Source organism: Thermobia domestica, chromosome 8 (assembly GCF_964235325.1).
Source record: "Thermobia domestica chromosome 8, izTheDome1.hap1.1, whole genome shotgun sequence".
Classification (NCBI taxonomy): domain Eukaryota; kingdom Metazoa; phylum Arthropoda; class Insecta; order Zygentoma; family Lepismatidae; genus Thermobia; species Thermobia domestica.
Window position 1 is genome coordinate 95,808,614 of NC_137461.1, and position 144,179 is coordinate 95,952,792.

Here is a 144,179-nt window from a genome sequence, read left to right on the forward strand (position 1 = left end):
AAATCATAATGACTACATATATTGTAATTGTTACTACTTCGTTACTTGGTTTTATTGCACAACTTCCAACATTAGTCCTTCAACAGTATGAACACTAGAAGATAAAATTTAGTGGGTGCACCTTGCGCCTTCCCACATAACCATCCACAGTGAGAAGCACTAATGTTCGGAGTTGATGCACTAGCACGTACTACCAAAGCACTAACGATTACACTAGAATTGATTGACCATTAGTGCTTTTAAACTTGGCGAGAATTTTACAAAATGAAAACTTCCCCAAGTATTTCTTATGAAAGTTTCGTGACATATAACTTGCTATATCTACACTAATAGAGAAGTACTATCGAAACTATTAGTGTTGTCTAACGATGTACTATCGATTGCACTAGGATTATCGTTGGTGTTTTCTGGGGAGGAGCTGACTTGAATTTAGACCGCAAAAGTTTTTTTCTTTTGATTGTAACAATCACTGCACGGAGCAATTATTATTCTCTATATATTTTTGAGACCATTGAAAACAATTTTTTTTTAAAAATAATAAATGTTATTTGGGAAAGCCAAAGTCTATTTCTTTTTACAAGTTAAACATCCCTTCTCTTAATCTCCGAGAACCGTTTGCCAGCGAGTTCCAGAAAATACGGTTGGTTGTATTCTGCTCCTCCTTGGTTGCACCGACCACCCACATCACTGAAAAAGGCCAGAAAAGTTCCTTCGCACTTTGGCCACGAAGAAAGCACACCGCCCCAGTTAAGAAAAAAGAAGAAAGAAGCAGAAAAGTGGACAGTGGTCTTCAGAACTAACTGTCATCTAGTTGAAACAACGCCACCCTTCCAACGGACTTTTTGGAAGGGAGACATAAGCCACCAATACAATGACGAGTTTGCACTTTTAAAATAAAAGAAGAAAATTGAAAAAGAAACACCCGGGAGAAGTCAGTCCGTTCGAACTCCGCGGCACTAGAGGACGCGTGATAAAAAAAACTACACACACATACACGCATTATTTTTTTTAATTGTAGTTAAGTGAAGTGCACACCCAACATGCATTGCTAAGCAACTCTAAAGTGGTATCTGCAAGAGATTCATTCGGGTGCCGACAGAATTCACACATATACAGACTCTACACCTATGTATATATATGTTTATTCTGCTAGCGATTTTTTTTTAATTTTTTGTAAATGAGGAAGGAAATTAACGTGGTAGTGGCTCGTCTTCTATTTTGTGTCCACATGTTTAATATAAGTGAAATCAACTGTATATCAACTCAACTCAATCAAACGAGGTTCTCAGTGATGTGGGTTGGAAATTTAAGAGGAACGAAATGCAACCAGATATTAATACCGGTAGAAGGCCAGAGACAATGAGGAGACCCCTGTTTCGGGATCCGAGATGTAATGGTGATGCCCAGTTTTCTAAGAAAGAAGTGGGACAACTAGAGGAAACAGCCCTCATCATATTCATGGAACATCAAAAGCATGTAAGATTTATGAAGATACTCGAGGTAAGACGTTTCCATTTCCTTGTATTGAAAAAACTATTAGACGTGCGATGGACATCACTGTGTCATTTGCCTATTGTTATTACCATTGATTCCACCACCTTTTTGCGGCAATTCCACACCAAATCATGTGTTGGCGGAATGACCGCCAAGGTAATTATTCTAGAAATCAATGAACATTAGCTCCCAGGACGTGAATTAAGTATTCAAAGTGCAAAAAACTATAAAGTTTCTTATATCAATCAGATTTTCAAAGACTGTGATTTTTTTTATCTAACTGATTTATTCTACAAATGGACATTAATTTCCACGGATCATGTAATTGTATTGTTTCATTATTATTTTTTTATATCAAATTAAAAACTATTATTTTCATCAGAGTTTTGAAGAGTATAATGTCTAATTCAGTCAATTTGTTACGAATATTCTTGTATTTTGTTATTAATTATTTTTTATTTGTATACTTTTGTCCAATATGTATATATTTATTTCCTGTGCGTATCGACAACATATTTAAGCAATTTGATATTCAGTGATGTTACTTAAATTATATGTATATGTGTTTATGCTTAACGAGACAGATTTCTATCGATTCAAACTTTAAATCTCTTCTTTCACATGACTAGTCATTACAAAATTAAACACCATTTTAATTTTTCCTACTATCCCTTAAAGTCTCTTCTCATAGATAGCCAAGGCCGAGGCAAAATAACTATTATTACTTATTCTAAAGAATCAACTGGTTGTTCAAATCATTTTTAAAATAATTTAGATAGATTTGACCACTTTGTATGCAAAAGAAATTTATATTTTTAGTTTTAACAAAAGAAATCGAGACCGAAAGCAATTCTAGACAAAAGCGTAAAAATGTGATATTTCAGTTTAAAAACAACAAGAGTATATTTTTAAAAAGTATCACTAAAATTATACACTTTGTGTATTTTCATTATTTATTTAAATGTTGTAAACTACTTGTGACTTATTAGAAAATCATTCTAAATAATTATTATTCGTGCACAGAAAGGAGGAAATGGGGCTTGAATCAGCTTTTAATATTTAACAAGATTAAATCCTTTCACGGTCATAATATTTTTTTTAAATCCAAAATTAATTATTACCAGATTCATATCTGTTGTAATACTAGAAGCGGTTCAGTATTCCTTTTCGTTCCTTTTTAGTGCTTTGTTGTTATAACTTCGATTTGGATTATTAAATTTAAAGTTTGTTAAATTTCAAATTCATATATATATAAGTGAGATTTGTTGAATTCGCTTTCAAAATTGCCTTTCTCTGAAATTAAATTTTAACATTCATTTATGTATGTCAATCTTTCACCCATTTCATTTCATAACTGGAAAGTAGAGAATATGATTTATATCTGCATTACAAGTGTGTAGTCAGAGTGATCTTCGGAAATTCAAAATTTTTTTCAGTACTTTTATTATTATTATTATTATTATTATTATTATTATTATTATTATTATTATTATTATTATTATTATTAGTGCGTATTCTTATCAGAGACGAGAGCGTTTAGCTGTACGCTCGTGATAAGGCATTTCCGAAACTCACTCTGATCACCGCCTTATTGATTGCATTTCAGCTATGCAGCATGTGTTGTATAAAAGAAGATTTGGAACAATCACTTTTGTATACTTTGGTCAATATTTAGAAAAGTGGCGATTCTGGCTTTACGTCAAGTGAATATCGCCACTTTAATTCGTTAATAACTTGACATGGATGAGAGTACTAACGTTTTGCTTGCAGTACTAACCAGTACTAACGTAGTACTAACGATTAGTATATTTTAAATTTCGTTATTAGTATGTGGCGATTTTGATGGATTTTTGTAGTATGGCAAGAGGTTCTTTATCCTATCCTATCCTAATGTTTATGACTGTATTGCGTTGTGATTTATGGTGAAAGCTGTTTCCATTAAGATAAAGGTCAGTGTTTGAAGGTTTTGTGTAAAAACTGTGGCCCAGACTTCCATCAGGTTTGCGACGAATGAGGATGTCTAGAAATGATATACCTTCTATTTCCATAGTAAACTTGATGTTGCTGTGTTAATTGTTAAGAAATTCGAATAACGATTGCAGTGCATTTCTCCCATGAGACCCAGATGACAAAGATCAACATATCTATAGAAACACGATGGCTTTGATGGTGCTGATTCTAGTGCTTGTTCTCGAATCTTTCCATGGAAAAGTTTGCCACAGCTGGTGAGGGAGGTGACCCCATGGTAACGTCGTCCGTTTGTTCATAGTACTATCCGTCGAAGAGGAAGTATGTAGAAGTTGATGTGATCTTGAATAAATCAACAATCTCCGGCGGGAAGTGCTCACTTAGTAAATGTTACGTGTCTTGTACTGGAACTCTGGTAAACAGAGAGACCACATCAAAAGTGACTAGGATGTCGTCTGGAGAAATGCGTATGGTCTTCATTTCCACAAATTCATATGAGTTCTTGACGTGGTGTTCACACTGTCCTACTAGCGGTTGAAAAAGAGAGATGGTAAAACTTAGATAGTAAGTTGGGCTTCCAATCGCACTGACAATGGGTCTCATTGGAATGTCATTCTTGTATACTTTCGGCAGTCCATACAGTCTCGGTGATTGGCAATTATGTGGCGTAATTTTCTTGCGTATTTCTTCTGGTATGTTCGTTTTCTTCAGAAGGGTATTAATTCTACGTTCAATACTGGAGGTGGGATCTTTCTTGAGTTGTCTATAGGCCGAGTCGTTGAGTAAATCCGACATCTTCTTGTAGACTTCAGTGGATATGAGTATGGTGGCATTGCCTTTGTTCGCTGGCAGTACCGTGGTGCTGGCGTCTTGACGAAGTTTCTTAAGTGCTGTTCTTTCTTCTTTTGTGATGTTTCTTTTCAATCTGGTCCTTTTAGGGCCAAACATACGTCCTGGCGCATTTCTTCTGCTTCTTCTGCTAGTAGCGGCTGTACTGCTTGTTCAATGCTGGAGATTATATCTGCTGCTGGTATGGTCCTGGCAACTGGAGCGAAGTTAAGCCCTTTCCTTAGTAACGAGGAAAGACTTGACAGTGAGATTGAAAATGACTTTAATTTGAGAATGGTCCGGTATTTCTGGTGCTGTTCTGTGTAGACGTGAAAACTTTCTGCTTTGCTTGTTTGTGGTCTTGCGGAGAAGTAATTCTGCTTGTGCTGCCGGCGGAGTTTGTGTCTACCCAGTCCCAATCAGGGGGAGATAACGGTGCAGTCGGAAAAAGGAGAAGCTGTCTTCTGTCCTGGTGTTTTAAGTTAATAATTTAATTACATTTATCAGAGTTCTGGAAGTGTTTAAATAGACAAAAATGTCCGACATTGTGCAAACAGTGCGGAAAATTTCGACTAATATGTGTGTGGGGAAGTAATACTGTATTTTCTTCACAAAAACAGGACAGATGAGCACGAGACGAGTCGAGTCGAGATTTAAGACTGTCTCGACTCGTCTCGAGAAAATGCTGTCTCAACTCGAAAATATATATCCCGGTTTCGACTCGTCTCGAAATTCGAGACAAGAATTCTCGAATTTTGAGTCGAGACAAAATATATAAGTTAAAACATATAATAAAAAAAATAAATGCATGAAATTTTCAACATTTTGATTAACTTGCAACAAATTTCACAATAACAGTTTAAGCTATTATTTATATATATTTTTAAAAGGTACTTATTATACTCTGGGTTCTGGCTGCTCGCCCTCTCCCCAATTTTTGTCTTCTAGGTCAGCGTTTCCCAACCTTTTCCAACTTGCGGCACACTACAGGTGTAACTTGAATTCTCGCGGCACACCCATATATATATATATATATATATATATATATATATATATATATATATAAATTACCGTGGTATTTTAATGTGATTACTAATTTCCTTCTTACAGAGAAGAAAGCTCGATCACTGATTTTACCCCGTGCTAAATCATTATACTTATTTTTCATTCTAATTTTAAAATAGAAAACAATAGCAATGAAATATAGGACTCGGGTTTTTAAAAATCCACTTTCTCTTTCGAAAACTGTATCTAACCTCTAACTAAACGGGAATATCACTAAATAACGAACAAATAAACAAATCTGCTATACTTTTAAAACACAAATGTAGGTAATTTGTATGCATGCTTGCTTTGTTGAATTTATTGAATGATATGTTAAAATTTCAAGTTACGAAATAGTCTGCAACAATAAAGAAGTAATAATGGTCATGACAATGATAAATACGTTTTTCAACATTAAAAATGTACAGAAAAGTAACACAGTATGAAATTTAAAATTGCAGATTTATAGTAGAGGTTCATAGTAATGTGAAATATAAATATACATTTTCCCCTGACTTGCAATTTGGTTCGTATAGAATTAATAATTTGTTTCGATTTTTTCGCGGCACACCAGCGGCCCATTCGCGGCACACCGGTTGGGAAACGCTGTTCTAGGTCCTCCCCTGGTTACAACAGATAAAATTTAATATTCGTTCTCGATCTACATTCTTTTGTGCAAGAATGAAGAGATATGTACCATACTAACCAGAGATAAATGTTTCAAAATTTAAAACTAGCGACTTCAAACTGAATTACGCAGAAGTTTTAAACCAGTTGTAGAAGGAAACTTATAATACAGTCATCATCATCATATGTATTCTGCCATTATTGGCAGGTCACTTGCCGAAACTGAGAAGCTTCCATGTTCCACGGTCTTCTGCTAACCTCTTTGTCTCCACATATGATTTTTCTGTTTTAATATCGCCTGTTAATTGTAGTCTCTTTTGCCCTCTTCCTCTCTTAAGTGCCACCATACCCTCATAATATATTTCCTTCTTAGCCAATATCCCATCCAATCTTTCTTCTTTTTCTTAATAATATCTAAAATCATTCTTTTTCCTCCTACAATTTTTAACACCCTCTCATTCGTTTTCCGCTTGATCCAGCCAATTCTTTCCATTTTTCTCAGCATCCACAGTTTGAAAGTTTCCAGTCATTTTTCATAATTTTTGCGTAATGTCCATGTTTCTGTTCCATATTATACAATACTCCCCAGAGACGAAGCATGTTATAAGTCTTTTCTTAACTCTCTATTCAAGGACCAACAAAATAGACTTTTTTTCCTCCTAAAGGCTTCTTTTCCGATTCTTGTGCTTTCTTTTATTTTACGGTCGCATTTCATATCATTACTAATAATATTACCCAGGTATCGAAAATTATTCACCTGTTCTATTTTCTTCTCTCTTATTTGTACGTATATTTGATACCTACCGCTTCGTTCAAATCACTATGGCTTTTGTCTTCCTAACATTTATTTTAATCTCATAGTCATCACAGCTCTACCTCACGTTTTCTACCATCTTATTGATTGTTTTTTGCAGATTCCGCAGGAAGCGCCATATCATCTGCAAACTGTATACATTTAATCATTCTACCTCCTACAGAAATACCGTCTTCATTTTAAAGGCTCTTCTTTACTATCTCTTCTTGATATATATTAAACAAGATTTGGCGAGAGACAGCATTCCTGTCGAACTCCTCTTCTAATTGCACTCTCTTCTGTCACTTGCTCTCCTATTCTAACATTTACTTGTTGCTTCATATATGAAGACCACAGGGGAAAAAGGAGGTAAGTCAAGGAATGGTCGAAAATGAGTTAGCAGCAGAATTATATAGTCTGAGAGGTGTAGTTTACATGGACTAAATCCCACAGTAAGAAAAAGGTTAGTCACTAACAAATTTAATGTTGAAGATTTCGCCTACAGGGGAAGAAGTAGGTAAGTCAGTGGAAAACACGGCAATTATGTAAAGTTATAACGACCCACAGTTCATATATTTATAACTACAAGACTACTGATTTTCATCAAAAACCATTTACACACGGCATCATGATATTAACTTTTATTGTAGTATGTGACACATTAAACTTTTTACACACCTTAAAAATTGTACATATAGTGTTCACGAGATGGATCGGCAATTATGCATTATTTATTTTGTGTTGCTATGACAACTAATTTCACATCGTCGAATTCGAATTATTATATTAACAAAATAACAACGTATAACAACTGAAAAAGAAATTACACCTATATTCTTTTTTCATATTCTTCTTCTTCCTTTCTTAAAAAGCTTGTGCATGATTTAAAAGTAAATTCTGCCCACAAATACAAGTAAGGATTGAAATACAAGTATCGTTGTGTATGACGCCTTGAACTATAGGACCTTTGTATTTTTATTTATTTATTTATTTTATATAATAATAAAAAGAGAAATCATGGGTCGTTAACTATTACATACTAAGTACTTGAGTTTCTGAATGACCCTCGTATATATAAAAATTACAATTCCCATAATCATATCTAATATTTTACTTCTATAACAACATTATTTTCATATTTTATCTCAACGTCTTAATTAATTTTATTTCAAATATGTATATACTTTAACGTCGATAATATAAGGGCACATTCAGTTTATGGCATAGATGTTATTTAATTTTAAGGTCCTTTTGTGGCCATTGATACGTAGTATAAGTTGAAGGTAGCGGGCAAAACTAATTATGACATTTATATAGTTGCTCTTTTACATAAGAAAGAATCAAATATATGATATAGTTAAACAAAATATAAATTAAAATTGAAATATCGACAATATCCAGAACAAAACACGATAATTAACATCATAACAAAAATTAACATAAATAAAGAGATTATCATAATAAGAATAAGTTCAAAGATTACGTGTTATCTATGTTAACTTTAGTGACAACCTCAGAAGGAACTAATGTTTTAACTAATTGCATCCATTTACTTTTAGTATACTTTGAAGGATGCAATAACTTAGGTTCATCAATATTGCGTAAACCCAAAAGTTTTCCAGTTTTCACGTCTATTAGTTCGAAAACTTTAGGATTAACTTGTCTTATACATAGATAGGGTCCCGCAAATAAATCACAAAATTTATAAATCCTTTTTAAGGATGCATCGCTTTGTGGGTGCAATTTTACAAAAACTAAATCGTTAGTTTGAATCTTAGTTCTTCCTAATTGTTGTTCTTCTATTTTCTGATTGCGTGATAAAAATTTCTGCGTCCTGCGAAAATGTACCATACTCACGAGATGTGAATAGTCCATTTCATCATTAAGTGTAATGCCGAAGTGTTGCTCAATCGGTCTTATGAAATCAGTCCCATTATGAATATTAGCTGGCGCTACACCTAATGTATCTGACACTGAATAGTTTGAAAAGTAAGTGATTTCAGCAACACATTTAATCCAGTCAGAATGCTTACCACGATAATAATGTCTAAATAACATACCAAGATTTCTATGTATGTTCTCCACAATAGAACTACTGGGATGGTAAGGAGTAACAAAATGCACTTTAATATTGGCATTATTCATTGCACGAATGAATAAATGGCTCCGAAATTGTCCACCATTGTCACAAAGTATGTGTTCTACAGGACTACAATGAGGTATATATACATTTAAAATTCGGTTAACAATTGCTGAGGAAGTCGCTTTACGCAAAGGATATGCTACTAAGTATCTAGTAAAAATGTCCATAACCGTGAAAAGGAAAGTTTCACCTGTGGCCGCTCTCGGAAGAGGTCCATACAAATCTACCGAAATAAAAGAATGAGGTCGTTCAGTCGTTATCGACATCATAGGTTTATATAGTGATTGATAATTGTTTGATTTTCATACATACTTCATAATCATTGATATAATTTTTGATTTGTGATCTAAGAGATTTCCAATAGAAAGATTTGCTAATCAAAGAATACACTTTCAAATATCCAAAATGTCCAAAATCATCATGATGTGCTTTTAATATACGAGATACCAATATCGGTGGAACACAAATTTTGTTCGTATGTTCATATTTAAAATCTTTGATTACTAATACACCATTGGACATTCGATATAAAGCATTCCAAGTGCGAGGAAAATTACTATTTCCAAAACAAGATGTTAAATGATGTATAATTTTTGCATATTCTTCATAATTTTTTTGATGTTCTTGAAACTCCTTCACAGAAACTTTGGATATTTCTTCTTGTAAGATTTTGAATATATTTATAGATAATAGCTGATGATTCTCATTTGGAAACAATCTAGATAATGTATCAACTGGAACATTATCAAGCCCTTTTATATGCTGAACGTCAAAATCAAAAGATTGAAGTTCTTGGGACCATCTTAATAAACGACTGTTATATCCTTGTACTTTATTAAGATGTCGTAAAGAATTATGATCAGTTATAACAGTAAAATGACATCCAGTAAGATATGGAGCGAATTTTCGCAATGAAAAGCGCACAGCAAGTAGTTCGATTTCTGTTGTGGTGTATCCCTTTTCGGCGTTCTTTAACGTTCGGCTAACGCAATTAATGACAACTGGTTCATTTGTTGTAGGGTTTGGTTGCCAGAATATGGCAGAAATTCCAGATAATGAACCATCACATTGCACGTAAAATTGACAATCATGCTTAGGATGGTTTAAGCGGATATTTTTCATAATGCATAACTTTAATTTGTAAAAACTCTGTTCTTGTGAGTTGCTCCATTGCTACGGTATTCCCTTCTTGGTTATTGAGAATAAGGTTCTGCAATTTCCGCAAATCGAGATATGGATCTTCTAAACAATTAAATAAACCAAGAACTTGTCGTGTTTCGTTTACATTGGTAGAAACGGGTAAATTTTTAATGGCTTGCAGTTTAGAATCACTATAATGCATTCCACTTACATCAATAGAGTAACGCAAAAATTCAATCGATTCTTTGAAAAATTTTGATTTTTCAATATTTATAGTCAAACCTGAATTTTCTAATCGTTCCAAAACGATATCCTAACTTTCCAAATAATCTTTGGGAGTTTTTCCCATAACCAAAATGTCATCAGCATAATACACAATATTAGTACGTAAATCTTGCCATATTACTTTCTTCAGACATGAGGCCAAAGCAGCACTACCGAAAACAACACGATTATATTCATACAATTGTCCCTCAATCGAAAAAGCAATAAATGGTTTCGAACTCGCTCCCAACAAGATTTGGTTGTACGCCATCACGAGATCCAGATTCCAAAATACCGTATTTCCTTGTAATGAGCTGAGAATTTCATTCACGGATGGATACCTCACTTGTTGCAATTTTATATGAGAATTCAATTTTCTTAAATCCAAAACTATTCTCAAATGTTTACCATCCTTTTTGGGTACAGCATGCAAAAGGTTAAAATGAATACTCTGGAAAGGTCGTATTATACCGTCTCTCAGCATTTCCGATATTTGTTTTCTCACATTTTCTCTAAATAGGTAAGGCACAATATAGGCCTTTGTTACTATGGGATCGTTGGTATCGACTTCAATATCATAAACAAAATCTTTGCAACATATCTAAGCGAAAATATCTTTTTGTTTATAAAGAATATCTCTAAATTGTAATATAAAATCCTTATCAGTAATATTTAGGTGATTTATAATGTTATCCACACATTTATGAAATGAATAATCATTATCTACCATCGTAAACTCTTCTTTTTCAATTTCCTTGACATTGTTTTTTTTCCTGATCATCTGATTTGATACTTAATACATTATTTATAAATGGCTGGCATTAACAAACAATGCTGTCACTAACAGGAATTAACTCTTGAATAATTTTGCCGTTTAGCGTACGAATTGAAAATCTTTTACTTTCAGTCTAAAATAACACGGGTTAAAAAATCTAGTCCTATTAATACATTTTCATTCAATTCGTTGATGACTAGGGTAGGAACCGTAATTTCATAATCTTGTATGGTAATTACTATTTGTGTTTTACCCATAACCCTTTTCTTATGTTTGCCTGTATAATCGATTAATATCAAATTATCTACCTTTTGCAATCTGGGATTAGAATAATCTTTTGTAAGCACACGCCAAAATGAATAAGACAGAAGTGATACTGTAGCTCTGGTATCAATTAGAGCTTGAAGAGCAATTCCATTAATTTTGACATGTACTTTAGCACTAAACTTTTTTAGTAAAACAAAATCATCTTCAGAGGAGCCTACATCTTCTATTTCATCATCAAACACCCAATGACAATTAGCATTGGGAATATATTGATAGTTGTCATTAGTATCTAAAATGTTGAGATTAATTTCACTTTCAGAAGAAGGTTCGGGCGCATCAGACGCTGACGTGGTTTTGACCCTGCCATTAAACTTTGTGAGAGATTTAACTTCACTAACACGAAAAAATTTACCCCTCTTTCTATCCTTCACCTGCCAGGAATTCACGGGATGATTTCTGCCCCTATGCAAGGAACGATTTATTTTTCGACGCTGGCCTACATTAACCTCATTATCACTACTTGTTGAAGATTCAGCGGAATCACATTCCTTTACGTTCCTCCAATGATGATGATGATATTGGGATGCCTGTCTAATATCAGTGAGAATTCCATCACCGTTTGTATGAGCATGAACAGGATTCTCATTAGCAACTATAAGATTTTCTTTGATAGAGTTCACCACTTCTTGCAATTCTCTAATCTGGTTATTGTGTTCATTTATTCGGGCGGAGTAATCATTAACTATAGTTTCTACTACTTCAATGGAATTTTGCATCTCAGTGAATCTACGTATAATTCGTTCAATTTTAAGGTCGCTTTGTTCAATTTGTAGATTCGTCTGGTTGATTTTATTATCGAGTCGTTTCATCTGTTCACCAAGATCTTGCTTTAATTGTCCCATCCGTTGATCGATTTTACTGTCGAGTTGTTTCATTTGTTCCGTTTGTTGATCCATTCGGTCACCAAAATCTTGCCTCAGTTGTCCAATCTGCTGATACATTCGTTCCATTTGCTGTTTAATTAGGTCAGCTAGGTCCATCTCTTTATTACCATTTGATTCAATTGCATTTCCAATATCACGAAGACTCATTTTGATATTTCTGAACATTTTCGTGGCACTCCTTAATAAGGTATACTCCGTTTTGATATATAGGGGGCCGCGGTGGCTCAGTGGTAGAGCGTTCACCTCTGGTGCTTGGAGTCCCGGGTTCGACCCCAGCCCCCGCCAAGTGAACTTTGTGGTGGACAACACTATGTGCGTGGGTTTTCTCGGGGTTCTCCCGTTTCCTCCCACTTTCTTCATTCCACCATTTCATTCATTACTCATCATCACCGTCTCCTTTAGCCTAACCGGCATAACCGTGGGACGTAAAACTCACAGATTTCATTTCATTTTCATTTACGTTTTGATATATTTTAAAACAAAATCACTAAGTAGCCTTAAAATCAATCTGCACTCCTGAAGTTTATTATCTAAGAGATTGTTTACTTAACTTCACGCAAATCTTCTAAAGTCCTGGCGGGAAACCACCAAATTATATAACGACCCACAGTTTATATATTTATAATTACAAGGCTACTGACTTTAATCAAAAACCATTTACACACGGCATCATGATATTAACTTTTATTGTAGGATGTGACACATTAAACTTTTTACACACCTTAAAAATTGTACATATAGTGTTCACAAGATGAATCGGCAATTATGCATTAATTTTGTGTTGCTATGACAACTAATTTCACGTCGTCGAATTCGAATTACTATATTAACAAAATAACAACGTATAACAACTGAAAAAGAAATTACATCTATATCTTTTCTTTCATATTCTTCTTCTTCCTTTCTTAAACAACTTGTGCATAATTTAAAAGTAAATTCTGCTCACAAATACAAGTAAGGATTGAAATACAAGTATAGTTGTAAAGTTATAAAAAAAAATGACTTACCACTTTTTTCCCTTTAGTCTTTATATAAGTTTCTAGTTTCTTCTGAGTCTTTCCATCCCAACTGAACCTTCTTTAAAACTTCCAACAACAATTCCCAATATCGCTGTCAAATGCTTTTTCTCGATTAATAAATACAACAAACACCTCTTTCCCTTTTTCTGTAAACCTTTTACCGATCGCCCTTAAAAATTCAATTGTATTTCTTGTTGTCTTACCTTTTCTGAAACGAACTGTTCCTCAATTTTTTCATTTGTTCTTCCATATAACCTTCTGTTCAGAACTCGAAGCAAATTTTTTGCTGCATGAGATATGAGACTAATTGTTCTATAATCCTCACATCTCTTTGGGTTCGATTTCTTAGCCATCGGTATCATGATCGTCTTCAAGAAGTCATTTGGCCATTCTCCTATTTCATATATTTCACTGCAGAGTCTGAACAACTCTTTTGTTTCCTTGTCTCCCATATTCTTAATGAATTCGATTGGTATATTATCTATCCCAGTTGCCTTTCCATTCCTAATCCTAGAAATAGCTTTTTCAAACTCATCGCGAAGAATGCAAAATCTTTCATCATTCTCGAGTACTTCATTTTCTACTTCAACATCTAGACCACACGGTCTATTTCTACTCTTATATCTATCTATCTATCTATCTATCTATCTATCTATCTATCTATCTATCTATCTATATATATATATATATATATATATATATATATATATATATATATATATATATATATATATATATATATAAGAGTAGAAATATATATATTATATTCTTTCGATCTTCCTAAGACTTCACTTCTCTCGCTGATTATCTTCCCATTCTTATTTTCTACTCTCCCTTGTTTCCTCCGAAGTTTCATAGATTTCAGCTCGTTATACATTTCCTCATACTTCCGAAATCTTTCTAATTCTTCAATGCTCTCGCATTATCTTTTGTAAAACTCTTCCCTTGCTCTGTCTGTTTCTCTTCATAATTCGTTGTTTAACTTTCCGTACATCTTTCTGCGCTCTTCTGTATCAACCTGTTTCCACAACTTCCTTTCCCTCATTTTCTTCAACATCTGTTCTATACCCATAGTTTCTTAGCTGTTTTATGTTCGCGGTAACATACTACTTCTTCTGCAGTCTGCTGTATGGAAATTTTAATATTCTCTCGTCGTCTGTTACTACTTGTATCTATCTTTTCTTCGATTGAGTATTTTTCTTCGAATTTTTCAACGAAAAGATTTCTTATTTCCTTGTTTTTCAACTTTTCAGTATTCAATATCTTAAAGCCTACTTTTCTTCTTTTCTTCAGTTTACCATCTGAGACCGCGGTGGCTCAGTGGTAGAACGTTGGTGCATGGGGTCCCTGGTTCGATTCCAGCTCCCGCCAAGTTAACTTTGTGGTGGACAAACACCGTGTGCGTGGGTTTCCTCGGGGTTCTCCCGTTTTCTCCCAATTTCTTCATTCCACTATTTCATTCATTTCACATCATCACCGTCTCCTTTAGCCTAACCGGCATATCCGTAGGACGTAAAACTCAAAGATTTCATTTCATTTCATTTCAGTTGACTATCCACTTCGGCCAGCACAAGGTTATGATCAGAGAAAATATCAGATTCTCGCGTTCTTCAAGCTATTCCGGTACCCGTCCTGAATCATTACATAGTCAATTTGATATCTTCGGCCATCTATTGAGGATTTCCATGTATATCTCCCCTTGTGCTGATTGAACCATGTGTTCCCAGCTACTAGTGAATTCTGTCTACAGAAATTGACCAGTTCCTCTCACATTTCGTTCCCAGTTCTCTTAACCTAACCTAAACCATGTTTACCTACGACATTACCTTCCGGTTTTCCTACCACAACTGCATTGAAATCTCTCATTACAGGTACGCATGCACCCCTCTTCTCCCTGTCTATAATTTCTTCTATTTTTTCATACATTTCCTCTACTTCTTCAGTTGTATGCGAAGTCGTAGGTGAATATGTTTGTATCCCCATTAGATCACTTAAAGCATCATAATCATGTCATCAACAAAATCTACTTTCAGTAACTTATCTTTTAAGCGCGTATCAGAATTATTCATACACCACTATGACCTCCCTTTTCAGTACCTGAATAAAATGTTCTATATCCTTCACTGTTCAACAGCCCGTTACCTCCTCATTTAACTTCACAAACTCCTACCAAATCTACATTATTTTGTTTAGTTTCCTTTTCTAATTTCCCTTCCTGTAACATAATACGTAGGTTCCATTTCCCTATCCTAAAACTTTTGCTTTGGCATGCCTGTTTTTCCCTATCTATCTTTCCACATTTTTATCTTCTCGCCCAATAGGCCTTCCTAAGCCATTCACGTCCTGGAGATCCGAATGAGGAAATATTTGGGTCTAGGACAAATCTGCCAATTACCAAATGCGCCAATCGTGAAAATGGACAAATCTGCCAATGGACAAATCCGCCAATGGACAAATCTGCCAATTGACAAATCTGCCAATTACCAAATGCGCCAAACGCGAAAATGACCAAATGCGCCAATTGTGAAAATGGACAAATCTGCCATTTACCAAATCTGCCAATTGCCAAATGCGCCAAACGCGAAAATGATCAAATGCGCCAATTGCGAAAATGGACAAATCAGCCAATTGACAAATTTTACCTCCGGAACTGTTTTTTAATCTTCGAAAGACTATTTTACATACGTTTTCTTTCTTCTGTCAGCAAACTAGGGGAAAAAGTGGTGATTTCTCGTTGCCATCCACCCCACAGTATCCCAGCCGTTAAAATCACTCTGACCACAAATTTGTGAAAAAACATGCAATTTTTCCAGTTACCTACTTTCAAAAGTTCAACAAATTATCCCCTGCTTAGAAGTTAACATGTTTCAGGAGTAGAAGCAAAATCAAAGTGTGAGGTGACTACACTAGAACACTAATTTCTAAAGGACGTACTCTGCATAATTTTAGTGCAACTTAGTTCCGGAGAGTATGGGGAGTTTGGTCAATTCTGGGGACCCCAAACTGTGTGTTTGAAAGAAACACTGTAATTTCATGTTTGTCTTGTTCTTTATATACCTAGGTATATATATATATATATATATATATATATATATATATATATATATATATATATATATATATATATATATATATATATATATCTTATATATAAAAGAGAACGTACAAATCCTTTGTTCCCTCATCACGCTAATACGGCTGAAGCAATTTCTTTCATTTTTGGGGGGTTATTAGGATTTGGACCCTAGATGGTTTTTATCATATCACTTTAATTTTTAATTACCAGTGTCTTGAGATAATTGACCATTCAAGTGTCCATAACGTACAAATCCTTTGTTAGTTCATCATAGGTAAAAATAAACGTATTTATATGCAACCCGCATGACCGTGTCACTCGGCGGGTTAACATAAATGACAGGCGATATAATGTTAACATTTACTGCAATCTACTATGGTTTTTATCATATCACTTGAAAGCGAAAAAGTAAAAATTATCTAAGTAACAACGTTTATTGCGTTCCGGGGTGACCGCAGCGAAGCGGGGCGGGTTAACATAAATGACAGGCGATATAATGTTAACATTTACTGCAATCTTCTATGGTTTTTATTATATCACTTGAAAGCGAAAAAGTAAAAATTATCTAAGTAACAAAGTTTATTGCGTTCCGGGGTGACCGCAGCGAAGCGGGGTGAACGCTGCTAGTATATATATATATATATGAAAATATTTTTATTCCCAGATCTGTGCCCCAGTTGAAGAAAGTACTGGATCCACCTCTGATCCTCAGACAATTGTCCTTCGTTTTTCTTAAATGTATTTAATTTTGTAAAAATCAAGTTTTAATTAAAAATGTAAAATTACAAATATCACATTTATACGTGTATAAGCTGCCGTGATCTGCTTTGTTTGTAATCGGCTTCCTAAACCGGAAACGGAAATGACATTTTCTGCATCAGCGCATTGGTGTTGCTATTATTTAATACATTTTTTTCTGTTGTGTTATTTCTTAGTGCAAGCAATCAATAATGTAAAATCAATTGTGGGACAGACTGTACCAGTCAACGCTTCCAGTGGTAGCAACAAAGTTCGCAATCAGTAGTACAGAATATACTGCAGTACTTCATAGAAAACTATAGTCTTTCACTAATACAATTTATATTATTATTAATTTTAAAACAATCAAGCAAATGTGTTGCGATGTTATAGATGTTCAGTAAAATGTGTTGTCAGTCAGAAAAGGTTGGAAACCACTATCTTAGTGGACATAGAATCTCACTTACCAAATAGTAGACAAATGCTATATAGGGCTATATTTGTTCCTCGACTATATGTATAGGCCTATACGTTGATTTATATTGTAGTGTGAAGCACTGGCGTCTCTGGCATGTAAAATTTAGAGGGGACATCAAAGAATGTGATTTAAATGGTAGTACCTAGTCCAACTTGTTTCTTATGTTCGATTCCATTTGTTACCTTTCTACTTAGCTTCATGAACCCCCTAAGGTATATCAAGAACTCTTTATAATCGTTTTACAGCCTGAATATTATATTCCAAATAAATATAATTATTATTATTTATATGTCATTCTGTCGTTAGTAAATAAAATAAATTAGAATAAACTATTTAATAGTTTGTACTTCAAAATATTGGGGGGAAGCGTCCCCCTCGTCCCCCAGCCCCGCCAGAGATGCCCATGGTGTGAAGGTTAGAAACTTTTTTTCCCAACACTTTCTGCTAGAATCGTTCAACTTGTTGGTTTACTAATAATCACATCTCTTTTCTTCCAAACCAATTTTTGTGTTAAAAAAAATAAAACGTAAATAATAATAATTGTAATATTGTGCGTCTTCGGACGTGCGGAAAAAACATTATGTGATGATGTCATTCATCTTCCTCTCTTCCCACTACACCTTACAGATTGTTTAACCAGATGATTGTTGGGATTTTTGGGTTTTGCAGTCGAAACAAAGAACCGGTTAGTTTGATCCCTCCTCCTTCATTTCAGTTCAGGGTGAGGATGACCTTGGACCACTGAATAGAGGTTGGCAACTATGCTGGGCACAGCAGTCCACGGATTGACTCAGGCAGGTCCTTGGCTGCGCTGGAGCGACCACGAAGATAGTAACGAACCTTATTTTTCCACTACATGCTCTTGCTTTGGTTACATTCTGCTTCGTTGACGACACAAGAGCAGTAGGATTATTTAGTATGTGCGCATGATATTAACACATTGTATATACTGTAGTTAGGCTTTTTCGCGTTAGTCCAAAAGGAAGAAAATCTACAAAAAAAACAGTAAGTAGTGCTTTCTTTTGAAATATTTCCTTTCATTACATATGTAAAACAAAATAATCATTTGCAAATTCAGATTTTATTTTATTTTTATCTCGTTTTCTTCTTTTTTTTTTTTTTTCGTTTCTCATTGGTTAATAGTTTGTGTCTTATATTTTGATACCAACATAACCTGTTACATTTAAAAGCGGGTTTTCTAATATACTTCGTGTTCGACTTAAAATTTTCTTTTTAGAAATATTCTTTAGCTTTTAGTAGCTGTCAATATGACAGAATTACCTCATACATACCATTCAAAAAGGCAAAGAAAATGAAATGAAATCTTTGTTTTACGTCCCATGGTTATGCCGGTTAGGCTAAAGGAGGCGGTGATGATGAGAGATAAGTGAAATGGTGGAATGAAGAAAGGCGGAGGAAACGGGAGAGCCCCGAGAAAACCCACGAGAACGGTGTTTGTCCACCACAAAGTCCACATGGCGCGAGCTGAGATCGAACAAGGGACCCCAAGCAACGGAGGTGAACGCTCTATCACTGAGCCACCGCGCCCCCCTCAAAAAGACAAAGAATTTAATGAATTTTTGCAGTGGTGGATCTAGAGCAGGGCCAAGGGGCCTAGACCCCCAGTTTTTTAGTGACAAAAATAATTGAAGGTATTATTTTTATATTTTTGAAAGCTTATAGTAAAGTCATAATATATCTATCATAGTCTGGGGTCTGACTGCCACGGTTTTTACCTTCCAAATCCTGAATTTTTGGTTAAATTTGTTATTATGAATAATAATGAAAAAATTTTCTAGGCTTCGCGTAGAATAATAGTTTTAACTACAGTTACACGCTGTTTTGTGTGAAGTTTAAAGCAATGAACATCTTCATTAAAACACGCGACAATGCATGCAGACACACTAGACTTTTGAAGTATGCCAAAAGGTGTCGTTGACCATATTTTTCATAGTGTATGTAATGCTAGAAATGCTTTATTTGATTTCATCCATGTTGTTTTAAATCAATATTTCAGGATTGAAACTTTTTTCGCATGTAATGTAAAAATTATATACAGATCATTGGTATGTAGAGAGGGGTCCGGGTTTAAATCTCTCCTTCAGCAACATAGGAAGAAAACATACATTTACTATGTCAATATAGGCCTATATTGCCGAAGCCTTATCTGTACACTAAAATAGGTTACAACAATAATAAGCAAATCGCGTTCATGTTTAGCATGATCACTATCCATTTTGAAATAATTAAATTGAAGCAACATAGTCTAAGTTGCAATTAGAAACTAGATTAATAGTTTTAACCGTGTAAATTGTCTGTACGATTGAGGTAGGGAACCAGCGCTGCTAGTAATACGTACTAACTTCATTGTATTATCAGAAATTAGCGTTATGCACAGACTAAGATGTTTTGGTATTATAAACAGAATATGTAGGTACACAAAAATCCTGCAAATGGAGCTTCAATCTCATTGATATAGATTTTTTTCTTTATTTTTTTAAACGCTTTAGCTTCATATTATACCTTTTCTCCTTTTTTTGCTGGCCAGTGAAAGAAAGATTAAGAAAATTCGTGGAACGAACAAAATAGAAAACGGAAATAGTAATTGCGATTAAATGGATTGCGAAAACGGAAATAGTAATTAATAAATGCGATTGAGTCTACATGGCCTGAGAGCGAACTACGGACTCACAGATCAGCGTAAGTCCAAATTAAACTACTCGCTGAGCAAAACAATACGTTTATTTTAAAAACTATTATCGTGTAACTTCCGTATCGTGTAACTATTATCGAGCTTCCACGTCGAAAATGGCCTGAAACAAGGAGATGCGTTGTCGCCATTATTATTTAACTTTGTGCTGGAATACGCCATAAGGAAAATCAAAGATAGCAACCAGGGTCTAGAGTTGAACGGCATTCACCAGGTTATGGCATATGCTGATGATGTAAATTTAATAGGGGATGATAGGAGAACAGTAGAAATAAATGCAGAGATCTTATTAAACGCTTGCAGGGACATGGGTTTAGAAGTAAATGCAGAGAAAACTAAATACATGGAAGTGCGTCGGGACCGTAATACGGCAAATTGTGGAGGCGTTAAAATATTAAATAATGCTTTTGATAAAGTAGATACTTTCAAATATTTAGGATCAATATTAACAGACGAAAATCATATTCACGAAGAAATTAAATGTCGACTAAAAGCAGGGAATTCGTGTTACTATTCGGTTCAAAATCTCTTGTCGTCGCGAATTCTGTCGAGGAATTTGAAGCTTAAAATATATAAAACGATAATCATGCCTGTTGTTCTGTATGGTTGTGAAACATGGTCGCTTACTCTGAGGGAAGAACATAGACTGAAAGTATTTGAGAACAGGATCCTGAGAAGAATATTCGGACCCAAGAGGAACGAGAATGGGGAATGGCGGAAGCTTCATAACGAGGAACTACATAGTTTATACGGTTTACCCAACATTGTTAGGGTCGTCAAGTCTAGGAGGCTTAGGTGGGCAGGTCATGTAGCTAGAATGGAAGAAAGTAGAAACGCTTTCAAAGTCTTGACTGGTAGACCCATAGGAAAACGACCATTAGGAAGACCTAGGCGCAGATGGGAGGACAATATTAAGATGGATCTCGCAGAGATAGGAATACAAAGTAGAAACTGGATGCAATTAGCTAAGGATAGAAGTCAGTGGAGAGCTTTTGTGAACGCGGCACTGAACCTCCGGGTTCCATAGGCCATAGAGTTAGTTAGTTAGTTAGTTATCGTGTAACAGTTTCGCCAAACGTTAACTGCATTATTCTGAATATTTAATGCATTAGGCCTATTCTTAATTCATTATTATTACAATAGTTAATGATATTTCACAGCTCTCGCCAAGTGAAATTTGTGGCGTGGATCTTCTCGGGGTTCTCCCGTTTCCTTCCACTTTAGCATTCCACCTTAAGTTCATTATTATTATTATTACTGTTTTTCTTAGCCTCAGCGTATAATCGTAGAACGTTAATAATAATAATAATAATAATAATAATAATAATAATAATAATAATAATAATAATAATAATAATAATAATAATAATAATAATAATAATAATATAAATTCCGGTACACAATAAAAAGGATCACGCACAAGAAAATTTAATTTCGTCCGGCAGATGTCAGCTGCTGGATGATGTTTGCTGCCATCTAGTGTCGAGGTGTGCTACTTTTACTATCTTTGCTTCAGTTGTAGATATTGGAGTATGGATAGCTACCGTTAAAGTCACCATTACTTCTGAAGATCTTAACCCTTTCCGGCCCAGTGGTTTCAGCGTGAAACCACATATTTAACTTTTTTCTCCGTGCAGCCTAGTGGATTTAGAAGGAAACCATGTTTTAGTATGAACTTTGCAAGCCATCTAAGGACAGGAGTTTAAATTATTTCCAGGATTTTCATTCGCGCTAAAACTGTATAGCCAATTGACGTTGAAAGTTTGTTGTTTTTTTCTCATTCATAAATTCATTCTTTGGAAACAAAAGCTTAACGGATACACTTCATTAATGACCTCGATTATAAAAATCGCTCTAGCTATCTATTAAAAAAAATACAATTTAAAAAAATCGCTCTCGTTCAAGAATACCGTGTGAAATAACGGACGAAGGAAAGTCACCATTACCTGTTTAGATATTAATGGATTGGCTCAATTAATGAACTCAACCGAGAAGACAATTGTTCTAGTCTATTGAAAAACAGAATTCAGAAATTCACTTTTGTTCAAGTTATCGTGTGGAGTGACGAAAACGGACGCAAGTGGCCTTTAACTATTAAAGATGCTAACAAATTGTCTCCATTAATGTACTCGTCCAAAATAATTACTCTAGATATCTGTTGCAAAAACCTGAGTTCAAAAATTCGCTTTCATTCAAGAGTTAACGTCTGGGCTAATGGACCGACGTAAATCGCCGTTACCCGTTAAGATGTTAACGGATTGACTCCATTAACGACTTTAGCTGAGATAATCGCACTTGCTCTCTGTTGCTGCAAAAGATGTAAAAGAATAGCTTCCGTTTCAAAGTTATTGTGACAAGTAACGGACATACTAACATAGTAATATAAATACCATTATTCTGATAATAATACATTATTCTGTTTAGCAGGGCCGTGCTTTGGGGGGGGGAGCGAGCGGGGCGACAGCCCCGGGCGCCGAAGTAAGGGACGAAAAATTCTAGAGATAAAAGGAAAAAAGATAGGAAAAATGCTTGGAATATATGTATTTCGGACGCCGTCATACACTCTCGCCCCGGGCGCTGATTTTTCACGGCACGGCCCTGCTGTTTAGTTATGGGAAGCGGCGCTTCCACAACTTGTATGGCCACTAAACTTTTCTATGAAAGCTTCTAAATTAAGCTATCAGTGGTGAAAAGCAAAGAATCGAAAGATGATAATGATTATACTCTTTAGCCTCTACAGTTCATACTCTTTAGCGTTTTGCTTTCTTAGCACCTCTGTCACTGATTGTAACTGTTGTGGTTGCTTAAAATAAAATAAAATAACCATCAGCGTCAAACGTATGCCACGTAAAGGAGTTTGGCTTCTATGGAGTGATATTTTCTGAAACAATGTTGAAAACCGGAAGTGGTAATAAATTTTTACCACTTCCGGTTTGAGTACAGATATAGAGTGAAGATGGAATATGTTCTTGGGACGTTTATTGCCGAAAATAGCTTCTCGCTACCTATTATTGTTTTTACTCTATAGCGGTCAAAATTAAAACCGGAAGTATTTGGTTTCCGACACTTTTGATTTGAATAAAAGGCTAAAAGAAAAGACGGTACCTATTCTTAGATCGCCAAATCTATTTTTTTTAAATGCTTCTCACTGTATCTTATCGTTTTTATTCTATTTAGATTAACATCGAAATCGGAAGTTATAGTGGATTTGACACTTCCGGTTTAAGGATGAAAATGGAATGTATTCCTGGAAAGCTTAATCGATTGCAGAAAACCGCTTCTCGCTATGTATTAGTTTTCCCCTTATAGTCATGAAAGTTAAAATCGGAAAATGTTTGATTTTTTTACAATTTCCGGTTTTGATCCATCAACTAACTCGATTTCTAGGTTTTCACCTTCTATATCCTGGCGGAAATTGATAGTGATCCGTGAAGTAGATCTTGAGATTTTTGTCTCCCGGAGAAACGGACAGACAAACATGCAAGATACTCTGCATAGCATGCAGTTCTTCATACGAAGAAGAAACGAAAATCTGTCGTGTAAAATAAAGTAATATGTATATAACATTCATCACCTTTGTGCTACTTTACGACCGTTGGAATGCCACATAGACACTTCCGCTGTTTTTAGTGCTGATTTATGTTGTCTTTTCGTTACACGTGTCAAGTTTACAGTCAGATTTCGAAGCTTTATTGTAACATCATATAAGTAAGTCTATGTAATTTTTATTATGAATATCTAAGTAAATTTTTACTTGAAATACAACTTTGTGGAACTTTCTTTAATAAACAACAGTAATTGAAACATTTTTTTAAATATTTTTTCAAAGGACCCTAATTATTAAGTAAGTCTGCGTTTTGTGTAGGCAGTACCGGGTTTAATTCCGGAAGAGCGACAAAGAATTTCCGAATATTAATCTAGCCATTGAGAAACTTTTCGAAATATACTTTTTTTTGTAGTGTTGCTCACGAAATGAGAAAATTATTATCTCGTCTCGTCTCGAATATGAAAAGGTACTTTTCGTCTCGTTTTCGAGACGAGACGAAAAATTTCTCTAGTGACGTGAGCAACACCAATTCGCCCAAGTTTTTGATCTCTAATTCTGCTTTAGTGGTTCATGGCTCATAATATAAAAAAAACTATAGTAGATAAAGTGATAGTGTCATTTAAATACGATGAAGAGCATTTAAAGTTATGCAAGTCACTGCACAATATACTTCAATAATAATAACAATGGTTTACATGAACCATGAACTATACCCGTCATGAACCTCTCGAGACGCATGAAGGATTATCACAGCTTCTCGATGGAATTAAGTACTAAATCAGGCCATACATTTTGTACATAGATTTATAAACGAGACGAGAATCCGGGAATCGAGAGGAGAAAGAAGTCTGCAAAAATCGAGACAAGACGAGATGAGAGTTCCACAAAATTTGTGTGAAAGAGACCAGAAAATTAATTTTTCTTCTCGTCTTGTCTCGTGGGGAACTCTACGCTTGAAACGAGTTATTTGTGATATATTGATATTTAAATACTTTTATATAGGCATAAGTCTAAACGAAGTTATTAAAACGGCCGCGTCTGCTCACATTTAGCCACCAGCAATATGGCAGGCGTACAGAACCAAATACACGGATTATGCAGGCAGACAATAAACAATAGCCTCAGCTCCTTGTAGCTCCAATAAAGTCGTTGTAAGTGAGCTCGTGGTGGCTCAGTGGTAGAGCTCTTATCTCTCACACGATGGATCTCTGGTTCAATCCCAGCTTTGCCAAGTGGGATTTCGTGGTCGACAAACACCGTGTACGTGTCTTTTCTCTGGTTATCTTGTTTCCTTCCACTTGCGTGATCGATCTCATAATCACCGTCTTCCTTAGCCTCGACACGTAACGTGGGACGTAAAATTTAAAATATCTCTCTTTTTTTTTTTTCGCTTGTCATAATAACATTTCAATGTTTTAAATATGCCGCCCTGGGCTTAGACTCCTGTGTCCTGTGTGTAAATTCGGACCTGATAACATGGGAAGGTAACCTAGAAATATCTGTAGCTTGAGGTTTCCAATGCTATATATCCATAGGTGTTACTGTGGAGGATAAGAATTATTGGATTACTTTAAATAAGCGTTACAAAGTATACCATGTAATTCGAATCAGCAGGCTTCAGTTTATGGGAACCGGATACCTTGATCCAGACTTTCACGCTACTTTTAATATCAAAATGTTTTTGTATTAGTATATACTACAGACTTTGCAATTCGTTTTAGTTTTCCTATTAGTATACAAAGCGTTTAACAATTTAATCTTTCTCAATTTCACCTACGTACGAACTTCTTCACATTCGTTCCTTTTGTAGCTACGCATCTAAACAATTAACATCTATCTGGACTATCACTTCCTGTTCTGAAAGCGTGTATTCCATTGTATAGTATGAAAGCAAGAGTGATTTTAGTCACACCTTCACTGGAAATGTCCTGTCAATGTTCCGTCTAACATTACGTATGTTATCTGTCTTCTTTAGTGTTCAAAAGGAACGCCTTCTGTTTCTTTTATTTCGTCATTTTTGTTCATACGCGTTCACCTAAAGAGAAACCATTTGCTTTTATTCTCAAAAGAAAAGAGGAAATACTTGTAGCATAGTGAGTGACACTTTTTATCTTTTGTTGTTGACATGTTTTTCTTTTTCTCCGTAAGTACCTCCAACTATTCAAACTCACGTTTATTTTGTTTTATGTTGTTGAATCTTGTATTCAGAGAGTCTACACGCAAAGGTGGATGTCCGAATCGAAATGTTTAACTTGGCAAAGCTACCTGTCCAGGTTCTCATTGCCATTTTGTATGCAACCAATCATTCAGTTCAGTAACAAGGAAGATCAACCATCACCATATTTAATACTTTTTTAAAATTCGTATCTAAAACATTGAATAGAATCAGAGCTCTTGGCTTTGTGGGGCAGCTTCCAAAGTAAGTGGGTGATTTTGTTATCAAACTTACTTGCAAGGCGTGGTCCCAGACTTGGTTTCTGGGAATTACTCGTTACATACCTATAGTGCTATTAAAAGATAAATAAAAAAAATATTATAAGTAGATATCTACTACTCTGGTGACATGAAATTGAATCTTTAAGGTGGATCACTAGATGTTCTCGGTGCTATTCTAAACGCTGCTTGAATAGTGTGGCATTGCCAGATAGTGTGGAGTGTTTACTAATGCCAGATAATAAAGGGAGTAATCATGGAATTCTTCTTAGATACTTACTGGAGAACTTAGTTTTCGACCCTTACCGCGATTCCCCTTCTCGAACTGCAACGCTAAAATCCAGGAATTTTCTTATTGTGACTACTACAGTAAACGTACAGTTTTCGATATCAGGGGACACATCGAAATGAATCAGTGTCTTGTGCTGTAGCTGAAACAATACTCTATCTTATAGTACAATACCGGTATTTATATGTAACGTTTCATTGCGTAGTAGTTAAGGGAATGAGCTAAAATATGTAGGCTACTGACTTCCGGGTAGTGATCCACTTAAAAAGTTCAAATGAAATGAAATCTTTGAGTTTCACGTCCCACATTTATGTCGGTGAGGCTAAGGGAAACGATGAAGATGAGAAATGAATGAAATGATGGAATGAAGAAAGTGGGAGGAAACGGGAGAACCCCGAGAAAACCCACGAGCGCGGTGTTTGTCCACCACAAAGTCCACACGGCGCGAGCTGGCATCGAACCAGGGACCCCAAACACCGGAGGTGAACGCTCTACCACTGAGCCACCGCAGTTTTATATTTTCGTACTTCATTTGATTTTTCCCTGAATTGAACGACTTCAACCGAATTCATCCGCTTAGACTCAAACTTGGCTTGGCGGTAAACTAGGGATGGTATCGAGACGAGACGAGACGAGACGAGACTTTGTACGGTCTCGGTCTCGTCTCGGTTGATAAGTAACGGTCTCGGTCTCGGTCTCGTCTCGAGTAAAAAATCACCGTCTCGGTCTCGGTCTCGTCTCGGTCAACAGATGCTTGTCTCGATCTCGGTCTCGGTCTCGAGTACTAAGTCTCGGTCTCGTCTCGAAAGTCTCGAAATAAATCGTGTGAAATTAAAATAGTGAAAGTATTATTCTCGTATAGTCTGTCGTTTCCGCTTATTTTTTCCTTTCATTTTGACTTAGAATTATGGTATGGTGTACCTCTTCATAGCTAATTTGCTAGTGCTAATGCTTTCCATGTGTGTATTCCAGATTCGATGATCAGTGGGTATATCACCCTAAAACCCTAATAGTAACCCATATTTCACTTTCAGCAATAGACTTTGTCTCATATAGCCTCAGGACTGCCTATACAATTAAACTCTATTAAATTAACCCCAGTACTATACAGTAGTTCATTTCCTTCCTTTGAATCAGAATTGTTCAATACCTTCTAATGGATAACGCAACACCATAGCAGCACTAATGTAGGTCTATTAAATCGTACCGAAATTTATATTTTACAATTTCTCATTTATTATTTAATACATTCTGCGTTGACTGTCATTTTAAAAACAGAATATAACGTTCATTATCTTAACAAATAGGGTAAATTATTACTACAATATCCGTATTCTGTTTCAAATTGATGAAATGCTTTATTACCGTTTCACATCTCCGTGTTTAATCGACACTTTATAACACGAACATCCTGAACCTTTTGGTGGGAGCTACTACACTCATCTTTGCTATGTGAGGTCTCGAGTTAGATCACAAAACAAGTTAGATTCAAAGTCCGATGTTTCGCATAGTTTGCGTCTCATTTTAAGTGCATTCTGTTTGTTATGCAAGTTCATAATGTCGTAAAGCATTACGTAAGCACATATCCAGTGCCGTAGCATAGATTAATCTTATTCCTGAGCTCTCAACGGTGCATGTAATCTTTATTCGAGAAAACTAATCGTGCGTTCATTACGTTGAAATTTTATATTGATTGAAAATTACTTGCGAAACTTGAACATACATATTATATAAGTATATAGGTAATTCGAGTTATCTGTATCTATTTTTTCTCACTCGCCAAAACAAGTGATTCTTAACTTTCTAGTTTTCTTCTGTATTATTATTATTATTATTATTTAGTTTTGCTGCATGAACTTTAGAGGTAGACTATGCTAAGTCACTTTTTGGTCGAAATTGAGTTAACAATACTTTTTTTTAATAGACTATGTTCTTTCTAGTGGTGTAATAATGTAGGTCTGAAAGCATCTTACTACTTTGTAACTACTTAGTAAGTTTCAAAAACAGCACTATAGGTCTTAGTTGAGAAACCCGCTTCTCTAAAATTACGAAATTATGACTTGGTTTAGTTTACCTCCGAGGTTCAGATATAATAAGATCATCACCATCATCATAATCAACCATTATCTATCCATTGCTGGATGAAGGTCTTTCCAAGTCTTCTCCAACAACTATTTAACTTGGGCAATTCTTTTCCAGGTTACTTCTCAGTGGTGCTTGATTTCGTCACACCTTCTTGTATGCGGAGGTTTCCTAGACTGTTTTTGTCTCGTGGTATCCAGTCTAGAATTGTTTTCGTCCGCCGATCATAATTTCCTCTTGCAATACGTGCAGCACATTTTACAGTTCATATTAAATTATTTCATTAGCACCATCAGTATTCATTTCTATATATTTGGGCTACAAATAGTTCGAATTCGCTACTTTCGGAGTACAGACACGCTACTTTTTAATCTTCGGATCTGGCAACACTGACTGGATGATTTAAATCAACACAATGTGAGGACCTCCATTTGGTCTAGCGGCTAGCACGCTTGATTTCGGTTCGCGTGATCCCGAGTTCGATTTCCGGTAGGGATAAAGTTGAACGACTGAAGTGGTTTGGATTCCACTATAAGCATTAGCTTCACGTCTCCTTTAGCCGCCCTAGCATAACTGTGGGACGTTAAACTAAAACAAAACAAAACAAGAATGAACAATGTGTATTACTAACTGTAAGTCCTTGAGTAATTGCATATAGCTATATGGTAAGGATCGAGTTTGAGGTGGTCGGTGGTCAAACTAAAACAAGTGAAATGTGATTAGGGTGTAATTAGAACTTTTAATTAAGCACGGTCTTAATATAAAGTGTACACCAGGCCTAAGGCTTAGGGGGAACAACTAGTGCAGAGGCGGATCCAGGGGGGCGATCGGAGCGATCACTCCCCCAGAAGAGGAAACTTTCTCATTTTATATTTATAAATAAAAACCATTCCAAAGTTTGGAGCCCTTAAAAGTAGCAGTATGACAACCAGCCGCCCCCCTGAAGTCGGTCCTGGATCCGCCCCTGAATTAGTGTTACTGAAAATGTATCAGTTACATTTAATTTCAGTTACAATTTGCATTTACATGTATTGCTGGAACGAAGACTTAAACATGAACATTATAAGTAGCCCAAAGACTATGAAAAACTTCGTCTCTTGAAAGCATTCTTGCACCATAAAACAAATTACGAGTAATTCTAAAATATTTTGCAGTTTATCTACGTTATTTGCACATATTTAGAATAATATTTAGCAATATATTTAAGTGGGCAACACTGCCTAAAGTAATGTAATTGCGACTTGTAATTAAAACCACCAAAAACTATTGTTGTAATGTTATAGAAGCAAAGGAAAGCAATAATCATTATGAAAATTAAATACAATTACATCATTTTAAGCAGTATGCAATCACTACCAATGTGTTTGGACCTCTGAAATGATTTGAAATAACAATTGTTGTAAATGGTGTTATAAACATTTAAGTCTTTTGGAAGCATCTACAGGATGAGACGTGATATGTCAGCGCGTCTAAAGTAAAGTCTTTAGAAACATTTAAATTTTTCGTTTCTTGTAACTTCGTTCCTTCATTCATTCGGAATATATTATTCCATGATCATAGTATTTGACGCTAAGATACAGTTGATGCGCATTGCACCGGCCATGCCATTTGAGTTATTAGAGATCTCCAAAATGTTGATGTTAGTGATACTGTGTTGTCCTTTGTTACACTAAATAATGTATGGGCTATTGTGGTTTCGTTAAATAACTAATTTAGAAATATGTAATACTTTACGTAGCGCAATTTGAGAAAATACAACTTTATTTTGCTTTAGCAACATTGCTTGTTTATCTAGTGGTATTGCAGAGCATTTAGAAGAATTACCCAACTTCGTACAAAATTTCAGCATTTTAATATATATATATATATATATATATATATATATATATATATATATATATATATATATATATATATATATATATATATATATACCTCACAGATCGTAGGGAAGGGCTATAGGGACTATAGCCCCCCTTAACGCTCAGGTATACACTGGATAAAATGGGCTTCAATCCTACTTTCTTTACACTGGATAAAGCGGCAAACCATGGTTTAGCCCCTCCCTTGATCATATACTGGGTCCGCGGCTATATATATATATATATATATATATATATATATATATATATATATATATATACAGGATAGCCCATTTTAATCTTTTCACTGAGATATCTCGAAAACGGTTGACCATAAATGAATCGAACAAAAACTCAAATAGGGAATGCCATGGGGCACACCGAATGGTGTTGTCGCGGCGCCTCTCGGGGCCGCCCCTCATAGGGTCCCAGGGCCAAACTACTAAATTTTAAATGGAAACATGGGGCGAGTGATACCTCGTTCCATAGATCTTTAAAAAGTAAAAAGCGTTGTGGCAAAAGATTTTTCATATCGGTCACCGTATTCAAGATGGCCGCCAAGACATGGTGCCTGTATCAGATAAAACGTCCAGTACCACTAGACCCCTAATATGAAAATAGTTGGAGGTAAATGAACAGAATAATACTCGTATAGGAAAGCACAGAGGGTATTTATCATTTCACGGCTGGAGTATAATGCAACGGAGAAAAATATTATTAAAGTGTAATTGACATGATGCAAGAGGAAATGATAGAAAATTATCTTTCCGATCTCTATCCGTAAGTAGGTGAAGAGGGAATGAATGGTAAAATCTCAAATGAGAATACTTTTATTTGCAATAGATATGGTTTGTCTGAAACACTTGTGTGTACTAATGACTGGTACTATAATGAATAAAAATAAAGTGAAATAAGATGAATAAAAATAAGGTGAAATTCAAGTTTAACAACATTTTGCCCGTCCCTGATAATTTAACGCAATGCGTGCAAGATTTTGGGGATATATCTGCATCAGTATGTATCGTTTCGTTACAAAGGATCACAACTGAAATTACCGTTGAAAGATATTCGGAATGTAACTGTGGACATCTCAGTGAAACTCATATTCTATCCCATGCAAGAAGACATAGAAGGAAAAGAAGCGAACCAATATCATGCAGACGACTGTTGAACAAAACCAACGTTTGTAAACATTGTTCTAAAATTGCATTGTTCGACAAATTTGTTTCGCATTTCAGTTGATTCATTTTTGCATCAAACCATTGCCTGCAATCAAAATGGAAGATACCATTTAACAAGAATTTTACATACTTTATCCCATTAACTAATTAACTCTATGGCCTATGGAACCCGGAGGTTCAATGCCGCATTCACAAAAGCTCTCCATTGACTTCTATTCTTAGCTCTTCATTGACTTTATCCCATTACAGAGACATTTATCCCTTATAAAAACACATTTCAAATAACTTTGTTTCGTAGATAAAATTTGCAAAAACTAAGGCTCTCATTTGCAATTTTACCGATCCTTCCCGCTTCACTCACTTACGAAGTGAGGTTAGGATAAATTTCTAGAAGTTAGATTTCTTCCTTTCCATTATGGCACTTTCACTCTAATCATCTTTTCGACTGTTGCAACATTTCCGAGTTATAGAATGATAAATACCCTCTGTGATTTCCTATTCGAATATTTGTTCTGGTGTTTTCATATTAGTGATACTGGACGTTTTATCTGATGCAGGTACCATGTCTTGGTGGTAATTTTGAAAACGGTGACCCATATGAACATTGAACAATCTTTCGCAACAGCACTCTTTAGTTTTTAAAGATATATCGAACGAGATATCACTCACCCCATGTTTCAATTTACAATTTTGAAATTGCGCCCTGGGCCCCCATGAAGGATGGCCCTGGAAGCCTCCGCGACAATATCAATCGATGTGCCACATGACATTTTCTGTTTGAGTTTTTGTTCAGTTCATTTATGTTCAACCCTTTTCATATTAGTGGTACTGCACGTTTTACTGTATCTGATAGAGGCAACATGTCTTGGCGGCCATTTTGAATACAGTGCCCGATTTGAAAGATCTTTTGCCCCAACGCTTTTTAGTTTTTAAAGATCTATCGAATGAGGTACCACTCACCCCTTGCTTCCATTTAAAATTAAAGTTGGGCCCCGGGAACGTATGTAGGGCGGCCCTGGGGGCCACCGCGACCTTATATATATATATATATATATATATATATATATATATATATATATATATATATATATATAGAGAGAGAGAGAGAGAGAGAGAGAGAGAGAGAATTCTATTTGCATGAGCAGTGGATTTTGTTTCGGGGGAGGCTTGAAGAACGAGTAAGAAACATTTGCGTTGTACGTACAATGCAAAAAATGATCATAAATTTATTTCGGGAGGGGTTTGAGCCCGATAACCACCCCCTAAATACGCCACTGTACATCAGTCAACCGTTCTCATATTATCTAACACAGCAACGAAAGAAATTTTGAGTGAAGGCAATTTTAGTATCTATTAATATTCGAGACGAGACCGAGACTTTCGAGACTGACCTAAGTCTCGTCTCGATTTATAGAGGTCTGTCTTGGTCTCGGTCTCGTCTCGGTATTTCAAAGTCCGTCTCGGTCTCGTCTCGGTATATAAAAGTCCGTCTCGGTCTCGGTACCATCCCTACGGTAAACCCTGACATCTTATATCAGCATGTGTGAAACATTATGCTTAAGGATTTCCTGTTCCCGAGATATAGACGGTCAAATTTAGAATTGGATTTTCAAAAAGCAAGAAACCATACACCGAGCTCATTCAATTGGGATGTTAGAGAGCACTGTGGCTCAGTGGTAGAGTGCTATTCTCTGGAGTGTGGGGTCTCTGGTTCGATTCCCGGCCAAGTAAGTTTGTGGTGGACAACATCGAGTTCGTGGGTTTTCTCAGTTCATTCTCATTTCCTCCCACTTTCTCATTCCACCAATCATTCCACCATCATTCAATTCTATTAATCATAATCTCCTTTAGCCTAAAAGGTATTATCGTAGGACGTTGAACTGAAAGATATCATTTCATTTTTCATTTGCGATTAGGACGTCTGACACAAAGCACACTTTTTATGAGCTGGAATCGAATAAGTGAAAGAAATGAAGAAACTGATGCAAACCACAACTTGGTTTATTCAGAAGATTTGTCGCTTTATATCCGACCATTTTTGACGGATACTCGCCTTCAGAGATACCGCGCCACCACCACCGATCATGTTCTATTGGACTTCCTGCATTGTGGACTATCACACGACATGGCAGTTTCTATTGCAAGAAGCTCCGTCGCAGAACAGACATGGGAATTTTGTCTCACTCCTCTCCACAAGCTTTCCAGAAACCATCTAGGGTGACACGAATTCCTAATTCCTCTGTCATTGGATAAAAACGTAGTATTCAGTCGACATTACTCCAAGCCTTGTCCTTGAGCATCATCACTTGGTTCGCATCCATTCCATACAAATGTGGGATGTCTCTCCGATAGATAGATGTCAGATTGGATTCTTGGAAGTATTTTGCACGTTTTTGTTCACCTTGCATATCATGAACTTATCCTCATATCTGAATCCCGTAATAATCATAAAGCCACGAAGGAAACTTTCCCTGTACTGATGAACAAAGTTACTGTGCTCCTTGCCGTCAATGTTACGGTATGTGATCACTCGAATGTGACCGCCAGCAGTGAGGTGGACATATGATTCATCTATTGGGACAACTTTCTTTCATTTGAAACCCGCCAGGTACTTCTCATACAGTTTCTTGCAATTCGTCTTTCGTTTGGCAATTGGACGCAGTAGCAGATGGTGTTCAGGACCTTCCGAACACACTTCAACCTGAGGCGCTTGCGAGTTGTTTCGTTCACAATTGACGATGCGAGGTGGTATTTGTGGCCTATACCACGTTGCGTCGGGGGATTTTCTTGGCGTGCCAGTCGACGGATCCTCCTTACCATTACGGGTGTCACTTTGCTTGCAACCCTTCTCCTGGTGGATTTCCTGGGTGAATGTTTCTCAAGGGGAGCCTATTCTGTGTAACGGGCCACAACAGCTTTCGCAGTAGTCACCCCGAGCGGACACTGTTTCACAATGCATACGTATGGAAACCTAGCATGAAAGAGGGACATTACGTAACCCTCCAAATACCAGTTGATTTTCGATCCCATTTGATAACACTCACTACCAACACTCACGCACCTACAAGATCAGACACAACACTGCTCCCATCAGCAAACCCATAATTCCAGCATGATACGCCAGATGGCAGCACCGAATCGAAAATGGTCGGATTAAAGGCGAACAACCTTCTGTATTGGGAGGAACAAAGCTACAAAATGACAACGCCAAGACAACCTTCGAATGGTTTCTCAGAACATATTGATAAAAATTTTGAGAGTGGAAACAAATTGAGATCAAAATAGATTGTTGGGAAAACTTCTTTGCCGATGAAATATCGTTTGTTATACGATTGTGATATCGATTGTGTTATGTGATATCGATTTGAGTTAAATCAAGATCTTCATTGGATTTATTTACACCACTAGACGCTGGAAACTTTGTGGGAGATTGTGTAGAAAAATTTAAGCAGATTATGAGCCTTTGGATTTTTAATTCTCATACGAAAGCAGACATGACGACCGAACGAAGCATAATGAAAAGCAAGCAATTGTTTTGCCCTAATGTAACGTATTGTGGCAGGCGGAATCGAGCGATAAATGAAAGTTCTGCATTACATATATTTTTTTAAATATGTAGTTACAGAAAATGAATCAAGGAGTTTTGTTCACTTACAAAACCATGTTATTCTTATTTCATAACATGCCTTAGTTTCTGAACAGAAATTTCAATTTTGAAGCGAAGAAGTGCTTAAGAAATGTTAAAGAAACAGAAATCTAATAAAAATTTATGTTGTCGACTAAGAATAATTTATGCATGTTTTAAAGCGGGATTTAGAAAGAAATTATTGGATAAAAGAGCAAAATATTTCCCAGTGAATCAGTTTGATACATTGAGACTCTTGTTGTCATGAAAAAAAAAAAAAAAAAAACCTTGCATTTCTCATTGATTTCACATTTTTTAATCTTATTTATTTTCTTCAAATGAGGAAAAGTCATAAAATATATTCATGCCCTACAAACTTTTAAAACAAGTTACTGGATTCATTGATAAAATATGAAAACGGCAAATAAAAATAATTATGTAAAAATGGTAAGAAAATGCAGTGTAAAAAATTTGATACATAGCGAGTAACAGAGGGTTAAGTAGTCACGTTACTTGCTATTATTATTATATTATTATTATTATGTTTTGAATAGAGGAAAGTACGTATAATTAAACATATAGACCAGTTTGGGACGCGGAAGACTCCACGCCTAAAGTATATTAAGACGTTTTCCTTGGAACTACTCACATACTTTGAAGATTTGGTGTTTTTATGTAATGTCTAAAAAAAAAAAAAAAAATAGAGAAAGTACTACTAATAGTGGCGACGCTAGAGGGGAGAAAGGGAAGTGAGCGCCCCCTGTGGCCACGCCTGCCCCCCCCAACCTCACGGCTCCCCTGATATGTTATATTGAAGTGCATTTCAAATATTATAAAACCATTATTTTCAGTAAATAGGTGAATCAAGGTGAATTACAAAATTTAAATATGACTAAAATAAAATGAGAAAACGCAAACAACGTTTGTTGCTTCTATTACAGTATCCTACTAAATTTATAGTATCCTAAAGTATGTCGCTGTTGTTACGGTGCATAAAGGGCTGATATGTGATCGCAGTCGTGCCGATAGCGTCCCCGCAGACTCTCGATATGAAGGACTTTAGGAACCTTCTCAAATTATAAAACTTCATCACTGTAGATCTAGAGCTTGTTCTTAGTTCCGGAAGGGGGGGGGGGGAGTGAAGGCTCAGAGTCGGTTTCGCCGTTACACGGAATATCGGTTTCCATTGTAGTAATTGTGGCTTGTAGTTTTGGTACATCTCACTTCAAGTGGCTTCCTCCCTTTCTTCATCCATGAGAACCAAATATTCAGTTGGACTTTCATTGAAACCAGTTATATTGACCACCTCTCTTCTTTGGCAGACTGCCTAATTTTGCAGGTCATTTGTGAAGCCATGCATTTATAACCATGTGCAACTATTACTTCTTAAGGTGTTTAGATGTACATGTTAAGTATTTTCTATGAATCATGGGTGCCTAGTTTAGATGTTTCGTAATAATTGTTTCCTTACTTATGTAATAGCATATAGAAATTGTGTTTTTCCTTCCAGTTCTTGTTTCTCTTTCTTTTTTGACTATGCCTCTCTTGTGTCTTCAGTACTGAGAATGTATAAGAACCTAAATATGGAATGCATTACGTAGGTTTTAAAATACATAGGCCTATATTATCACAGTGAACCGAAACATATACACACAGTGAACCACATATATTGTTAGACCTCCCAAACCAAAGGAGAACCATATATGAGCCTTTCCCTATGGAGGGCTACAATTTACTAAATTAAACAAAGGACCCGTAAAATCTTGGGAAGGGTTAACTTTGATGGCTCATAGCTCGAGAATCAACGCTCTGCAGACCATAATATTTAATATGCTTACTAAGCTTGTAACGATCTACCAACATGCGAAATTTCATCAACATCAAATGAGTTTTATCTGTCTCATACAATATAGTATATAATATATTTTCCTTATGATCTTTTTAAAGAGGCAAATAACCTGAAGAACGACAATGTCACAGTTTGTTTTTTAATGTACACATTACGCTTCATTTCAAGGTTTCAAATTATCATGGTTAGACATGGTAGTAGCAATTTCATTCCTTGATGGGTAGGATCAAAGTTTTCACATTTACTCTTCTGAGCTTTAACACAATACGAGTCGTGGATGTTCTGAAGCAATTCTGCGTACTTTTTTTAAAAAAAAAAATAATTATTCCACCTATTACTTAATTATAATTTACTTTAACTTATTTTCTTCTTTGTGGCATATTCGTGGAATATGTAAAATGTCTCGACGTATTAATTTTTGTACATTGATATAACTTATTTACTATAATACGAGGGGTATGCCGAAAGTTTTTAGGTATTCTTTCAAAAATCAATTTATTTACATAAAACCTTTTACAATTTCTCAAAATAGTCCCATAAGCCTCAACACACTTTTGCGTTCTTAAAATCTACGAATCAAGTGTTTATTTATTTTTAATATTAGAAATTTCATTATTATACGCTGCGATAGCCTTTTCACTTGTTTGAAAGCGGCGTTCTCGAAGTTTTTTTGTTGATTTCTTGGAAGAAGGAGAAGACACACAAGGCTGAATCTCAAGAATAAGCCGAGTGCGATAGAATACGGATTACACTTTACCGCAGAAAATCCGAAGTTTTCGCTGTTGTGTATTGTTGTGCATTGTCATGATGAAGAAAGTGAGACAGTAGAGACTTTAGGTGGGCAAATCTTTAAGATTCAGAGACACCCGGAAGGCAATAAGTAACGTATTACTGTGCTGTCTCTGAAAGTCGATCATCTAACTGTATAGTTGCTACATAGTCCGTCTTACAAAAAAAAAAAAAAAAAAAAAAAAAACTTTACAGAAACTCCATGCTCATTTAACTTACAAAGGTGGAGTTTTACTTTGCAAATGCCATACTGTCGACTACTGTTTTGTTTCATGGCCATAGTTGTAAATCCATGTTTAATCACCTGTGATGATATTATAAAAGTTTTTACTTTGCCTCGACGAAAATCTTTTAAGCATACTCGTATAATATTTTGTTATGGACTGGGCTCCAGTTGATCCAATGTTTAAGGTTGACTATTAAAAAAAAAAAAAAAAAAAAAAAAAAAAAAAAAAAAAAAAAAACTCGAAATACTCCTTCTACATACATGTAACAATGCAAAAAGCAACAACTGGGTCCATTTAAACTTCCATCACTGTTTGTATAAAATATTTCTAAAATAAAATAGTCACTGCATTGTATAATTTATTTTATATATAACTGAAATACGTAGCCTATATAATTATCCTTGAAATGAATTCTTTTGCAGATCTTCATAACTGTTTGGATTAGAAAATATTATTAGTATGTAAACAGTACCACACATAATTGTTATCTCTTTAGCATGTGGAAACACGTAACATAATATGACTTCATTAGATTACCTAGACACCTAGATTGCCTAGAGACCAGTTTTGTACGAAGATTTTACATCATTGTTGGGGTTATTAGAAGCCATTTTGACTATGTCTATTCGGTACTTATTTAACATTGGTAGGAACTTCGCTGCACCAATTTCTCTCCTGTGGTAATTATATTTAAAACAAACATATTTTATATGGTGTAAGAATGTTACTGGTTTATATGTCCTTGATAGTGTTTAAAAAAAAAAATCAGTAAAGGCAAGTGTACACCGACAGTAGAAGCCATGCTAATGGAATAAAGAAAAAATGAAATGAAATCTTTAAGTTTAACGTCTCACGGTATGCTGGTTAGGCTAAAGGAGACGGTGATAATGAGAAATGAGTGAAATGGTGGAATGAAGAAAGTGGGAGGGAACGGGAGAACCCCGAGAAAACCCACAAGCACGGTGTTTGTCCACCACAAAGTCCACACGGTGGAAGAAAGACGAACGATGTTCAGTAAGAAATAAGTAATAGGTTAATGGCCAAAAAAGTGATGTAAAAATTGTTTTGTTGTATCTAATAGCATATTTAATTTTGAGTTTTTGTGTGTTTTGTCCTTACGTAACATACAGAGGTTATGAAGGGTAACACTATTATTAGTGTGGGTTCTAAGCCCAGTGCAGTTGCCGATACACAAACTATCATAAAAGATAAATTCCTTCAGTGGACCGTTCCCCATCACATTATCTCGTCTCTAAGAGAGGTGGATCATGGAACCGGAAGAGTATTTCTTAAAAGAAAATATGCGTGAGAATAATATGTAAAACGAGATGCAAATCTTTGAATGGAGAAAGTTCTTCTTCTAGTTCACTTCAACCATAGGTTGGTGGACAATATGGAAATTTTAAAACTTTTCTCTCCCTTGGGAGAGCTGTTTTATACTTTGATAAGGTTTCTTCGTAACTGCATCTAGATATTCTATCCTTGGTCTTCCTCTTCCTGGTTTTCCTTCTACCTTTCCCTCTCTGCACGGTGATTCAATCGGAGTGCCGAATAAGATGGCTAAGCATGCTGTTTCTTCTTTTTCCTATGATCTTCATGATCTGTCGTCCTTCATTAGCTTCCTTTAGTATATCTTCATTCCTTTTCCTTTCGGTCCATGATACACGCAGCATTCTGCGCCAACACCACATTTCAAATGCTTACATAAGGAAAAATTCCAAGGAACTCACAGGACGAGAAATGCAATATAGTTAAAAGTTGGAAAAATTTTGGGTAGACCAATGAGAAAATGGAAGATACAAAAATGTAACGAACGTGCAGTAGTTTTGGCAATAATATATTTGGATTCGCACAAGGCGCGGCGATAAACCTTCGAACATCTTAAGCTATAAGGTATTAAATACTGTAGTGTTCAACTATTTTTTAAATCACCACCATCAGTTTGTCATGCATCTGATTGATCACTAGTAAATATATGTTTTCAAGCATATGTTTATTGCTATTGAAAGAGACGGAGAAAAGTAATGAGTCAACACATGCGTAATAGAATAATGGAACACTAGGAAAATTCTCAGTTGGAAAGTCCCACATCTTTCTTTACTTAAGTATTTGTTGTGTTGTACATTTTTACTCCTTCTGCTGTGTTAGTACTCATTAATCATTGCTTAAACAGATCACATTACTTCTTTTAACGCAGCTTCTTTTGACATAGTGTCGACTTTTCTCCACAGAGAGATAAGAGACTATTGAGTGTATGCTGCATATACGTACAATGCCGTAAATTCGTTCTTATAGATGAACTCTTAAGATTTATTGTCGTATGAAACATAGTCCAAATTACTTGACGCTTATTGTGTAACTTAAAAACAATGATTTTAGCATAGTAGGCTACAAGAACTGCCCTCTTGCTTCCCTGCAATTAAGCTTAATTATTACAATACACTTCTTAAATATCTTTTATTGTGAATTTATATTTTACACTTACTAGCAAATGCCGCCACTTGTTACATGTTAATAAAAATCTCGCACGAAATTCGTATAGCTTGTCTGCAATGATGGAATGGGTCACGAACTTCGTGGCCCATGACCCAAAAGACCCAAAGATAGTCAAACCCATGACCCAGCAGAACCCAGAGACGAAATGTCGTCATAGACATGGGAGTTTGAGTGAGAGTATTAATGCAATTATAACAAATATGAGCCTCTCCTCTGTCATTGCCTATACCCCAGATAATTATACAATTTTCTTTCTCGCTTGTTGTTTGCACTGAAAGATAACTACGAGATATGTCAGAGTACAAACGCGCCCGAATCAAAGAAAAATAAGCTATATGTTACTCTTATGAGGAGTTGTCAAAGTTTAATAGATTTACAAAACTTGTCGGTTATCATATAAAGGCTTCCACTGACCCCCAACAGTGTATCGTTTGTTAAATTGTTTTATAATGCTACGAGTATGTTCAAAAATCGCGTATGGGAAGACAAATAAACATGAACTTATATTTGAAATGGTTAAAGCTTGATACCTTGATTAAGAAATCTCACACCGTGAATCAAACAGATGAATGTTCGAGCTCAAGCAGTGAATATCATTAATCAACTATAAAATTCTGCTGAGATGACATTTTGGATGCTTCTGGAGAGAGGGGGGGGGGGAGGTCGTGGTATGAAATAGGTTGAGAAAGTCTGCAGTAGAGAGATAAGATGGAGATGGAATCCATAATTCGCTCTTGGAACGGTGAATTCATATACCTGCTCTCAGATGGGTGGACAGTATTGTTATACAAGAATTGTTTTATAAGAATGAGCAGAACCGTCTCATACTTATATGCATACCTTAATTTGGAATAATAATAATAATAATAATAATAATAATAATAATAATAATAATAATAATAATAATAATAATAATAATAATAATAATAATAAGTCTTTCAGTTTTACGTCCCAAGATTATACCCTTTAGGCTAAGGGAGATGGATAATTAAGACAAGTAAATGATGGAAAAATTGACAGAATGAGAATTTGGAAGGAAACTGGAGTTCTTCGAGAAAATCCACGTACCACATGTTGTTCACCACAAACTAACTTGCCCGGGAATAGAATCAGGGACCCTCACACACAAGAGCTAAACGCTCTACCACAGAGCCACTGTGCCCCCCGGAATTCTGGAAAGAAACAAAAAGAATTATTACCACTTTTATGAGGCAATAATCAAGGACGTTGAAATATTAAATGTTTCGAAAACTTATGTAAGTTTCTTATTTATTTGACTTCAAAAATCATAATGAAGTATGCAATATCATAAGGCACACATATTTGATGTTGACATCAGGCTAACAGTTTCTTTATTATGTACATAATTGTGTTATTTTTGGAGAATTAACGCCTCGAGTACTAAATGACTGATTTTATGCACTTGACTTTGACCTTCTGTTAGGCAATGAAACACCTTGTTACTGTGTTGTAAGACACGACATTTCAAATATTATGGAAATACAAGTACTTTTCATAAATTTATTACAATACACACATTTTGCACTTGCTAGACCTGTCACAATTAATCATTTTGTTTTTATGAACCGTGTTTGAAATTTCTTAAAAATACAAAACGTCATAATTTAAAATGATATCAATTACATATACCATGTTATAGTGCTATGTTACTTATATGGAAAGAAATTACTTCCTACTTTCAAATTTATTCCTTCCACTCTTATATCGTATCCCCACTGATCGATGATTTGTTGGCGAATATTACACCATATTTTGACGAACATACATACATAAGAACTTTCACACACACACACACTCGAACAGGTAAAGCCGTTTTTCGTGATGGCATCACAAACAACAGACAATGTCGATTTCAATGTGGTAAAAAGATATATGTAGAAATTTCCGAAATATTGCAAGTAATATAGAAACTGCCGAAATATTGCAAAAATGTAGAAATTTCCGAAATATTGCAAAAAATATAGAAATTGCCGAAATATTGCAAAATATATACAAAGTGCCGAAATATTGCAAAAGTGTAGAAATAGCCGAAATATTACAAAAATATAGCAATTGTCGAAACATGTCAAAAAAATATAGAAACTGCCGAAATATTGAAAGAAATATAGAAATTCGTAAACACTGAAACACGTGGTTTTTAGTTTTAGTTAAGATTTTAAATACCGAATATCACACACCTAACACACATCGAATATTTAAGCGAATCTCCATATTTGTGAATGAATAACGGAAATTTCAGTATTGTAGAAATGCTCCCCTTGCCATAGGAGCGGAATCTTCGAAAACGATGAAAGAGATACCCTCTTAGTTTTATTCAGGAGTTTATATATCGAATTTCATATCTCCTGCTTAACCGAATCTCCACGTTAGACATTTTGTGAATAAATACGAGAAATTTCAATGGTATGATATTTTAATTGCCTTTTTTTCTCCCATAGGAAAAGAATTGTCGAAATCGCTGAAATGTGTGTTTCGTTATTTTTGATTAACGGAAATTCCGAATCTACAACTTAAGCGAATACTCGCATTCGGTACTTTTTGAATAAACAGACGGAAATTTGAGTATTTTAGAAATGCCCCTGCTTGCCTCCTCTCCCCTTTAGGAGTGGAATTTTTGAAAACACTGCAACACGTTACCCTTTGTTTCTAAGAACAGTTTATATAGTGAGTTTTATCTTCCGAACTTCAAGGATTCGTGTGATACAGAAATGCTTGGAGAAAGAAATTTTGAACGGCCCTTTACCTCTCATAGGATACGTATTTTCAAAAATTCTTCCTTATATCTTACTTTCGTCATAACAGGAGTATTTTCCCCCCAAATATCACCTTTTTACCTTTAGTAGTATCGTCTGACCGATGATGACTTAGTCACTTCTTCTCTTCTATGTAATAATATAGAAGTAGAGACATTTATTTATTTGAAGGACATAAGGAAATATAATGGTAATCAACAACAAATTCAATGTTGCTTTCCATTGTACGATTCCCCCATGCCCTTCATTCATGAACAATGTTCGTTCTCGGTTACATAATATAGATCAGAATTCATCAAAGTGTGATCTTCGAGATCTGCCTGTGTGGTTCCTTTTAGATTAACATTAATGCCTTTCTCCATAAATAATAATAATAATAATAATAATAATAATAATAATAATAATAATAATAATAATAATAATAATAATAATAATAATAATAATAATAATAATATTCAAATATTTTTTATCACACATTATACCTGAAAATCTAAAACAAATAATACACAATGTACAATATACAAATAAAAATTTATATTAAATAAAAATAATATACATTTGTAGAATATACAAATAATATATATTTTAATAAGGTAAATATTATAGATTCAAAGAGATCAGGTCGAGAATTATCATAGCCAAAGAAGCATTCAACAAGAAAAGATCACTCTTAACTAGCAGTCTTACTATTGGACCAAGGAAGAAATTAGTCAAGTGCTATTTATGGAGCATTGGACTGTATGGTTCAGAGACAGAATATTATGGAAGTTACAGATTAAATATTTAAAGAGCTTTGAGGTGTGATGTTGGAGGAAGGTGGAGAAGATAAAATGGACAGAGAGAGTAATAAATGAAGATATTTTAAAACGGATAGAAGAGAAGAGGATGCTTTTAGTCACCATCCTTCCTAGAAAATGCCAATTGGATTGGACACATCTTGCAAAGAAATTATCTTCTTTATACCGCCATTGAAGAAAAGATGGAAGGAAAATGAGGAATAGGAAGAAGAACATAACTGATCGATGATTTGAAAAATAGAAGAAAATATTGGAGTTAAAGGAAGAAGCTGAAAAATCGACAAACATGGAAGAAATATTTCCAGGCCCAAACTGAAAATTAAGAAGAAGAAAAGAAAAAATCCTCATTAGCCCAAGGACCTGCCAAAAGGCAAAATACTTAATAATAATAATAATAATAATAATAATAATAATAATAATAATAATAATAATAATAATAATAATAATAATAATAATAATAATAATAATAATAATATTGATTATTGCTTATAAAATATTCAATTGATAATTTTCAATTGATTACAAAAAGAAAAGTAATATTATTTTCTTTTACTAGTCCCAATGTAAAATGTAGGGAATTTTAATTAATATTGTACTTCAAGATGTTAGTATATTGGAATATTCTAAAGAAGGGTTCAAGAGAAGGTTGGTTTGTAGAGTAGTATCTTGAATAAAAATAATAATATTATGTGTCTTTGTCATAAGATTTTCACATGCAAAAAAGTCGCATAGAGCCACCACATTTTGTACACAGATAGTTTTTCACCAGATCTAATTATGCACAAAGCCGTTTTATTTTCAATTTTTGACTCAATGAGTCTTTGGGGTCAAACTTTATGCAATATGTATATGTACAGTAAAACTTATGAGGTAAGCAACCCAAACTACTCCAGTGTGTTGCAGCTCGCATACTGGGAGAGGGCAATGGAAAAATATATGAAGTCCCTTAGAATATGCATTTCAGTTAACGTGTAATGATAAAATTTCATAACACACCCTATTGTTTGTATAAATATTGAGGCTGTCTTAGGTTATGGTGAGGATGGCCAATTCTAGAATTTTTACTTTCCGGAATCCGAAAAGTAAAATTGGAAAAAATCCGGATTTCGAAAAAATACGATTTCGAAATCCAGGATTTTAAAAATGTTTCCGAAATCCGGATTTTTTCCAAATATTGGATTTTTTCCAAAATTCGGAAAAAGAAATTTCCAATCCCGGAAAATAAATTTTCTGGACTCCAGATTCCAAAAAATTTGGCCATCCTAAGTTATGCCCCATAATCAAGGTGATATTATAAAAATCTAGCTTGAGATAGGCACTACCTACTTTTGCAAAAGTCATTTCAAACTGTTCATTCGTTGTTCCCTGATGCAATCACTAACAACAGATTGTTGTTTTCAAATGTGGTGAAAAAATATAGAAAATGTTCCTCACGGGAATTTGAAAAAAAATTGTGGGACATGTTCTGCTTATATTTTAATGAGGGGTTTACTATATACCGAGTTTAATCTTCCTAACATGATGGGCTCATGAAACATTCAATTTTTTAGCATATATTTGTGGTTCGCATATACTCCTTAAAGTACCATTTTAATCAATGTGATATGTTAAAAACTCAGTTCGAGGTAGGTGATAACTCTATTAAAAAAAAAAAAAAAATCAAACGGGTTAACCATTTAACTGCGATGTGATATGACACAAAATCAGTTTCATTTTTATGAATTTGATTAGTATTTATCATCTTTATTTATTTTGCTATGTTACTTATTGTATCATTTATAATATTTAATGTTGGAACCGTACGATACCATATTTACTTTATTTCATTATTCAGTTTCTTTTCAATTTGTTTCTAAATTATTCGCGAGTATATTCTGCCCATCGTAATGAAGAAAGTGGGAGGAACCCCGAGAAAACCCACGAACATAGTGTTTGTCCTCCTTGGTGCGAGCTGGGATCGAACCAGGGACCCTACGCACCAGAGGTGAACGCTCTACCACTGAGCCCCCGCGGCTTCATACGTGTAGATGCTGAAAGCCCAGAAATCTAACTCCTAATTCTAATCAAATTATTAACTCAAATGTTTATTTCTAGAGCGCGCCATTGACTTGTAACAAAGTAGTCGAACACATCCTGCAACATCTCCTTAGTCACGCAAGACAATTTTAAATAATAATAACGACCACTTACTTCTATTATATACACGCTCTGGTTCTAGTAAAGACTCTTAATACATTTCAGAATACAGTTTCCCATGATTAAATATAATAATTATTGTGTGAATAAAGAAAAAGAAAGTAAAATTTCATATACCTCGTCAATCGAGTTTTGTCGTTAAAAAAAAAAAGAAAAAAGAAAAGAAAAAAAATAGAAGAGTCAGTATAGGTTAAGCGTATGGAAGCTGTTTCAGGAATTCAGAGCACGCAAAACTGAGATATAACAATTTAAAAAGTCCAGTGTGTCAAGGTTGTTTATGTTTGTGTTACAAATACGCTGTTGGGCTCGTATTAGTTATTTGCGCGTTATTCTACAATGTTGTTTTAAAGAGTTGGCAACGCAAATACTTTTCTTTCTCCTTTATTTTCGCACGGCCTACATTAACAATGAGCTTCTCTGATTAAATCCCGAAAGCTAAAACTATCTAACAACCATTTGCTACACTAGTTAATTTGCATCGAACGGTATCACGTAGTAATTGCTACGGAGTTGGAGTTATTCGCCATTCAGTAAGTTTATTACCTATAATTAACCAAAGTATATAGCGCTGCTAATGAATGAGTGAAGCAGTGTTGGTATCTCACTACAGAGATTTTACCCGTAGACTACGTCACTATTTGTGCAACTAAACATGGAGTTCGTGTTGAAGAACCAGTGTTGCCAATTTGGGGTAAAAGTCGCTAAATCTAGGGGATTCGACTTCCAGGATAGCGACAAAAAATAATTTTTCCGATTAGCGACTTTTTTGGTGATTTTTGAATGACAATTTGCCGACTTACTTACAAATGTAGCTACTTTTGTGCTGCGAACAACTTAGATCGAATCAGTTGTTGTTTTCCTTTTGTTTATTTGAATCACCGCAATTGTTGACGAGCTGGGAATGTAAACAGCATTTATCTCCATATTCCTGCTGTGATTGCTATTATATTTTGCCCTCTAACGGTGACCAACTCCAACCTTTAATGTCCTTTAGTTTCCAGAACTTCCATTTAGAGGCACATTAATACATTACCGGTAGCAAGCTGGTAATTTGTAGAAACATAACTAAAAGTGAAGTGGATATTTTTCTTTGTAGATTATTACGTTTGTTCGTTTTCTAAACTTATTTTTTACTTCGTTAGAGTGAAATCGATCATGGAGTGAATATATATATATATATCGTACTAAAAGTAAAATTATTGTTAGTTACATATGACACTTTCAATTACGTTTTTGTAGCGTATTGTATATATATATATATATATATAGAGAGAGAGAGAGAGAGATAAAGAGAGAACTGCACGAATAATTTTTTTAGCGACTTTTCACCCAAAATTGGAGTCATTTCATCTCTCATTTAGCGGCTTTTTGTATCAATCTGTTGGCAACACTGTGAAGAACTCTACGGTTATTATTTTCACACCAATGACTTGCTGCACCAACATAAGCGGTATCAACGCTTCAGTTAACTTCCTCTTTTCAATTAATTACGTTAAAAGACTGAGGCGAACAACAGTCACCGTCTTAAGACGGGGAAGTCCAAGAAATAAATGGATATAATACTGTTTTCGCACGAATTACGTTTATGTAAATCATGTAGTTTCTTTACATAGCATTTTACAACTGTTATTTAACTCAATGCGGGAACAGTACTACAACTTTAATCTTTCCTTTCATTTCTATTTAATGGTACTTAGTGACACTAGCAAGGCTACAAAGTAGAAGTTCCCGTTGTAATAAATAGTAGCCTATACTGTATAGTGGTAATGGTATTGGCTTAGGGTGACCAGTCGTACTGATTTTCCCAGTACGGTATGGTTTTTCAGAGTTGTCCCGCGTGTTGCGAAGACGCCTAGAAAATCGAAAAATGTCCTGCAATATTTTAATATGTCATTCTTTATTCACACACACACACACATACATACATATCACACACACACACACACACACACACACATACATATCACACACACACACACACACACACACACACACACACACATATATATATATATATATATATATATATATATATATATATATATATATATATATATATATATATATATATATATATATATATATATCTTTGTATGAACAGAGCGTATTGGGTGTTTAAACAGACCAAGGTGTTTAAACCAACTGTTAAAAAAAAACTTATTTAAACCTAAAATGAACGAAAAATGCTCTAAGTCGTGTGAACTTCATGGTGACATTTCCACATATCAAACGATCTCTGCATTAATTTTATCTCCTTTCACCTTTTAATCAAGGTGTCCCATGTTCAATTCTCGGTCGAACCACAAGTCCTCTTTCAAGTGTAAATCAAGTAGCGATTCGGAAGTCACTTTAAGCGAAAATCTTCTCCTTGATAACCTCAGTATTAGATAAGGATGTTAAGCCTAAACATACTAAACAAAACCAAATTGTTATTTCTGCTTGCCTGAATGGCTCTTGTTTTATAAAGAAGCCAAGGTTGCTTAAATATATTGATAGAAATTGTTAAAATTTATCGACTACCTACGTAGCTTCTAACATTAGCTTGGATTGGACATTAAGTTTTAATTATACTGAATGATATGTACGTACTAAATTTGTAATTTAATATGTCAGTTTTAGCGTACTGGTATTATATGTTGATCTTAAAATTTTACATGTAAAGCAATAACGGAATTTTCCCGATGGCTAAGGCGGGAGTTTCCCGATTTATATATAATTCTGTATAATGGTTTCACTTGTGCAGCTGTTTGTCTTTTTGTCCTTGTGAAATGACTCTTTACAATTATATTAACAAGTAGGCCTATGTAAAGATCAGTAGAACGTATTTTTTTTTTTTTTATCAGGAGTCCTTTGTGAGTGAGTCGGCAGACTCATCGCATTTGTGGCCAATTAGTCTTTAGTCCCGGTTTCGAGTCTAAATGGAAGACAATTTCTCTCGGATGTAAGCCGAGAAGCGGTTTGGATTCCGCCTTAAGCTTATGTGAACCCTTCCAGCATAACCCCGTTGTTGCATGATAACACCAAGGCGAAACAAACTTATTTCTGTCCATATGTAATATAAATACATAGAGCTAATTATTTAAACAACAAAAAAGGGGGTTTGGTTTCTTCAAGAAAAGAAGAAAACATGGTTTTTGCCAACTCTGCTTAAAAGGGACTCGAACTCACGATGCATTGCGCCACGTAATCTGAAGCCGAACGCCTAAGATCCTCGGCTATTACTACCTTGACCCTGCATTTCCTGTTGCATGAATAAGTAAAATAATGACAAAATCAGCAAAAGGATCATTGATATAGGTCTATCAAGACAACGTTAAATTCAGAAAGACCAAGGGAGCGATGACCAGCCCTTTAACCATATTCCCATTCATAATATCCAAATCTCACATCACAGTATTGTAATTGCAGGTAGGACGGCGTCATGACCTCCTTTATGTAATGCTCTAAATTTGAGGCCAATAAACAGAAAGAAAAGAAAATAAAACTCTCTGAACAAGAACGGAAATAGAGCTAAAGGACTTCTTTTCGATTTATTACATCACTGGAAAATACATAAGCTTTTCTCCCACGACCAGAAGACCCCGAACGTTTTGAATGTCTTTTAGAAAATCATTATAATTTTGAAGATAAGATAATTGGGAAATTAGAAAAAGGAAGGACAAACATCTTTGGTAATAGTTTCCCGTGTTTCCTTTAACATGGACATAAATTATCGATAGTGTGATAATAATATCGGAATAATGGGAAAATAATGAATAATGATAACGTAATAGATGGTTATTTGTCTTCTTTTCAGTTGTTTGTCGGTAGCGTTTCGGTATCCTGTGATTTATTAATTTTGTTAACTGCAAAAGAGACATTAGGAAACACTAACTGGTGAAACAATCTCGGAGTTCGTGAAGAGCTGTCGTCCACTGCAACAAGGAGAAAATAAAAGAAATATCCTCCTCTGCTCTCTCTCTCTCTTTTTTTTAAACAGTCCTAACAATCGTCTTATTGTTGAATTTACAGCAGTTCAAATAGTGTTCCCACATAGAGCACCGAACTGAAGGGTTGCCAGTGACCATAGATTTTGGAATTGTAAATTATTTCCTGTTCATTTAATCTCTGAGAATAGAATTAACTTTCGTATAGTGCACGAACTTGATTTGGGTGGTTGGCTAAAGTTTAGCTTCCCTTTTCAGCACTAAGGCTATATAAGACCTACACTTTAAAGTAGAGTTCGAACCACCTTTACTGCGTTTAAATTTCTCAACGGGAATCGAACCCGGGATCCAAAGACATGTGCTAGCCACAGATCAGCGATGAGGGTTGTACAAATTTGAGTGTGAACAATTATGACGTCATGAATTTCGCACTCAAATTTCTGGTCTTTAAGAAAAATGTTTAGAAATGATTATTGGTTTGTTCAGTAGCACTTTGTAAATGCTCTCTGGCTAAGTTCCTACGTTTTGATATTCTTCATTGTCTTTAAGTTATGCACTAAATAATAAAATAAATAAATAAAAAAGTAGACGTCAGCTTAGCAAAAAGCCTCGAAGAGGGTCACTATTGCTTAGTGGTGGTGGTGCTGTTCTGATCTCTGATTCGAAGGTTCGCCGGTTCAACCCTAGACCATTTGCATTTGTAGTAAGCAATATCATGTCCGTGCATAATTTTGTTTTCCCGTTTCCCCCCACTTTTATATTTCCCCAAATCTTCCATCATCGTTCACTTGCAGTTATTATTGGTATTCTTTAGGATATAACCACAGAACTTTAACCGGCTCCATGGCTTTCTCTCTCCACGGAGTTTCTTACATTTTGAATTTTGTGGCTATTACCTTCAACGAGAATGACATCTGAAAGAGGGGTCAAGCAAACGTCCTACGATTATGCTCTTTATAGTCTAAGGGAGACGGATGATTAAAGCAAGTGAATAATGATGGAAGAATTGGCGGAATGATGATGTGGAAGGAAACGGGAGTATCTCGAGAAAACCAACAGATGTAATGTTGTCCACCACAAACTTAGTTGGTCGGGATCGAGCCAGGGGCCCTACGTAGCAGAGGTAAGCTCTGAACCACCGAGCCACCATGCAACAAAAACAATAGTTTTACTTTATTACACATTGGAACTTCGAAAAATCACCTGCAAACCTTTTTTGCTTCACTAACGAAACGTAATAATGAAAACGCACAATTCGAGACTTTAAAAAAAAGAAAAAAGAAATAAAGAAAAGAAAAAGAAAAACGAAAGAAATATCAACAAATGCTTGTTTCTAATTTATTGAACTAGATATACGATTTACTTATTTTTTCTTTCATGACAGCTTTTTGACTAAAATATAATAGACATTGCTCTTTTCTCAATCATGGGATATTACATTGTTTCAGTTGAAGTTTAAGAAAAACCAGTATCAGAGACGTTTTCGAGTTTGTTCACCGTTCTAGGTTTTCCCCGCTTCGTCAGTTAAGAAGTTCTTCACCTTTTGAATATGACTCATAACTGGGGACGAAAACCCAAAAGGAAAAAACGCATTCACTATCGCAGTGGGTTTTATTTGTAATTAACTTGGGAGAGTGATGAGGTTGATAGACTCAGGTAACTTCCTGTGGATTCAAATGAGAAATTTTTGAATTGCCATATTTTGTTTACTTGAACATGAAGTGTCACAGTTTTTGTACTTATGACACAATAGACATTTTACAACCATATAAAATCAATTAAAGACAGCAAGAACACCCTGATTAGCAGCCGCTCTGAGTTTTGAACCCACACTCTCCATCAGCTGTTCGAATTAGTTTGCTTTGAATTGACGTATTATTTTTCGGGCTCGTTTTTTCCAAACATGATATATTTTTTGGTGTATATGGTTGCTGGAATACTTTTGTTTTCAAATGGGTCCAGAATTTCTCAATGGGACGGATTTGTGGTACATTTGGTGGATTGCGTTCTTTGCGCAAAAACTGCACTCCCTCCAGGTCCAGTAGCTGCTGCATCCCTATTGCATAGTCAGTGAGAAGCTAAATCAGGGCAAAAGATGTAATCACTATTCGAATAGTTTTCTTTGATAAATGGGATAAAGTCTCATTCGAATACATTCATTTTGATATATATTTTGATTAATTGCATCCATTGTTTGCTTATGAAAATTTGACCGAGAATGACCTTTTCTGCTTATTGCCATCCAGATGAGTACTCTCTGTGGGAATTTAGTGTCGAACTTAATTTTTACGGATTCAGGACAGGGATGTGACCAGATTCAAAGTACGATATGTTTCCACTAAAATCTTACCCATTCATATCAATGTTTGTTTCATCATCCATTATTACGCCCCTATCATCATTAGAGGCATGAAACTCGTTCTTGGTAACTTTGTTCAGAATGACGTTTTGTTTCTCACCTGCGTATGAAACATAGGGTAATTTTGGGTAATATGGGCAGAAAAATACAAAATGTAATATTACTTATATTCATCAATAGATAATATGACAGGAAATGTTACAGAAACATAGAATGATACCTTACTTACCCTTTCATGGATTTTATGTTCACCAATATATAAGGGCATTGCGAGGAAATATTAAATACTAACCTTACTTCAAATGCCCATATTAACCGAAGTATATGTGTAATATGGGCAGGTAATTTGGATAATATGGGCAGGCGTACTGTTTGGTTATAATAATAATTGTTCTAACCAATTTGTTTTTAATCCATTATTCACGGAAAAAATGCAAAAAATATGAAAAACTAAGAAAAGTAAATTACGAAACATGAAAATAATGAGAGATCAAAGCCACGATCTCAAACTACGCTCATATTTGGATACATTAGACACCACGTACAGTTGTTCTCTAATGAGCATTGTTTCACTGCAACGTCTGTATTATATGTTACATTTAACGCAGATAAAATCACCTCTAGACACGGTACCAACGCACAACTCGTGATACCACACCGCACACATCTGACACTCAACCCGCCTTTCTCCATGTGTTTCAGAATAAAAATCAACGGCACAAATAGGACATTTCGATTAAACACTATTGCTCATTGTTACTTTCTTCCCTCGTTTAGATGGCTGAAAACTTGCCTTTTCTTCCCGTTTTTTTCCTTTCTAACAACTGATTCATTTATTTCCGCGTCGCTAGTTAGTACTCTGGTGCATCGACGTCGAGAGTTCACTCTCCTGGCTGGGAAGTTTATCTTCGGAACAGGAGAAGTAGAACGAAGAATGTCTGGTAGACTTTGCTGTTGGTCCTTCACCAAACTTACCGACGAATCTGACGAACGTGATGAAAAAAGTGTTGTGGGAGGGAGCTGTTGTTGCTGTTGCCTCTGTAAGCCTTTGCTACATCGTTGTATGCTGGAAGGACCAGGAGTTTCATCAGGTTGTTGTGACGGTTTCTTGCGATGAATTGCTGTCGTACTCGCTGCGTTGGCTGTTGCAGATGGTTTTGATAAAGGCAGCGTTGCTCTAGGAAGGTGTTGCTGTTGACTCTGTAAGCCTGTGCGACATCGTTACATGCCGGAGGGACCAGAAATTCTATCAGGTTGTTGTGAAGTTTCTGCATTGGAGCTTGTAGATCGTCTTGCCGAAAAGACTGCTTAAATAGCACATTCCACGTCTTCTCTGAGGAAAGCCTTGTCTGGAATTGCATGTGGATTAAACGGCCAAATTCCTGTTGTACGGAATTTATTGGTGGCATGCTGCTAAGAAAATAAATTAGTAAATTTAATTATATTTTTTCAGAAATATAAATTTTCAAATATGCCTGTATTCTTTCATGATGAAGAACTTCTTAACTATGCGAATCCTTTCATTCGATTTTCTCCAAAATGTACTTATTCTATGTTCAATGCATCTGCCCGTTTTATACAAAACGTATATGCTCATTTTGCCCATAGTGATATTATTTAGTAAGTTGCAACACTGCAGCAAGAAGCCACCGTGCGAGTTCCCTCCAATTTCGGATAACTATGATGCAATGTTCACAGATTACACTCACCAACGTGATTTTTCTAACCAAACGTTTATTTCGCGTGAATCTCTTATTTGCAATGCCTTACATTTTACAAACAATAAAATATACAATAGAAAATATCCAGATTGCCTCCCTTTTTCTTTCAAAATACCACGAACTTGAAGCCGAACACCACGACGCTGTCTCTTCGTTGTGCCAATACTCCACACAGTGTTCCCAACTACAAGGTTTCGTTTCTACCTAATTCCTCTTCCAGTGGTACTATGAAAAGCTTAGCTCTGCCCATATTATCGGACTGCCCATATTCCACAAAATAACCCTACTTTTTTGCCTTCCTTTTGATCCCCAGTTTCAGTAGCCACTTCCTCATAACATCACGATTCACTTTTAATGCACGTTCAGCACTTGAAATGGTACATTCGTCGCTAGCATCCATCTGTGACACAATCTTCTCTTTGATTTTTTTTCGTCATAATCATTTTTTTTCTTTCCTTCCCTTTCTCTCTCTTTTTTTAATTGAAATCCCATCTTTGGTCCTTTTTAATGTTCTGTACACAGTTGAACCACTCAATGTTTCTTTTTGAAAGTGCTTCACGATTTCAGCGTCAGAGAGTCCCGCATTCCTCAGCACGAAATCTCGAACACGAGTCAGTCCGATTGACTTCCATTTTCGACGAATGCATGTGTCTCGCTGTCTCTTCAGTTGATACTGCCTGTAATCGGATAATAGAGGGCGTAATGTATGAAACAGTGCAAACATTAGTCTGCTCGGATGTGTGTGTCATGAGTAATACGCGTTCAAAATAGTATCTCATTTGAATCCACAGCAAGTTGGAGACGACATAACATAAACTGGTTCTCTTCGTATTTACATACCAACAACGTGAACATTTCGAAATATAGAAAGAAGAAACTGGATGTATTTGAGATGGTGTTGGAGAATAATGCGAAGTAGAAGTCTTAAAATTCACAAATTCTAAAATGCGGAAGTTCTAAACTGTATTATACCGTAGATGCTCAACTTCTGAAGAGCAAAGGTCATAAAAACGATCAACATGCAGAATACTTAACGCTGCAGAAGTGTTAAAGTGCAGAAGTCCTAACAGTGATGTATTTCCACGAGCCCTAAAATATGGGAAAATTAAAAGTCAACTAGATGCACAAACTCTTCAGTATAGAAATCCTAATATTCAACTAGATGCATCCCAGCGGGAATTCATGTAGTTCGGACCCCACGTTGAAGTGTAGGCCATCTCATATAGCCTTGCTGCTAAAAGGGACACTTCACTTAAATCCATTCATCAATTAGATACACTTTGACTTTAAAGAATTATGTGAACGTCACCCATAACGGAGACTATTAAAAAAAATCACGCAAGCAATAACACGACTGCTGATTTAATTGACCGTTCAGACTGATTATCATTGCTGGAACGGACATTCGAAAGGAGAATTGAACTGGTAGTAGAAAACATAATAATAATAATAATAATAATAATAATAATAATAATAATAATAATAATAATAATAATAATAATAATAATAATAATAATAATAATAATAATAATAATAATCAGTGGCGTACTTAGGGGGGGTTTAAGCCCCCCCCGAAATCTTAATTACTATAGTTCCTGACTATAGTTCCTGATTACTGTGAAATACCTTGCTGAATTTTCACATTTTCAGGCAACCCCCCCCCCCCCGATAGTTAGCAAAGCTCTCCCCGATACAAAATCGTAAATACGCCACTGATAATAATAATAATATAATAATAATAATAATAATAATAATAATAATAATAATAATAATAATATAATAATAATAATAATAATAATAATAAACGGTGTATATGGGCGATATTAAGCAAAGACGATCATTGTCAATTGATGCGCAAATAACCGACACTTAAAAGACAAACTTATTCTTGCTTATTTAGTAGCAACCTTCAGTTGAAAAGAGGAAAGAAGTTGCAGAGGTACTCTGGTTGGATAAACGATAGTTTTTCGCTGAATAAACAACAGGTTGTTAATATTTAACAACTTTGCAATCATCACTTTAGTATTAATTTAAGTGTTTTAAACACAGTCATCAGCATATTTGCCAGATATTGCAGGATATTCTGTATTTGCAAGTAGATAGTATTTGGAGTAATATTCGACTCCTGCTTCATTCTTTGTCAGCAATATGCACAATACAACAAAAGAAGAACACTACGTGTTTTCGATTCATATTAGTTTAATGTAATAAACGAACCCTGTGTATTAGTCCTAAAAGGACAGCAAGAAGAATAGAACTTTGCAGTTTTCTTAAGTATTAATAGCAAATGCCAAGTTGGTCTAATTAGGCGAGCAATTAGCCACTGAAGTTTGGAGGGTCTTAAATATGTTAGGGGGAGAAAAAGTTTAAAAATCACCTTACATCAATAATTACTCAGATTTTATGTTCTTGGTAATTATTCTCATTATATCCCATCACTCTCGCTCCCTACTACTACTACTACTATAATAATAATAATAATAATGGAGATACAAAAATCGTTTAGTAACCTATTATCAAATAGGATATATATATAAAATGTGACACTCCTATTGACAGAGAGTAACACTCCTATTGGATGCTTGAGAGGCTCCCTATAATTAAATTCTATTTGTTGAAGTGTGTCTTAAGTAACACTAGTTAACACGTTCGCTGCTGAGGACGCCCATCGGCGTCCAGTACTGAATTTGGCATATTCGCCGGACGCCTCTCGGCGCTTGTCCCTGCAGCTGATTCACTTTCCCGCCAAATACCTGCACTAGCGCTGGCGTTGCACCTGGGAAAGTGAATCAGCTGCAGGGACAAGCGCCGAAAGGCGTCCGGCGAATATGCCAAATTCAGTACTGGACTCCGATGGGCGTCCTCAGCAGCGAATGTGTTAACAAATTTAAACTTTTTGTTTGTTACATGAGAAAAATCACCTGATCTTAAAGGAACTTTTTGCGCTGAATTCGAATATGCACTCGGTTTCTCTCCATCACGTACAGTTTTCCCGTAACAGAGGGATTTTCGGGAAATTCCCTCAAAAATTTCCCTTTTTCAGATATTTTATTCCCCTAGCTCCTGTCCCCTTACATATAGTAACATAGAAATTATACCTAGTATACCTTGATTTATATTTAATAAACCCTAAAAGTTTCGTAAAAATCGCTTTGTTCTTTCTAGAGAAATAAATATATTTGTATGTATACTGAGTGCACTGTTTATTGCACCTGATAGCAATGTGAACTTAATGACCTAGTCCGTGATTTGCACCTGACAAAACAAGAGGCGGAACTTCTGGGATCAAGGCTCCAGCAGTGGAACTTATTGGATGCAGAAACGAACACATCAGTGTACAGGAAAAGGCATGTTCAATTTTCAAGCTATTTCTCAATGCAAGATAATGTGTGCGTATGTACGGATATAAATGGGTTGATGGCGGAGCTATTAATTCCTTACGTTCCAGAAGAATGGAGGTTATTTATCGACGCGTCAAAGGTCAGCCTTAAAGCTGTCCTTTTACATAATGGAAATAAAAAACCTTCTATACCACTTGCGCACTCAGTGAAGATTAAGGAATCCTATGACACCATGTCAACTTTGCTAAATCTTATAAATTACAAGGGCCATTGTTGGCAAATATGTTGTGATCTCAAGGTAGTTGGTATTTTATTAGGACTGCAGTGCGGTTACACGAAGTACCAATGTTTTTTATGTTTATGGGATAGCCGAGCTGATGACAAACATTATGAAGTGAAGGAATGGGAACCTAGAGTGAATTACGTATCTGGAGAATGCAACGTCAAATACGCTCCTTTGGTAGATCCTAATAAGATATTAGTACCACCACTTCATATCAAGTTAGGACTTATGAAAAACTTTGTCAAAGCCATGGACACATCTGGTGAAGGTTTCAAGTATTTGCGACATAAGTTCCCTAACCTGAGTGATGCTAAGATTTCAGCGGGAGTGTTTATTGGTCCCCAAATTAGGAAATTAATGCTTGATGATAGCTTTGACAGCAAGTTAAACAGTGCTGAGCTAGCTGCCTGAACAGCATTTAAGTGTGTTGTGCGCAACTTTCTGGGCAATAACAAAGCTGAGAGTTACACAGAAATCGTACAGGACATGATACAGAAATACAAAGAGTTGGGTTGTAGGATGTCTTTAAAAATCCACTTTTTGCACTCTCACCTCAGCTTCTTTCCTGCTAACCTAGGTGCTCTCAGCGACGAAAAGGGGGAAAGATTCCACCAAGATATAATGGCAATGGAGAAAAGGTACCAGGGACGATGGGATCCTTCAATGATGGGGGACTATTGTTGGGGTCTTGTTAGAGAATGCAACATTTCTTACAAAAGAAGGAAGTAGTGTACGTTTTTGTAACCCAATGGAAGTTTCATATATTCTGATAGTTTTGATTGTCTTTTCATGACCTTTTGGTACATTTGTATTATTGTTTATTATAAATTGTCACACTGGTAAATTATATTGTATTATATTTTATATATGTGTTTGTGGTAATAAAGCAAAACGTTTTACCTCAACTTAAGAGATCTGAAAGCATTACTATAAGGTGCAATAAACAGTACACTCAGTATACATACAAACATATTTATTTCTCTAGAAAGAATAAAGCGATTATTACGAAACTTGGAGGGTTTGTTAAATATGAATCAAAGTATACTTAGGTATAATTTCTATGTTAGTATATGCAAGGGGACAAGATCTTGGGGTGTAAAATAAACGAAAAGGGAGATTTTTGAGGGATTTTCCCCGAAAATCCCTCTGTTACGGGAAAATCGTACGTGATGGAGAAAAACCGAGTGCATATTCGAATTCAGCGCAAAAAGTTCCTTTAAGAACAGGTATTTCCTTTTATGTAACAAAACCTTTGTTAACTAGTGTAATTCAGCATTTTAGAAGCACAATGGTATAATTAATTTTCTCTATCAACCTTTAAGATTTTCTTCTGCTACAATTTCTTTTGCACCAAATATTATTAAATTGTTTTTATCATTAGAATGGGCTGCGTAAGTGTGGAGGTATCTTAGTACTCTCATTAATTTAGTGATTGTAAAATGGAAAAGATTAGATAAAGTGAGTTGTCCAGTTCTTGTCCACTTATATAAAATCCCAGAAAACCGAGAAAAACTGTAGGATTGATGCGTTTTGTAGAACTGGAAATATTCGAGAATATTCAGGTTTTTCACATGAACACACTAAAATATTCTGAGTTGTACAAAACATGCATATTTTTTAAAAAAGTTTTCTGGGATTTTCTGTAAATTGATAAGAGCCATTTTAGAACTGGACGACTCAAGTAGGCATAATACTTTTTACTGTTTAAATAACAATATCCGAAGAATGTATTGAAATGCATATATTTGAAAAGAAATGAAAGATACGGACCACCGCTTTGTACTATTCTTTCTTACTCTCATTCATTAAATTAAGTCATGTTGCGGTTTTTCTATTTAAAAAAAAAGAAAACTATTTATAAACTACGAAGAAAATCATAATTGGCGTTTACGGAAAATTCCGAAGAAAACTTACCTCAAGACTTAAGAGTTTTCCCTTCAATTAGGATAAGGTTGTTATAACTTATCTGTAACCGTCCCCCCAAGCTTGTGTTGAGAAAGGGGGAGGGGACTCAAACCATTACCGCTGACCACCATATCGAACACTCCCTGAGGCTTGAAATAATTAAAATAACCTTCTATGTTCTGCTGTTCCCCATAGAGTCCGAATCGACAAGTGATTTACATAGGTGGAGGTGGTGATAGGACCCTCTCGAAACAAGGAGTCAGGAAAGGCTGCCAGCCTCCTAAACGAGTCAATAATATGGACCATTGTGCCCAGGAGTCTGCGTGACACTTCATCATGGTGTCTTAGTGGGCAGTAAGGTAGGATATTATAGCGATTCCTACCGGGGAAGAGCGATTGGTGCCTCCCAAATGGGAATATCATATCAACTACATTATCTATTGGTACTGGTAACTTACGGTGCACCTCTTTCGTAAAATGAGGTATGAGGGGTTAAGAAACTATCGTCTCTATCTGGGGAGGGAAACCTTCGGGATACCTCTCAAATGGGCAAGGAAGACGTACCCATGGATCCTGAAGGTGGCTGGTTGGGCGTCTGCACGATGTCTCTTGGTGGTCCTTGAATGACAGGTAGGCAGGGCCAGAGGGCCAGGATTCAATCCCCCAGGTCATCATAGAGTTCCTTGTTTGAGTTCTGCCGAACTTTGGTTATACCGTGGGATTCAGTAACTTGGACTATGTTCACCAAGCGGGAGGTGAGATTGCCTTGCAATCCTCGGGTGCCATCACTGCAAATGGAGGTTAGACCCCCCCCCCCACTTGTTAGGGAGCCGACTTAAACCCTAACTCTACATATAATATTTGTAGGTGAAATGAAATTAAGTTTCTAGTTCAACGTCTGACAATTATGCAGCGCGGCTACAGGAGACGGTGATAATGAATGATAACGAATGAAATGATGAAATGAAGAAAGAGGGAGGAAACGGGAGAACCACACATCAGAGGTGAGCGCTCTACGACTTAATCACCACGGCCATTATGAGTGAACTGTTAAGATATATTCCTACTAGATGGTTACCCTTGTTTCCAGCAGTAAATAGAATGATTAACTTTTCTCCTATAAGCAGTTACTTCAAAAGCATTGATAACGGTCCAAATAATATACAGTATCTAGTACAGCTTGAAAAAAAAAGATTAAGAAGTTTTTGATATTTTAAGATTAGGATTATACTAATTTTAAACGTAATCGTTCTAAAGCGAAGCATATAAATTTGCGACAAAAAATGAGACGAGATCGAAACGAGACGAGAAAAGACCTACAAAATTTACGAGACGAGAAAGTCTCATTCATGAATAGCACACCGAGCTTTCTTGCAACTATGTAGTCAGCGTACAATCCTTCGGCGCTGAAGAATTGATTTCGTTTTCTGGTGGAATCTTATATGGTTCAGAACCCACGTTAAGCCATAGTCCATATCTATTACGTCTCGTCGTACAAATAGTCTGGAGGAAATCCATCGAAACTAAAAATTTCAGTATGTCTAATGTTTCTCGGTGGCTTTTACCTAATTTGAGGGTGCTGAATCTGAATCTGCCGGGTGTACAAATGTACACCTTGAGCGTTTCGAGTAATTCAAGATGGCGGCCAATATGGCGGCTGTAAAATTGATAGGAATATTTTTGTATATTTTATCAAGATGGGTATCAAAAGGATTAATCACCAAACTAACCAACCGCCCATTCGTGGGCAACAGTATTAGAAGCAATGCAAAACAGCAAGGAACAAAGTTAATAAGACAAACCACATAATACCACTTCCGAACAAAGAAACGTACAATATTATAGTTTTTTTTATCTTCCTGAAAAACAATACTCTGGTCGATTTCGGACGTTTGTAAATTCAAGTCTTCAACTTTGTAACATAGGACTAATCTTGAATTACTAAGAGTTAAATTTATGATAATTATAATGAATGCAAAGTAGGCGTACAGTATTGATTTAGCATTCTCTATTAATGTCAGAATTGCCTTGACGAAGCACTACCAAACCAACCTCACAGGCAGTGCTTGAATTAGAAGCAAGCATTGATGCCAACCCGTGGAAAAATCCCATATTGTAGGATTTTTGACACCTCTTGAAATGCAATAAAGGGAATTTTCGTAAAAATTGGGAGGATTTATGGGATTTTTTAAATATCTATTTCATTGACGCCAATAAAATTGTGTATGGCCGAATAGACAAATTGGTCCTTAATAAACGTGAAAATAGTGCTAATTGTTATATTCTATTATTATAAAATGCATGTTAGTGTAATGTTAATTGTACTTTGGTATTTTAAAGAAAAGAAAAATGAATGAAAGAAGGTGAAACAAGAAATGTCCAATTCGCAAAACGTCCCATACGAAATGACTGAAGAATGAAGTTTATGTAGTTTTAGTGAGTTCATTAGAACATCATAGAAATACTCAGAACAAAATGTAGTTATTTTTATCAGCATTTTCAATTCTCTCTTTGAATTAAACGCAGACAATCGAATTTTTTTGGATAATTCACTCATGTATTGAAGAAAATGGCCGATATACACTAATTTCATTGTTCGTGTATTCAGAGTTTTGAAAATTTTGATATTAGTAAAGCATGGGAAATTCAAGAACAAAATGGGAATTTCTGCCTCTCAAGATGGGATTTTATAACGTTTCAGGTTGGCATCGCTGGAAACAAGTTAGTACCTGTATGTCATATGCACGAACTTGTTATGTGTATAAGCATTTTCTTTTTTTTAATTTCTTAACCAATAATCCTTTCATATCATTTCATTTAACACAGTAAATGCATAATAGATAGATACTTAAGGAATTAAAATTCATACCACTTAAAAAAGAAGTGTACATATGTAAAATACACGGAGTAAAAACAAAGTTTATAAGAATCCCTCTGTTTTTCAATATTTCTAACCTTTTGTTTTAAGACTAGATTGAAGTTCACATTCCGTTTGGTACATTTTGGCATACCATTGCATGTTCTGGTAACTATTAATCAGTATTTCTTCAGACATATGGCTTAATGTACATATATAAAATATATTTTTATGACATTTCTCACTACCTGGCAAATTTCTGCACGCACCTTTCTTCAAGGTAAAATAAGTACGTACAATATACCCAGCACGCCCTCAAGCATAATTTCCTAAGAACCACAACGTGACCCATGCTTTTAAAATAAATATAAAATCTTGTATAAGTCCATGTCGGCCATTACGACATAAGTACAACATCTTTAAACAACCACTTTCCAATCAAGGTGGAAGAGAGAAGGTACAAGGTCATCTTCTTTTCAAGTAGCTTTATTGCAAACAAAGATATACAAAGTACTGTACATCTTATATGCATCAAATGTGTTGTATTTTTTAACATTGGCGGAACAAAAGAAAGAAAGAATAAAATGTTGCGGAAACATTTACATAAAAGATACAATATATTGCGTAATTGTGATCATTACAAAGTATCAGATAATATACAAGGGCTATAGGATCTGCAAGAGCGGAAGAACTGGATTGTCATTTTCAAGGAACGGGCAGCTAGATTTTTTTTTTTTTTTTTTTTTTTTTACGCAATGTCAAACATACACGTGTCTGCAATTTGTCTGCTTACACACGAGGACAATTTTCATCTCTTCCTGGTAAATTTAAATAGTAGCGTGTTCCCCTGTAAAAAATTTTTTTTGGTTACTTCTTCAGTAGCTGTTAGAAGTACATGTAGTGTGCACATACACATCATGCCAACTTCTTCAAAGTGGAAGGTGAGTTTTAGTGTACACCACACTTGAATGTAGGTTAGAGAATAATATTTGTCTTTTGTCTAGCAGTCAGAATAAGTAGTTTTATATTTGGGACCATTTTTTGGTGATTTGTTTGATACTCGAAGGATCAGCCGATTGTCATATAGACGGCTTCTATCCTTAAAGGGTCCTTCGAATTCAAATTTGTTTGATTTTCGTTTTCTTGTAAAATAACCGCAAAACCAAAGGCAGTGTTAAAATTTGGAGAACATGTGAAGTTTTATGGCATAGAGTGAAAAATGTTTTCCACGTGTAATTTGCGACGACCTAGTTACGCTGCTGTATACCTGTTCTCGTTGAGAATTACATATAGGGCCTACCAGACGAGTGTTGAGGTTGTCCCGTCTTGAAAAGGTGTCGTCAAAGTAATGTTTCTTCGGAAATTGTGTTTCTATTGGAAGAGTTCTGTTTTGTCTTATCTCTTGAGCAACCCTATTCCAATTAGATCACCGAAATCAAGTAATAATCAATAATGCAGAGTCTCACCATTATTGAGATGGGTGACCATTGGAGCAAAAGCAGATGGTGTTGGCAGTTCAGCACGTTTATAGTTACACAAGCGTTCCAATTACACCCAGTAACATTAAGCATATGACAGGAAACTTCTATTTCTTAACATGGGAGAGTACATTTAATACCTGCATCGCTCCTATTTATTCGTCCTTGTTGAAAGTGGTTGGAGTCGTTTGACAGCCTTCATAATAGTTACAAAGAATAACGCTAATGCCACTAGTAAAAAGTGTCCTCGCTTGGATACATTTCTATTTATTCATTTATTTATTTATTTTTACTAATTTGAGGACTCTTAATCCAATGAAGCAATCCAACATATCCGTCCATTGGGTCACGAGAAAAATAACCTCCTCAAAGTTAGGATCTATGAAGCTCCATTTATGTCAATGGCGAGTGTCCATGCCAATATATATTTCTAATCGAATTTCTCATATTAATTTGAGGACACAAAGTCCAGTGGAACTCTTTTAAAACAATTCCTTTCATTTGATTATGAGAAAAATAACCTAAAAGTTGGGCTCTTTCACAGTTTTTAAATCCCGTATGGGCAATTGGAAAGGAAGAGAAAGAAGAAAGGGAAATGAATGTTTGACAAAACACAATCACACATCGAGAAAACCAAATACAAGAGTGGGGGTGGTGCTACAATTGAATTCGAGTTATTTTCACTAGTTCAGCAACGAGTTTCCGTAAAATGCTAGATGTACGTTTTAAATTCTGCTATGAAATATTGGTAATAGTATACATGAGACCGCCCTTGTTTTCGGTGCTCCAGGATACTTCTTACTCTTCCATTACGTAGGGAAATGATGTTATTTCATGTGCAAGTGGTAACAGAATACAGAGGAAACTCAGATCATGTTATATTCACACTCCAATACACCCTGATCTGCGTTTCTTCTGTGTTCTATTACAACTTCGACATGAAATACCATTTCCCTACGTAATGCAAGAGTAAGAAATATCCTCGAGCACAAGACATGCGATACGCGTTAAATCCCCCCCCCCCAACACAGTCAAGTACAAGGGCACTACACATGCAGACATTATAAAGTACAAGGGCAAATGTGAGGATACGTAGAGCGGTAATAGTATACATGAGACCGCCCTTGTTTTCGGTGCTCCAGGTTCTGGAACTCTGACGGTCTTACGTATACTATATCCGAAATATTAAATATCTTATATTGTGCTTAGTTCTTCGTGGCTATATGGTTAACGTATCGCATCTTCGGCACAGATGACCTGGTATCGATTCTCGGTGGAAGCTGTAAATCCATGTGTTATATAACCTCACTACTTAAAGAGACGCTAAACTCAAATCAAACAGAACCATATATTGTTATTTTATTACAAATGTGCCTTTAGAGTGTAGTACTACTTTTGCTTTAAATTTCGTGAATGAAATGTACCGGTAATATAGGTAGTGGACATTGAAACTCACACTTGCACAAATAGCATAGGATGTTCGCAGAGATCATTAGAGCCATCTGGTAGTTTTTATCGTATTTTTCGGCAATGACCATATATGAGGGTCCTTGCTAGTCACTCTAGTAGAAGTAGTTCGTCATTGAACGTCAAATCGTGTGTGCAGAGCGGTATAATGGGAGACATAATGGCATTCAACTATAAAAGAGGATAGATCGTAGGGGTGCGTCTAGCAGCTGCATCTGTGTCCAGAACTGCAACACTTTGTGACGTCTCACGAGCTACAGTATCCAGGGTGATGTTTGCTTATGAACAGGAAGGACGAACAACATCCGGAGGAGCAACTGCAAGAGAAAACGGAAATTGTCTGAAAGGGACGTCAGGACATTCACTAGGATTATTGCTCGAAAACGGAAATCCACATCAGCAATCACCGCAGAAGTGAATACATACCTCACAAAACCTGTGTGCACGAGAGCAGTCTGTCGGTATCTGCATAATGCCAACATCCATGGCAGGGTTGCGATACCGAAGCCTTTCATCAGTAGCACAAATGCCGCAAAGCGAGTTCAGTGATGCCAGAAACATAAAATGTTGGATGACCTAAAACGTGTCATATTCTCGGATGAGTCCAGCTACATTGTCTTCTAAACAACAGAAAGAATATTCGTTTGGAGAAGTCCTTCTTATGCACACAACCCAGACTGATTGGTACCCACAGTCAAACATGGAGGCAGATCCGTGGTGGTTTGGAGTGCAATGCCGTGTCAGACTTTGGGCCCCTAATTGTTCTAGAGGGTTGTGTCACTGCCAATGTCTTTAGGGTCATTTACACCCTATGGTTCGAACACTCTTCCCGGACGGTGGTGCAGTGTTCCAGGTTGATAACTGCCCCATTCACAGTGCTAAACTTATCACCGAATTGTTGACAGTAAGGTTGAACATCTCCCATGGCCCACTCAATCGTCGAATCTAAACATTATTGCACCTGTGTGGGGTTCGTTGGAGGTTCGAGTGAGGAAACGGGTTCTTCGACCATTTGCACGTGCTGAACTTGTCATTGCGCTTCAAGAGAGTGACTGAAAATCTCTCTGCAAACGGTGCAGGACCTTTATCAATCCTTCCGAAGTCGTGTTCCTGTTGTATTGGCCACCAAAGGTGCCCCAACACCTTATTAAATACAAATTATGGCTTTCTACCAGATGTTTCAGTTTCAGTGTCCAATATCTATGCGTACGTATTAAAATATACTTTGTCTTACGACTTACAACAGTACATATGCTATATTTATTTTTGAAAGTGAATAGTAACTGAATGTGATAGTAAAAATAGCGATTATAAAATTAAATCAATAAATATAAAAATAAAGAATATATTTCCCTGACCTTATTTTCTAAATATTGAATTAACACCCGAAAGCAGGTAAGGCGTCAGTGTCTGCACACATGCCTTTGATGTTGCTTTTACAAACTACTTTGTTACTAATCTTTCGAATTGTTTACTCGCATAAAGTTTAATTTTTACATTACAAACTGGGACTAAAAAGTCACGAATCTTGTTTTTTTTAAAAAGTGATGGTTCTTTTATGCAAATAACCGCAAAAGGGAGAAGCAATATTTGGAGTTCAGATTTTGGACATTTTTCAGATATATTTCAGAGATGCAAAACCAAGTGTTATCTATAGAAAATAGAAGCAAGTGTTTTTTTTTTTTTTCATACTTCAGTATGTTGACTCGTTGCTTTAGAAGAATACCGGAGTAGCGGGAGGAGTTATTCTTTTTGGCTCAAATAGAAATTCTGTTATGAAAGGTGATGATGATAAACGATCACATATAAAAGATTTGAACATACTCATGGGTATGTGGTTAGCGTAGACACCTTCGACATAGGAGACCCAGGTTCGATTCCTGGTGGAATCTCATATGGTTCGGATGCCACTTTAAACTATAGGTTTACAGCTCCTAATCGAACTAACCAACTATAAATGCCAACTTAAAGAATAATATCGAAGCTTTTTTTCTATTTATTTACGGAGGATAACATCAAGAATTCTCACTTTCCTTTATCTTCAGACGACCTAGAAGACTCTGAAAAGAGAGTAGGCATAGGCAAGGGCGCCCATGTTGTGGTTTCCAGGGGGGGGCAAGTACGACATTTCAAATGTAGTCTCAAATTTTGCGGTAGCTATTCTAAAATATCTATTGGGTTTTCGATCTTCCGAAGCACAATTTCCTCTAAAGAAGGGGGCAAGCGCCCCACCTTGCCCCCCCCCTGACGGGCGCCCTTGGGCATAGATTCCCGAACTCATGAGCTCGGCATTCACGAGGAAGTCTTGCTCACTTGATCTCAATATCACAAAGTGAGTGTGATGTTAAAATGACGTTATGACCTTGAGGTTGAGTGATCGTAAAGTCGAAATGATGTTAATGTGAGATTAAGTGAACCAGATATCCGATTGATGTTATGTCATGTTAGGTCTAAGCAGGCTTTATAATGTAGTCACAAAGTAGCGTGACTTCCCAATTAACACGAAGAAAAATAATGTAGAAAAAAATATGGACGACCGAAGGAAAAATAATTATTTTAATATAGAGTTTACAGTCCTGATTAATGTCTATGAGGCATAGCGGCATAGTAATTAATTAAAAATAATGTGCCAATAAATTAAGTAGTAGCCTTGCAAGAAATCTTTCCCTGCGTCATACACCAATATAATTGGAACTGATGGTTGAATTGTGAAGTAAGTAACGTGTTGTGATTAATGGTTGACATTGAAGCGACCTTGGACAAATCTCGTCACCTACAAAGAACTGGACGCATAAAAGCGATTTCATGCACATGTTTTCAGAATTGTCTATTTTTTTTTTTTTAAAGAGGTAACATATGTTTGCAATTTTTTTTTCTTGCACTTTTCAATAACAGGAAAATATTCCTTCCAAACATCGTAGACGTATTATGATTACAGATTGCTTTTGTGCAGTTGTATAATTAACATGTATAATCGTTCTAATATGAAATACTTTTCCTCTTCTAATGTGAATTAGATTTTCCTCTTAGTACTCATGTAGGCCTAATTATCATATTTACACGTGCTGTAAACACACAGAAGAACTGTATAGTTGTTTCCAGTACTGTATAGTTGTTTCCAGTTGCAAACACACAGAAGAAAAGAAAGAATTTATGTACCACAAATTGCTGTGATTGTGATTTTGCTTTTCTTTCTTATGAAATATCGAAATAATGAAGGACAGGATCTCCTATTGGACTGAAGAAATATTCGAATCTCTTTGCAGTTGTAATCATGGCGCGTGACTATCTAGGTAGTATACTCAATATGACTTATAGTTCAAACCAGTGATGTCAACCTGTGGGAAAAATCCCATTTTGTGGAATTTTTGACATTAATGTTTCGAATAGGGATAAAGGGAATTTTCGTCAAAATTGGTAGCATACAGTATATGGGATTTTTCATATATTTGTTTCATCAACGTCAATAAATTTCTCTATGAGAGGGAAGTAAGCTAATGACACTTGAATAAACTTGAAATCAGTGTTAATTGTCAAATTTTGATATATGAAAGTTTGTGTTAGTGTCAAAATGATATGTGCAGGAACTTGTGAATGTCAAAAAACAAGCAAAAGGGCTGTATATAAATTATACTTTCGAGTTTTTTTGTTTTTTTTAAATCATGAACGGTAGAAATTAAATTACCATAGACAGTGGTGCTATTCTAATCTTTTAACAACCGGTTCTCTCTCTCTCTCTCTCTCTCTCTCTCTCTCTCTCTCTCTCTCTCTATATATATATATATATATATATATATATATATATATATATATATATATATATATATTACAATATGTATGTTTGGGTGTGAAAACTACATGCAAATATTTATTATGGAAGTTAATATTTTCAGTTTATAAGAAAGTACGCTACCATCATATCATCTCTCTTTTCTTTGTCACTTTCAGCTTCAGTCTTTATCTTCTCTCAGCCTAACCCACACTTAAGTATAGAATTCGTTAGTTTAATTTAACCTAAAGAAATAATAATAACGATTTACGTTATGTATTAAATTTACAGCAATCGTTACACTAAGATAGTTTTACAAATGATGCTAAAGATTGCTCTTATTTTTTCTTCCTGAATTCTTATAGTTTATATAGTTGGGACAGAAACAAATCAAGCGTTTCCTGGAAAGACAAGATTTAGGGGTGACACTATATAAGAGAAAAGCAGATCAACCTTCCTTGTGTCTCCTGATGACAATGAGGTTGTAACCATGGCAACATTTCTCATTGACACTTCCTGAGTGGCTGCTAATGCTTTTTTAACCGTTTTGCTGCTAATAAGAAAAGTTGCTTTAGTTTGTTAATTCTACTATATTGTGAAGGATATACATTTACAGCAAAGCATTGGTTTAAATTTGGTTCTGTCTGAATGCTTTACAGTGGAAGCGTGCGAAAGAAGTATGTAGCAGAAATTCCAGATACTATCTTCTATTTATATTTTGTCGCTGTATTGTTATTTTATTTTGCAATCGGTGCTTACTCGGGCTGAAACTTATCTCCGAAAGAGTTCCTCACTAGTCTCAATAAGACTCACATTTGCTCAGATTCGTACTCGCGCTCACTAACCTAATTGGGGTTTAATCTTGCTCTGGCTTCGGCTCGTATCAACTTATATAGCTCTCATGCTCACATGTGGCTGTACTCAATATTGAGCTCGAAGTCAGTTCAGTTTTAGAGCCAGGCTCATGAATTTGAACATCTCTGACTGTGTGCAAAAAGTCTCACGCATGTACGCACGGACCGTTTTCTTTCTTTCTTTTTAATATGCAAATGAAGGTTCTGAAATGTCATATAGCTATTGGTAAATGACTCGAGAAGGGCATGTGGAAAGGTTTCTGACTCATCCAAAGTTCTTCTGTAAAGTACGTTAAAATGTTCGCACACTTAGCAAAAACAAACAGTGTCAACATACTTTCAAGTAAGCATATCAGTGATAAGTAGATACTGAACCATCATCTTTTGCAATGACAAATGGACGTCGTACAGAATAGAATAAACTTATGTAAAGGTAAACAAAGCTCTTTATTTAAACTTCACCTTAAGACCAGAAAATTTTGTAAGCTATTTACACACTTACAAAACATAGAGTAACTTTTTTCCCTGTAATTATAAAAATAAGTTTGTTTCTTTGCATCTTTTATTGATTCTTTAGTCAGTTATCAAATAAAATGAGTGAAGAAAAAGAAATAATTTGCGTTTATACTTCCTGCTGGACCTATTTCTTTTAATACTAAGATTTATTGTAAATACGATTATCTTAGTTCTACTATTCCAAACCATGACATTTTAGTGGGACGTATATCATTTAAACCGAACGCTTTCATGGGACGTTTACCGAAATTCCTTTTAACGAGAAAAAGAAAAGCAATTTTTATTTCACTCCTGTTGGTTTCAGTTATGATGATTAGGAAAGTAACATGAATTTTAGATCCAAAAATTATTAACTGTATGCCGTGATGTGGCTCGCTCTACCAGCTTTTAAGTGTATTATTAGATTACATTAAATTTATTAATCATTCTGTAGACCGTATTACATGTACGTTTACACAAAATGCTATTGAACTTGTCAGTACTTAAAACGTATGCAATATTTAGAACGAATACAACACTTTTGTCTTAGAGCAAAAACAACTTATGAAAACACATTAATTATTTCTTCAATCAATATAATAGGATAATGAATACTTTTTTTTGACCCTAGTATATACTTATTTATTAAAATTAAAACAAGGTGTAACAGTTTCAATAATTAACGTTATCTTTATCAGACGTTAACTGGAAGAGATATCTTTATATCATTAAATTATTATTGTTATATAATTTTAATTGTTGCATTTTATAATTTTTAATTTTTAATATGTAACATTCAGGTAGTGTTATAATTTATTGTTTTATTTTAAATTTATAATATAACTGTTTTCTTCTATTATTCATTATAAATTTCAGTCTGAAGAAAATATTGTAGAAAAATAACATAATTTATCGTAATAAATATTTTTTGTGATGATTGGAATTGAAAAAAATTTCTTATTATAAATTTATTATAAAACATTATAAATTTAAAATGAAACAGTAAATTGTAACAATACCTGAATGTTACATATTAAAAATTAAAAATTATAAAATGTAACAATTAAAATCAAATAACAATAATAATTTAATGTTATGAAGATGCCTCTTCCAATTAACGTCTGATAAAGATAACATTAAGTTAATGAAATTGTTACGCCTTTTTTAATTTCAATAATTAAGTATATATTCTGGTTAGGAAAGTATTAATTGTTTAAGTGGTACATAGTTTCAGAATTAAGATGTATGAAAAAATAATGATGTATATGGACATAATTACTGTTTCAATTACTGTATATCTGTATATGTTTGTATTTGTATTTACCATCTGATACTACTTATCTGATATACAATACAAATTTAATTATTGTTCAAAGTTGCACATTGTTCTGCTTAGATATTCATCTAATATATAAATTGTTGAGTTGTCAAAGGTATCTTTATATGAGTATTTTTTTTTATATATTCAGGTAGCTTACTGTACAGTTTTACACTTATATAGATAGGTGATCTTCTGTATGCAGATGTTCTATGATACACAGTAGATAAGTAAATTATCTTTTCCACGCGTAGGATAGTAATATATATATATATATATATATATATATGTTAATGTAAAAATAATGTAATACCAAATAACATTTTAGAATTCTGCAATGAGGATAGGGCACACTGAAAGAGGTCCAAATAGTATCAGTATTGCAAACTGGGGCAAAATGTACACCGGCGAGTCACTAAGGCAAGAACCTTCAAACTGAGGTTGCCCCAGTCAAAACGGGACATAGTCTATGGTAACTCGAATAATTATAAAGTACAGTATAGCAATACTTTCCTTCCAGTATTGTATAAAGACATTTTGTAATGAAAAGAAGAAGAGGGTTATGGGATTTAGTAAAAGAAAAAGAGGAAATGAAATGAAAACTTTGATTTTTACGTCCCACGGTTATGCCGGTTAGGCTAAAGGAGACGGTGATGATGAGTGATATGGTGGAATGAAGAAAGTGGAAGGAAACGGGAGAACCCCAAGAAAACCCACGCACACGGTGTTTGTCCACCACAAAGTTCACTTGGCTGGGGCTGGGATCGAACCCGGGACCCCAAGCACCAGAAGTGAACGCTCTACCACTGAGCCACCGCGGCCCCTCAGAAGAAAAAGAGGATTATGGGGTTCAGTACTATAGATACTATAGTTATACATCAGTCTTTCGAATATCTACAGACTCAAGATAATTCCCTTTTATATGTACTACAATTCGAATTCAAAAATTCGAAAGAGAAATGGATTGAAGCACACAATCCTATCGGTGCGTACTTCTTGTGTCCTTCACATGCAGTGTGATGTATTTGAGTCGTGTACTGTACAGGGAAATCAAGTCCATTATTGGTCATTTTGGAGATACATCTTTAAGAGCTTTATCTGCAGCTTCTTTTTCAGAGCTTAAAAGATTCATGTTCACATATTGTAAAGTTTCCAAACAGAGTAAACTTTTCCCTGTAATTAGATAAATATTTATCGTACTTAAATTCTTTTTAGAAAAAGAAAGATAACAGAGAGATTTGAAAGTTATGTTACAATATTCTGGTTAAGTATATTCTCTTTTTTAAATGATGCATACGTATTGTCTACAGCTTTACAGTTGTTTTGTTAATAATAGCCTATGCGTTTAGAGTATCACTAAAAATAAAATAAAATAAAACACATGGTTCATTCAATAAATAACCGGAAATACATACTACATAAAATATTTACTACAAGCAGGTAAATAACTATATTACTATTTTTACACATAGTTCCTCCTCCTCCTCCTTATTAAAAGCATCTACGACAGCGCTTGACAAGGGCACTAATTGCACTCGAAAAAAAACAAACAAACAAACAAACAACAACAGCAACAACAACAAAAAGAAATCTTTTGAACGCACGTGTGTGTAACCACGCTTGGGTTCATCGCTGACTGGACTTCTTCCTCATCATTCTGAAACAGTAGTTACTTCAGATGATTTCTTTTTTCCCGAGGAGAACTTTTAATACAGGGGGGGATGAAAGTAGTACTACGAAACTACTGGTAACTCACATTGAGCACGATTGGACATATCGTCGTTGTATTAAAAAAAATAAAATAGATTTTGAGTTAACACCGGTACCTTATATGATTTTACGAGATCTGCCGATCGCTCTAAGAATCATAGGTGAGAAGGTTTCATTCCTGAGATATCGAGTTGATGAGATATGACAAAAGCAAATTTGGCGTATCACCAAAAGCAAGTTGAGATGATAAAAGTAATGGAACCTGCGATATACCTATTGATTATTCAAGCGAGAATATGTCCCGAGGTGGAATTTTGTATCTCTGGGTGATACCCCAGGCCATTTTCTGAAATCGTCAGGAACCTTGATCTATTTAAAGAGTATCTTAAAATGGGACAAAACTTGAACCTAACTTTCATTTCCAGTGACTAGATGGTGAAGAAATTTCTTATCAGTTTTGTACTGACTGGAAGGCTCCTTACACGCATCAACACGTCTCTTTTTCTTCATTTCCGGTGTCAAAACGTTTCGTCGGAACCCACCTCGCACACACTCTGCTGAACCTCAGTATGTCAAGAACGATAGTTCCACATGTGGAGTAATTTCGCATACAATAAGTCTTTTGCCGATTTTCTTTATGTCTTCCACCCGTACAATATTGTTTTCCGTGACTGCATTGAACAAACAACCTGGGACCTATTTCTCAAAACTACTAGTCGTATAATATTAGTGTACAACTTTTCAAAATAAAACATTTTACAATTGCATGTACCATAAAAACATGCCAAATTATAGGTATAGGAGTGAGTATTTAGAAGTGGTTTTTACCGTTATTCTAGTCTTTCTACTACATTGTATTTTATGGCTTGTAAAAGTCATATTTCAAGGTTAGTAGCTATGAGACTTCTGAACGCGGAGAATGTTCATCACTGGTTATGCTCTGTCTGAACTTCTCAGCCCACTCGTGAATTTGTGTTCGACTCATACAGTTGTCACAGTATTGAACTGTCATATGGCGATGAATTTCGAACAGCCACACCCCTTGACAAAAATCTAATGATACTTCACTGCTCCAGCTTGGAGCAGTTCTTTACGGGTGTCGCTATCTGATGTAAGTGTTTCCCAGCATTGTACGGGAGACGCATGTGTGCCAGCAGTACTTAGCAGAGTCATTTCAGGTTTTACTTGACGGGGGAACGGGGACTCTCCAAAATACATATACCTTCACCATTTTAATTAGTGTACTATGAATTATGTCCAAAATGATTGTCGCATATCTATAACTGTCTTCTTGTATGAATATAATTTGATAATGATTTTGTAGGATACTTTTAATATTGATACTATGTGTATAATCGGGAAATGTATATTTGTGGTAAATTTCATAAGAAAAGAATTATAAATACGAAAATTAGAATGAGTAAAACAAAATGTTGCTAAATGGACAACAAAGTTTTATTTTCGTCTTATTGTTCTTGTTTACTGTTCTTTTGACATGAAATTTGCCACATTCATGTCTTTGCCGATTATATACATACTAGCATTATAAGAAATACCGGGCGAATTCGTGATCAAATTATATTCCTACAACAACATCTTTATAGACATGTGACAATAATTTTGGACATGAGTGTACATCTCGAATTCAGGGACGGGAAATTGTCTCGTACCCTCCCCAAATAACTCCTATGAATAACACCACAAAATAACAAACAGGATCATATTTTAGGTTTTATATATATATATATATATATATATATACAACTTTTGCAATTATTTACTGAATTAGCCTTGTAATAAAACCATAGGTAACTGACGACATCTAATTTCCAAGAAAAACATTATAGATTCCTACTGGTTGCATTCATACTTATATTTAGTTGCTGGTAATAATAAGTTCCTATAGTTGCTGCCATATAAATTGACACAATAAAACCAAAATATGTTTGTAAGCACCCAGGTATTAGATTTCTTCATGGATACTAATGTTCTTTTCAGCATTTTAATAATAAGGCTGTGAATGCCTCATTCTTTCTCACCTTCCTCTATATCTGCATATATCGTATAATCAAGTGTTCTTTTTCCTTCCTGTATTAAGTAATTTTTGTGTTTTTATCGAGGTCAAATGACTACTTTTCGAAAATATTTTGCATTTAGTCTTCTTGAATTGCATAAAGAACAATTTATTTTTATTTTATCATACAGAATCATATGACGTAAAGAATTCATTATTACTACAATTATTTTTCAAAGATTGCAAAATAAACTAATTTTCCACTGCTCTATACCTAATAGAAATGCACCTCTAATGGGTTTTCCAGATCACTTCTTAAATTACTAATTGAAGGTCAGATATTTCATTAAAACTCTCTGTAGGCAACATATAATTTTATTTTTTTGGAAAAATAGCTGGTTTTTCCTAGTGTACTATCGCGTGAGAGGTTACCTACAATAATTGTGAATATACTTCAATCTATAAAAGTAGTAGCAGAGTGTTTACAGGTGGAAGTTATTGCACTATTTTTTCACAAATTACCGATATAATGATGTAATAAAATTATGAAATAATGCAAGTCAAGCCAGTCTTAGCGATGATATCTTTGGGGCATACTTAAACCAATGTCAACTCATAAAATTGAGTTTTTCACATTTACAAGGAAGTCATGTTGCTAAATTTGTTAGTTTACAGGAAAATAATCTTGGCCTTTGGAGTGCTGGTATACCAAACATGAGAAGATTTAAATTAGATTTAATGGTAGATATACAGGATCTTCGAGAAACAATGATAGAATTTCGTGAAACTTCTGTGTGGGAATTGCGGCATTTGGGTGGTTGAATGACATACCGTTTTGTTTGGAAACTGGAAAGTTTTTTTTGTGTTTTGTTGTTTTTGTTTAGATAAACACGGAAAAAGTGTGTTTTTCGATATATTTTGTAAATTTAGGGATCTGTAAGGCTGAAATAGAATTATTATAGGTTGTTCAAACAAATCATACTAAGCATCGAAATTTTCAGTCATTGCTCTCAACATTGTCAAGACAAAGGTTTTAGAGAGGGATACGATGTAATGGATGTTTACAGTAGTAAAATGTGTAAACATTTAATTTTTATATATCATGTTCCCATTAAAACCTTTTCTTACCTATGCTTTAAAAATGTTTACAGTATTGAAAACAATCAGCGATAGTTCGACGTTTAATATGCTTTTATAAAACAATCTATAATTCTACCATCTTATTAACATTTAACAAGGAAAACTATGTCCAAAGATTATATATATATCATAGAATTGATCAAAATGGTTTAGATGAGTGTAAATCCTTATGCGTAATTTTAGAGAAAAGATTCTTTTTTTGAAAATCTAAAAAAAGATACTGCACGACAACACACCATTTATTCAGAGGTAGCTAATACCGAAGTGTGTACTAATCAAGTTTTTTTTATTATGGCTCTAACAAGATGACAATATACGATATGAGTAAAGTAAAACGATATAGCCTGAAAATTATGATTAGCATTTGATGTTTGCTTTTAACTAAGTACTGCTTAAAGATAAGACAATGCCTAATCAATAGATAACAATGAACTGAATAAAATGACATATTTGAAAGTAAATTCTTGTGCAATTTTTGAGAAAATCGAGGAAAATGAACTTTTATGGCTTTAAAATGGGTATGCCAATCTTGGCATTGACGTTTGATGACATTGATCGTTGTTATTCTGTTCGAATAGGTTCTTTATTTATGTACTGTATATGAAAGTTATGCACTGTTAAGTAGCAAATTGTATCTATTGTTGTTTGATTTCTCCTAACAGTGACGCACATACACCCGAAAGCAGGTAAGGCGTCAGTGTCTGCACACATGCCTTTGATGTTGCTTTAACAAACTACTTTGTTACTGATCTTTCGAATTGTTTACTCGCATAAAGTTTAATTTTTACATTACAAACTGGGACTAAAAAGATTTCTTTGAATCTTCTAATTATTCGAAAGTAATAAATTACTTTAAAATTATTGTTCAAGCGGTGGCGTTGTTTAATTTTTCTATTTCTAACAGTGGTAAAGATTATGAAGGCAAAGGCCTTATTTATCAGGAGCGATTAATTTTGCTAGTAAAAGTCACGAATCTTGTTTTTTTAAAAAAGTGATGGTTCTTTTATGCAAATAACCGCAAAAGGGAGAAGCAATATTTGGAGTTCAGATTTTGGACATTTTTCAGATATATTTCAGAGATGCAAAACCAAGTGTTATCTATAGAAAATAGAAGCAAGTGTTTTTTTTTTTTTTTTCATACTTCAGTATGTTGACTCGTTGCTTTAGAAGAATACCGGAGTAGCGGGAGGAGTTATTCTTTTTGGCTCAAATAGAAATTCTGTTATGAAAGGTGATGATGATAAACGATCACATATAAAAGATTTGAACATACTCATGGGTATGTGGTTAGCGTACTTATATTTAGTTGCTGGTAATAATAAGTTCCTATAGTTGCTGCCATATAAATTGACACAATAAAACCAAAATATGTTTGTAAGCACCCAGGTATTAGATTTCTTCATGGATACTAATGTTCTTTTCAGCATTTTAATAATAAGGCTGTGAATGCCTCATTCTTTCTCACCTTCCTCTATATCTGCATATATCGTATAATCAAGTGTTCTTTTTCCTTCCTGTATTAAGTAATTTTTGTGTTTTTATCGAGGTCAAATGACTACTTTTCGAAAATATTTTGCATTTAGTCTTCTTGAATTGCATAAAGAACAATTTATTTTTATTTTATCATACAGAATCATATGACGTAAAGAATTCATTATTACTACAATTATTTTTCAAAGATTGCAAAATAAACTAATTTTCCACTGCTCTATACCTAATAGAAATGCACCTCTAATGGGTTTTCCAGATCACTTCTTAAATTACTAATTGAAGGTCAGATATTTCATTAAAACTCTCTGTAGGCAACATATAATTTTATTTTTTTGGAAAAATAGCTGGTTTTTCCTAGTGTACTATCGCGTGAGAGGTTACCTACAATAATTGTGAATATACTTCAATCTATAAAAGTAGTAGCAGAGTGTTTACAGTTGGAAGTTATTGCACTATTTTTTTTCACAAATTACCGATATAATGATGTAATAAAATTATGAAATAATGCAAGTCAAGCCAGTCTTAGCGATGATATCTTTGGGGCATACTTAAACCAATGTCTACTCATAAAATTGAGTTTTTCACATTTACAAGGAAGTCATGTTGCTAAATTTGTTAGTTTACAGAAAAATAACCTTGGCCTTTGGAGTGCTGCTATATCAAACATATGAGAAGATTTAAATTAGATTCAATGGTAGATATACAGGATCTTCGAGAAACAATGATAGAATTTCGTGAAACTTCTGTGTAGGAGTTGCGGCATTTGGGTGGTTGAATGACATACCGTTTTGTTTGGAAACTGGATTTTTTGTTGTTGTTGTTGTTTGTTTGTTTAGATAAACACGGAAAAAGTGTGTTTTTCGATATATTTTGTAAACTTAGACATCTGTAAGGCTGAAATAAAATTATTATAGGTAGTTCAAACAAAACATACTAAGCATCGAAATTTTCAGTCATTTCTGTCAACATTGTCAAGACATAGACATGGAAAGGTTTTAGAGAGGGATACGATGTAATGGATGTTTACAGTAGTACATTTAGTTTTTATATATCACGTTCCCATTAAAACCTTTTCTTACCTATGCTTTAAAAATGTTTACAGTATTGAAAACAATCAGCGATAGTTCGACGTTTAATTTGCTTTTATAAAACAATCTATAATTCTACAATCTTATTAACGTTTAACAAGGAAAAATATGTCCAAAAATTATATATATATATCAGTTGATAGATTTCAGAGAATTGATTAAAATGGTTTAGATGGTTGTAATTCCGTATGTGTAATTTTAGAGAAACGATTCTTTTTTGAAAATGTGAAAACAAGATACTGCACAACAATACACCACTTATTCAGAGATAGCTAATACAGAAGTGTATACTAATCAAGTTTTTTATTATGGCTCTAACAAGATGACAATATACGATACGAGTAAAGTAAAAGATATAGCCCCAAAATTATGATTAGCATTTGATGTTTGCTTTTAACTAAGTACTGTTTAAAGATAAGACAATGCCTAATCAATAGATAACAATGAACTGAATAAAATTACATACTTGAAAGTAAATTCTTGTGCAATTTTTGAGAAAATCGAGGAAAATGAACTTTTTATGGCGTTAAAATGGGTATGTCAATCTTGGCCAATTTGATGACATTGATCGTTCTTATTCTGTTGGAATAGGTTCTTTATTTATGTACTGTATATGAAAGTTATGCACTGTTAAGTAGCAAATTGTATCTATTGTTGTTTGATTTCTCCTAACAGTGACGCACATACTCCTAACAGTGACATACATACTCCTTACAGTGACGCACAATTTTAATAGTGATGCACACAATCCTAACACTGACGTATGCAATCCTAATTGTGACGCACATACTCCTAACAGTGACGCATATAAACCTAATAGTGACGCACATACTCTTAACGGTAACGAACATACCCCTAACAGTGACGCATTTGATCTTAATAGTGACACATATACCCCTGACAATGACGCACATAATCCTAATAGTGACACACATACTCCTAACAGTGACGCATACTCCTAACAGTGACATACATACTCCTAACATGGGAGACCCGGGTTCGATTCCCGGTGGGAGCTCATGTGATTTGAATTCCACGTTATTCAGTAGGTCCTGTCTCATATAGCCTCGCTGCTGAAACGGACGTTAAACTCAAAATCAACTCAACTCAATACTCCTAACTGTGACATACATGCTCCTAACAGTGACGCACACAATCCTAAGAGTGACAGCATAGTCCTAACAGTGACATACATATACCTAATAGTGATGCATTACTACTTGTAATGTAGAAGAGTACCTTTTGAGTTTATTAAGAAAATTGCTTTTCACATGGTTTAGATTATACTAAATAATATACGCTTTTTAATGTACTTTTTTAATAATCTATTTTCAGACTATTTCCATCCAATCACTACCGAACATAATGGCGTTAGAGAAACCAACAGTGGAACAGAAGCTAGAATGGCAGAAGAGTCTGGGAGAAGATCCAAATGAAATGGATACGGTTATTCCTCATCTGAGGGAGTGGCTGGGGAAACAGCCACATCTACCATCAACCATTGGTAAGATTTTCAGAACTATGCTCTGGCATTTATCTTGTTTCGGCAGATTTAAGATATTAAATAAGTAATGTATAGTGTTCAGAGATTGTTTAAGAGAAGTAAAGGGTAGAGGATAAGGTCTCTACTATCAGCAATGTAGTAATTACAAGACTATGATAAGCATTAATTTTAAGGTATATATACAATTAAATATTTACCATATTTGGTCACATAATCGCACTGTCCCGTATTTTGCGCATTGCGATTTTGCGTATTTTGCGCATTTTGAACTTCATTTTTGCTCCATGCATTTTAGTTAGTTTTTGTTTACCATTCACTTCCTGTTTCACAAAGAGATCTTGGATGGCGCTTCTTCAACATTGATGCGTGCCCTTGTAAATACCTAATGGGCAGTGATGACAGTAAATATTTCAGTTGCTTTTCAGCAGTTGTAGTGTGCACTTCTGTTAAAACTTCAAGATGGGGAAGAATAATAATAATTATACAACATCGTATAAATTAAAAGTGGCATACTTTGTGGCGAAATAATTCGGCAACTGTATAGCAGCAAAATTGGTCCTAGGCAATTAGCAGCTCCGCACAATAATATAATTTACGATCCCTCTTTCACTTTAAAAAAAAAGTCTCTTAGCCACGGTTTTAGATACGTTATCTTTACCATACCTTTAGTAGCGTTAATGAAATACACAATTCACTGAATAATAATAAAACTATTAACAATAAAAATCGTAACGTCGATGAGAACGTATAAAGTACAGTATGCTTATCAGGAGTTAAGTATGAGCTACTGCCTTCGCCAATAATATGCTATTTGTTAGCTTGCATGAAGATTAAAAGTTATGTCAAAAATGGAACTGGGAATGCAATTATTCAACTCTACAAATGACCTACTTTGTCGCGTGGCGTTATATGATATTGACAAATCAACGCGATAATAAACAAATGCAAAGCAAACATGACTTACAAATGCAATATGGAAATAGACGGGCCAGATTAGTAACATTATCATGAAGTCAGCTTCCAGCAAGAAATATTTATTTCAAATAGTTTGTTTTTTAAAATATATATTTCAGAAAGAGAATTCGAATTCTCAAATACAATTGGCGCTATAGAATACATATCAGTAATTAAATAACAGACACTTACCTTGTATCCAATAATAATAATAATAATAATAATAATAATAATATATATATATATATTGTATAATTTCGGGCCTCTCTGGGACCTTCGTAGGTAACTATACCTCCAGTTGCTTCTTTTTCCGTACATATTAATCCTCAAAAATGACTTTCCTGAAATATTTGAAGAATACAGAATCATCCATTAAACCTGTAAATTTTGTAGTATTACTTGTAGATCCTCACACAACTTCACTGGTAGACACAAGTTTTTTAAAACAATTGTTATGCCACTGATAGAGTTTAGAAGGATATTTACAAATGTTTGGACAAATATGTTCTTCTATCCCAGAGACACATCGTGAATTTTATGTACAAAATAAAACCTTTATCAGCATTCCACATTCAGCTTGTCGAACAGAACATATATATATATATATATATATATATATATATATATATATATAAAAAACCTTTCCCTGTGAAATTGTTGTTTTGCTAGTACATTATACGTTGTTAATTTGGAAATCGAACTCTTAGCTCTAAGTTATAAATTTTAATTCTGTTATATCACTTAAGGGCAACTATTTAGCTTTACTTTAATAGTTCATGCTGTAAAAAGGAAAGCCGTCTGTTGCTCCAACACTCTATCAAACTTTGAGCAGAACATAGGACAAAAATGTGTTTATTTTTGTGATGTACGAACATTATTATGAAATGTGCTATAGTACAATAAAAGGGAATGTACTATAGTACAATACAGTAAAATGATTTAAAAAGAAATATTTTTAGAGTTGTGATTTTTTTTTTTTTTTTTGAATTTTCCTACAATATCATCCATTTATGATCTAGATTACTTTTATCAAGATTAAGAAATAGATCGTTAGTCTGAATGATGAAAAACGACTCAAACATGGGTCTATCTGTATTCATGGAATAAGAATGAAGTACTTTAACCCGATCCAGCTGATGTTCTGTTTCTTGTAAGCGCCTGGAAGAAACCTGAAATGGAGGGCACCTCGTCTCTCGAATTCCTCTACAAAACGTAGGATCCAAATTCGACTTTTTTTTTTGTGAAATGTGGAACTAGTTCCGAGAACTCACTATCCAAATTCAAGAATCATTATAAGAATGAGTTTGTTCTTGCTCGAAGTCTTACAAAGGTATGACAGAAAGAAACTTTTCACCAAAGTGAAAGAACATGTAAAAGATAAAATCGCATTTGAGTCCGTTTTAATTCAGACTAAAGATTCACTAATCAATCTTGATGTAGACAATCTAGATCATAAATGAGATGACATTATAGGTAAATATTAAAAGAAGTCACATGTCAAGAAAAAAAATCATTTCCCTGGGATTTCCTTTTATTGTACTTACAATAGTTTTGCCACATCACGAAAATAAATAAATTCTGTGTTTTCATTTTGCTCAAAGTTTAATTTGATGTTTCCTTTCCAGCAACAAATAGATTTTCTTTTTCCAGCACAAACTATTGAGATAAAGCAGAAAAGTTGCCATAATTTTGCAGTGGTCGAAATGGATTTTAAAAACACGCAAATTAGTGAGCAATAGTGGTATTAACATTACAGTACAGCTATATTAAAAACGACGATAATTATTTATTATTATTATTATTATTATTATTATTATTATTATTATTATTATTATTACTACTAGTTTTCGAGAAACGCGCCCGCAAATATCACAATCTTTTGTTATAAGAATAATAAGAATAATTTGATTTTCCTCCTTTTCATCATTGTTTCAGGTATTTAATAATAATATTTGTTTTATATTTTTAAACCTGTATAACATAATATGGGAAGTAATCGTTACGTTCTTTTGTTTCTTTTCTTAATTATTAAACGTATACGCGTATTACCAATACAATTTTTAAGTTACGATTTTCAAAATTGAATAGTTAATTACTACAAACCTTCGCAACCAATTTTCATAATTAATACTTCATTCACAAAATGAAAACAATCCTTCAATAGTTATTTTGAAACGTTTAATTTTTATTGTAAATATTTTTATTAGATTTTGCAATTTCTTATATTGGTTAAAATATTATTTCAGAACGATATATCTGAACTTTTTGAGTTCAGTATGGTTTGATTGATACGTTTTCTGCTTTTATTTTCGTAATTTTTTATCATAGTTTTTTGACATTTCTATGAAATGAAATAAAATCTTTCGTCTGATATTCTACGAGTATGCTCTGAGGGGACGGAAGACAAGCACAACTGGATGATCACGAAAGAATTGATGGAATGGCGATTGCTAATAAATTGGTTGAACTACAAGAAAATTCAGACACCACGACCTCATATGGCTTGGAATCTTACCAGAAGCCATTTGGGTTAGACGTCAACGTTCTACCACTAAAAATCATCATACTCCCATTTCAATGTATATTAGAGGTAGTTTTTCATGGATACTTATCATAAGGGATATAGATGCGGCAATGAGAGAATACATCTGATTTTTTTTTTTTTTTTTTAATCTTTTGTTCTGTATTGGTACTTGGAAAGTTGGCTTCCCGTAAAGTTTCTATGTTTTGCTATTGAAAAGAGATTTTATTCGTAGTTGCGTTACTGTTCATTCCCTACTCATTTATCAGCTTAACATGTATCTATATAAAAAAGTTAATATTTATAGATCTAGACAATATTTTCATTAATCAACAAACACTTCAAGCGCAATCGAAAGCATTACAATTGTTGTTTTAAGCTTCGAAATATTAAAATTATTGTTATAATGTATTATTCTACTTAAGTGGCTAACATAGTAACAGAATAATATTTAGTACAATGTGCCCGTGAGTTATGATTTTTGCTTTTCGTGAACATCTTAACTTAGAGTCTGAAATTTCTAAAGTTTATCGTCATGCTTTACTATATCATGGAAATGTTTGCAGTTACTATTTTTGAAAAACAAACATTTCATACCTTGATATTTTTAATTGATTAGTTTCGCGTATACCGGTATTGTTGTTTTGTCTATCTTCTGAATACTTTTTCTAAGTAGCAGAAAAGGGAGTAGTAGTCTGTAAAACAAGATGCAAATATAAAAGCCTATGTAGTAATGTATGAGCATGCTTGTCTAAAAGTTGTGTTTGTGCTGTTCGTTATGTTCGTACTGTTCGTTGTTTAGTATTTTTCCCGTAAGTGCACCCATGATTGGTCCACATTTCCTAGATTAATGTTAAAGTTTGGATCTTTCACTGTAATAAAAGTGATTCAAACCCATTTCATTTTATATTTGTATTTTAGATTTTAGAGAAAATATGAGTGACTTTGGAAACAATGGTACCATTCTAGTTTCTCTAAACATTTATATGTGCGCAGCCATAACATTTATAAAATGAAGTTGTAATACGTCTATATATACATACACACACACACACACACACACACACACACATATATATATATATATATATATATATATATATATATATATATATATATATTTGTAAAAGGCAGTTATTTAAGACCATTTCATGTTTGTCAATCTTGATGTCCCTGAACTAATTTACTGAACAGAAACAGTTAAACTACACTGAAAAATATTACTCTGAAATATGACGCTTATATAAAATATGGCATCGATGGCAAACTTACCTTGTTCCATGATGCACTTAGATATGTTTCTATGCATTACAAACTATTGGAATTAGCCATGGTAAAATATTTTAAGTTTAATTAATTTAGAGGGCTTACTTAATGTATGTGTGTTCAGACTTCACTTACCTAAAGAACGATTTGAACTGCCATGTTTCGGAAAATAAGACCTTTCTTAGTTCTAGAGCGTTTCCTTTTATTCATTTTGTTGATCTAGGTAACGTTCTCTGATTTTTTTTTCAATTTTATTGCATAGATTTAATTTTTAAAATCACTATTATTTTCTTTAAACTAAGTTTTATTTGTTTCATTTACTCTTGATTAATTTGTGATTTTAAGTGACGTTTTCAATTTTACGTCAATTTTTATGTATATTCTTTCATTAAGTCGTACCTAGTTGTTGATTTTATTTCTGTCAATGCTTTTACGTTGTCAGTCTGGTTTATGTAAATGTTGTGGCCTTTGACTTCTATCGTGAAGGGAACAAATAGACTCTTCATCCCAATTAAATTCCAACTAGTCATTCAACATTTTCTGAGATATGGAAAATTTGTTCTCATTAAGTTTCCTATGTTCCAGTACTGAGAAATCATATTGGAAATTTTATTCCTCTGAAAATGGCACATTAGTCTATTTTTATTGTCCAGTATTCTTTTTATATTTCTAACTCTCTTCTAACTCAGATGAAGAAAAATAATTATCTTGAAAACTAAATGCTTTCTTACAGTTTATTTATTTTTTATTTTTTAATTCATAACTTTCATTTGTCTTATTTATTTATTTTACTTTGTTTCTACTGCTTTTCATTGACATTGCATCAAACTTTATGATGAAATCCAATATAAAAAATAACAGGAATATACAAAATGTAATAAAGAACAGTTTCTTTGTTAAAAAAAATGAAAAATAAATAAAAATAAAATAATTGAAAGGATTAAAATTCTAATTGTACTTGATTTTTTTTTTATTTTGCAGAGGACATATTTTTATTTAATTTTTTTCGAGGATGCAAATACAGCTTGGAAAAGACCAAAAGAAAACTGGATATGTATTTTACCATGAGAACTGCCATACCTGAGTTTTTCGCCACTAGATGGCCACTTCATCCAAATTACAAAGAATCGTTGAAATTTGGGTAAGAATACTATTTTTATTGAATTAGATCAATACTTCCAAGGTAAAAGGTCCACTTCCTTTCTTGGTAAAAAATAAATGATTTTTCTGTTGGTTTATATGAAACTTTGTGCGCTGTTTTCAGTGTGGTATAAAGTCTTAAGTTCAAAACCACATAGTTATTTAGATAACAAATGACAAAAGGTCTGATGCCCTTATATTAGCCTCGTGGATAAAATCACATTTTTTCTTCTACTGTGAAATTTTATAAATGTGACAGCCAGCATTATGCCTCTGACGTACAAATATATTTCTAGCTCAAAGATTATACTAATTCTTTACAAGAGGATTGATTTATAAATTTATTTGGGGTATTTCTAGTACGACCTTAAGTAATATTATAATGAAAAAGTAATAGTATAATGAAAAAGCAGAAGAAATTTAATGAAATTTGTAGTTTTATGTTCCATAATTTGCCCTTTAGGCTAAAAGAGACAGATGAGTAATGAAGATGAATGATGATGAAGTAGTTGGTGGAAGGAGAAAGTGGAAGGAAACCGTAGAACCCATCGACACATTGTTGTCCATCACCAACTCACTTAACCTGGGATCCAACCAAGGATATCTACCACTGAGCCATTGAGGCCTCTGAAAACGTAGTTTTCAGTGACTTCTTATGGACTAACAGACCCATAACTATTTTTTCCCTAATACAGCTGAAAATAAACTGCTAAATTCTTAGACCATTCACTGACTTCTTACTTTTGCCTTTTCCCGTAACACTTTTTCCCTAAATAAAGGATGTAGTTTCTCTAAGACAGGCATATCAAAGTCGCGACTATTGACTAATTTTTCTGCGACCCTCGGTTCACTGCGAGAAAATCCTCCAGTTTTAAGTCCCAGTGTTATACTGTGTATGCTAAGAAAAGCACTGATGATGAGAATTAGTGAAATGGTGGAATGTAGAAAGTGGGAAGAAACGGAAGAACCCTGAGAAATCTCACGTACACTGTTTACTTAGAGAAAGTAACAATATATATATATATATATATATATATATATATATATATATATATATATATATATATATATTGTTACTTTCTTTAAGTAAACAGTGTACGTGAGATTTCCTTGTTACACAAGAATGCACTGGTTATCCTACTCCACGACTCTCCAAAGTTTCTGGAAGTTATGAGACGAAATTCTCCACATTTTGGAAATCAATGAACATAACACCAGTTCACTAGCGAATTCGTTCTGATTTCGAGAACTTTCTTCTGTGGTTGATATTACTAATAGTCAGATTTGAATTTGAAACTGCATGGAAAATATATTATTATGAACATGATAACATACATGTTCAGATAAAAAATCATCCGAATGTAAGTTACTGCTCTGGAAAAAGCAGCTAAAAAAATATCTTCCCACACTTCCCAACTTGTACTAAGTATCAAACAAGTTCGTTTCATACAAAACGTTTACCCCTTTAGGGTTTAGAGACTGAATTCGAAGAAAAGTTGCACTATATAAGATCTATTGAAGATGAGTTCTATAGGTTTTATGATATTTTCTGGACGTTGGACGTTGAAAAAGTGTCAACCCATTTAACAGATGGAATTAATAGAAACTCAGTGCGACTCAACTCTTAAGTAAACATTCCGTGAAGTGGGTATTCTCGAATTTTACAAAAATTTGCTTCTGCTGTTCCCTGAAACCCGTGAATTTGCATCGTACGTGATTTCTGTGTTCGGTATACATATCAATAAGGACATCTTTTCTCATTTACGTAAAGGAACAAATTCCCAGTGATATCCAAGTTAAGACAATCATCTGACCCTTGTTCTGAAAATTGCTAGTGCGAGCACTATGTCTTCAGACAACCGAAAGAAAGAAACAATACTTATTACATATACTACCTGTATTTCGTTATATGTACGCATTTACTCACTTTTTAAATACATCACTAAGCATAAAAATGCCTTTTAAAAAATGCTGCCCGCACTACTTTACACTAATAACTGTTTGGCCATTTGACATACTGACAAGGAGACATTCCGATTTGGTGAATCCAATTGCTGAAATGATTGCTAGTATTGGATTTAGTACCAAAAGAAACAGAGAAAAAGAGGATATTTAGTGGCAGACCGTATACAGAATGGGGAATAAATGAGGGCAAAGTGAGAAGATATAACGTAGAAAATGCCTAGAAATGCCATATTAACCTTGAAACGAGTAGACGAATTGAGATCAAATGTTGGATATGAGGAATGCGTGTAGAGCTCCAGTGAATAGGCGTAATGTGACTCATGAGGGACATCTGAAAAGCCATGTTAGAATTAGCGCAAGAAAATTATACGGGAAAGGGGTCATGTGACATATAGCTCTTGACGCACCTCGTCTATTGAAATCAATAGTTGCCATTACAGTTTGACACCTCTGTTTAATTGCAACTGTTATGGAACTTAAGAATGATTGTGTGGTTGATACAAAAATGTAGACAACTGTGGGCACATTTGAAAAACGATAAAGATAGACAATTGGGCTCGCCACAGCTGTCTCCGGTATTGAAATTGAAGCAGTAGTCGACAGGTGTCTTAAATGCTACAAGTGCTGTTTGCAAATATCCAGTTTTGTGGAAAGCAAATATAATCATAGCTTGGAACCTTGATGCTGTAAATTGGAAGTGATTGCAACTTAATGAAGTTGTCCCGTTATCATATTTTGAAGTCAGATGACAGGAAAATGGTGTCTGTTATATATTTTACGAGATTCTTCTACGGATGGAAGAATACATTCAACGGTTGTATGAGTGACATGCAACCATCAGGGATAAGGAGTCAGATAAGTTCATAATTGTCAGGTTTCTGCACCAACTCTTCATCTTTATTAGTTCTCAATGAATCAACGAGGCGTAGCAGTTTTATCTGCTCTATAGAAGCCCAAAAAACTCAACCATGAACTCTTTCAGGTTGTCCTTGGTCATATTTGCACTTTTATCAGCATGTAAACGAATATTGTGTGGATCGGGGGATCGGAACGTTTGTTGGATGGAAAGTGGTCTCATTCACGTTTGTGGTTATTCCTCATTCACGCCACCTTTACAACAGTATTGTTACATTGCTATAGCATGGAACATCTCCTGTTACAGATGTCTCAAACTGTATTGACCACTGGTGATTTCAATAGACAGTGTGCGTCAAGAGCCTTATGTCACGTGATCCTTTCCCGTATAATCTTCTTGCGCTAATTCCAACATGGCGGCTTTTCAGATGTCCCCCATGATTCACATTACTCCTATTCAGTGTAACTCTACATGCATTCCTCATATCCAACGTCAGCGGCGCAAATCTGTCTTCAGCATTGGAGGGGGGGGGGAGTAAGACTATTTTTTGTTGTTGTTATTAAGCGATGCTCAAAATATTTGTAAAGTTGAAAAGCAATCCTGTGGAGGATCAGGGAGCAGAGTTGATTTCAACATTGGGAGGCGGACAGATTTGAGGCTTATTCTGGGGGCACATCAATTTCATCTCAAATGGCAATCGGACACAAATAATCACATTTGTTTCCAAAAAAACTCATTTCAAATCAGATTATTGGGGGGGGGGGACAGTCCCCGAGTTCCAAGATTGGAGGGGACATGTCCCCCTCACCCCCCGGGATTCGCGCCAGTGTCCAACATTTGACCTCAATTCGTCTACTCGTTTCAAAGTTAATATAGCATTTCTAGTCATTTTCTACGTTTTATCTTCGCACTTTGCCCTCACTTATCTCCCACCCTGTATACGGTCTGCCACTAAACATCCTCTTTTTCTCTGTTTCTTTTAGTGCTGAATCCAGTACTAGCAATAATTTTCAGCAATTGAATTCACCAAATCGGAATGTTTCTTTGTGAGTTTGTCATGCTTGCTCAATAGATCGCATATCTTCGAGCTAGTGTAAACTTGAAAACATGAAAGCTCATTCGAATGACACCTACATCGTTCCATTCCGTTGTCCGAATTTTCCCTACCCTTCATTGTTAGTGAAATAGCTAATTCATATTCTATACAAATGCAGATTCATTTTACTTATAATTTAACATATAAAATTTCTTCATATTATTTGTTTTGTAAGAACATCTTTTCTTCGCTAGTTATACTTAATCCTTTATCTGCAGTATGAAATACTTCTCTGTACAACGTAAAAGTGATAGTGAATTTTCGATTTTAAGTTCTTTCTCAGTGTAAGATGATATAGTGAAATAGAATTTAAGGGCACAGACTACTAAAAATGATACAAAAGTTAACCATTTTCCGTTTGCTCGTTTTTCGTAACTGAAAAGACATAATGATATGTAACTTACTACAATAATTGATAAGTTATATTCTGGCCACACTGTAATTTCTATGGATGGCAACATTGAAAATTCTTCCAATTCGTATTTTCGGGAGTAGAATAACATTATCAATTGTTGTGGTAACTTACATATCATTATCTCTTTTCACGTACGAGAAACGGGCAAAAATGGTTAGCTTTTGTATCATTTTCAGTAGTCTGCCCCCCTTAATACTGATGTGTCTCCATGAAAATTTTCCTTAATTAACCGTATCGAAATTGCATAGTTTCTAAATAATATTTATTCCTTTTGCTTTCTTTCTTTCCAGATACATTGCACCAGTTCCGAAATACACACCTGATGGCTGCAGAGTGGTGGTTTTAGCGTTGTCTGACTATGAACCTTTTAAATATGACTTTGATCTTGGCTGCAATTCCATGCTTACTAGCTTGGACGTAGCGTTTCTTCTGCAAGATCTTTGGGCAGGAGAGATTATAATATTTGACATGGGAGAACTCGAATTGGGACACTTAACAAGGATAACAGCGCCAACAGTAAAGAAATTCCTTACTTGCATACAGGTAAGGTAATCATGTAAATATTTCAGAAGATAAAGAAGGCAAGATAAAAATACATATATCTTTGATCTGAAAATAGGATTCCTTCTTTCTTTCTTACTGCGGAAAACAGATTTTTTTAAACATGTAAAATACCGCTTTTCTGATAATGATTTCTTTTGTCATCTTATTCCCATATTTATTAATCTTTAGATGCCCTTTTATGTTCGTACAATACGGTCATGTTCAAAGTCTTCTTTGAGTAATTACACTAAATTTTATATATATAACACCGTCACCGTAAATGTACAGTTGGCAGTGCCGTACGCAAGGGAGGTTTTTAAAACGTAAACTCTTTCCCCTTGAGCAAGATATTATGGAAAAATAAACATTTACTGTATTAAAATATACGTAGAAAAATTACGCTTGTTCTGAAAGGATATGTAATTTAGCACTTTAACCCCTTTCCTTTGTTAAAATTCTGTATACGTCACTGAGAGTTCTCACGTCAATCTATCTTCATCAATGACATCGGAACGAATGTATCAGTTTTTAAGTTTTTTTCTTCTTTCTTCTTTTACATGGAAAGATCGTAACGCTTTCTATAGGACTGGAAGTTGTATTCCAATTGGTCAGTTTATTCAGAAGTTATTGACAAATGATGATGTAGTGTATATCCATATACCAATTTTTGCTTAAGATCTCACTTAAATATCACTTACGTCCTTTTATCTTATGAGAACTTTAATTATGTTGCGTGCATAATATCTCATTGTTGTCAGAATTTTTTTGAGTTCTAATGACAGTTATCTCTTCCTGATATGAAGGAGAATAGGAGAGGTAAAGTGATAGAATTTCTGTCTGTATTACATTTTCTTCTCCCTTTCTTTTTCTCCAAGTGACACATGGTATATTCAATTAACTTAGTGAACTTATATTCAATTAACTTTGAGATAAAGAAGACCCTACCTTGTATTTGGGAAGCTAAAACTTGTTCAGACAATTTCGATGCTCAGTGGCATCTTTTTCAGTGTCTTTAACTTAGGTGTGAAACTGGTAACATGTAGACGGGTTCCTTTCTTCTGTGGAGATCTGGTTACAAAATAAGATTTTTTTATCTCCAAGTTTTTCCATGTGTGTTAACTATTTTCTCAAATTGTTAAAAGATAACAAAGGACATTATTGGCAAATTTGTTCTCAACAATTAATAACAGGAATATGCCTTGTTTTTTGAAGGATAAAAATGATAAATGTAGGTAAATAGTAATAAAAGAATTGATGGAATGATTTTTTTAGTGGAACAAGTACGACACATGGCCTGAGATGGAGCGCAGAGGCTCCAACATTGAACCACGTGACCGAAAGCTGTTTGTGGTGGTGCTTTTAAAGTACAGTAGACAAATTCATTTTCTTTCACCGTTAGACAATAATATCCTCTAATAAGATAGTAATAATAATCGTAATAGCAAAGGCCACTACTATATTATTACTATTACTATTATTATTATTTCTTAATTTTATTTTCTCCTACTTTTCTAACCATCATGTTTCTAACTTCTTTACCACTTTCTCATCCCAGCTTTTTACTTTACCATTCCTTCCTCCTATTTTGCAGCTTAGCTATTATATAAGTTTAGGTTTTTCTACATTGATTTTCTTTAGCCGTATCTCCTGTCTCTGGTATTCTCTTCTCTCTTGATGCCAACTCAGTTTTTGACATGTTTACATGCTCTTCCGCCATAACATTCCAGGCACCTTTATATATTTCAATTAATGTTCATAGAGATGTTTATAATTCGATAAATACCTGGAGTGGCTTTGGCTTCTGGGGTGACTTCGGCACACTTACCAAGAAAAGTATTTAATTATTTTTACTCCCAAACACAGTATAATTTTTGCACTTGCTGAGTCTAAGTACAAAACTTATGGTGTGTTTGGTAGTAAAAATAATTGATTTTTTTTTTTTGGTAAATGCCAAAGTCACCCCAGATGCCAAAGCCACTCCAACTGACGGTACCACTTTTGTTATTCCATCCATATTTCGTCTTATTCGAACTAATGTTTCAGAGATATCTGACTGCCTTTGTCTCTGATGGTAAATGCATTCAGATACAATTGAAACGTTAATTAGAATAAAACAAAATACGGATGGAATATCAGAATCTTTTTTATTGAATTCTATCACTTTATTGAATACGGTATTTGTGACACATGACCAAGTTTTTCTTTTTTTATTTACTGTTCTTTTTATTTTCATAATTCCCTCTCTCTCTCATTGTAATAGAAAAATACAATAGTTTTGGAAGCCAATTGCCTTCGTACAGTGCTTTCGTATGTGTGTTTTGTTCATAACTATCACATTCACACACACATACACAAACATATAAAATTTGTATATCATATATACTTTTGTATACTATTTGTATCATTTTATGTATAATACTTTGTACTGACGTTGCGTCAAATTTCATGATAAACCACAAGGAAAAAAAATATACAAATGCAATGAAGAGAAAATTTTAGTAAAATTGAAAATAAAGGTTCACTTTAGTCCAAATAAGGTCACAATAATAAGGAACGTAAATGGAGATCCGTAAAACACTTATATGGAGTAAAAGTAATATGTATGCGTTAGAGATAAATTACTAAATTGGTTTTTCGACTAAAGATGTGTGATTATAAAAAGAAAACTATCGCAAAGATAAATATTGTTTAAGAAAGTTCATTTGATGTTCATTTAAAGTGACATTGGACTTAGTAAAATATGTAAGCACTAAATCTAAGATTGTTATGAATAGGCTTATAGTGTAATAAACGTAACAAATCACATTTCACTAGTGTTAAAAGATATGTGATTTCTGTTGAGATTTGGAAATATTTAACAATCAGCTTGCACACCAAGAACAATAGTTTTTTTATTACAATAATTCAGAAAAACAATTTTGTATCTCAAAATGTAAGTAATTTTCATTAGTTTGAATTTTTAAGAACACAAAAAGATTAACATGATTTATTTCTTCTCTCTCAAAATTTAAATTGAATTAGAAATCATCGAACACCTTTTATTTATTGAGTTTTTTCTTGTTTATCTTTTATTCAATTTTTAAATAAATTTGTCAAGCGTGAAGAGTGTACTTGTAGCAAATGCTTTACTGCTTGTGCAATAAATTCAGTTATCGATAAGTTATCGATTCATCACATAAATCAAAATTCAGTCCTACATCTTGGAGGTAAATTAAATTAATATTCAAAAAATTATGTTTGCTTTTTTTTTTTCAAGTTTATAATTTCTGATTCTAATTTATGATAATTAGTGCTCAAAATGAAACAACTTACGCAATGCGTTTGTGATTTTTCTGCAAAGAAATTGTTTTCAAGAAGATAGTACGTGATCTCTTGAAGAACTGAAATCCAGGGATGAATCCATGGATGAATCACACATATTTGGGAGTATAAGGAATATATCAAATATTTTTATAGTTGAGCGTATATTCATCTTAAATTTACGAAAGTACAAGCATATATGAAAGTGAGTATACGCTATAGTTTTGAAAACGATCAAGAGTATACCTACCAAACATTCTACCATCACATCACTGCTAAAATCCCGTATGTTTAACAACGAAAGTTTGTTTTATTTTATATTTATATAACGTCATTGATAATTCACAAATTTGATTTTATAACCCTCCATAGCACGTATGTATATTGTGTATGATCCTGTTTTTAACATTGCAAATTTTAAAGGAAAAAAGACAATTAATGTTATTTATATTACGCATTTCACATCGACTTAAATCTATGTATAAGTTGTTTTAATATTATTTTTCTTATGTTCAATCAGGAAGCATATCCAGCCAGATTGAAGCAAATTCACGTGGTTAGATCACCACCTTACATCCATAAGCTGGTCAACTTATTCAAGTTATTCATGAAGGAAAAGCTGCGTAGAAGAGTAAGTACAATAGCAATGTTATTGTTTTGTATTTTGTTGACAAAATTATATTGTCAAACTACAAAAAATAGTCGTAACATAAATAAACATTAAATAAATAAGTTCTGTTGTTTTCAATGATATTACAGATCGTTTAGTGTGTTTTTAGTCTATCTATTACATATTAATATTGAACCTAGGAAGTAAATAGGAAACAAGTTGTTTTACAGTACAATTTCTTCTCAAAACAATACTAAATCATTTTTAATTAACTTCTATAGTAAAATAATAATAATAAAAGCAACTTATGAATGCGTTTTACTTTTAAATTTCCGTACTGTTTCAACAGGTTCTTTCGTTTTCTTTGGTGGCTTTGAAATTCCTACTGCAAATTACATTACATTTTATGACAGAAACCTATTTGCCATCTTGTACTATTTACCTTTATTGTTCCGATGAAAACTGGAGTCACTCCACTTGGTTAAATGATATGATTTATCCTTCCTAACTTTTTATGTGAACTTTGCCCTTTGTAACTAGTTTGAAGAGAAATATGTACAGTACTTCCTTAAAAATCTTCTGAAAGTTGAGTAAAAACACTCAAAGTATTTTTTTTAAAGATACGTAACGAATGAATGCAACTTTTAATAGAGTGAATGAGTTACCAAATTAATTTAAGAGAATAGTACAGACAGTTCTCGAGTTACGCAAATTCGACATACGTAAATTCATAGTTACCATCGGCGATATAAGAGTATGAGGTTTCGTACCCTATTTATAAATCATCCACTGTAATTGAGTTTTTGCATTGCAGTATTATAAAAAAAAAAAAAGTATTTTTGCTACTTTTTCGTACTTCTTCATATGTTTTTGACAAATCTTTGGTTACGGTAAAAATTGGAGTTGCACAAAGAACTCTGGACCGATTTATTTATGTAAATCGAGAAATGTCTGTAATTGTATTTTCTATGTGAGATGAAAATAACTTGGCTTTTATATTTAAAGAGTTTGTAAGTAATGTAAAAAAAAATATTCAGAATGAAATGGTGTTTTTTTCCCCTGATTTTTCTCCAACATTGCCTCATTGGTTTTATGTATAATCCATCTAATGTTTTAAATTTTCTTCATACGCAGTTTAGATAGCCTTTAAACGTGTTTCATTCTCTTGCATAATAGTTGCATTTTAGAGATTTTTATACGACATCTTAATATGATATGAGATGCGTCTCAAAGATTTTCCTCATGGTTTGTTTTGACCTAAAAAATTTCTACATTGTCTTTTTGTTTGAAATATTTCACAAAATAGCACGTTACGTGCGTTATGAGTGTTGCCTCCTAAAATTCGAGTGCACTTACATGATTTCACTTGGAATATCGGACCAATATATTCTATCGAAGTTTCAAAAATATTTTCGAGGCATATATTTTCCACTATAATGTTTTTTTCTTCATTTACGTTTCTTATTATTTGGTTCTTGTCCTCTATATATCCATCATATTTGCTTTAACCATGCAAATTCAATTTTACAAGCACTGACTTCCGCTCCGAATTCAGACAGATTATGACATATAACAGGGCTCAATTTTTTTTTCTGACTAGACGCCACTCTGAAAACCAGGCATCACAATAATGCAAAACTAATTTGGTGCGTATGCTTTGCCTACATTTTTGGCCTTAAGTTATAGTTACTAGAATAAAAATTACAATCTTACCTAAAGATATCGCTCAAAGAAAACAGCAATCGAGGACAATATAATTGAAGTTTTACAAATCGGCAGTGTATGGTTTGTCCACGTACGTGTTTTGTAATTTGAGCACTGAAACACCAACTGTTCACTTTTTTGAATGGATCAAAATCCAATAATTATGGACCATTCATGTTAAGTATCAAAGTAAATTGGAAACTTTCAACTGTATAACAAATTTATTATAATATTTTTAATTCATCCAAACATAAAAATCAAAACTATAGGCAGGTAAAAATTGATATATTAACGTCAACTAGTTTTTCCAGTCGCCAGGCGATCTGGCGCCAAGGAGTTTTCGAACATATGATATTGAATCAATGTTATAGTTTCCATGGACTTTAATACAATTTCTGCAGTCACACACAAAACGGTTGAACTGCACTGTACACAAGTAATTCGGTTTGAGCAAGTAAGCTAAGTGAACTAAAATTTATTTTATTCGTAATTTTGACTTACCTTGTTATTTCAAAGATGTTTTTCATTTCATCAAACTTGAAAATGTCTGCTTACTAACAAGCCTTATCTAATGTTTGTTTATTTGCCGCAGTCTAGTTTACTTTTATTTAACAGCAACATAAATTCCTGACCTTAAGTCAAAGTTAGTTAATTCATAGTATTTCCTACTTCGCTTAGCCATTGTACACCATTTCAGAATTTCCTGCATCGTGTTTAAGAGTTATAGCATAACTTAAAACAACTATCTACAGGAGTTCAACTTTTAACAAAGAAATCTAACGCTATTAAAATCCAGTGATATTTTAATAAATGGTATAATTTTATCATTCTTTAAGCGTTATCCAACACTTTGTTTTATCAATTTGCAAAAATAATTAGAATTTACTCATTGGTTTTTAAAATTTTCCAGCTGGAGTCTCTGTGATACTAAATAGTAATAATAATAATAATAATAATAATAATAATAATAATAATAATAATAATAATAATAATAATAATAATAATAATAATAATAATAATAATTTTATAATTTTATTTATTTACTAGGCAGCAAACAACATCTACAGCCACAGGTGCTCTTGTTAGTAGATATATGATACATGCAATGCATATTCAGTACATACAATTAAACTTATGCAATAATGACATAGGATATATTTGGTAATAGGTAAATTGTACATACAATGCATAAACTCCACATACAATTGAAATTATAACATATAATATGCTATAAACTTAATAAATGATTTTGTAAAGGAATTAAAATATGATATATCATAAATAAAAATAAAGGAGGGTTACAAGAAAAGTAATTCATGTAATTAAACAAAACTCATTAACTAAAATTAAAAAAGAGCATGTAGAATCTGATCATGCAACTAAGAAACACCAAATCTTACACCTAGAAGAAAAAGAAAAGATGGAAAAATGTAAAAGAAAAAAGAGATAGTTAAAATCCAGATCTAACAACCATGCAAAAAAATTTTTAAAAAAAGCCTTGAGTGGCACCACTCTAAATTAAACAGTTAACACTAAAGGTTCTCTAATAACTGAATAAGTTCTGAACGAACTTTAACAAAATTCGGTTTCGAAAATATCTAGAATAGAATAAAATTTATTTACAGTATCAATGGGTTTTATAAATAAATATTTTGCACTAGAAGCTTTAGAGAAGGAAAAAAAAATTGTAGTGTTACAGTAAGGAATTCTTATGGAAACAAAAATCATCAATAAAGAAACCTTCATTAAGAATCATCAAAGCAAATTAAGATCAAAAATATATTGCCTTTTGGCTAAAGGCAGAGATATAATTCTTTGGATATACTAGATAAACATATCTTTGAAATCTTTAACTTCCATCATAAGTAGGCTAGGAAGTTATTCCGAATAGACTCAATAGTATTTACAAAGCATGTAGTTTCATTGTTCCAAATCACCGTGCCATATTCCGAATGAGAACACACATTATGCGTGTAGAGAATTTTGCAAGTCTTAGTATTGGAAAAAATTACGGTAAAATCATTTTAACATTACTAATTTTTTTTCTGGCCTTAGATGTGATTACTTGTAAATGTTTCTGAAATAGTAATTTGTTATCTAATGTTATTCCGAGATCTTTAACATATGTTCCAAATACGATTTCTTGATTACCTATTATATATTTATAAGACAAAAGATCAATTTTCCGAGAAAAAGTTGTATCTTAAGTTTTCGCATTATTCAAACATAAAAAAAAAAAAAAATCCCTAATCCTTTAACTAATGAATTGATGTTTTCTTACAATATAACTTGATCTTGAACAGTATTAATTTCATTAAAGATTTCGATATCATTGTGATACATAAAATACTTACAAGTTAATTTATTTAAAGTAAAAACAAGAGACCCAGGCTAGAGCCCTGAGGTGCTCCAGATGTTATGTTATAAATAAAGGAAGTACAGCCACTATATTTAACTCAAAATTTTCTGTTACTTAAATATAAATCTAACCTTTTTTATATGATTTGACGATTTGTGCGTGTACAGCGTACTTAGTAATATATGATAAACCAGTTTGTCAAATGCTTCTGAAGAATTAAAATAAATAACATAAATTTGACCACAGATTGAATAACAAAATAGGTTTTGCATAAATAACCGATTTACCATTATAAACCTATGTTGATTATTGCCCAACTGATCACAGACAATGTTATATAAGTAGTTATACATTATTTTTCCAAAATTTTATGAATAATATTTATTACAGAAGTAGGTCTATAATCATTGATATAATCACTTTTAGTCTTGAGTATGGGTGTTATGGGTACTACCTTCTAAGCTTTAGGATAAATATTTACATTTAAGTTCCAATTAAACAAGGATGCGAATTACTTGAATGCTAATACATTGGCGAAATTACTTCGATCACGCCTTTTATAATAAAAACAGGTATTCCATCTATACAGATGCTTATTTGATCTTTAAGGATTTAATAGTATCTCTTAATTTTTAGTTTAATCAGAGTTAGTTTCCTCTCACAGAAAGTTTCCGATAATGTCAAATAATTATTTTATTACAGTAGTTATAAGTATCTAATAAACTGATGTAAAGTACTTAACAAATAAGTTTGCCAACAACCCATAATCAGTGATCAGGGAATTATTTTTAACAATTCCAGGTGAAATTTTGTTGTTATCCTTAGATATGTATCTCTAAAATTTCTATGGATTTTATTTAACTGATTTTCTATTTTGCTGTGGTAAATGCGTTTATCATCTTTTAGTTGATTCTTGAAGTCTTTAATAAATAGTCTTCATAATTAGATGTAATTTTGTACCTTCTATGAGCTAAATTCTTAGCTTTGATAAAGAAATACATTTTTTAGAATACCAATAAGGATATTTTTGATGTTCTGAGACTCAATTTTGTAATATTTAATTATTTACACAGCCGATACAATTAGATTTTCAAGATCCAAAACCGCTTCATTTATATTTGTTTTTAACAAAATATTGTGCTAATCAGTATTAGCTAGTTGTTGGTAATAATCAACTTTAGCAAATTTAAAACATTCAGGAAACTTACTCATTTTACAATTCTTAGGTAAAAATACAATAGTTTCAATAAGATGATGAAAAGAATCAAAATGCTATATACTGATTAATCTTTCATGACACTGAGGTAGTGTTGATGGTAACAAGATCAAGAGCGGAGACAGAAGGTTCAACACAGAGGTTAGAATTATTCAAAATAGTAGATAATAAATGAAACTTTAGTTCTAAATAATAATATGATATATTCCTGAAAACTGTTTATTATTTAAGCCAATCAATTTAGGATATATTAAGTTTCCAAATATCACTATATCATTCTCAAAAGGATTCAACCTGCTGAAAATATGGTTCAGGTAATTTTCAAATATCTCAAGAGGAAAAGATTGAGTGAAAAGAGATAGACGATATCAAAAGATTCTTCGCAGAATTGCATTTTAGTTCAATCCACTCACATTCATTTATAATAATAATAATAATAATAATAATAATAATAATAATAATAATAATAATAATAATAATAATAATAATAATAATAATAATAATAATAATAATAATAATAATAATTTATCCCACTTTTTGTGTTAAGGCAGTCTAATTACAGTTTTTTAATAAAGTTTCCACCCGTGTTTATCGAAGTAATTCCTGAGTATTGTTAGTTATCTTTTTACACGACAAAAGTTACAACAATTATTTTTAATTATTTTCTTATACAATAAAAAAGAACACTCTATTTAGTAATTTTTCTCATTAGGATTTCCAAATAAGAAACAAACTTAAATATGAATAAGAAGTCAATTCTGGAATCTCGGGACTGCATTGATATGTATGGAATTTACGAAACATTGCAATTCAGTGTGTATAGGTCAGGGGCGTCATTTCAGATTTAGCTTGAGGGAGCAAGAGCACCAATGACATAAGATTTTCAAGTTTTGTACTAGTATATTAGTAGACAATCGCTTAAAGTATATGTATTCCTCAAACTCTTTGGGGTATTTTCCCCTCCAGCCCCCTAAATGACGCTCCTGGTATAGATATCTAAAAGAATTAAAAATAACCTGGGTGATAAATAGCAACGTAACTTTTCTCTTTTGAAAAGTTATTTGATCTACAGAACATAACTTTGTCTTGAATATATGGCTAGCACATCCGCTTTCTACGCAGAAGACTTACATTGATTTTCACTGGGAGTTAATGTGGTTTGCATTCTGTTCACGTCTCATAGGGCCTCACTTCTGAAAGTTACGTGGTTAAATTGTATACCAAGCAAAATAATAATACTATTATTCGCTGAACTTCTCTGTTAATCATCTTAAAATGATACTAACAGCTCAAATAACTGTTCTATTCTATTATATACTATGCCCCTTCGTGACCAAATAGCTGATATCCCATTTCTTTCGATTCCCGATGGGAGTGCTTCTCTCGTACACAAACCTGAGTAATAGCTCGGAGATTTCATCTCATGTATCCTTGTTGCTGAAAGATAAATTGAACTCCAATCAAATCTTGACAACACTTTTATTGAACATAACGCTACAGTATTATTTGGAGAGAGAAGATGCGTAACAAATACCGTATTTCGCAAATCAAGACGAATGCTTATCAAATTATATGTAAAATTCGAACTTGTTCCAAATGTTTACAATTATCAAGAAACAGTCTAGTTTAAAACGAAGACAGAGAGTAAAATTTTTTTATCTTCAAATTGAGATGTTAATTTTGTGAGACAGAAATGGGAAATGTTTGGAGAAGGTGAGAAAATTCCAATCATGCTCTTATTTCAAATTAAATACTGTATTAAATTAAATAAAGAATATTACAAGAATTTAGTCATCCATTTTTCAGATTTGCACTAGTTATCGAATTTAGTCATCCATGTTTTCAGATTTACACTAGTAAAAGAATTTAGTCATCCATTTTTCAGATTTGCACTAGTAATCGAATTTAGTTATTCATTTTTCAGATTTGCACTAATAATCGAGTTTAGTCATCCATTTTTCAGATTTGCACTAGTAATACTGATCGATATGTACAAACACGTTGTCATAAACATTGACCATATTTGTATAAAGAATGGTAATAAAAATTACCTTAAGTTAGAATGTAAATACATCGAAAGAAAATATAGGTTAAAAATGTTGATAGTTATGTTACTCTTATTACATAGATATAATTAATATTCAGTCAATACAGCTACATAAGAAAAGATGGAAATATTATTCAAGAAGGAAGAGATACTCAAATTCAATATAATATAGAGAACATAAATCTTTTTCGAGAGTTTAATATGTATCAAAAATAATAATAATAATAATAATAATAATAATAATAATAATAATAATAATAATAATTGTAAGCTCTGAGGTTATAGTAAGATAATATGAAGATATTTCTTACTTTTATTTTTTTTAATGTGTATGTGTGTATATTTATTAAGGACAAAATTCGTTCTTTGAAGTTTTCGGAAGATAATCAAAATGAACTACCTATATTTGAGTGAAAATGTTTTTCTAGAGGTAGGTACGATACCTTTGATTATCTTAGTGTGAGCGAAAAACAAACAGCTTTTCTTCGCCAGTTAAAACTTTTATCTTTGATTTGTTTTCAGATTCATATTCATGGAGATTTATCAACGCTGTATGATCATGTTCCAAAAGACATACTACCAACAGAATTAGGTGGTGAAGCAGGTTCTGTGTACAGCATGGTTGGTAAGTGTCTTAATATATGTTTTGTATTTTAATATTTTGTGTGACGTTTCTTTAATTATACTGGAAGCTAGTAAAGTGTATAATGAGGCATTAAATTAAACAGGAAGCTTACTGAAGACATTTTGTAATAATAATAATAATAATAATAATAATAATAATAATAATAATAATAATAATAATAATAATAATAATAATAATAATAATAGGAAGGAAAATCATTTTAGTCGTATGATCAACTGATCCCTTGTCAGTGTCTGAAGGGCATGAAAGATATGAATTGGTAGAATATTTGGACAGGTTAAAACTATACAGTGGTTTGTCACTTTTTCAAAAAGAAAGACAGACACAGAAACCAGATCAAGATAAGTCAACTTACTAATAGGAAACGTAAGTCGGAGCTTCAGTCAATTGCCAACAGATGTCAGTAGAAGCTTAGTGATAAAGGAAACAGCTATTCTCGAATTTATTACGTACCTTTTGCGTTAATTTCTGGAAAACAGAGAAAGAAAACATGACTTACTCCCTATCCTGCAACTTTAACTTATCCATTTGATGTATTCGCATTTCGTTACCTTCAAAAATAATACAGGTTGCTATATAAATGAGTACTGAAACACATCAAGCGTCAACACATTGTACAGATAAAAGTCTGAAGAAAATGATGAAGCTCATTATATTAAATGAAGTTTTCTCTATCTTCATTTGCATTTAATCTTCATAAATTTTTAAATTAACCAAACCGATGAAAAGAATATCAGTGAATTAACGTGAAATACTTCATCAAATCCTCAGATAATAGTAAAAAATTTCTGAAGATAAAGGAATATTATGTGGTATCAGATTTGATTAATTTTCTCATAAATCTAACATCTAATAAATTTACAGATAAAATATCAATAATTCAGACAATTATCTGAAAAATACGTATAATAAATTAAAAATTAAGTCTTGCAATTGCAATTTTCTTTTTATTTCTTATAGCAGAATTTGACTCCTTTGCTTTAACTTTTCTACTTAAATTACAATAATCTATTTCTCTGTAAGCAACGAAATTTTTAGCTTAATAATGATTTTCAGTAAATATCTTTAGCTTAATATCTTTAAATATTGCAAAATCCTGATTTATATAGAATGGTTGTACTATGAAACCACTTACGTATTAGTTATAATTTTATTTTCATAATAGGTTCAATTTTTATTAGAATGCACTATAATACTCTTAATCGATTTTCATTTTCTCATGGAATCTTGTATATAAAGGAGAAGTATTCAGGAGTATGGGAAAATTAAAATAGGACTACGTTTCATCTACTGCCTGTATAACAATTTTTGTTCTGTTATTGTAACATGCGACACAAGGGGCGTCTGAAAAGTTCGCAGGACAACCATCGTGCACGTTGAATGATGAAATTTTACAATTATTTCACATACTTCCGCCGAAGTTCAATACATTTCCTTGCACAGTGCTCCAATTCTTGCAGACCAGTTAAAAAACTTCTGAAGACTGTACTTCGCACTACTGTTCTGTAGCACTAATTACCTTCTTATTAGATCCAAAATGGCGTCTTTTCAAGTGTTGTTTGGGTTTGGGCAATAAGGATGATGATGACATTGAAACTCTAGATCATGGAACGTCAGTTGTGTTTGCAGTGCTCGATGGACAGGGGCATTGTCCTGCAGGAACAGGATTCCTTTTTTTAAATTTTGCGCGGTGTTGCACATGTAATTTGTCTTTCAGTTTTGTGAGTAATGCAGAGTAATAATCTGCATTAAATGTCTGACCCTTTGGTAGATAGTAGTCTATGAGTACGACTCCATTCTTACCCAAGAAGAGTGTTGCAAACACTTTCACATCTGACTACGTCTCCTGAACTTCTTGGGGGCGAGGAGAACCTTAGTGCTCCCACTTCATTGACTGTTATATCGTTTCAGGATCGTAGTAGTACAACCTTGTTTCGTCAATGGTTACTATTCGTGACAGGAATTGGTCACCATTGTGTGGGAGATGACTTCCCATGATGCTCACACTCTTTCATACCTTTGATTTGGAGATAGATTTTTGGAAGCCCATTTTGCCGAGAGCTTGCGAACGCCCAAGTAACTATGCATTATGCTACCGATGCGTTCCGAAGAAACGCGCATGATCTCTAGCATACTTTGGCTGAGACTCTGCGATTTTCAAGAATAATGTCATGAATTTCACTCACGATTTCTGAGACAGTCACTGTTTTCGATCTTCGTATACGTGGAGCATCATCTGTTGAAAAATCGTCACGTTTAAACTGTGCCACTCACTTCGTCACCACTGCATATAGGATGGAGGAGGGTCCCGTAGTGTTTCACTGATTTCCTAATTAATTTGCCTTAGCGATTTTCCTTGGTGGAAAAAAAAAATAGATAACAGCTTTGATCTTGATGTTTGTGAAATTCGCTGGTTCGGTGACATGACTACTTCAGTAGCCTGAAAAACATAAGAATTTCGTTATTAATGAAGAATTGTATTTGTGCATACAGAGATATGTTCTTTAAAACGGTATAATTTCATCATTCTATCTAGACTCCTTGTGGTTTGAGCTACGAACTTTTCAGCAGTCCCTCGTAGATAATTTTTCTCAATTTTTTTAGTATCATGCTAAATATGCATCAGATTTTATTTACTTCATTTGATATATGATACGCTACTCTATTACTTCATACAAGTGATCCCTGGTGGGAGTACTAAGCATCGGGTAAAAACTGAGTAACGTTGCAATACTGACTCACTTTTGAAAAAAAAAAAAAAGCTTATTCCAAAGGGATTACTATATGAACAAATATTAAAACTTTCTTTGAATAGTGTAATTACATAAATACAAAAGTAAAATTAGTCGGTTGTTTATAATATACACATATAAAAGTGCGTTCATAAAATATAGCTTAACAAGTACTTCACTATTGCCAAAACTTCTATGAAAATGTATTAATATTCACTATGATTAATGGTTCTAAATTATTCACTCTCTGGAGCAGAGGTTCTCCATTTTTTCTACCATCGCATCACCGGGATTGCGTAATACAGGTTGAGAAGCTGTGCTCTGCTCTAGAGAATCGCATACAGTTGATATACATTTCCTTGAGCTACTAATATGTGTGACACTAAATAGTTACACTGTGTACACAATCGTTGTGTATATAATTGACTCTTGTCAATGTACACTGGAATTGTGACATACATATTCGATATATAACAACTCTTAAAATACCAAATATAAGATTGATCTATTGCAATTGGTGAAAGCTATACTTATTAAGAAAAAGAAATATTTTTGGGAAGTATAAGTTCTTTCAAAACCTTGTTAATTTCAACTACCCATTGTTAGCAACCCCTGACTAGTAGACACACTTTTGTCAATCTAGTTAGTTTTATACCTTTTACTAGCAACTCAATAATATTTAAAATAATTAAATTGATTTTCGTGCTGAATTCTAATTTTTTTTATTTTTCATATTCTCTTTATTATTCATTAAAATTGTATTATGACTATTTCGTTTGTTTCACTGTTAGTAATATCATTTTTAACATTTTGTTGTATTTCATGATATATTCATTCATCTTAGAAAAACGATGTTTCAAAGAGCACATGCATATGCATGATTTCTATAATTGATATTTAAAAAAATAGATCTTTATGCCATACAAGGTACAAATATACATTAACTACTGTTGTGAATCAATATGGAGTTTATATTTATACGGTATGGTTCTAAAAGTTTGCCATACTCATTACAGAAACATTCTCTTTACTATGTCATTGAGGAGTATCTTAAGATTTCTTTGTAACTGTTCTCCGAAAACTTTATGTAATTATTTCGTATTAATTATGATGTTAGCGATTCTTGAATTACGAAATAAAATGGCAAATTAATATCGTAAGATTGGATTGTGCCTCTTTATTTATATATGCGGAGTATATTTACGTAATTTGTATATAGAAGATAGTGTAAACATAATCTCACAGATTCAAAAGATTCAAAGCAATAATGTATGGTTAAAGTGTGCGCTTTTGATGCGGAAAACCTAAATTTGGTTCCCGGTGGCAGCTCATGTGATTTGGATCATACGTTAAATTATACGTTCACGTCTCACATAGTCTTGGTACTGTAAAGACACATCAGGGTTCAAATTAGCGAACCAACCAGAAAAAATATACATTATAAGTGTTGGTTTACCTAATAATTTCTCTTACTGTACGCTGGAATCATTCTTAGAGGAAATTGACTCCTGAAGATATATCGAGTTGTTATTCACATGCTTGCTTTTAATTTCTTTTTGATATTCTTGCATGTATTAAGCTTTTCGACGTTCATTTAAAATTCTCAGACAATTGTTACATACTATTATAAAAATATATTTACAAACCTTTGTGCGGAAAGTGTACAAAATATGTATCAACACTCACTAATTGAGAAATAGTGATTCTTTATTTACATCACCATGAGTCATAGTAGCCAGTCCCTATAGTAATTATTTGTTTCTTCTTATTATGAAAAATTAATGAAAGGAAAGATTTCCAATGATAGGAAATGTTAGTGCTTTTTAAATTTTGATCGTTACTTAAGCACATTTTGTAGCGTTTTCGAAGTTAATAATATGATTCCAATTTTTATCTGCAGATCTTTGATCAAGATTTAGTTCTGGCATCTTTGTCCTAATGAATACGGTTCGTGTATTGCGTTCTCTATTTACGATAATTAGGGCAACCATAAGGCATAAAAAGCAGTAAAAGCATAATGGAATTTCTACCTATGGTTGGTACTATATCTGTGATTTTGACCACTATATATATATATATATATATATCCAAATTTGCTAATCTTACGAGTATAATAAAACATAATTTACAGAAATAAAGCATAAAGCATAATGCTTAATGCTTTTTATTTCAGAACCCTGTATATGTGTACAATAAAAAAAAATATATTAATATATTTTGTGACAAAGAATAAATGATCAACAAAGGCCGCAAACAATGGAAATCAACTGCCAATTGCCTTTATGTGTAACAATGTAAAGTTCGAATTCTTCCTCTCTCTGCACCTTCTGCTCAGAATGATTTTTTGTTTCCTCACTTCGTGTTAAAAGGCAGGTAAGAGTGGTTGTGATTATTCCAAGATGCAATCAAGAGTATATGCAATCTCAGAGAGTAAGAGCATTCCCAACTGACCATTTCAAAGTAGAAGAAGGCGGTAATCTATTTTGTACTATTTGTTCTGTATTCATTAAATATGAAAAGAAGTCTACTGTGCAGCTACATGTTTCTTCTTCGAAATACTGCCTAAGAAAAACTGAAGTAGTATGTTGTACCGTATTGAAGTAATTTTTATTGCGAAAACTGCATAGTTTCATGTACATTTTTAATGCTTGTGTAATAAAAACGATTAAAATAAAACAAATATGCACTAGAAGTGGGTAAAAATGAAGTATAATTCAAGGAAAAGCATATGAAGGCTCAATTTAGGAAAAAGCATATTAAAGCATAATGTACGGAAAAATAAAGCATAATATACTGCTGTATAAAGCATAAAGTTGGTTGCCCTAACAATAATGTTTTAACAACCCGATCTATCTTCAAGGCTCAATTTTATCTGCGGATGCTTCCAGTATCTGAGAAGGGAAATTGTCAGGAAAAATAACATTAATCAATGCAAAGTATGTGAAGCTCTTATTTTCTAAATGCTATGTAATTGCATAAATAGCATGAAAACCTTAACATGCACTATAAGTATTTTAGTTAAACGCGTCACGATATAGAATAATAAAAATATAATTATGAAATGTCCAAGCTCATGTCACGCTGGAATTCAGGTCATTAATTTTCAATTTCCGCTTCGGAATTTTTGTTTCAACTATATACATGCTGTTTATTGTTTCTTTCGCAGACGTATGGTTGAGGGAACTAGAAAATCACAAAGATTGGTTGAAGGAACAGCAAAACAGAAGATCAGACGAATCTAGAAGACCAGGAAAACCGAAAACTCAGGGTGACCTCTTTGGACTTGAAGGATCTTTCCGACAGCTTTCAGTAGATTAATTGAAATTTATTTTTGTAACTTTTATCATTTTTTTAAAACAATATACTTACCCAAAATTGTTTTTCTATGTATATACACTTAGAAAATATAAATATTTATAACTACATAAAAACAAACAGATGTTGTTGTGATTTATCCCTATTTTAAAAGTAAACTGAATACATTTTATTAACATTATTTATTAATATTGTTTTCTTCAAAAGTTGAAAAGAAAAAAAAAAAACACTTATTGTTCAAATAAGCTTTATTTAGATTTCTTCAGTGGTTTAGTTGGAACGGGCCGGACCGGAACGTCGTTCCGGAAAATATTTGTTTTGTTTCAAAGGCAACTTACGAATTTTATCTTCAGAGTTACTAATTTGGACAATTGCTGTGATGTTATTATTTTAAAATTAATATACAATATAACAAAAATGAAACTACTAGTTTAACACATCAGTCATCTGGTGTAAACTAAAAGGGATGATTGTTAATTGTAAATGAGTAATTATGGGATATTGGTGGAATAAGAAAGTAGGAGGAAACGGGAAGTCTGAGCAAATTCACTGACACGAGGTTGTCCACTACAAATTCACATATGCTCTAAGACCGAATTAAAGAGCCGTCCGACCAGAGGTGAGGGCTTTACCACACACCATCACTAGCATGCCTCCATACTTTCAGCTGATTTTCAAAGTTAGGTCTATTTCAGAAATTAAAACTGTTGAAACTTGAAAATAATGTAAAAATTCAATTGAAATTATTTTTTATATGCACACGTGTTTTATTTGTTTTTATATATCTTTTACTGGCGTTTCGAAAAACTAACCGTTTTCATCATCGGTGCTGTTAAAAATAAATTGTTCAAAATAACAAATTTGCTATCATAGATTTAAGTTTAAAAGTGTTAGGACATTCAATTGGATGAAAGTACAATACAAGTATTAGCATATTATCTTTAATTTTAAGTATATATAATACAGCATCCCAAGTAGTCTTTAATTTCAATCCTTTCTCTTGGTTCATTGTTCTAGTGTTTGATTTTATCTCGAGTGCTTTCCGTATCAGTTTGCGCTTAATATCACTGAAGAGAATCTTATTGCTATGCGTATTGCGCTGATCCCGATTGTTTTTCTTGTTCCGAACGCAAATGTATGATGTTTCTTGCATCTGATCTGTATATTTGACCTTTTAATCGATGTATAAGGCTCCACATTCATAAGGAATCGCATACACTCCCGACATGACGAGTTTTTCTGTGTTTTCACTAAATATAGTTTGTTCATTATTTCCATGGATGGGATATGCATTGTCCTGATTTTATATAAATGTTTTTAAGATATGGGATGCAAACCATTCTTCTCTACTCCAGCTTGTTTCTGGCTGTTAGTGTTGGCTGTATTCCAGTGTGTTTCTTTATTTAATTCCACATAGTGTATCCTTTTCTATTGAACACTTTCTTCTCAGAGGATGGTTTAAATCAGAAGTGGTTGTGCTCCAATATAAAATAATGTTTGTAGTTACATTCTTCTGTGCTATATGAAGGATGTTATTAGCCTGCTCTTAACTATAAATCTGTGTTGGTCAGTTTTCTGTATACACTGTATCCAAGCTGACACCTGCTATCTTCGCTACACGTATATCTAAAAGTGGCGAATTTCCATCTTTGTCTGCTTCCATAGTTAACTTAAAATTAGAGTGAGTGATGTACTGATATTGCAGAAATGCATTCAGCATATGCTCCCCATGTGTAATGACGGATTACCAAACAGGCCCACTAGATACGTGCCTAGGGGCGACAAATGCTTTTTCCAGAATACCAGTGATGATATCCGGAAATATCAGAGATATCAGTGATATCTGGACTTTTTTTTTTCTAAAATAATGTGAAGAAATTTTTGTTGGAAATATTCAAAGTTTGGAACGCTGTTCTTTATTGCAAAAGTTTCATAGCTACTGAAAGGTATTATTTCCAAATCTTGCTCACAAAACTTTTAAGGAGGTACTTCATTTTTTATAAAAGAAAGGAGAATTTGAACGAAAGAGAGAGATTGCCAATTTGCAGATGTTAAACGTTTGATACTGTGTTGTTGTTATTGACATTTCTACGTGATTGTTACAATATCTGTCTTTGAAAAAAATATAGTTAAAAAAGAGAGCGAAAGGAAATACAATACATCATTGTGAAGTCTACCGACAAGTGAATACAGCTTTTGCTATTCGTTGCGTAATACTAACAGTAAGCAAGTTTAACGATTATTCTGTTAATTTGGTGAGTAATTTTAAAATTCTTACCCACATTTGCAGGTACTATTGCGTTTCTAACTTGGTGTATTCTTAGTGTTAATCTGGAAACATTATGCAAGCAAAATTATGTGAAGTGGCTTACCGTAAACTTACAAATGAAAACAGACTAAGGGAAGCAACCATACAGAAAAAGCGTTAAAATAGACCTGACATCCAGGGAGATCATTTGGGTAGGATAGGAAGGTCAAATGCAAATCTCCCCCCTGAATATTGAGAAATACATATATTCTAGTTCATTGTATACTATTGTATACTACGTATAAAAAACGTAAAACTCTCATGCCAGTGAATTTCCGCTCCCAATAAGCAAAATGTCAAACGTCGCTGCTTCTGACAGCATTGTTAGATGAAAGGGAGACTTACAAAAGGGGGAGAGAACTCTGTGATATGCAAAATGCTCATAATATTCTTGGTTTGATGGAAGAAGAATTGGTGTATTCTACGACACTGGTGCACTTATTGTGCATCACGTAGGTTATTCAAGAGCAAGATAAGGATAGCAACTCATGGCATTTCGTACTGGAAACACATTTCAAATATTTTACCACCTCATGAAAATTCTGAAGAGCACAAAAAGTGTGAACTGGAACTCTTAACAAGACAGAAATTTGTTAGGACTTAGAACAATATTGAGTCACATTTTCAGACGGAACTTACATACTGGGTCAGTGTGTTGAGTTTTATTATTATTATTATTGTTGTAAAGAGATTGACAAATAGCGGACAAGCTAAACAGTAATGAATTCAATCAGGGATTCTGTTGATCTTATTAGGTGGGAGGGTCGAGGGTCTGTCTTATGACAATCCTAGCGTGTTGGAGAGTACCCAGGTTTACAAGGCCAAATTAAAGAAATATTTTCTAAAAAGGGCGAACTGGCCTATCTTTGTATTGTATTGTATTGTATTGTATTTATTTTCATTCTTTTTCACACAAATTGTTCACAACGTGAACGTGCTACTCTGCAAATACAAGATGGGCACACTCCAACTTTAGGTAGAGATAGCCCTCTTAAAGCTTAGGAAGCAGACCAACATGAAAAATATTTCCAGCTGACTTATATCTCATTGATTTCTATCTGTATACAAATTAAATAAATAAAGTTAAATTTTCAGAGCAGAACGTTTATTGAGATAAAAATATTCCATAGAATCGGGCATCTATAACGATATAATTTTTAATTCCTCATTGGTTTTGAGATAAATGTTTTCAGTTAGTTTAGATACGGCAATTGAGCAATTAAATAAATCGATTTATCTGCAATGAAACACTAATAAAGGATATTGCTTGGCTAGGTAGTGATTATCGTAAAAGGTAATTTTTTATATTTAGGAAGAAATCGATTTTCTCGAAGATTCCACATGATGATTTAAACTCACCCATATCACTTTGTTCGGCTCAATGAGATTTTCTGATTGGTATATGTATCTTTTCTGTACTCTTTTCGCGTTATACGTTAATAAACATTGTAGAATTTAGTAGATTGTAGTAAACAATTTGATGACAAAATACAAAATCAAACAGTTTTTTTGGTAAAGAAACTTAAATTAAAGATGTTCAATAATTCAGGTGAGTACTGTTTGGATTAATAACAGATTAAGTGCGCGCACTGGACTCAAGAACTACTTTGTATCATATAGACGTTGAATGTATGAGTTTACATATTGCACAGAATTGGAATTTCTTCTTTTTCTACACAATTACGATACTTCTAAATATTTTAACAATTAAGGCTTTCTTGAATGAATCTTTTTTTTTTATGATAGCCCACAAATGTTCATGTGGATTTAAGTCAGGCGGTTGATGAGAGGTTCACAGTTTCTTGGGTAAGCCACTAATGGTTCTCCATTGTCGCCAATGCTTTTGGGGTCATTATCTTGCTGAAACATATAGCGGAAACTCAATCTCATTTTCTATACTCTTTGTGACGTTATTCATCAATATTTAGCGGTATACATCTATTAACGATTTTAACTATCACTGGTGAAATCTGTAAGTCTAAAATTTGGTTTAACATTGTAGTAGCGAAACTTTCGCTGACATGTACGTACGCACTTTCAAAGCTCCCATTCTTGTTTTTTCATTATTTTATCCAGTAGATATCACGAAGTATACAAATCTACCGAAGTCTAGAACTTGATTTTCTTCCTACTACAAACTTTCTTCACTATTTTAAAGGATCGGAATGAAAGAAAACACACTTTCAGTGTTTATATTTTATTTAAGATTTGGAAAGTGTTAAACTTAACCTTAGAACACATCAAAGTAAACTTTCATGTAAAACTGACAATACAAAAGTGCATTGTATATCAAATTTCGTCAATTCAATTTTACATAATATAAAATAATACATATAAGTAAAGTAAGGAAGAAAAATTTCAAACATTTTAACGTATATGAAGTGTTAAGAGACCTTTGACCTGCAAAAGATAATATTGTTACTATTTTTATATAATTAGGTATCTGTCACTTATAAAGGTCTAATATCACCAGAAATATTTGCTGCAAAAATAATATTAACGGTGTTAAATACCCATCCTATCTTTGTTTTACAGTGCATTGATTCATGGGAACTAATTTTTGTTTTTCTTTAGTGTTGGCCACGAAAAGAAATTTCTCGTCCCATCTGGATCCTCATGTCGAGAAAATGACGTCACACGAGACACTTTCTAAATTAGAGACGAACAATAAAACATTTTCGAGAATCGATACTAGGAGAGGCGAGAAAAGCTTTCCGAGAATCGGGACAAGGCAAGAAAGAATTTTTCGAGTATCGAGACAAGATGACACTTCTATAAAATTTACGAGAACGAGAAGAAAAAAAAAACATATTTTACGGACAAGACGAGACTTCTACAAAATTTATGAGAACAAGAGAGGAAAAAAACATATTTTACGGCTCAACACATTTCCTAGTTTTGTTTGAAATAAATTGGAATTCAAACGGTTTGATTATTTTACTATTTTTTTATCTTGAAATCTATTTAAAACTCTCTTACTTCGTAAACAGTAAATGTTATTAATCAGTATAATTGTAGTACTTAATAACATTTAATTTAAGAAATTCTGTATTTATATATAATGCACATTCATTTTGTAATAGAAACTAGATTTGAAGAAGAAACCAGTAAAATTATATAACTAAATTCTCGTTCAATTCAAAGAAAACAGAAAAATAGTTATTCATATAAATCCTAATCCTAACTGCACATATAAAACTACATGAATTCACTCACTGAAATAAAGAACGGGTAGGCCTACTTCCGGTTGATGTGGAAAGTTGAAATTTGGTATGAATGTAGCTTGTCGGAACTAACCCACAGGAGAATTGTCAAAAGTGAATATTTTTAACTTTTAGAGAGAGTAAAGGGTGATGAAAAAATCTCCCATGATATTTAAGTGACGTTATTTTAGACCTATAATCTTATATTTTAGGTACTTAAAATTGTAATAAAAACTTGGAATTCGATATGCTTGTACATTTTTGTTAGCGTTACCTAAGTAAATCACTAACAATAATAATAATAATAATAATAATAATAATAATAATAATAATAATAATAATAATAATAATAATATTATTATTATTATTATTATTATTATTATTATTATTATTATTATTATTATTATTATTATTATTATTATTATTATTTCCAACTTTAGAGTGGTTTTATAAGAAACTAAAAAAATCTCTCCCATGTTATTTATATGGGACATCTTCTACGCTCCAAAATGTTTAAACATTTCTGGCAGGGTTAGAATGGTGAAATTTGGAATAGTTGTTGCCTTTCGGAACTAATTTACAGTAAAATTGCCAAAAGTGAATTTTTTTAGTTTTTAAGGGGTCTAAAGGGCGATGAAGAAATTCCCATGTTATTTAAAATCTTATCTTATCTTTTAGATAGTTGAAAATAGGAAAAGAAACTTGAAAGTTGGTAGAATTGTGGGTTTAAGAGGTGTGAGGCCGTAAGCCGAGCATAAGCGAGACCCCCATCTGGTCAATGTATTAAAACTTAAGATGGTGTTATAGATACTTAAAATCTTTAAACATATGAAAATTTCAAAAACCATAACTCGTCATACCAGACCGAATATTTGGAATTCAATTTATTCGTTTTCGTAGAGGTAGAGGTACTGTTTCTGGCTCTTCAGACGAAGCAAATGGAATATTAATTTATGAGGAGGTAGATCTTTCTTCGATTATTACATGGAAAGGTTTTAGTCGCATCAAAAGACCGTCGACTGATTTGGTTGATGGTTTAGGTGAGTTTGGAGGGATTCTGAAGCTAAACTTCTGAAGTATCATCGTAGTCATAAGAAATATAAGCTACATTTTCACCTAAACAGCGTCGTCGACCTGCAAGGAAGAAAGAAAAGGAAATCACTAGTTTACTTATAACAACTATAAAAATTAAGCATAAAGGCGCAAGTCTGTTATTGTCATAACTGATATGGAAGAAATTAGAAATAAGATTTTATTTTAAAATATTCAAAGAAAAAATCGGTTCATTCAAGAAAAACGAAAAACAAGAGTCAGATATACGCTGATGAAAATACATTGAAAAGAATGCCAGTACATCTTCTGGTAGAAAAAAAAAAAAGCATGCTTATGTTAGTTTGAAAGTTTCAGCACACCGGTCACCATTGAAGGAATGCCAGTCGCAGTGTTTGTATACGGAATGCTAATAGTAGTTTGAAAGTCTTCGGACAGAGAGGCGAGTGTACGTACGAGGTGTAACCTTTTTCTATCTTCTGTAAACCACTAGACGAGACGAAACAGACATAAGGCTACACTGTTCACTGGACGTCGCGGACTCTACCGTTCAATCGTTATGGAGTAGCAAGAGACAAAAGACATGTCGAATGTGAGTGAAGCACCCACCCAATGTGAAGTATGTGCTGTAATTCGCTTTCTGCAGGTGGAAGGGCATGATACAGCCGCTGTTCTTTGTCGAATGAGAGGTTTATGGCGAAAGCTTTTTGAGAAACGGCTGTTTGCGCGAGAGTTCCGGAAGGTTTTCAGAAAGAACGTACAGACGTACACCACGACGGAAGTGTATATCGACAGACAAAATTATTGATCGCGTATATCACTCGCTTCGTGAAGAGTCAATTTCCGGATCAGCTCACTACGATACTATGACCGTGACGAATGGCTATAAGAAATTGTGCACAGTGCGTTCCAAAATTGTTAGCCACAAATGTTAAGTGATCTGGCGGAATCCTTCTTTATGCATGTAATATAGAACCTTGTGCAAAGGTATGATAAATGCTCTAATCGTAAAGGCAACTATATGAAGGAAAAGTAGCAAGGAGTTGTACCTAAAGTTGGTATAAAAATAAAACTTCTATATTCATGCTTATTGTTCTTAATGCTTAATAAGGTTGAAAAAAAATCTCCCTCGTAGTTACTTGTTCGAATCTATCATGTGTGGATCATTACGGTTTATTTCTGCACTGTCGGAATGACGCCACAGAGAGCCTATTATGTGACGTGTGGTACCTATAGAGATAGCGCCTCACTGTCAGCCAGGCTCTAACAACGACCAACGCCTAGTTATGCTATGATATACTGCGAGCGTCGGGCATAATGCTCTAAACAGACATTCTACATCTGTATTATCTGTTGATGTATACTCTCGAAAATGCCGGAATATTACCAACATCTGTTTATTTGTCCGCCTGTGTGATCACACGTGCATTTATTTTAAATCTCTACTGCCTACTATTACCTTCTTGTGTAACAACTTTGATTCACATCCATGAATTCCTACAGAACGTTCATCACTATATTAGCAGTGTTTATATCTTGAATTTACTCAACATTAGTGTTAAGAGAATTCGTTACTTCTAACTTCCTTCTACTTTGACTTAGCCAAGAAACAACTTTGTAATAATCTTATTTCTCTCTATTAGTAATATTAATGTTAGATTATAGTTTTAGGGTATAAAACCAATGATTGAAACATCACATTTAAAGGACTTACCCTCCCCAAAGGATATGATGAACTTTTACACCTTGATATGTCACGACTCACAACCTAAATTAATGCATTCCCGTCTGTGGTCCGGTAAAGCCAGGATTCTATATATCCTTGTTGGCACATTTTTAGATTGTAATTACACTCTCATGTAGCCTCTCTGGTAAAAGAGAGCATTATTTTAGTTATATTTAGATTGTTGGTCTTCAATTATATCAAGAAAAAGTTTGAATCAGAAATGTGAATGAGGATTTAACCTTCTCGTCACATGAGTTCATGTTTTCTTAATAAAATTGAAATACGTATTAAAATTACTGAGAGTGGGGTCATTATTTACACAACTGAGTTTCTTGTAAATTTTCAAAATTTCATTAATACTTTCTTCTACATGAATTGTGCATGGATTCATATATTTGCGGTTATTCGCACCAACATACCTTTTTGCTGGTATACTTCAATTTTCTTTGAAGATAGAGGACAAAATTGAGGATATAGGTGAAAAGAGAAGAATTTTCATGATCATTCTTTGAAATACTACATATTAATTACTCTTATTGACTAATTGCGTCATTGCTCTTTTGGATAACTGGCATAGCAACACTATATTTCATTGGATTTTTTTTGTTTTGTTTTAAAATCCTATAATATTTTTATCTTTAAGGATCTTCACTACAGCAAAATTAAACTACTGCTAATTTTAGAGTTTTTTTGGAATATCTTCAAAACAAATAAAAAAAAATATTTGAAAAACAAAAACGTAGTGCACTAGACTATATTATTTTACATGTGATACCGTTATCACAACTCATCTATTTGCTTTTGATTTGCAACTGTAGATCGAGTTAGCATTTTTTGCGTGTTCTGTAAATAGCGGCATACCAAAACCAGATAGGTGAGTTGTGGTAAAGGTATCACATGCAAAATCGTATTGTCTAGTGCACTACGTTTCTGCTTTTCGAATATTTTTATTTGTTTTGAAGATATTTAAGAAAAACTGTAAAATTAGCGGTAGTTTAATTTTGCTGTATTGAAGACTCTTAATATGAAATATTAATGTGACTTTATACGTCTTTCATTGGTGTGCTTGAAATTTTAGCTCCTCGTTCTAAATAAACACTCTCATGTCTTATGAGTATAAATAATAATACGTAACAAAAACAGCGATTTGCTCTTAAATTATTTGATAGATACCCAATTACCAACTTAAACATTTTTTAGTCACAAGTCGGCATTCGAGATAACCCTATGCATATTTTCGAATAATTACATAATTTGTTGTTATTGTTCGTTGAAGTTTAGTGTTTTTTTTTTTAAAGCGTCAGAGCTTTATGAGATATGATTCTATAGTTAAGGAGGAATTCAACTTCGTAATTTGAATGTGCATGAATTTAATTTCATTTTCTTTAGCATAGTTGACTAACAATAGTAAGAGATAGTATTGAATGTTTAACTTGAATTTTATTAATATCATATAATAGGGTTGAGTTGAGCTGGTTTTGAGTTTAACGCCCCTTTCAGCAGCGTGGCTATATGAGATGGGACCTACTGATTAACGTGGAATCCGATCAGCATGAGCTCCTCCGGAAATCGAACCCGGGTCTCCCACGCCAAAGGCGCGTATGCTAACCGCTTAGACACGAAGAGACTCTATCGTATAATCGGATTCACGATACTACAAAGGACACAGTTATGCACTAGAAACTTTTTGAAATTATAATTGCTATAAACCAAATAAGCTGATGTTGTGTTACAGAACACTTAAACATAGAAAAATAGCCAGATCCAGCACTCTTATTTTTTTCTCAAATATTGATTATAAATACAGTTTGGTGATTACTGGAAATTTGAATACAAACTTGAGAACGTTACTGAGATTTTTTGGTACTGAAAGTTTGAAACACAACCAAGATTAAAAATTCATTTTTATATAAAATTCTCAAAATCATGCACTAAGAAAAATGTCTAGTAGTTCGACACCCTAAAATTATCTAACTTACTTGGTATAAAAATTTAAGAAGAATGATAGTCATATTGTAAAAAATTTTGACTAAATACGGCTTACCAGGTACTCATGTATTTATTTCGATTAAAAAATTGTTAACATAACGGAACGGAATAATGAAGAAAGAAACTAAACGATGTTTAAAAAGTTCTTGATGCTAATTTTCTACGTACACTTTGAGAACATTTGAACAGCAAAGAAAATGATAGCCAGGGGAAATAATAAATGATCCATGTTTAGTTATTTGCAAAAGTAACATATGTAACTTTCTTTCCAGCACTTGTGTTCAGTCGTGGCACTGAAGAAAGATGATCCACATTTCCCCACCATGAACCTCACTGAACTACCCTGAGCAGAATATGAATAGTGTCAGTTTCTGAAGGAGCAATGTTCAGGAAGAAATTCATCAGATAGCCTTCTAGGACTAGTTCTTGGAGTGTCATAGGTCCTACATTTTTTCTATCTCATTTTTTAAAATCTCATCGTTCCTTTAGCATTAGCTATATTTACTGATGACTAATTCCGAACTTCTTTTTTACCACTTAAATGTGATTTTTTTAAAATCTGCAACCATTGAACATAAGAAACAAGTAATTATTTGAAGAATTATTTGATAAAAAAAAAACTCAAATAAATCCTCATATCTCGCAGTCTCACAGGGGCGAATCCAGGGGGGTCGATCGGGGCGATCGCCCCCCAGAAGAGGAAACCTTCTTATTTTGTATATATAAATAAAACCTATCCCAAAGTTTGGAGCCCTTAAAAGTAGCAGTATGACAACCCACCGCCCCCCCAGATGTCGGTCCTGGATCCGCCCCTGCTCATACACACAGTCTCACTATGTGTGACAATAGTCTCATAAAGAAGCTTGATTTGGGGCAACGAAGAGGGGTGCCGAATTAGCTTTCAGTACTTGGCTCTACCGTCGTAATTTCGAAAATAAAACTTACAAATACCTGCAGATTATATGATTAACTAAGTTATAGTTCAATGTAAAAAATACATTTACTCATGCTCACACTTCATGAACTACTAAAACATGGAACAAAACAAAAAGTTTCAGAACACTGTCAACACAACTAATATCATTTTCAATCTTGACAAGATCTAGGATTACTTTTAGATGTTACCGCCAACAGTTTTGTATCGTATCAAATATTTCCATAACAAAACTGTTGTTCACTCTTTACTTGAACAGGGGTGTCGATTTAAGGGTAGAGGATCAGTATTGGCTACCATCCTCCCTCTCTATATTTATCTATCAATCTATTTGTCTGTGTGTATGTATTTATAACTCATTGTCCACTGCGGCAACGCCGCAAATGTTGCGGATGCTGTAGACTTATGGCTGCGATATTTTACATCCACGTCGACCTTTATTCATAGTGTGTGTAGAAAATACTTTCTAATGTACCTTAAGACTATAGGTTGTAAGGTTTTAATCCGATATTAATTCATTACGATATAAAATTTTAAACTGTTTATAATTACTGTAAAGAGAAATAACTTTTCTAAAAAATAATCAATGAGTTAATTCTCAATATTTCTTTACTAAAGATATAGCCTTCTGAAGATACACTCTGTAGTTACGATATGAAGATAATACTAACCACTTCCAAAATGTAACATCCATTCATCATTTATTAATACTTCATTCTGCAAAAATCTTTCCGGTCTGAATATTTCCGGGTCTCCCCAATGCTCCTTATCCATGTGAATCGAATACAAATTAACCCAGATAGTGGTGCCCTGTAAATGAAAAATTGTGAAAGAAATTTCACTTATTTAACTGATAATCTTTTGGTTAACTGCAGAAGGACACAAACATCAAATATCAATAAATTAATGATTTATTTCATATAATAATAGTTAAGTTTTGAAATTCAAACTTGTGTGAACATATTTTTGTTGACAATACCTTTAATATTAGATGAAAATACTGGGACAACATATTTGGAAGCCATCTTGTATTAGTGTAGTAGGTAAGGTCTATTGTAGGTTATATTTTCTTTTGTTTTATCATGAACAGAAGCATAAACTGAATTTTTAAGACACAATGATTAGTTTAAAAATACTAATCTCAACTTGGCACTTCTATCTAGAAATAGTTAACAGACAAAGTCATTCCTGTTAAGAGCTATGTTAGAACATTAAATAGAGTTACCTTAGGAATCGCATATCCTCGTACGGTAATGTCTTCTGTCACTAAACGTGGAACAAGAGGGAAGACAGAAAGTTTCCTATGAGTTTCAAGTATTGTTGTCATTGCATAAGGCTTGCTGAAATAAACAGAGAATTAGTTACCAAGCTTTACATTTATTTATAATAACAATTTCTTTACTCTTAGAAGTTAAACGAATGTATTCTCAACTATGTATATTTATTGCAATTCAGTTGTAAGAGAATCAGAGTCTCTCATAAATACTGTAATAATAAAGTTTTAGTTATCATTAAACATACCTTTATTTGATCTTCCGTTACATCAAGGGAAAACATTTTAATCAAGGACTGTTTAAAGTGCCAACTGAACGGTATTTCTGCCAGGCTTAACTATATATTTCAAGGTGTATAAAATACAATTGTTCTTAATGTTTTGAGGATTATGAGCGGGTGCCGGTAATTTCTTTTGAGTTGGCAACCTTAGAACTGAAGTAAACACTTCATATAAAACTCAACGCTAAGCATATGAATATATTACATGAATAACTACTATGTTATATGAATATGCACCTAGTGTTTGTTGTACAAATAAGTGAATTCCGTCAATCGATCTGAGAACCAAATCACAAAAAAAGCTAACTTCATGAATGTTGGATTTGGGTGTCAAATATTAACTATGGCTAGAGCTTGAAGCATAATGAAAAAAAAAAGTCAAAAGAGATTGTGATTATCAGAGTTGGAAACATTGAACATTGCTACGAATAGTTAATGTGCTGCCATCTATGAACTTACTTTTGATAAATTGACCTATCGAACCTTGTAATTAGACAAGGTATGGTGAACAGTCAACATGTTATAATTTTGTAGTGAAATTGTTTCGAAAGTGTGTCGGGAAGATGAGAAGTTAAAATAGAAAAGTGTATTGTGGTTTGTATAGGGAAACGGGAGCATTGTGAGTGTGTGATTAATATTCCCTAATTCTAAATTTATAACATTTTTTTATTTGTAATTTTCGGTAAAACTAAAAGGTGAGTATTGGTCACCCACTTAGGAATGGCCCCGACTCCTATTAGATCATATATGCATGTATTTATTAGTATAGTTTTGGTAATTTCTTTTCTAAGTTAAATTTTGAGACTAATGAATAATTTAAAATTTAAGTTACATTGTTGGAAATTTAATGAATTGTGAGAGAATAGCTAATTTTCGCCTTCCGACATCAAACTGTGATTGCGAGGCAATTTCACCAAGGAATCGGTTTGTTAGTTGTTATTATATTTATTATTTGTTAAAATAAATTATGTCTCAATTGAAACTGATTCCTTCTAATTTAAAAACTATTCAATAACCCTTTCACCAAGTCTTGTTCTCCGTAACCACTCGGGAAATGCAGTGTACTTGTCGTATCTTTGACATGATTGCTGCATAGCATTTTAGGTACCTTGTCTAATTACCGAAAATATTAAGACTTTGGTTAGAAAGAAAGGGATTTATATTATTTTGGAATTGAACCTGAGTACGAAAATTACGAATGAATGGCAAGTCAGTAAGTGAAAGTGTAATAATAAGTGAAAATAGCGAGAAGGTATTTAGGCTTAGTAGTAGAAATTATAGCTTTAGGATTTAAACCTGGGGAAAAAAAATGTCGCAAAATCTTCTTGAGTGTTTTTCAACGGGTGAGAATGGCAAAAGGAATTCTCTTCTAGTTGACCTTGGCGAAGGGGAAGGAGCTAATGCTTGCGGACACGGGCGAGTAAACGATGACGATTCCTCGCTTGATTTCGCAGGTGTTGTTCTTCCTCCACATCGCGTGTTAAAGCCGGCTGTTAGACCAGCTATAAAATGTAATTTCGATAAGCTTCTGGGTGATAACATGTATAAAGCTATAGAAAAGCAGGTTAGTAAGTTACCTGAAATAGATGGAAGGAATGGCTTTGAAGTTTGTAAATTTCTATTAAAATTTGACTTGTTACAAGCCCAAGTCGATACTTGTATAGAAGCTTTGTTAGTAGCCTCTCTGAGTAAATGTACAGGCCCAGCATTCGAGGAAATGCAAAGGTTATTAAATATCACCACTGACTGGGAAAGAATTATAACAGCATTTCTAGAAAGATTTGTTACTCCGCTAGTTAAAATGGAATTCCTAAAAATCATGTTGTATAGAATAATGCAAGTGGAGGAATCTCTGGTAGATTTTATTAAGGAAAAATTAAGCGTATTATTCATTTTTGATATGAAAATGTCGGAGGATGAATTAACTAAAACTATTGCTAACCTTGTATCACCTGAAATAAGGGATTTAATGATAATTACTCAAGTTCCCCATACTGAGAAGGAATTAGTTGCATTTGCAGAAAGTTACGAAATGAATCGGCGTTACCGGTTGGATTATAAATTTATTACGCAAAAGCAAAATCAGAATGTAAAGCCCCTTGGGTATGTTAATGAGAAAAATAGGCAGAGGAATAATTTCAGTAAATGTAATTTATGTGGTCTTAATAATCATTTTTGGAAAATGTGTCCTTATAATAAAAGAAATATTCGTGGAGGAAAAACATACTATGTTAGTGAGGAACAGCCTCCCTCCTTATTACAAATGCCTGCTTCGATTTGTCGAGAACTGTATCCCTGTATTATTGACTCTGGAAGTAGTCTGTCCTTAGTTGAAGAACGAGTGTTGGCCAGGATTGAACTTAGGTGCCGTCCAAAAACTAGAGTAGTGAACTTTACCCTCTCAGTCATGAATTCTGAACCTATTAAAATCTCTAAACAAGTGGAACTAATATACTTTATAAATGGTGCTAAGTTCGTAAACTGGTTTTCGGTGGTTCAACATCCATCTTTAAAATTGCTAGTGGGACTTGATTTCCTACAAAAATATAACGTTAATATAAACATTAGAAATCGTGAGTTAAACTTTACGGAACTTAATTTAACCGTAAAATTAACTGAATTGAAACAAACTAGTTGTGAATCCAGTGATCTGTGCCCACAAATTTCTCGTTTTAGGTCTGGTCCTGAGAACTCTGTATCGCCGCACGACCTTGACGCAGGGGGAGCGGGGAAACCCAGACCTAGTCAGCGAACGATTCAGCCGTCAACCACTTGTCAACTTCGATCAGCTGATTTCCGGAACAGCGGCCAGTCAGACCAGCAGTGTTTCCATACACAACGCAGAAGAGCCAAGCGGAATTTTTGTAGGGAGGAGTCCAAGGCTCGGCAACCGAAACCAGGGACCAGCCAGCGATCTTCCACTGTAATTCAGAATCATGATGCTAGGGGAGGTGAACAGTATCAAGACATTCCAGCTGGAGTACCAATTTCCAATCCTACCATCCATGATATTTATCCGGAGGAAGAAAATACAGGTACAGTAAATCTTCATGAAAATATTTTTTCTGACGATTTAATATCATATGTTGAGAACGTGTTAGACAAATATAAGGACGTTATAAATGAAGAATTAGGAACAGTTAAAGATTTTGTTTATGAAATTAAAATGAATGATTTAAGTCCGAGTATAGCTCAACCTTATCCTATGCCACGTCATAAGTTGCGTGAATTAGATGAATACTTAGATGAATTAATTAAGAAAAAGGTAATTGAGGAAGTTTCCAGTTCTGCCTATATTTCACCATGTTTCCTCGTGAATAATCGCGATGGAACCAAGCGGCTAGTGGTAAATTATTTTAATATTAATTCAAAAGTGCTTGTAACTGGATTTCCAGCTCCTAATGCTGAAGCTACTATTGCCAATATAGGTAAACAAGATTTACAGTGTCCTGGATGCAAAAGGGGCATTCCACCAATTAATGTTAGATGAAAATTCTAGGCAATATACTACTTTTGCTACTCCAACTAGGTTGTTAAGATATTTGAAAATGCCGATGGGTTTCATAAACTCACCATTTATTCTTTGTAGTATCATGAATAAAATCTTTAGGGATCTCTTAGGAGACTATTTAGATATATTTTGTGACGATATTATTATTCATACTGATACTATTGAAAAGCATAAAGAAATATTAGAGCTAGTTTTACAGAGATTACGAAAATGGGGTATCACTATTTCTAAAAGAAAAACTAAACTATGTAAAATAAAATAAAATTTTTAGGTTATATATTTTCAGGTGGATATATGATGATCGATGATGACCGAGTTCAGGTAATTAAAAATCTACCACGTCCTAAGAATCGTAGAGCGTTGAGTAAGATGATTGGTTTCTTGTCATATTATTTAAAATTTGTGAAAGATTATGGCGAACTAATGGGTCCTTTACATGCCTTAAAATCAAATAAAATACCATTTCGTTGGGGAAAAGAAGAAGATGAGATACTAGATCAAATAAAGGAGGCAATTTTAAATCATATTGTATTGAAAGTACCGGACTTCTCTAGTCCTTTTGTAATCCATATAGATAGTAGTAGTAGAGCTTATAGCGCTATCTTAAGTCAATATGATGATGAAGGACGTCTTCGTCCTGTATATTTCTTTTCGAAAATGATTCCATGTAGTGATTGGTCTAAAAGTATTTTCGATCTTGAAATGAAGAGTTTAGTCTATGCTTTAGATAAGTTCGATATTTATTTGCAAAAGAAATTCACTATTTATACTGACAATGCTAGTTTATCTTGGATATTAAGAAATCATAAAAGGCAAAAGAAATATGATTCTTTAATAGAAAAAATAAGTAAGTACTCTTTCGATATAATTCACCTGCGCTCTTTCAAAACCATCTCGCAGATTACATCAGTCGTATGTATAATTATGTAGACTTTACTCCACCCAACAGTGATATAGAAGAGATTAATACTATTAATGAACAGAATTCTCTTTGATCCATCTTTCTTTTGTAAATTTCTGGAGTCACCCCATATTTAATAAACCACTGGCTGAACATCAAAGAGAAGATCCTCAGTTGAATGAGATAATTTTAGCTTTAGAGAGAAAGGAAAATAAGGATCCGTACATATTGAAAGAAGGTGTATTATTAAAAAGAACCAATGGTAGAAAATATGGTGGTTTACGTGCAGTAATTCCCCATTCTTTGCGCTATTCTGTTATAAAATATTGGCACGAAGAATTAGTGGGGGGATGTCACGGTGGGATCCAGAAAACTATCTCTAAGGTAGCATCTAGGTTTACATGGGATAAAATGTATGCTGAAATTAGTGATTTCGTGAGACGATGTAAAATTTGTCAAGAGAGCCAAGAACTTAATCGGAAGCCGTATGGTACCTATTATTCTAAGGAGCCTCGATACTCAAATAATGTCCTACACTTAGATTGTATGGGAGCTTTGCCTACTAGTAATGGATTTAAATACATTATGGTTTTGACAGATAGTTTGATAGATATAGGCGATTTGTAATAATAGAACCTTTAAGATCTTTGAATTCTAAATTAATCTGTTCTAAATTAACTAAGATCTTTCTAACTTACTGGTATCCATTTTCGATTCTGCATGATAATGCGACATACTTCTGTAGTGATTACTTTAAACAATATTTGTTTAGTTTAGGTATTAAGAACATTTGTACTTCACCTTATTCTATGTCCTCGAACAGAACAGAACGTATGAATAAGACGATTAAAGGGATACTCAGAGCTTATATTAATAAGAATCATACAAAATGGGCTAACTATCTTTATCAAATCCAATATACTTTGAATATAACTGAAAATTGTGAAACTCAGAAAAGTCCAAGTGAGTTGTATCTTGGGCGTAAAATGTTCAATCCATTAGATGTTAACTGGATTTTAGATTTGGGTATAATAGAGAAATCACAAAATAAGGAAGAGATTAATGATATTATTGTTGATAACATCGAGAAAGCTTGGAAAAGGAGACAACAAGCTTATAATAAAAAACATGTACCTAGTAATTTGCCTGTTGGAGAATTAGTGCTTGTAAAGAAAATGGTAAAATCATCCTTGGATAAGAAATATTATGCCAAGTTTGATACTAAATATTCCGGTCCATTCAAAATTTTGAATTATGTAACACCCAATACTGTGTGGGTTGAGTTAGTTAGTAATCCTGATGTAAAATTAAAACGTCATGTTCAATTTATAAAGAAGTATTACCTCCAAGAAATGTAAACAGTGTTGCACATATTAATAATAATAATGATTAAATTAAGAAAGAAAAAAGAAAATTTTCATTTCCAAGATAATGCAAAATTATATATATATATATATATATATATATATATATATATATATATATATATATATATATATATATATATATATATATATATATATATGTATGTAGTTTATGTAATGTTTCTATAAGAAATGTACTGTTGTGTATTTTTACAACTCTGCAGGTACGGAATTATGTGGATCCACTATGTTTGTGTTTGCGTCTGAGACATCTGATTACCTTGAATCTACTGCTTGGTCGAGAAAAGGCGATTTTGTCAACCCGAAGGCGAGATATGTTTTCCACTCTTGTCATCTCATGGGTGCTTCCAGTCAATCTGTGGTGGATAAGGAGGAAGATCTCATCTTGTTGTGAACATCTACTTCTGGGACTTAAGATAGGACGTCCGGACATTGGTAATCGTGTAATATCTGGAAGTTGTTGGACTACTCTTGGTGAGTCGAACTATCCTTATTTCTGCATGCAGTGATTTGACTTCTACAGTGAATTATATATTTTTTTCATTTCGCTAACCATTGTAAAGAAGCAAAACTTCCCAGAGGGGAGGAACTTAATATGAAGCATAATGAAAAAAAAAGTCAAAAGAGATTGTGATTGTTATCAGAGTTGGAAACATTGAACATTGCTACGAATAGTTAATGTGCTGCCATCTATAAACTTACTTTTGATAAATTGACCTATCGAACCTTGTAATTAGACAAGGTATGGTGAACAGTCAACATGTTATAATTTTGTAGTGAAATTGTTTCGAAAGTGTGTCGGGAAGATGAGAAGTTAAAATAGAAAAGTGTATTGTGGTTTGTATAGGGAAACGGGAGCATTGTGAGTGTGTGATTAATATTCCCTAATTCTAAATTTATAACATTTTTTATTTGTAATTTTCGGTAAAACTAAAAGGTGAGTATTGGTCACCCACTTAGGAATGGCCCCGACTCCTATTAGATCATATGTGCATGTATTTATTAGTATAGTTTTGGTAATTTCTTTTCTAAGTTAAATTTTGAGACTAATGAATAATTTAAAATTTAAGTTACATTGTTGGAAATTTAATGAATTGTGAGAGAATAGCTAATTTTCGCCTTCCGACATCAAACTGTGATTGCGAGGCAATTTCACCAAGGAATCGGTTTGTTAGTTGTTATTATATTTATTATTTGTTATAATAAATTATGTCTCAATTGAAACTGATTCCTTCTAATTTAAAAACTATTCAATAACCCTTTCACCAAGTCTTGTTCTCTGTAACCACTCGGGAAATGCAGTGTACTTGTCGTATCTTTGACATGATTGCTGCAAGCTAAGAATTTTAGGTGTTGCACATTAGTTTTTGTTTGGTATTAAAACGCCAAAATTAGCTTGTCTTGCAAAGGAAACATTAAATAAATATTACTAACTGCTTTGGATGCATCGTTTGCACTGTTTGGTTGCACGTTTTGCAACATAACCACCTTTGTCATCTTTTTTCTTTCACATTGTTTACTTTCGAGTAACGACAGGAGAGAAGAAAATAAAGTGAACCTGAAAGCAACCGAGTTCGTCTATTCGGCTTGATGTACACTTTCCTAGAGGCCATATCGTTCAATGCATTTGTGCCAAATTTTAAACTTAACTTTTTTTTTAGATTCTCAAGAGAGCATTTAAAAAAAAAAAACAATCTTCCTATTACTCTCAAAAAGAATAGGATGAAAACAGTAAAATATAATTTTCTCTAAAACGATTCTAACTATTTTGTTTATTTTTCATAAATTAATATTTCATTTACAATCCTATAACACAGTGTAAGCCGTTTCTCTGCGGACAATCCAGAAGTAGTAGTTTGCTCTTTGGGTGAGATTTTCCCGGTCGATTTTTTTTCTCAAAAACGTCTCATCAATTTTATTAATATTTCACAAATAAATATTTCATTAACAAACCTACAATATGATATAAATAATTTTTCACTAAGTAATTTACAAGAGACAGTTTATTCTTGAGGGTGAGCTTTTCTTGCAAGATTTTCTCAAAAACGACTCAGTCAATTCTGTTCATATTTCATTAACAAATCTACAAAATAGCATAAGTGATTTTTAATTTTAAAAATTACAAAAGAGTAGTTTACTTTTGAGGATTTTCTAATTTTTCTAGATTTTCTCAAAAATTACTGTTTCATAAATAAATGTTTCATTAATAATTCTTTAATAAGGAGGCTACAAATCATTTCTCATTTTAAGAAAAATCGCAATTAGTAATGGAGCATTTCTTAGAGTACTAACGCCTATTATAATTTTGGTTATATTTTATAAATACATGTTTTCCGGGGGGGGGGGGGGGAGCTTAAGCCCGATAGCCTCCTAGATACTCCACTGAAGACAATTCTGCTTAGCTGATTCTTCACAGCATTATTTTCCAACTTCATAAATATGTTGAATATATATATATATATATATATATATATATATATATATATATATATATATATATATATATATATATATATATATATATATATGGGAATGGTCTTACCCATCCCCCCAATGTTGAAGACAGATTTTCGCCGATGCACTCTCCTATTTGGAATCAAACACGAAACCGCGTGAATCAAAAGAGCATGAACTAGCCGGTGTCTCTGTATTATGAAAACACTAATAATTAACTGAAAAGAACATTGAAAAAGCACAATGAATTTATATTACAAAAAGCATTTACATAACTTCAGAAAAGAAAAGTAGAATCAATATGTGAATTTCTCGAACAGAACCTTTCTTAAAAAAAAAAATATCTTTCTTATAATTATTAGATAATAATCTTAGCTCCTAAACACGTTTAAAAGATCTTTAAGTTATATTTGAGCAAAAAATAATTACCATAAAACATCTATTTGAAAGTGTAATGACTGAAATGTATTATAATTTGCTTCCCTCCCAAATAAATAAATCTATATTATAAAACTGAAAGTGACTATTTTTGTGACTTAATCTCTTGAACCGCCAGACCGATCTCGATCAAATTTTCAAGGTAGATGCGGTTCTGGCCTGGGAGTGTTTTTAGCTATTTACTTTGACGGTACAACTTAGGGGAGGGGACATAGAATAAAATTAGTAAAACTTAATAACTCTTGAACCACCTGACCGATCTTGATCAAATTTTCGATGTAGATGAGGTTTGGGACTGGGATAATATTTATCATTTCGCTTTGACGGACCAACGTAGAGAAGGGGATGGAGGGGAAGATATACAAAAATCAATAAATATAAAAATAAAAGTGACTATGTTCGTGAATTAATTACTTTTGAACCACCCGATCGATCTCAATCAAATTTTCAACATATATGAAGTTCAAACCTGGGAAGTTCTTTTATCATTTCATTTTGACAGTAGATCTTAAACCACAGGGGGAAGGGGTAATACCGGTATATGAAAATAAATAAAACTTAATAACTTTTGAACCACTCGACCTATCTCGATCAAATTTTCAACATAGATAAGGTTCAGGCCTGGGATGTTTTCTTCATTTCACTTTTACAGTGCAACGAAGGGGAGGGGGAGGGGGATATATATGTTAAAAAAAATGAAAATAAAAGTTACTGTCTTTGTGACTTCTCACGCTTAAACCACCCGACCGATTTAAAAAAAAAAATCAACATACATGATGTTCGGACCTGAGGTGGTTTTTATCATATCACTTTAACGGTATAACTTAGAGGAGGGGGAGGGGAGAGGAGAAATCTATAAAAAAATAAATGAAACTTAATAACTCTTGAGCCACCAGACCTATCTTGATCAAATTTACAACATAGATAAGGTTCGGGCCTGGGATATTTTTGTTACTTCACTTTTACGGTGGAACCTATGGCAGGGAAAGGGCGAAGATATATGTAAAAAGAATAAAAATAAAAGTATATAAAATATATCAAAATAAATAAAACTTAATAACTCTTGAACCGCCCAACCGATCTCGATCAAATTTTCAAGATAGATGGCGTTCGGGCTTGGGATAGTTTTTATCATTTAACTTTGACGGTGCAACGTAGGGGAGGGGGAGGCGGATATATATGTAAAAGAAAATAAAAATGAAAGCGACTGTCTATATGACTTCAGTCTTGAACCACCTGACCTACCTCGATCAAATTTTCAAGATAGATGAGGTTCGGGCCTGGGAAGGTATTTATCTATTCACTTCGACTACTAAGGAGAGGAGGTAGGAGGGGGAGATATATAAAAATAAATAAAACTTAATAATTCTTGAATCACCGGACAGATCTCGGTCTAATTTTCAACCTAGATTAAGTTCGGACATGATTTTTGTTATATCACTTTGACAATGTTAATTAAAGGAGGAGCCCCGCAAAAATTGTGGGAGTGGAGGGGATATATATGTGCGGGGCTCAATTTGGATTTAAATAGCATCAGAAGTGTCACTGTTCATCTCAGCGACCTCAAAAACTATAGATTCGACACTAATATCGGTCATTTTCGATCATTTATAAATGTCTTTCCCCTCCTTTAAATATATTTATATATATACGTATATAATCAAAATTACCAATATCAGTGTCGAATTCATACTTTTCGGGGTCACTGAGATGAACAATGACACTTCCGATGCCGTGGTCCGCAACATGGGAAGGAGAGGGGATATATAAAAATCATCGAAAATGACCAATATCAAGGAGCGCTTTAGTAATAGTAAAAAGTGACTAACGAAACATTATTATTATTATTATTATTATTATTATTATTATTATTATTATTATTATTATTATTATTATTATTATTATTATTATTATTATTATTATTATTATTATTACTGTATTATTATTATTATTATTTAATTTAACACAGCGAATCGGGTAATTGATGCTAGTAAATAAATAAATAAATAAATAAATAAATAAATAAATAAATAAACGATTATAGTCGATAAGCGTGAATCTGGAAGAACCTATTTTCCGAAATCTAAAACAAATCACGCAGATTGTTCATTGTTCGAGATTGTCCACATTACATTTTCGGTCACGATTGTCCACATTGCATTTTCGGTTTTTCATTGTTTGTAACTAACTTATACCATAACAGAAATTCGCACTACGAACAAATTACACGTAGGTCTACACCTTTGTGTCTCGTCTCGAAGACTTCTGGGCCGCGATGGCTTAGTGGCAGAGGGTTCACCCATGATGCGTTGGCCCTGGTTCTATACTAGCTTGCGTCAAGTGGGGTTTGTGGTGAACAAACACCGTGTGTGAGGGTATTCTCGTAGTTCCCTTTTCCCCAACTTTCATTTCACCATTCCATTCATTCTCACTATCTCCGTCTCCTTTAGCCTATCCGGGATAACAGTAGACATAAAACTTAAAGTTTTCATTTTCATTATCACATTTGGAGACCCTGTATCTGTGTTCCGTGAGTGCCCTAAATGCTAAATAATAATGGGCTGGAAGGCCCATGAAGTGTATTACCTGGTACACCCATTATCTCAACTTGCCCCAAAAGTTAAGGGCTCACGTTAAGTTAGTGCCCCAAATCGTTGGCTTTCACACCTTGTTAACTATATTGGCCCAAAAGATGAAATTTGTTAGCCCGTCGATCTTTATCCAAACTAGCCCAGAAAGTGGAGGGGCTCTGGTGAAGTTAGCCCCCAAATTTTCGGCGCCCATATCTCATTAACTATGGGAGAACGAAAGCTGAAATTTCCTACCCCATCCATCCCGTAGACGGTACTACCTGGACCATTAATTCTCTAAACCGGTCCAGAAAGTTGGGGGGGGGGGGGCTCACGTTAAATTAGTACCCGAAATCTTTGGCTCCCATATCTCATTAACCCTTTTGGGACAAAAACGATTTTGGGATTTTCGTAGACTTTTAGTTAATGATTTATTGCCAAAACACTATTAGCCCGGTTGATATTTTAAGGTTATGTACTTTAGAAGAGGGACATGGCTATTCTTTAGAGTAAGTTAGATTGCAGTATTGCCAACGGGAGGGAAATTATTAAGAGAAATGTAGGGGTGAAAATTTACAAAAAATTCTATAGCCGAATTTAAAGATTTTTATAGCTGGCAACGCTGAAGCCACATGGGTTGAAGTCGCCTAAAAAGAATTCTTCAGTATGTTGACAAGGTACAGTAAAAACCTGAAGTCGCTGGCTGCCATACAAAGAGAGAAAGAAAAAAAATTCTCTCTCATAATATACATGAAATTTTGGTACTTCTTACGCGTGAGAAGCAAAACTCAGCATACATGGTGGGGCACCGGCTTTCCTAATTATCCAATCGTGATCCTCTATGGTGCGTTTTGTAGGACAAGGATGATTTCAGACAGTGGTACGTTGGTTCGAATATAGCCAACGACACTGAAATAATAGAGGAAAAGGAAAAATTTTCCAAATTTTTCACAAAGTATCGGAATTAAAATTTTATGTAGCTGGCAACACTGCTACAAGACAGACGCAAACTTTTTAAAAATATCCTTTGGCCTACCACTAATATATTCAGCTAGTATCATGACGATATATCTTAAATTAAGCATGTAATTTAATATATATATATATATATATATATATATATATATATATAATTTTACCTGCAAAGTCACTATTATCCTTAAAATTATGTAATAAGGTGTACTATAAGACCTCAATTGTACTGTCCCTAATTACCCAAGTGAAACTTTTTATGATGCGTTGTGTAGGCCAGGGATGAGCTTCCAGAATCTGATATGTTCGTTCCGATGTAGCCAATAGGAGAGAAGGAAATAAGAGGTAAATTTTAGAAGGGAAAAAAGGGAATCTTTACCAAAAGTATCGAAATAAATAGTTATATGGCTGGAAATACTGCTACGAAACAGACGCAAAATATCTCAAAATAAACCTTAACCCACCACTAATATATCCTGAAAGTATTATGTCGATATTGAATAAACGAAGCTAGTAATTAAAAAATAATAGATTGTAAATGCGAGAACTTGTAATTACATCCGTCAGAAACTGTTGCTGAGATGCCAAAGAAAAATAGATATTCAACAGTCATTTTCAAAATTTCTTGCAACTACGTTATTTTAATATTTCCAACTTTAACAATAGCTATTATATCTCCGGAACAGTTTAAAATATCAAATTGCAGTAAACGACATTATGATCTTTACGTCTTTTGTAACTAATCTTTGTAATTAGATGTGATACTTATCTGAGCACTTTTTCGAAATAAAGCCTTTTAAAAAAGTCACATTTTCAAATCCTTGTAGCTTTGTTCGTATGTATTCGAAATACGTCATACCTTGACAGTAGTATACTGCACTAACGTACGTTGGATGTGTATTGTCCCGTCCGTCTCACTTGAGTTATTACTCTTGTAGATGCCTATAAAATTTTTATATTTGTGAATGTTTGTGATGCTGTAGCTTCCTTAGTTTGCAACACTGAACAACAAGTGTGCTATTGTTTGTTTTTGTTTTAAATGTAAATTTAAAATTTGTAATAACCTGACATAGTTCCGTTTATATATATATATATATATATATATATATATATATATATATATATATATATATATATATATATATATATAACTTTGGGTTGGGTTGGCAACACTGTTAATTGGTTGGTATCGAGCAATACATGAGAAAATATCTCCCTGCCGATATTTACATGGTGCAAAATTTCAGCATTCTCCATTCATTGGTTTACAAGTTACAAGTGCGTTTTAAGAAAAATGGTCCACCCTGTATATATTCCACCCCTTCCATGGCACTAATGTCATATACAATTTCTGTGACTTTACTTTATCCTTTTAAATATCTTCCATGCGCTGCGCAACTTGAGTTACATGAACCTAATAGTATAAAGAAGTGCTCCATAATATTATGAATTGTAAATATCCAACACGTACAGAGTGATTCATATTTTAAGATTAAAGTCCAGCGTTCTTTAAAGCTGACATGTTTTAACTTGCGTAATAATTTCATACTTATTTTTTTCAACACGTTTATCGTTCAATTGTATTATTATTCATGTTTATCTGTTATGTTTTGTACGGAGGTAATGCTTGTTAACTATTCTAGCATCAAGTCCCTTCGGAGAACATTGTACAGCTGTTGTTACGGATACTGGTTGAGCATAAATAGGGGCGATGAATGTTTTCAAAGTCGGCACTAATCGTAGAAGAGAAGGAAGAAGACAGTATATTGTAATTTTTTGTTTGTAACATCCAAGTTACATATCATTAGTAGAGCAATCTAAAAGCATAAAAAGCATAACAGTAATTTACACATATAGTTGGTACCTTGAACATGGTTGTGGTTGTCTAAGGGTCCAGAAGAAACTAATTTTAAAAGCATAATAAAGCATAATTTTAGAAAATAAAGCATGAAACATAATTTAAAATATATAGCACAATTCTTGGAAAATTCTGTTTAACTGCAAGTTTTGCATGCTGTATTAATATGTTTTAAACGAATATTTATAATGCAGCAATGCAAATCTTATTTTTATTTCGGTAAACTTTTCGGTGTAACCCTTTGAAATCGAGAAAAGAAAAAAGAAAAAGAAGAAAACTTTCCACCAACAATGAATAAACAATAGTTTTTTTCTAAGTGAAACTGAGCAGTTATGTATGATGATTTGAAATGTACAAAAAGTGCACAAGAACTCCACACTATATTGTTTTGTGTACCTCTTGAACTTAAGACTTTCTTTTTTTTTTTCGGTGGCATCTTTTACTTTCCCTTTCTGCATATATGCACCTCTAAGGCACACACAAGTGATTAAATAAAAACTGACTCGAGTAAAGTATCTCTCTTTACAGTGCATTAAGTAGAAAGTTCATTAAATATGAAAGAAACTGGTTGCATAAAATATTAATAAATAGATCAAGATGTTTCGAATATTTAATGTATAGTAAATATTATACATTATACACGATTAACGTAAAACAATGATTGAAACTAACAATAAAGCATAATAAAGCATTTTGGAAAAAATAAAGCATAATTTAGCAAAAAAAAAAAAAAAAAAAAAAAAGCATAATGTGCGTTGCTCTAATCATTAGTCAGGTATATGGTATTATTCTTAGTGTAGTAAGAGTAAAGAGTAAATTCACACCGATCTTGTGTATGTATTTTATTTGGTGAACTAAGAGGAATTGTTGTATTACCATTTTTTCATTATCCATTCATTCCATCAGTTCATTTTTTGTGTCATAATCGTTTCCTTTATGTAACATACAATTGGCAAACAATTACTATGTTATTGCCACCATACAATATAGGCAGAAGAAAAGTAAGGCTTGTAGATATAAATAAATGACATAGATATATAATCAAAAACAATATAAATAAGAATATATCTTCCCAATCTTGTAAAGTTTATGCAGGGGCGTAGCGAAGGAGAGGGTCCAGGGGGAACGGCTCCCCAAAAGGTTTTCGATCAAGTACTTTGGTACTTTGAAGTTTGTAATTTTTTCTCGGAATAAACATTAAATGCCTTTCATGTACTATATCTCAAACCAAAATATATGTCACTAAACAGTTACTGAACAAGCCGTGTTCGCCAACGTCATAGGCCTACTTATTCTTTTAAAATGTTTGCATTTTGGGGTACGGAAATCAAGTTTTAGAAAGAAATCTCTTCAATTTACTACTAGTTTATCCTAAGGTCTCCTTTGACAAGCGCATGCAACACACACACACACACACACACACACACACACACACACACACACACACACACACACACACACACACATATATATATATATATATATATATATACAGGGTGGTTCAGTAATGTTGGACAGCCCTGAATAAATCGGAAACCAGAAGAGATATTAGCAAGAGTGTGGTGGATCCAGATACTTGTGGAAGGGGGACGTCTTTTGAGGTACCATACAATGCTACCAGGTCAACAGTGTTGCCAGCTCAGTACAAAGTTGTATTTTTTTAAATGGAACATATAGAAGTTTATGCAATCAAAAGAATTAGTACAGAATGTGAATACCAACAAGTGAAACCGCACCTGTCAGTGTTGCCAAATAAGGAAGTTATAAAGCTTCAAAGATCAAGAAATTAAACTGTCCGTAGAGCAAAACTAGCAAAAAGGGAAGAAAAATAATACTACGGAATGAAAAGGAGTAACCGAAAGAGTAAACCAAAGAACGCACAGCATCCAGTGAGTAACAGGGTTGCCACAGCAAAGGGGGAAAAATTGAAAATTTTGCAGTTGCCATAGGAGGAAAAGTGACTATATGACATAATGCTGGAAACACCATAGAAAGTCTATGTAAGATTCAGGAATCCTAATAGCGTTTGTTCGAAAGCGATATCTCTAACCGTTCCCGAGATACACCAAAGGTGTGCGGGGTTTGCAACACTGCATAATAATTCCCTCGCCCTCCAAACTACAGGAACGAGCAATGAAAATGACACACCCAACAAAATGTAAGAACTACACGGGTCTAATCGTCAAATAGAAAGCAATGATACCTTTATGTTTACAAGAACATATGATGAAGTGTGGGATTTTCCCCGTAACTCTTATGGGACACGGAGACATCATTGTCACGCAACGTCCGTGACAATATACACATTATGGTACACTAATACTATACTCTCTCCTTTAGATCCCCTAAAAATTAAAAATATTCACTTTTGGCAAAAATAAAAAATTCCAAATTTAGAGTGGTTTTATAGGGACCTGAAAAATCTTTCCTATGTTATTTATATGGAACACCTTTTACACCCCCAAATTATTGGGCACTTCCTGTAGGGTTACAATGCTTAAATTTGACATGATTGTGGCTTTTCTGGACTAACCGACAGAAAAATTGCCAAATTGAATATTTTTAATTTTTAGGGGATCTAAAGGAGAGATGAAGAAATTCCCCATGTTATTTAAATGGGCCTTTTTTTGGACCTATAATCTCATATTTTAGGTACTTGGAATTGAAATAAAAACTTAAAATTCGGTATGCTTATACGTTTTCGTTAGCGTTAACTAAGTAATTCGCTAAAAATAAAAAATTCCAAATGTAGAGTGGTTTTATGGGAAACTGAAAAACCTTCCCCATGTTATTTATATGGGACATTTTCTACACCTCAAAATGTTTAGAGACTTCCGGCAGGACTAGAATGATGAAATTTCGTAAGAGTGTAGCCTTCCGGGACTAACGTACAGGAAAATTGTCAAAAGTGAATATTTTTAGTTTTTAAGGGGTCTAAAGGGGGGATGAAGAAATTCCCATGTTATTTAAATGGGCGTTTTCTTAGGATAAAAAATCTTATCTTTTATATAGTTGAAATAGGAAAAAAAACTTGAAATTTGGTAGAATTGTGGATTTAAGAGGTGCGAGGCCGTAGGCCGAGTAAACGTGAGGATCTAGGGGGCGAAGCCCCCAGCTGTGCCAAATTCAAGAAATGTGATTAAATAGCAAATGCACAAAATTCACTCTTCGTGCAAAGGCTGATACCTAAGAGATGGAGGCCGTAGGCCGGGCAAACGCGGGGGCCTGGATGCGTATGCTAATACAAAATCATTACATAAATTTCATCTTTTGGACAAACCAGAGTAAGTACGCTCAAAAATGGTGTTTTTATAAGCGTAGTTGCAATCCTTGATGTAAAACTTATCTCTACTTTAGAAATTCCATCATTTTCTGGTTAAAGTGCAACTCAATTTGCATTTAGAGAAAAATTATATCATTTCTATGATAATAGTTTCTCAGAAAACGGCAGTTAAACGTTATACATTTATTTATAACTAGATGTCTGTACAGTACAGATTAAGGATACGTGTACAAATACAAAATCATTACCTAGATAGATAGGACAAAACACATTGTTAGTACGTTCAAAAATGTAATTTTGTAAGGGAAGTTGCATTCTTGGAACAGCTTTACTTTAGGGGCTTAAATATCATGGCTAACATTCCAGCGTTTTCTGGGCAAAATTCTACTCAAACTGCAATTAGGGGTAACTAAAACTACTTTTTTCTCAGCAAATGACATATATATTATACATTCATCTATAACTAGATGTCTCAAAGCTGCAAATTAAGAATAAGAATACAAATACAATACCATTACACAAATCCGATCTTTTCAACCAAACGGACTTAGTTCCTTCAAGCGTGGTATTTTGTCCAGTTGTATTATCGTGCAGGTATTTTGTAAGTTGTGTTCCCCAGTGCATGTATTTTGTAAGTTGAATGTCTTAGTGCAACTTTAATTTAGATGGCATAATCATTATGACTAAAATTGTGAACCAAACACGGCTACGTTAAATGAAAACTATCATCAACTTTTACTAGGGTGCTTACTTACACAGACAGATTTGTTCCACAATCCAGGTGGAATCAGGAATCTGAGATAGGGCTTTATACAGGGTCGTTTTGACGTATGATTAGCGTCATATAAAAGGCCTGACTACTGCAGGAAACATGTTAGTCGAACTCTTTAGTGATCACGTGTCAGAATGATTCTGCATAAGTTCCCGCAGCGAGTAAAACTACGCGATTAGCACGGGTGTTAGGGTGCCGAAAGCCCTATTTGAATTTTCCTGGTTTAATATTCCACGGTTATAAAATAGTCCGAATCTAAAAGGAGCAGTGATGATGATTATCAAAATGGTGGACTGAAGGAAATGGGAAAACACCGAGAAAATCCAAGCACACTATGGGTCCTACATAAAGTCTTCCTGGCGAAAAGTGGGATCGAAACAGCGATCTCGTGCACCAGAAGTGATCTATCTACCGAGCTATTTACAGCTAATTTTATTAAAATCTGCTAGTATTTTTAACCTACTTCAATTCTCCAAGTGTTTTGCAAGTACTTGCTTTTGCACCATAATTGTACTTCATATATCACATGATCTTCAACAATAACAAGCTCAAGTTTGGATTCTCTAATTCTTGTTTATAGTGGCATATATTCAAAACAATTTCACGCTATCTTTCAGTACTGGTTCATACTTGATACTATGCACACCTGAAGATAATAACAGTTCCGAATGAGAACACTTTTATCCAGAAACAATCGCAGGATTTTTCCAAGGGCGGGGAAGGGGCAAAAGGCCGACATACATTGATGCACATAACGCATAATGCAAAACAATTATTATTGAGGCTTATTGCATAACTTTGTGGACTACATTAAATTCTAGTAGGTGTAACCAAATATAATGTGCCTTCACGTGTGTTTCTGGATAAAAGCGTTTTGAAACAACCAAATACCTTTCGAAAATGCAAGGTAAAGCGATTGTCCCCTTGCCTCCGCTGCGGATGTTCATGGCCTTATCGTTAAGAGAGCACATTGCTTTGTTTAATGGTGTCATTCACCTAGTTCGCCCGAACCGGTTATTAAAATTTCTCAGGTTCTTGGAACCGGTTGTTAAAATTATATCTCCACTTCCATATCTGGTAGTTACGGAAACAACAATTTTCTAATGTAACGAGGTGTCAAAAAACCTTTAAAAAATGAGTGAGTATGGAACCAGACCGGCAGCCAGCCCAAAAACACCGTCTTCCACAATGAATACCATCATATCCATGGGTTTTCTCGAGATACTCCTGTTTCCTCCCTTCTTCACATTCCATCAATTCTTCCATCACCATTCATTTGCCTTAATCATCGTCTTCCTTAGCTTAAACCATCGGATGTTAAACTGAAATATTTCATTTTTTCCACAATGCACAGAGGCCTGCTGGGTCGGGAGTCCTGTTGAAGTTAGTTCCGCAGCTAAGCGTTTCGGAGACAAATGTCATTGTTTAATGTTTAGGTGGCCACACGGGAAAATGACACTTGAATGGCAATACAGTTGCTTTCAAATAAATTTTATTAGCATATTTACCCGGTGTGCCAAATAGGATGCAATTTGCAGGTTGAAAGACGCTATTACTCTTCAACCCTTCCCCAATAAGTTTCCGTATCTAGCAAAATGCATACGTTTTGACCTTACCATTCTGTCGAGCACCCAAGAAAACACCCCAGAACTAAAAATGAAGCGTGTATCTCAAAAAATGGTTTCTTCAAACTTTTTTCAAAATCTGTTCAATTTTGAACTTTTAACGCTCATAATTCGAACAAGCTTGCGGTCGAGGATTTCTCCGGTTGCCTGATTGTTTCATATGTAAAAAGAAGTCGACTGAGCATAGTATCAATATGAAGTCAGAGTAACACCCCACAACCTTCCCTAATAAGTGAAATTAATTAGTATTTTCCACTAACGGATTCAGGCAACTATTCGTGTGCTCTCAAACGGGTCGGGTCGGGTCAGGTCAACTCGGTCGGGTTGTCGGGTCGGGTCAGTCGGGTCAGCTCGGGTCGGGTTGTCGGGTCGGATCAATCGGGTCAGCTCGGGTCGGGTTGGGTTATCGGGTCGGGTCAGTCGGGTCAGCTCACTTTGGTCAACTGAGTTTAGGTTGAGCTTAAACTCGGCTGGAGTCGAAAGCTGCTGTTTTTCACTAGCTGCCTAATTAAAAATAGCAATTTTCAATCGATTTTATAGAAGCCATAAATCTATTTTGAACACTTGCAGCTAGTGTTTTTATGGTAAATGCTTATTTTTGTACTTGTGTGTACTTTAATTTTTAAATGTGGAAGATTGATTTTACCAATCGACTGTAATATTAATATCTACGCCAATATGGAGTCTGGATTTAGAACAAAACTAGAAGTTGTTTAACACGTTGCTGCCAAGGGTGAATTTTGTTGTTCACCGGTAGAGTGCCACGCGTACTTACTTACATTATTCTTGTTTTGTTCATATTTTTTAAACATAATATTAATATTGAAACATAATCTAAGGCATGGTAGTGAATCCGCGTGCTTAAAGTTGGGGGTCCGATCGGACCTACGTGTGTATATTTTGTTTATGGGCAAGGGGATAAATTACAGTTGAACTGGCAACTCTTAATAGAAAGTTATTTGTTTATTACTACATGTGCAGAAGTGAGAAGTGTGGATATATTCATCTTGCTTTTAGTGCTAATAAGTAATATCTTTGTGCAATGAAAAACGAAGAAATATGCGCAGAACTCGATCTCATTAGTAATAGCAGTGTAGTGATCTAGACTTTTCTGAAAATTCAGCAACTGACAGGGACACTGACATCTTGTGAAAATAAATTAGAATAATGTTAAACTTTTTAACATGTCACTGAAAAAGCAAAACATAGGTCCGATCGGGTCTACAAAAGCAACAAATGCTTGTTACTTAGTATTTAGCGCCCCTAGCGGCGTTAATAATCAATATCAAAGACCAAAACCTAGATGTGTAATAAAAACACTACAGTTCAATAACAGTAGAGACAGGATTTAACAATACAAGTACTCTAACGTTAATAATCAATATCAAAGACCAAAACCTACATGTGTAATAAAAACACTACAGTTCAATAACAGTAGAGACAGGATTTAACAATACAAGTACTCTAACGTCAATTCGACGAATTAGAAATTGTGGGTCCGATCGGACCTACAAGAACATTTTCTTAGATCACTCCAGTAGGTCCAATCGGACCCACATGGCAGCTAACGTGTTAAGCAAGGCTAAAAGAAAGATTGGATATGGACGACCAAGCCCAAGCAGTGCTGTTGTGGCTCAGTGGTAGAGAGTTCATCTCTGGTGCATGGTGTCCATGGTTCGATCCCAGCTTGTGCTAAGTAGGCTTTGTGGTGGAGAAACGTCGTGTAGTGGGTTTTCTCGGGGTTCTGTTTCCTCCCACTTTCTTCATTCCACCATTTCATTCATTT

General features: G+C 33.9%; 1 protein-coding gene across 1 annotated transcript; it reads left to right on the plus strand.

Moving 5' to 3' along the window:
* The first annotated feature begins 18,325 nt into the window (after positions 1-18,325).
* On the plus strand, positions 18,326-109,980 carry LOC145693096 (alpha-tocopherol transfer protein-like). Its single transcript, XM_081768789.1, has 7 exons — positions 18,326-18,603; positions 81,007-81,175; positions 86,898-87,057; positions 91,679-91,931; positions 95,752-95,862; positions 103,690-103,792; positions 109,712-109,980. Exons 2-7 carry the CDS (start codon positions 81,037-81,039, stop codon positions 109,861-109,863), a joined length of 918 nt encoding a protein of 305 aa, XP_081624915.1. The 5' UTR covers positions 18,326-18,603; positions 81,007-81,036; the 3' UTR covers positions 109,864-109,980.
* The last annotated feature ends 34,199 nt before the right edge of the window (positions 109,981-144,179 follow it).

Coding starts and splice junctions, on each gene's coding strand:
- LOC145693096 (XM_081768789.1), top strand. CDS start 81,037: ATGGCGTTAGAGAAACCAACAGTGGAACAGAAGCTAGAATGGCAGAAG. Junction 91,932..95,751: donor AATTCCTTACTTGCATACAG/GTAAGGTAATCA, acceptor ATGTTCAATCAG/GAAGCATATCCAGCCAGATT. Junction 103,793..109,711: donor TTCTGTGTACAGCATGGTTG/GTAAGTGTCTTA, acceptor TTTCTTTCGCAG/ACGTATGGTTGAGGGAACTA.